At 40.4% G+C, this 131,947-nt stretch overlaps 1 protein-coding gene and 1 long non-coding RNA gene across 2 annotated transcripts; one reads left to right on the top strand and one right to left on the bottom strand.

Moving 5' to 3' along the window:
• Positions 1-11,241: 11,241 nt before the first annotated feature.
• Positions 11,242-79,297, bottom strand: clmpb (CXADR like membrane protein b). Its single transcript, XM_046073865.1, has 7 exons — positions 78,936-79,297; positions 29,894-30,045; positions 24,061-24,265; positions 21,053-21,220; positions 19,543-19,665; positions 18,904-19,045; positions 11,242-16,584 (listed from the first exon to the last, which is right to left on the bottom strand). Exons 1-7 carry the CDS (start codon positions 79,117-79,119, stop codon positions 16,248-16,250), a joined length of 1,311 nt encoding a protein of 436 aa, XP_045929821.1. The 5' UTR covers positions 79,120-79,297; the 3' UTR covers positions 11,242-16,247.
• Positions 79,298-122,068: 42,771 nt separating this feature from the next.
• On the top strand, positions 122,069-127,061 carry LOC123986342. Its single transcript, XR_006828852.1, has 3 exons — positions 122,069-122,298; positions 123,054-123,125; positions 126,962-127,061. It is a non-coding gene; the product is annotated as an uncharacterized LOC123986342 (long non-coding RNA).
• Positions 127,062-131,947: the final 4,886 nt, after the last annotated feature.

The raw sequence follows: 131,947 nt of genomic DNA, 5'->3' as shown, positions 1-131,947 counted from the left end.
ACACACACACACACACACACACACACACTGGATCCACTGTCACAGCATCCACTTACTAGGGTGCTGTTACAGAGAAGAAAGTACATCGGAATCAGCCCCAGAACTCAAACTTCAATTCAAAAATATAAAACCATTCAGGCTCCATATCACACAGTCTAATTAGGAATGCACCTGTTTCCATAACACTCTAAGGACACAAAGACATGAATGCACTACAGAGAAAAGGTCAAAGCAAAGCCTGAGTAAGCCAAAAGGGGCAGATATAGTTATAATTAGATATTAACATTTTGGTCATTTTGGCCGAGCAGCAACCGACGCCAACTTTTTTCAGTTGTTGGAACCCATATCTCCTTTAACTACATTTGTAACACTCGGTTTCACTTCACACTTTCTGCATCCATTCATGGGGAGATTAATGTGTGCACTGCCACTGTCCATCCAATTCATATCCACAAAATTTTGTTTGACTCATACCACTGGAAAAAATGAACTTCTGGTCCAGGTCTCTGCAGATCCTCAACTAGCCTTTTCTGCCACCCTAGACTGAATGCTCTCACTGCAGCATGAAAAAGCAGCTGGTAAATCCCCAACAGTGAGGGGCTCCCTTGACTGTGTGTGATGCAGGATGTGCATCACCTCACCTCAGCCAGGTCCACTGCCATTTGCATGAGCCATGTGTTTACCTGTGAGCTGACTGAATTTCCCAGTAACAAAAGCATAATGAGCTCTGAATGAGGTGTAACATGCTCAGTCAAAGAGGTGCAGACACTTGCCAACACATGACAACACAAAGATTCCCATCATTGCACACTGTGACACTAGCTTCCAGGCTGTTGCTGGTTTGAAAAGCTGAGAAGGGATGACTGAAACATGATTAACTAGCTTGATTGACAGGTCAGGATGTGATTTTAACACACTTCTCCATCTGCCTGCATATGTACATTAGCACAACTGTGACACATTCCAGAAATACTACAATCTTTTATCAAACAAAAAAATAATATAAATATCCAGGGACAAAAAAATACTTTTTTTTGCTTAGTTTATATTTTAGTTAATGAGTGTTACTTGCCTGTTACCTGTTGCTGTTTTACTGGCAATCATACATGGACAGAATATGAAGATGTTTTTTCAACAGATCTATTTAAATATGTAACAGTTCCTTTAAATCAATATTATTATTGTGAAAAAGGAATTGAAATGGACACTCTAAAAACAAGGTATGATTTTATGTAAAACTAAATGAGTTATTATACCATATGATATTTTACAAAAGCCCTTCACTGTTCTTTTAGCTAATTAGACCTCTTTTTTGCGAGGTTGGCAGCAGTGGCTGTTAAATCTGCTGATTAGAAATGAGTAGGTGAAGTAGAGAAAACATCCATACTCATCCATTTGAGGTGATGCCAGCCTAGGAGAAGTGTTATGGGCTGGACCAGAAGAATTCTTTATTAGTTCTTCCCCAAGAGCAATTTAATCAACTGGCAATAAAATTCCCGCTGACCGAACCTGTACAGTATGCACCAAAAGAGCAAAGCAGAAGTTATGGGTTTACTAAATACCAGCCCTGCAAGAAGTTGCATCGACACAAACTTACATAATATGAGTTTTGCAAGTTGCAACATTATCACTTGTGAATCATATCATTTGGCAAATGACAGCTACACATTTGCAGGCAATGCAAAAAAATGATTCAGTGATGAATAATGTCACAGATTTTTAGTCCACAGCAAAAAACAGCGGCAATGTAGCCCAAAAAACTGATAGGACTGCAGTGACACTTTTACAGTGTTATACTGCCACAGAGACCGCCAGAGGGGCTGGCAGCACAATTACACAAAACCTCAAATTACATTCACCTGGGACAAGCTTGGGCACCTGGCAATTGACAGCTATGCGCCATTCAGTGGAGCTGACAGTGTCCTTCAGCTCCTAATGTTAAATGTCACACCACTGAAGACCATTTTCATATTTGTCTGCAATTTGGAACATTAAAATGCCCCATGATTCCCCAAAATTGTAAGTGTGAAGACATTCTTTGTGCTATGTTCATACCAGTTAAGAGGGCACTAAGGATAATGATCAGAAAAGATAATACTATACTGCTTCCAACAAAAGTGACACACACACACACACACACACACACACACACACACACACACACACACACACACACACACACACACACACACACACACACACACACACATTCAATGTCTTTCCCTCATAACGTGATTCCTATGTGATTAAAGCAAGCACTGTCTGAAGCATCTCCTTAGGGCAGAAAGTACTCTTGTGAATTTCAGCCAGAGTGAGGGTATGTCATAAGAAATTTGGCATATTTCACACTATCACACCTTTGGTTTAATATGATCACTGTGCAGAACACAGTTTTTTGAGCCCAGAAGCTCTCTTTAGAAACCACATCATTAGACAGATGCCCCTTAGTGTGCTAACACGATCACTGAGCTGTGTAATCTGGCTCTGACACAGTTGGCATGCATCATTACTACCCAGAGAATCACAAGATAGATTCATGACATTGGAGGGGTTGATAACTGTTCAACAGAGGAAGAGATGGATACCTAATCACCATTCTGCTGTGGCTGCTAACAGCCCGTTTTCATATTAGACAAAGCCACAATTAGATCCTGACTGTCCCAGGTGACAGCTCCCATAGCAACAGGCGGGGATGTCTGCAGTTTCACAGCAATATCTCTCACCACTGTCTTGTTGCTTAAGTTAAGTTCCTTAACTAAAGCTCACAATTTATGAAACTTTCCATCAGCTGGATGCAGAATCACACAAAATTAACACCTCACTATGGAAAAAAACGTTAAATGTTAAAATTTTAGACTGTGTGTAGACACAAAGTATAAAGTACGCTATCTACTCGTGCTGACAGTGCACTATTTTGACATGTAGTACACAAGAAAGTACACATTTTGTAGACGCACACTAACAGGGAAATGGAAAACTCTGTCTGAATACTACTGTGAGTGCTGTTTTCACAGGGATTTTTTTGAGTATTTTCTTCATTTCTTTTGTACCTTGTATTGTGGGACACTATACTGTAAATTAACATCAAAATCACTTTATGAAAATCATATGCTAGCATTTTAATTGTTTATTTGTCATGTTTCTAGTGTTAACACCGTACATACTGAAAACACAGTATAAGCAGAGCTATAGTGTAAAATTAGGGCATGAAACTCCTAAGTCCTACTCGACATAGACACAAGTTTGATCAAGTATCAGTGACTCTCAATGACTTATCAAAGTTTGACAGCCAAGAATCTTGGTGTTATGTTTGATCCTGCCCTCTCTTTTGATCAGCACACCGAGGCGGTCTTTTTCCACCTGTGCAACATAGCTGAAATCAGTTTCTGTCTGGATGCCTTTATTTCATCCAGACTTGATTATTATTTATTATTATGTATTATTATTTATTTATTATATATTATTATTTCATCTAGACTTGATTATTATAACATTTTGTTGTCTGACCAGAGTTCTGCAGCAAGAATCTTAATTGTAACTAGAAAACCCTAATTCAACAGTTTTAGCTTCCCTTTTACCTTTATTGGCTCCCTATCCATGTCAGATCAAATTTTAAGGTGTTATTGATGACTTGTAAATGAGCACGCCCAATCACACCCGTCTGATCACCTTAAACCTTATATTCCACCCTGACTCAGCTTTAAATCCAAACTTAAAACTCATCTTTTCGCCTTAACTTTCAACTAGATGTTTATTTTCAATTATTTCAGGCTTGTACCTGTTACCTGGTACCTGTCCGGCGGTTTGGTCTCAGTAGTACCCAAATCTATTCTTCATTTGTCTACAATCTTTCAATAATTATGTCTATATGTCTCTAGCCTTCAGTACAGTAGCAATAGCATATGGATATTTCATGCTGCACAGGTAGAACAGGATTTAACATTAAATGTATGCTGTGTGTTCTGTTATGCTGCTAATTGCAGCACTCAAAATATACCCTGTTCTTTTCTACAGCACACATTTTGACTTGTTGTAGTAGAAAAAGCACAGGAAATGAAACAAATGTCATTAACGATCTGTTCCATAAAGTGTCCCATGAGCCTTGACAGTGAGCCAGCATGCACAATACCAGGGCCGTGAAACAAGGTTACATAAATGGAATGCAGTCGTTTTTAATGTTAACAATTACACATGTGCTTTTGCTGCTATGACCCAAAATGTCTGCTGAGAATAAGCTCTACCTGACCCCTTTAACTCCCACATTACAAATCAGTGAAACTGTCATCAACAACGAGAAACAGCTGGTCAAGAAAATCTGTGCCTTCCGAACAATCATCTCATCTACGAAAACGGACTACATTAATAAATAGCAATGTACACATCAGTGCACACAGGTTTAAACATAACGTATTTCTTTGCTTCAGCGGACCAATTACTATTTTCATTGGGTTTCTAATGTGCTTTGGCAGAATCAACACATTAATTCACTCAATTCTTTCATTCTCCTGAATACTAAAATTGGTCATAATCGTCTAAAAAAACAGGAAAATAAAGACAATTTGTGTAAAAATTATTTAGATGTTCTTTAAATAGAAAATGGTTTCATTAGAGCTTTTTTGCTGCATTACTTACATCGTTCTCCTTTTCTCCATGGTGACACTGTAGTTAATACATCTGACATTCAAAAAGAGCGAGAACGAGGGCTGAATTTGCACTCTTAAAGTGGATTACTATGGTTTATTTTTCATTACACTACAGTATATGGGAGGGAAGGCTGTAACGTTAGCTGTATCTTTTGACACCTAGTACATTTAATCCTTTCAACATCACCCACAATAATCGCCTTGGGCATTCAAAACTTTCTCTCCTCACTGGAAGCCTAACCCCCTTCAACCCCACGGCTGTAAAGAAGTCTTACTTGTGTCGTTTTCTATCACTGCAGGGAGAAACTGACTTCCCACGTTGCTGGTGACCATGCTGGAAGGGGCGGAAGGCGATGCTCCTGAACATCCCGTCCTCTGCTGGCTCCTCCAGCCTCAGCTGAGGGATGACATGCCCGAAGGCCATTTCCTCTGTAACAGGTGTGCGCTCTGGTAACGGTGTTTAGCAAACTTGCTAACATAAGTTCTCTGAGTTCTGCAGCCCATTCAGTGTGGAGATACTACTACTACTACCCAATGAAGGCTACATTGTGTTTCACCAGCAGCTGGATCTGCTCTGCGGTCTGCAAGGCGAGGTGGAACTGCCTCCTGTTCGAAGTGGAGTCTGGGGACCTGCGGGTGTCCTCGAGAGGGTTCCCAGTTAAGTGAGAAAGTTATTTCACTCACTTTGTCTATAATATATAACTATTATATAACTATAAAAAAGTCTTCATTCTATCAGACTCTCCAGTGCCCTCGTTGTGCCTCTACATTAGCGATTAGAGGTAAAGATGGCGTGTACAAAAGTACAAAGGCATTTGAACGGAGTTCACACACATTTTATAGTCTACTGCATGCAATGATTTATCTTTCACAGGCACATTTACGCACATTTTGAGATTTTTTAAGATGGAAAAGTATAAATTAAGAATTTTCTGAAAGGTTAATTGATGTTTTCCTGAAAGTAGTCACGGTTATGGTTAAGGTGATGATTATTCGTGTTAAGGATAAGCATCACATATTTATTCTCTGTCTGACAAGATTTGGATTCTCATTCAATGATTAGTTCTCAAACGCATTGAAGAAGGCATTGTTGGCTTCTAAGATATAAGTGTTAAAAATGACATCCTTACAAAAAAGTGCCACCAAAAGAGAAATGTCATCACCACAGATGTCAAAATGTTTTTTGTTTTTTCATTTTACCTGTCACTTGTTGATGCAATAGTGGGTGAGGTAATCTGAAGTCTTGAATGCAATAGGGTCCTTAACTTTTGTTAACTTTTGCTCATAGTTCTGAAATGATGCAAACTGTACTGTAATACATTTTAGATGTACATTTTGTAAATTTAAAAGAAAAACACTCTGAAGGTGTCTGAAGGTGAAATACTGATCAGAAAAGAGTGGTTCTCCTCTTCAGAGTACAGTATTAAGGATCTCCTTTGTCTAATTTAGCCGACAGTTAATTTTACTTGCTTGCGCCATTAAAAGATACTGTATCATTAATTGCCTCATTTTTCAATTAGATGGACAAATAGCTTTCAGAATTAGGTTTCTAGTTTACTAAATCGATATTCATGCATCTTGCTTTCCATGTTTAAAAAGGAAAATCAAATACTTTAATTATTGAATATTAAGCTATCTTGTTGGCTGTATATCTTGTGACTTGTGAGACTAAGCTCAGTTTGCAGGCATTTTCTGACAGAGTACCAAAAAAAGGTGACTCATCCTGCACCAGCTCAATTAAAAGCTCTACATGAAACACATCAGTTGTTCTAGTTAAGCAACTTTTTCTCACCTTTAAACCTCAGAGAATCACAATTTAAATTAATGCTCACATTTATCAGGGATCTCATAGGTGCATTAATTATAATCGGGCCTGTCAGATAGAACAGCATCAGGTACAATATAGCCTCCACAAATGGATAATTTCTCCGTAGTCCGTCTATATGCAACTCAAGTTTTTAAAGTGGAATTGCAGCAGAGAACGAGCGTCAGAAATAGCATGCTATTAACCTCTCTATCTAAATTTATGACAGCACTATAATTAGTGTAGTTGTCAGAGAGTGAAATATACTTTAGATGTGGGCCACAGAGCAGTGTTCATTAGCTAGAGATAATCAGTGCAAAGACACACAAAGCACTGGGAAAAGTCCACAGTATTATTCCAAAATAGTGAAGCTAATTTATCGCCATCAGTGGTGTGCTGGAATACTGTGATTTTAAACCATTCTTTTTAAAGCCGGTTGTCAAAGGTTTCAGATTGATGAAATGCATGGATGAGTTTATCATGGATAAAAGTAATTTTTTATTTTTTTTATTAAAATCGAAACAGCAGCAGTCCACACTTCTGCTTCAACCCCATTTATCAATATATTGTGTTGCACCTGGTACACATATCAGGTTCCACCAGAGGGAGCTTCAAGCAAAGCCACTCAGGTACAGCACCTATACTCAATGTGACAGACCAACAATATTAGTTATCTTCTTCCACGGAGCCATATAGCACAACAGTGCACAATGTGTCGCTACATGAATGGATAACTTTTATAATTTATTAACAAACAGTGTTCATGGTTAAATTAGGAAACAGTTTTCGGTGGGGACACAGAAAATGATAACTGGTGAATAGTGACAAGGTCAATGTCCAAGAAAGGATGATACAAACATTTATAGTTCAGCTAGACTGCCACATTCCAAAATTTGCCTTTCTGTTGATATGGTTTATGCATGAGATTTCTGATTAGCTAATCTCAACTGACGATGTGTGATTTCTCTCGTCTCATTGATTTAGGATTTCTCTCATCTTATTAAGGGCCTATGAGAATCACAGATAACAGGAGAGCTATTCCCAATCAACACCAGGGGGTGCAATTATATAAGTGACTTCAATTATGAAGGCCTTGTGTGGCAATCAAAAAGTATTTACTTTTGCAGATTACAGAGGGAGACCGAGAGCAAAATACGATTTGGTATTAATTAGGCTACAAAGCTCGCTTGGAGCCAAAAAATTTATTTTCTGTGTGATGACATATTTTATTTTGTACTGGGATAGTTGTTAATTCTTAATTGTGACACATGCTCTTAGACGATTTGTAACAGTGATGTTTCCTAAATAAACACACAAAATAGCCAAATGTGGATTATGTCTATCTAAGTGTAAATAACATATTCTCTCTGTAACACTGGAAATCACCATCTTCATCAGTTTTCTGATGGTTCACGCTGTAACCAAACGACGTCAACGCAGCACTTGAATGCACTGATAAGTGTGTATGTGCGTGTACATGCCAGTGAGAAAGCTTTATGGCAGTGTCATCACACATGGCCAATCATGTGGAACAGTGGGCACAGAGGCATGGAACAGAGAGTAGAGAAATGCGACCATGGCCTTGAAAATTGATCTTGCTTAAAATGGATGCTGTGTTTTGAAAAGATGTAAATTTAGCAAGCAGTCTGCAGCCAACTACTCAACAAACAGATGTCAGAGAACAAACTGGTAATTGTATTATCCCCCATGACTGGTTCGTGTGCATTTACTCAGAGCTTTATTTCCACATGTTCAACCCACTTCTGTGACTTTGTGTCGTACCTTTTGTGTGCATCCTTGAAGTAAAGATAAAGTCACACCCTGTCTCTTTAACCAGGGTTGACACGGACACTCCATCTTGGCAGTTCAATAGGTTGTCAACATAAGAAGAACATTCAGAGGGAAGAGATGAATGTCAGTCAATAAGTGGCTGACAGGTCAATAGATATCCCTGACCTTGTTGCCAGGGGTGTGAGTGTCACGATGAAAGGCTGGAGATCGAGAGAGACTATGGAGGTGAAAGGACAAGCCCAATTGCTGTGTCCTAAGCCACTATGAGACCACAGATCATGATGGACTTACAGATGGTGATGTCCAGGCTGTAATAAAATAACTTCAAAGCCCATATCAGTGATGTTGTATGTTTAATCCATGTATGAAGGTCCTGGTATGGCCCTATGTAAGAGCACTGGATGATGCCTCATTCATTCCAATGAAAATGCTTACTGGCTGCATATGCATAACACTTTCTTCAGGGTTCTACATTTTCTGGCCCTTGAATGGCATGACAATTATATATTCATATGCCTGTTCCTTACTTTTAAATGAATATAAAAGAAATATGAATTAAGTAATAAATTACTACTATACCTCAATAGTGTAGTCATTGTTAGTGTGACCATACAAGCATATTGATGCTTAGCAGGTATAACATTTACCATGTTCACCATCAAAGTTTAGCATGTTAGTGCCAATATTTGCTAATTAGCACACAACGCAACTAAGACCGATGGGAATTTCCGTTGCTTTCCTGGTATTTGCTTTTAGAACAAGGTATTTGACATATAAAATGCTTTACCTGTTTATGGCATAGAGTAAAAGACAGAGGATCACCAAAGTTATTACAATTCATCCTGAGGGGGGACATGAATGATATGTCATTTAATGAAAACCCATCCCAATAGTTGTCGAGACACAAATGTCAACCTCATGGTGGCGCTAAATGTCGTTGTCAATAGGATTAATAATCTGGGAATTATGAATGTCTGTACAAATATTGTATGAATTCATCAAATCAATGTTGCGATATTCGAAGTATAATTGAAAAATGTGACCTGCTTGTGGTGTAACAGGCGAAGTCACGATCACCAAAATTAGTAGGATTCATTCTCTGGGCAAAATGACATTTTCATGGCAGTAATTGTGGTGGACCAACCAACAGGTCAAGTGACAGACCAACATTGCCATCCCTGGAGCCATGCTACTAGCATATCTAAAAAGCATATCATAAGATCATATATTGAGTTCATAAGTGAGTTCATGAGTAGGATTTCTGACTTACATGCAGATTACAGAGGGAGACCAAGAGCAAAATATGATTTGGTATTAATTAGGCTACAAAGGTTGCTTGGAGAGAAAAAATTTATTTGACTTAGATGAGTTTGTAAGTCAACTTACTGAGTCTCGAAATTTGCTTAAGATAGCAAATACATCACATTGCAGTCATTTACCATAACTGCATTACCATCACTCTGTAATAAAAACCTGGTAATGCAACATGTGAGCAGGAATTGTTTTGAAAACTTTCCTTTGTTGATTGCACACAAGGTTGTTCCTAGACTTGCTGAGCATCAGAATCAAACTGTTTAATGCAGAAATTAAAACATTCATATTGTGTTTTTGATAACACCCATGTTTGCTTATTTTTTTGCTTTCTGGGTGATATTTGTCTCTCACCCATGTAATGCTTTTTGGCAGCCGTCAAATTTCACTTTAGCCAGCCAACTCAGGTTGACTTGTTATTATGTGAATACTCATACAGTATCTTACAGAGAATAAAAAGAGGCTCTGACCTCAACACTCCCCATCAACATACTGGACACCAAGATCAGTTCAGTGGAGACTGGGGACTGACACATTCCAAAACCCACTGCAAAGGAAAACTTTGCAAAAAAAATATTTACAAATACCTGAGCTGAACATGTCTATGTCGCTTAGGTGTGTTAAATACAGTAGCAGGAAAAAAGTATGTGAACCTGGATTTCTGCATAAACTGGTCATAAAATGTGATCTGATTTTCATCACAATAGACAAACACAGTCTGCTTGATCTAATACCACACAAACAATTATATATTTTCATTTTTTTATTGAACACACCGAGTAAACAGTCACAGTGCAGGGTGGAAAAAGTATGTGAACCCCTAGGCTAATGACTTCTCCAAAAGCTATTTGGAGTCAGAAGTCAGACAACCTTAAGTCCAATCAATGAGATGAGATTGCAGGTGTTGGTTAGAGCTGCCCTGCCCTATAAAAACACATCAATTTGCTATTCCCATGAAGCATTGCCTAATGTGAACCATGCCATGACCAAAAAAGCTCTCGAAGACCGAAGATTAAGAATTGGTGACTTGGATGAATCTGGAAAGGGTTACAGAAGTATCTCTAAAAGACTTGATATGCATCAGTCCACAGTAAGACAAACTGTCTATAAATTAGAAAAAGTTAAGCACTACTCTCCCTAGGAGCGGCCGTCTTGCAAAGATGACTGCACGAGCAAAGAACAGAATGCTCAGCGAGGTTAAGAAGAATCCTAGAGTGTCACAGAAATATCTGGAAAATGCTAACATCTCTGTTGACGACTCTACGATACATAAAACACTAAATAAGAATGTGAGGACACCACGGAGGAAGCCACTGTCCAAAAAAACACTGCTGCACGTCCAGAGTTTGCAAAAGAGCGCCTGGATGTTCCACAGCACTACTGGCAAAATATTCTGTGGACAGATGAAACCAAAGTTGAGTTGGTAGGAAGGAACACACAACCCTATGTGTGGAGGGAAAAAGGCACAGCACACCAACATCAAAACCTCATCCCAGCTGTGAGGTATGGTGGAGGGGGCATCATGATTTGGGGCTGCTTTGCTACCTCAGGGCCTGGAAGGGTTGCTATCATTGACGGAAAATTTATTCCAAAGTTTATCAAGACAATTTGCAGGAGAATGTAAGGCCATCTGTCCACCAGTTGAAGCTCAACAGGAGAAAATAAAACCAAATGAAGATGCCACAAGACCAATTAAGTAGTCATTGAATATTTTATTTGCAAATGAAAGAGTAATAACTCAGAAGTCGTAAAAATATACATTTTTTACTTGTGATATTTACATGGATTGTTTTCATCAAACAAACAAACTGTTTTACAAAACCAAAGAGAAGCCACAGCAGAAAAAGAGATGAGAGTAAAAGAAAACAAAAGTGTCATACATTTCCCTTTAGTAACGCCGCGCTGAGCGTGTCTCCCCCTGACATCGAAACAATGTAGTCAAGAGAAACAGCCAACCACACAGATCCCACACAGACCGGTGATGAGCACAGCACACAAAAAAGTGCAAAGTACATGGATGATAAATTCAAAATAAAGAAGACAAAATAAAGCTTCATAAAATTTTCTGTGAATATATTTACAATTGTAGATTATCTTTATTTATTTTTTAACTATTTTTAGCCGAATACAGTTATGTTACATCAAAGCAAAGCATTCCCTTTCGTCTGCTCAATCTCCTATGACATGCAGGTACCTTTGCTTTCCTTCTTGAGGTTGACTACAGCCCCATCCATCTCCTCTCTCAAAAGTAACAATACATCACATTCCCTATACTGGCATACAAGGCCAAACCACAAGGTCTGAGCATCACTTTGCCCTGCTCCACAGCTTTAATCGGAAATAAAACTGCTTAATAGAACATGAAACATTGTGGCTACACGAGATTCATACTACTATCATATAACGCAGGATAACTATGAATGATTTCATGTTTACTGCACCTTTGAGTGTTGACAACAAGACAATATATAGTGCTGATGGATACTGTTTTAAAGAATGGTATTGAATGTGCTGCTGACACTGAGGTGTGTTAAGACTTTCCTCCTCCACTCTCTACTGAACTGACAAAAGCTCCTTAAAATCCATTTGTTGGAAAGAGCGCAAGTTTTGTCAGGGCACAAAGCTGCACACATGAGAGGAGAGATGCAATGTGAGGGCTCATAAACTGGGGAATCTGCCACCTGAGACTTGCAGTTGCTGGAAAGCAAATCAAAAAGCTTGGAGGAATTTAACAGCTGGAAGACTTGCATCCCATCCTCCACCTCAACTGCTACTTTCATCTGTGGTGGAGGATATTTCAATGGCAAGAGCCTACAGCCCTGGCTTAATATCAGTTCTGTTATACCTCTCCTGATTCCCAGTACTACTGTCCCATGAAGAACGTCTTGGAGCAGATGCTATGCAGATTGTTGCATAGCAGCGTCTATCTTTCCGGGTGCATGTGTGTTTGCATGCATGTGTCTGTGTGTTTTGTTTTACAGTAACTGTTTTTGTATATCTGTGCGTGTGTGTGTGTGTGCAGATGTCCCTTGGGTGATAAAGTGTCCCTTTCTGTGCTGCATTTAGTATCCTGGTTCCATCAGTCAGTCGTAATACCTCCAGACATTCAATCCATCAAATTGATTCTGAAGGAGCACAAATAACAAGGATTGCTGTTTGGGCTTTTGTTTTTGTTTGAGTGCATGTGTGCATGTGCAACTGTGACTGTGCATGAAGCACACACCTGTGTTTCCATGTGGACCTGAATGTGCCATGTGTACTTGTTTATGTGTGTGTATATACAACTGTTTGTGTATGCCTTGAGATGCCATTAGTGCACCCAGGGCCAAGTGTGTTTTATGTTAAGAGACAGCAAGAGAAGGGAGGGAGTGTACAAGTGGCCTCCAGAACTGACGATAGTTATGAATTATGGACATGCTTTGTCTTGAGACACCACCCCCACAAGCAAAAACATGACTGCTGTCTGTGAAGCCAAGTGCAATAGGCATATAAGTCAGTGAAAACTAAAATAAACACTGCCAGTCTGCAGTCATATTAATTTGGGTAGAGGTTACTTTGCCTGATTATTCCTGGATCCTTCTCACTCATTGAATGGCTAACATGAGAATGTGTGGGTGTGGCCCAAGGGCTTATACTGAATTTACATGCACACACCCACACATACACGCCCACACACATTCACAAACATGCATGCATGCATGCAAGCACGCACAGACACACACACACACACACACACACACACACACAGTAGCTTCCCTGCTCAAATATGAACTGCTGTCTCTAGTTGAATATAAAAGGCATTTTTCTTAGTATCTTCCCTTACAGTTAAGTCACATGTAAAATCCTGCATGTGAAGTCAAACCACATGTGCTTTTCAGACAGATGTTGGTTTTCAAAACTTTTGAGGTTGAATTACTTCATCTTATCAGACAGTTTTTAATTTTGTGTGTAAATTAATATTTATAAGTGAAACAACACTAAAGCCCTGCTACCGGCCCAGAGAGAATAGCAATGTTCATTACACGCTATAATATTAAAGTCTTGGACATACTGATAATTTGCTCGTCGTAGAACCAGTAGTGGAGCTTAAAAAGTTTGTCCTGAGAGTAAAGGCCATGGAGTCACTAAAATAAAAACAGCTCATTTCCTTTGATAGTATGAACATGCTCACACATTTTTATGGCAATCTGCTACTGGATTTTAATATATCTCATGCACAAGTCAATCAATCAATCAAATCAATAAATTTCAAATCAATCAATTTAATCTTGATTGAAGGGGAAATCTTAGTTGAATGGCATGCCAGATTAAAGGTCAGGGTTCACCAAAATATTCATTACGTGTTGACTATAGATACGTTTTTATTATGGAAATCTGGTGATATGTCAATGCCAAATTTCTGATCAAGGGAAAATCTGACCCAGTGGTGGTGCTGGAGGAAAAGGTCACCGTCACTAAAATCAGAGGAATTATTCTTAAGGGATCAATAAAATCCATACAACATCTCATGAGAATCTGGCCAGTAGCTGTGAAGGTATCTTGCTTTCGACAAGATTGTATTTTCTATTCTAGACTTGTACCTTCCATTACATATGTTGTTGGACATGAATACTGAGTTTAAAGTCAAAAGTGATATTAGAATAGGGCGGCTTCACTTAATACACAACATGTGTACAAAAACACAAGGTTTAAATTCACTTTTGGATCCAATTTGACTCTTTTGTAAGCGGTATATCTCCCCCCACATACCTTTATTTATTAAATTAAATGACATCATGTGCGTATATCTATTTGTATGTACAATATAAAACAAGACTGATTACAGAATGTACAGTACATTGTCCCATGGCAGGGGATTGCTTTCTCACTACGGATAATTCACTCTGCTTGGTGCTCCCTAGACTGCATCTGTTATTACTAGGACAAGTTTCTGAAGTTGTATCTCTCAGCATTTCCTACTGTTGACCCTCAAAGCCGGATGTGAACAGAGAACCACTGGTGTGCTGAAGATAAGGACAAAGAAAGAAACCATCAAAACGAAGAGGGATTGCAAAGGCACACTAGACAGGCTACTTGCCCTTTATTTTCAGATACTTTCAATCAAACTGCACTGGGTCTGACTGAGGATCCGACAAATGGGGATTGGCTGATAGCACAGCTCGACCAATAACCAAACAGGACCGGGTGATTTAGTGAGACAGCAATCACGTACCACTCCATCGTTATGGATCCAAAGAGAGTACTGACAATGATACCATACACGCCCTATACAACTGAAGTCAACCGAATCATTCTCCTCGCTCCCTTCATTCAGACAGACATAGTAATTGTAAAATTGAACGTCAAGGTCAATTCTTTGTGCCTTAGCTTGAATATTGATTCAGTACCTTTACAGGAAGCTGACAAATGGGATCCACCATCTTTGTACATCACACATTCATGGTGACAGATTTTGGTTTCAGTTCATAAATGTAGCAGGTAAACAAAAGAGTAAAAAAAAAGCAACAATAACCCATCCTAGGGATTGGTGGCACTTCTTAATATGGATGAATGGACATATAGCTGTCTGTCACCCTTTACAACCTGTTCAGAGAGAAGAGACACAAAATAAAAGAAAGTCCAGCTGGTCTAATAGATGCTTATCCCCTATATTTAAAGTATTGACTTGCTATAGGCCTAATACATACTATTTAATTATTCAGGGAAGATATTCAGTACCAGAAAAGGATGTCCGTAGATGAAGACAGGATGTGGGCAGGGGTTTAACAACTCCATTGATTTGACTCAACTGTCAGTGCTACATCCATGTACCTGAAGTTTCCCCTGCTGATTGGTAAAGCAGATGAGCTGTTTGTGAGCCAGCTGAGTCAGTCTCAGGACCGCTGTGGTTTCCCACGGGTTCGTTACGTGAGCACAAAAGGCCGGGAGCACTGAGGCAGATGATGCACACGCCGCACACTGTGTCTGTCTACATGGATGGGCACAATTGGCCCAGCCCATGGGAGGCAAAGGGGTTTGTGGTTTCAGAGCAGGTGCTGGAGGCAGCAAGTCGGAGCGCAGGGGTGACATGAATCAGAGAATCACACCCCCCTCTCAGAAAAAAAGACAAAAAAAGCAGTCGTTGTCTTGAACTCTTGCACTTTCTTCATCCTCGTTTCTGCCCCACTTGTATCCATCTTGTATTTGTCGACAACCAAAGCTCAACAGCTGTATGACTCCGTTGGTACCAGGCTCAGAGTTTGGATCTACTTATCCAGCCGTTGCTGTTTCCCTTCCCCTCCCCTCCACTGCATGACTAACCCTTTGATTTGATAAATAAATAAAAGCTCTACAAGGGGGCCCCTTCTACCTCGCTGAACATGGTGCTTCCATGTGCCTTCAAAAGCCAAAAGAAAGAACTCAGAAAATAAGTTCTGCCTTTAGCCATGAGACACAAGCAGTGTTGCATCTCGCATCTTGTTTTTTCTTTTGTTGTTTTATGTAATTCAGTAGGGGGCAAGCTTGTCTTATTTTCCCTTTTTAAGTATGCATTCATGAAAAGTACTTTTGGACTTATAGTATTGATTCTTTTAATTACATCCTTTTAACTAGTTGCATTTCTTTGTTTATGGAAGAGTCTTAGTCTTTGGAAGGGGGCTAGAGGGTTTGGACTGGGATGGGAGTCTCACATGGCTGCAGGAAGTGGTTGGCTTTCAGTCCTACACAGTCTGAAAGGCCTTCGTCTGGGCGGGGACCATGAGGGTTGGGGGTGTTGGCCCAGACATGTTCCTGGAGTTGAATTTGGGAGTGACAGGGGGCTCGGGGGTCTTGGAGGGCACCACTGTAGTATAGGCTGGAGGGGACTGGGGAAAGCCTGGAGGCTGTCCGTTTTCCTTGAGAGCTGCTACAGCTGGTGGACGGGGGCGGTGACCACGCTGGGCACTGTTGTGCACCATGGACTGAGTGGAGGAGGCGCCGGAACGTGAGCTGCCAGAACGGGACGAGGACAGGGAGTTGGGCTTCACGAGCTTGGCCTTGGGAGCCTCTGCATCCTCCCTGTAGTGGAAACACACACACACACACACACACAGCAAATCATGATGACAATGGTCCATATATTTTATATCAACTGTGCTTCTGAAAATAGAGAAGAGCAACCCACAAACACACACACACACACACACACACACACACACACACACCCACACACACGCACACACACACACACACACACACACACACACACACACACAATGAACCACAAAACAGCACAACACAGTGCTATTCTAAGACCCTATTCACATGGGACTAGTATTATGTGGGGACCTCATGTAATTCATGAGATACCCCCCAGCCCCTGAGTTTTGTGAAACACATTTGCATGGAATAATGAAATCTGCTGAAATCACCAGTTCCCCAGACACACTCGCTGAAGGAAAAAAAAACTTTTTGCTGAGAACACAATGAAAACTTTCCATTATAACTCTTTATAACTACTTTCACCGACAGAAGGAGGATCCACATTTTACAAAATAGTACAGACAAATTAAAACAGCGTGGCAAAAACAACTTAAACTGTCAGTGATATCAAGCACCGAAATTAAGGTAATTTGTGCTGTGATTGTAACGTGGATGGTATTGACATTGCAGAGGAGCTTTTTTTTTTATTTTTTATTACAAATCACCAGGTCACGAGGGTGCGTGGGTTGTCGCCAGGTAATATCATTCCATGTACATAAGGCTTATGATTCTCTACAGAAAGTCAGTAATAGAAACCAATCATCTGTGCACTGCTGGCTACATGGTAACATTTCTCAGACACACCAGAAAAGGTTCTTTAACTCTTAGAAGAAAAAAAAATAAAATCTTAAAACAGCACTGAGGTTGGTTCTAAATCCATACACACGAGATTTGCGTCCCTAGAGCTGCTGTGGTCTGATTGAGCACATTAGTGGAAAGGCTCAGACTCTTAACATGGTATAAAAACAGAAAACACTTCCTCACATCTACATTATTTACTTGAAGCTGTCTCTCAAACATGCTACATTATTCATTGTTACATCGGTAAATATGCACCTACACCGACTCCAGTCTGTCACAAAAAAAAATGCCGTTGCTTTTACAAGTGTCATTAGCGGCCCACAGAGCCCCCAATGCAAGCAGGCTTTAGAGTGAGGAATAAACACTATTGTGATCCCTGATGTCACACAAAGATGCACACAGAGAAATACAAGGGAGGTGTGAAAAGAAGGCTCGTCAAAGATAATCGATGAACACTTGACCTTGTAGTTGCTTTTATTTTTTTGATACACACATAGGTAGGCAGACAGGCAGACAGCAAACACACTCAAGCATACAGGGGCTGTTGCTGTGTCAATTAGTATCTGACTTGAAGACAGTAACTGGTTCAGAACAGTTTCATTTGAAGTGGTGCTTATAGGGTAACACACACAGGGTAATACACACCTATGTGCTCAAACCTTTCAAAGCAATTGCTAAGAAGAGTCAGAAAACACTGTAACTGCAATAGATATTCACAGTTATAGTATGGGCTGGCACATTTAATTCTTGTGAGTATCAATTATTTATTTTTATTTTTAAAGTCATTTCTTGCCTTTATTTGCAGACCAGCTGAAAGATAGAAATGTGAGAGATAGTGAGGGGATGACATGCAGCAAGAGTAAGGGTCACAGGCTGGAATCTAATCCGGCCTGCTGCGGTAAAGGCTTTAGTCTTTTGTATATGGTGCGCTGTTATACTGGGTGAGCTAACCGACACATCTTTATAAAATACTTTTAAATATTCAAAATGTGTGTTACTCTCATAGTTTAATTCTAGGACATTATATTAATCTAGTCTCTGCTGTGGGGACAACACTAACTGCAAAATTTACTTTACTTTTTTTTCATTTGTTTGCATTTGTTTTTGTGGCTCACCTGCCAACAGTGCATACAGTATGAATATCACATCCCCCACTGAGCTTGAGATTATACTAAGGGAAGTACAGGTGCTGAGGGTGCAGCAGCACTCAAATTTCCAGCTTCACCACAACTGCAGCTACAGGTGGCTAAAGTAGACTATCTTTATATTGTTGCAAGGTGCCTTTTTTCTGTCTCATTATTCCCACATGTCCCTGTTTCAACAGGTAACAGGTAACAGGTTTAAGCTCATTTAAAAGTGTAAATGCAGCTAAACTAACAGAGCAACAGTCCCATAGAGATACAAAAACACATAGAGAAACACACATGTGGCTCTCCATTCTCATAATCCCAAATATCCAGTAAAATTTTGCATTTTGCATGCATTGTAACTAGTAAAATAGTTCAAAATGACAAAAATGTGAACCAGTCACTGAAGAAAAGAGGATGAGCAAACCTGATCTCATTTGGAGTCTCCTCCTCCTCGTATTTCTTTTTCTCCTTCTTCCGGAAGACGAGCCAGATGATTAATATGACAATAAGCACACCAAGGGATATTCCCACCACTGCACCGGCTACCATACCTACATCCCTCACATCTGTGAACAGGAAAGAGTGATGAGAGACATAGTCACTTACTGTCACATGAAATTCATAGTTTTTCATCTTAATCTTTAATTCACAAACACCTATGGTCAATGCTTATCTAAAGGAAATAGTTCAACACTCCCTACATTTGTGCCACTGCGCCCAACTTCAATTTAACACCAGGGCTATCAAACAGTTTTTGCTGAGCTACTAGATGTGTCATTTTCTCTACACATGACCCCAACAGTCTTGGTCCTCTCAGGAAATATATTAGTGTGACAGTGAAACATAACTGTAGGTGGTGACCAGTAGCTACCAGTTTAAGTTTAGCACAGTCCCTATAGTGTTAGAGCACCGGGAGGAGGGTGTGGGGAGGTAGATGGAAAGGCAGGTAAGGGAATGAATGTATTTCCAGCTGCAGTTTGAAACAATAACCATCAATCAGTGTGGCAGTTCGGTGTGAGGCGAGCGCTGCGAGGTCGATTCTCCCTTCCCTCCCAGAACTCACGCTGCATTGTGACCTCAATGGTGCAGTTTTCCTCTCCCACGTCATTGCTCGCTGTGCACCTGTAGACGCCTGTGCTGTCCATGGTGAGATTCCTCAGGGTCACAATCTCTGGGTTCTTGAGATCTGGGAAATTAAAACAGTACAGAATAGACGCATAAGAGGAAGTCTGAGGCAGTTTCGTACAAGTAACTGTTTGTGTGCAACTGTCTACTGTATATTGTTTTGCATTCCTTCATGTTTATCCTCAATGTCAAATACATTTGCAGGACAGGAGATACAAGCAAAATGTATGTTATTACTGAAGAAAGGGAGAGAGGGATAGAAGGAAGAAGCACATGGGAGCGCATGTGAGAGAGAGACATGGGCAGGTTGTTTATTTAAGAACGAGGGCCATCACACTGAGGAGGACTTGAAGGCAGTAGCAGGAGCGTGTCTGAGAGAGCGCTGGAACCCCCCATGGGATATTTAGTCATCCTTGCCAATGACAACCATGTGATATTACCTTTCACCAGACCCATAAATAATGCCCGCTGACGCAGTGCGTTATCGTCCAATGAAAACTAATTAGACTGAACAGGTGTTGTTTGGTGAAGGTCATTAATTTGAAGGTTTTTGTCTGGGCACGTGCCATCACGGATGACAGTTGAACATTGGAGGGAAAACTGAGACAGGGAGGTTGGCACCCCGGGGGTGTTTATGCCGGTTTAGAGAATGCACAGTAGAGAGAATTGCCCTACCATTAGCTTCTCTGCTATAAACTGTCTCTGTTACTATTTAGAGAGGGATATGCATGGTTATGATCCAAGCGGAATGCCAGAATCCACACCATGTGAATGAAGTGTGCCTCAGGGCGACTACGGAGCCAATGTTTTTTTTTGGTACAGAATGTAGTGGGAGCTGCCAGTCCAGTTCTGTGTATTACATTTGATTTTCTTCTTTACACACAATCCAAGAAAACTCTCACTTCACACTGACTTCATGCATACAGGTATAATTCACTTGAGCCAGGCTGACATTTCAGTGTCACAGACATCTTCAGTAGATCACAGTATCAGCCTGGATCCTCGTGTTTATATAACTCATCCCAACAGAGTACAACTAGGAATCACAGGGCTGTGTTCTGTTTGATTTCCTGGGGAAAATGTAGTATACATAAAGTTGTATTTAGCTGTAGATGGTAGTACTGTTACTGGTCTGAAGGAAAGAAAGGAGTGCAGAGTCAGAGTTAGTGGCCTAACTGGGACAATCTGAACCCATCTAAGTGCCCTTCTCTGGTGTATCAGCTCAGAGAGCCACAAGTAGAATGCAGATTTAGGTGGCAGTTTTTGCAAATGTATGAATATAAAGTTGGTTGGGGGGAGAAAAAGGTGGTGTGCTCAGCAAAACGCTTCCCTGGATAAACGCAGTCCATAAAAATCACTAATATGAAGATTAATCTACACAGAACTTCTCTGCAGCGGACTTGAATGGTGAATCAGCACGTCAGTATAGTGGCAGTTATTTTCCTTACCTATCAGTGCCAGGTTTGGCAATTTCCCCAGACTCTTGCCTTTGTCCAATACTCGCTCCCACTTGTAGCTGATGGGGTCAGAACCATCGCTGGACTTACAGCTCAGCTTTACATCACTGCCCTCCAGGAGTTTGCCATCCATCCAGCACCTTGGCTTGGAGGGTTTGACTGTAAAAACACATTGGAATCAGAGCAATTTTCAGACAAATGTGCAACAAACAAGCTGTTCTTTATCACATCCGCACAGATGTCATTTTTAGTTTTGCATTAAATTTCAACCATTTAGATGCCTTTTCCCTATTTTGATGTGATGACAGAGCAAAGTAATAGAACAAGCAAACAAAAGTAAGGCAGAATAGTGAATATTGCACAGATGTAATTTATCAATAATATGTGAAGTTTGTAGATTTTAATGTAAAAATAAACTATAAATAAAAATATAACAGATATATTCATCTAAGTCTACAAGAACCTTTGCTAATCATTTAATTTGCAGATATTTTAATCAGCAAATCTGTAGCACCATAAAACTTTTTGAACTTGTTCCACTGACAATAAATGAGAAACTTATAGGTACTGAAACTGTGGCCTGTGTGATTATATGGGGATATGCACACATCTCCTAACTCTGAACTCTTATTGCTATTATAAAATAAAGTGTAAAAGCTCAAACATATATTCTGTGAGTTAATAAAATCTATCTTCCTTTCATTGTCAAAGCATAGGTCAGTGATGTTATTATTCTCTAAGTGTCTAAAATGAGCTGTATAATAAATGACAATGAATTTTCTCTTTAAACAGGAAATTTACTGAAGCATGACTTATTCCATCATGTAAAGCAATTCAGTTCACACTAGTGTATATCAGCTCAGAATAAAACATGAGCAAATGCATAAAAGAGATATAATAATAACACAAATGGCTTGTTGAGTTACATTAAGTTGAATTGTTAAACATACATTATAAACTTTATTTGAACTTTTCTATCTATAGCCATGTCATTTACAATTCTTAATAAGGATAAGAGCGGGTAGCACGGCATCATGGTCCCATAGGAAATGGATCAATGTGATCCCAAAGCTGGCTGGGATCGCTTGTGGTAATATGTTCTCCACAGGTCAAAGGTTTTGGTCATAGTATAGTAGCTGGAGGCTGGTGCCTGCTAAGCCCGGTACAGCTGCTCTGTTTGGATACATGCTGAGAGGCACCGCGAAGCTATGAAAACAGTAAAATAGCACACTGTTTTCTCCCTCGCAAGTGACATATTTTTAGATCAGTGCCGAACTAAATTTAAACATCTGTTTTGTTTTTCTGTTATGCTGTCATATTAGTGGTGTGGACTTTTGTGTATTTGGCTGTTGCTGCTTGTCAGCAAAGTTGCAGTACAAGTAACTCTGTAATGCTAAAATGTAGTGAGTTCGTCGTAGCTGGTACATAAAGCCAGATAGCTTTTGTGTATTCCTCCCTTTGTTTGTCTATCCCCTCCTCTTATCCGTCCCGTCCCCATCTGCCTGTGCATCTTGTAGCTCTGTCAGAGTCAGTTAGGCCTAACTGCAGCAGGAGCAGTTGGAGCGCATAACCTCAGACACAAATACACACTTATATATGTCACCCCCCCCCCCCACTCCCGCACACACACACACACAACACACACACACACACACACACACACACACAAATACAACACACACACATGTCAAAAAACTGCACATGCATATCCACACACTGTGTAACAAGAAAAGTGCAGGCATCCAGGCACATGAACACATACACAACCACTGGAGGCCGGCATAAACCCTGGCGCTTACACAAATACATACACTCACACACTCTCTCATGCCAAGCCAGCTACCAGCTCCGCTGCCAAGCTATTATCTTAGCGCGGGGAGCGAGAGAAAAATGCAAATGTTGGTCTCTCTCAAAATCGAAAGTGTCACCGAAAAGCTGAGGGCAATTTGTAAAAATCGAGGCACTAACTCACTGAAATGTCTTTATGGAAGAGAGAGGAGAGTGAGAGCGAGAGGATTAACAGACTGTTCCATTAGAAAACCAATAACCGCGGGTTGAACTAATCTCCCATGATGTTTTAATAAATCGCCTGCTTTTCTGACATTGAGAACGATCTTGCTCCTCCCGCTGGACTTTGTGGATAGCTTTTGTGGTACAGCCTCTCCCCTTTTGCTGTCTGTCCTTCAGAGTTGTTTAGCTATTTGAGATATGCAGGCAGAGACACATATTAACACTGATCTAGTTGCTAAGCCATTTATAAAAATCTGTATATTGGGTGAACGAGAAAAACAAAAAGAATTTAAAAAAAAGAAGGGGATACGATGTACAATGACTTTGCAGTGGCGTATGAGGCCAAAACAGGCTCTTCTATCGTTGCAAGAGATGACTTGTACGAACACTTTTTCCTAAGTAGCTTATCAATAGTTAGATGATGGCAGTTGCCTTTTTTCAATGTCATTTTCAGTGACTAAATTTCATTACAGAATGTCCCTCAAACTTAGAGCAGGGTCTGTTGTCTGTCTTCTCACAGATCGCATAGAGGACACAACTGTATTAGCCTGTGCTATAGCCACACAAAGAATTTATCTTCATGCTTTTCCATATAATTCAGACCCTAACATAAGCCCTATGCTCGTATGTTTCTGGTCTCACCTCATCAACAAACCAATCCAAATGAACCCAAACAGCACGAGTGAAATCAAATCACTCTGTCTGAATCAAATTGAATCATTAGATCAGTCAGCATGACAGAGGAAATGTGCCAGGCTAATGATTCAGTGATTAGGTCTGTGTGTGTGAGTGAGAGAGAGACTGTGTGTTTATATATGTACAAATGGTTTTGGGTCTCTTCATAACCTGATGGCATGTGCGCGGACGTTCATGCTAGTGGGTACCTGTGCGTGTATGTGTCTGCCACCTGTTTGTGTGTGTGTGTGTGTGTGTGTGTGTGTGTGTGTGTGTGTGTGTGTTTGTATTACGATGTGTCTGACAACGCTCACCCAGCACAATGAGGTTGACCTGGCTCCAGTGGTACTTTCCCCCAGTCTTGACTTTACAGTAGTATTCCCCAGAGTCAGTCAGCAGGAGGTCACTGATCAGCAGGGAGGCGTCTCCACCCAGGTACTCCCCAGCAAAGGACAGACGGCTGGCCTCACTGCCCGTCGCCTCATTGGTGTACACCTGGCCCCCAAAGAAGGTAATGATCTAGATGTAGTGAAAAGAAGAAAATTAGAGATTTATTTTAACATTGTTTTTTTTGTATTCAACACAGGCCTTGAGAGAGAGAGAAACTGTTGTTCAGCAGGAAGGTTAGCTGGCACCTGTCCTTCCGTAGTATTTTTAAAAGAAAATCCTAAATACCAAACTCTCTTGTGTCTTTCAAATAACTAAATAAAAAGTTGTCTCACTGCCATTTATCCTGCATTACTCTTCCTTTTAGACTAATTTTAACACATTTCCTCTTGGACCCAGTAATATAAACTAACATTTGAACTGTTATCCATCTAATTAATGCAACCAATTCCTCAAATAAGGCTTTCATGTCAATTACCAACTCGTTTGGTTAACTTAATTTCTATGTCCCAGCAGTAATACCCTTGATATATTTGACTGGTATCCTTCCATTAACATTTAAAATGATGTAACTCTAATGATGGTGTACGTACAGCTCATACATATCTACATAGTCCCTCACTGGGTGCACAGTCTTGAGAAAAACAGAATACCAGCACTCATGGGTAACATTGTTAACAATCACTTTTTAATTAACACTTGGGAAATAATATTTTACAAATGAATGCCTTTGCTGGAATGCCAGTATCCTGCCAGTGTTCATTTAGCCGATTATCTGTGAGCGCTGTTATCTCCTGATGCTCTTTCTACAAGCGGAGCCGTCAAATTGACCAAATAAAAACCTATTCTGGTGCCGAGATAAAAGATTAAAAAACCCACAGCGGCACTGATGTGATGTTAGCACTCTGGCTAAAACAAAAGGCTAGGGAACTAAACAATGCCTCGCACCCGCCATAGTCCAAAGTACATATTAACCTGTAGTATATATTCAGACAATAAATGTGTTATGTTTTTATCTCTTTTAATTTTTGTCTTATTCTATTTAGCAGGAAATCTAAAAAGCTACTGAACAGAAAATTACAAGATTAGGCGATTTGCATGCTAGATTTTGGTCAGACCTGGATCTAATAGTGCCACAGCGTTATCATTTGAAAGCACTGCATTTGTGCATATTGTACATATCACAAAATAATATATATATATATATATCAATAAATCAAATATAAATACACAGGACACAAGGATCACAACTTTGAAACAAACATTAAAATGAGGCTAGTGTAGTAAAATAAGTTTGTGTTACGGTTTACTCTATGTTTCTTTCTTCCTTATTTGTAGCACACAGTTCACAAACATTCGGTCTTCAAAGAAAAAAATATGATGATTGTAAATTTCACTGTTGACATCTAACATCTGTAAACCTGTACTTGGATAGCTTTCATTTGTCTTCGCTTATGTCTATCCTCTCCTCGTTTCTCTTTGCCTCTTTCTCTATCTCCCTCTCTTTCCATCCACATACACAAACACAAACAAACACAGCTGTCACAGTGGCCTATTACTCAGGGCAAGTGAGAGCCTGCAGATGGGGACTGCTAAATGCCGGTGCCACAGTGTATCAGTGCCTAAGAAACAGGGGCACCTGCTGTGATCACAGGTGACGACTGGCCATTTACACAAACACACACATGCTTAGCCCCCCCCCCCCACAAACTAGTGTCCAAGCAAACATGTGGAGTACAAACACACCACGAATGCAAACAGACATACGTTACTGTGCCACAGCTTTAGGCACAGAGAGACACTGCCCTGGCACTTAAACAGAACAGTGAGACATATTTTAAAATGCCTATAGGCAAACTTCAGCTGCTGTCATGAGCCATGGACACATATTACTCACATATACGTGAGTATAGACTATGCTACTTGTGCATGTGTATTTATGCTTCTTGTTGTGTCTGGGTGCAGGCTACTCTCAGCATGTGCTGATAATACTAGAGATAGTGAAAATGCCAGTGAGTGTGAGGAATTTAAGAGGAATATAGTAAAATGGCCAGGAGCTGTTAGCATAGTTTGCAATTAAGATGAGGTGGTTTGTTTATTCAGTAAAAACTGAAAATACTGTATTCAGACATTGAATGTCTCTGCCTCCTCTAGCTGCCTCCTCCTCTTTTTTTTGAATAGATGTCATTAGATAAACATTCGGTTCAGTTATTTTTACTTAATACAGTAAAAATGTTTTACATTTTTGTTTATTTACAAGGTTATTTTATAAATAAAAGCATTTAATATTACGTGTAAAAGAACCTGAACTCTGCCTGTATGTGTATGAGAAAAATATCAGATTCTCATTTGCGTATCTTATTTCATCACATAAAATACTTAAAAAAAAAACATATAGTTAAGACAGTTATACATGATAGCTGTTCACCTATTCTCTGATTAAGGAGGGATTGTTAAGGATTATTCAGACCAGAGTGACACATATAAGTCAGCGGCTGCCATAACAGTATCCATGTGAATAGCAGAACCATATTTGCCATTGTTGGAGAAAGTCTTTCTCTCTCTACTAATAATGAATATTAGTCAGCTCAGTTGGTCACAATTGTCCTGCTAATAAATGCCAAAGTATGTTCAAATTTGTGTCCTGGAAGGTCAGAAATTTAGCATTTTCTTACATTGACAATCACCAGCATGCAGTAAGCCACTGTACCACACTGCTGCTGGTGTATTTTCCAAGAAAGGATGATCATTTGTGGAAAGCAGCTTACTTGCATGGATTTCATTTTTTGGAAAATGACATCCTTCCATGTCTGTGCCACAGCTGTTGCTATGACAATGCACAGTGTTATGAGTAACAATAAATATAGTTGCAGGTCAGCACAGTGACAAGGGCCAGTCTCCTATCATTCATCTTGAAGAGTGCAGATGAACTTTGGTGAGATTCATGGAGTGCCCCCTCTCATGCCCCTGTCTCCAGCCCATCTGTGTCCTTAACACATGATAACAGAGGCTAAATGTTGACAAGATGCTCTTTCCCTCTCAACAGGGCCTTCCAGTAGAACAAAATAATTATTTATTTATTCAGCTACAGGCACAGTCTCTTTCCTAATCAAATTTTCAGACATTTGATTTTAATTAATGGCGCCTTCATTGTTGTCTTCCCGTTAAATATTCATCGCAATGTGGCAGCCCCTCTATAGTATGAATCATCAATGCGTAAGACACGTTTTCCTCCTTTCTTTCGTCCTGGCCCCTCTGTTTCCCATACACATGCTTTTCTTTTCTTTCTCACAGTGTTACGCTTCTCTGTGCTAAGAAACACATCAGTGAACGGACAAATGACTTCCAAAGAGAAAGGAAAACTCTTTCTTCCGACAGAAGGCTGGTGAGATTTTATGCTCTGTCTGTTATCAGATACTATGTTCAATTTGGGTGAAGAAAGACAATGATTCAAAACCAGTGAAACGATACCAAAACGTCTTCAAAGGATGTGAGACACAAATCCAATTTAAGGCCATTTAAAGACTTTTGGCCAGGCAATTCTTTACTTAGGACAGAACAGCTGTGCTGCTGTTTAAGCCTGGAAGATATGATGAAGTCTAGAATTACCAGACAGTTTCTAATTTCGTTTCAGGTGGACACAGCAAAGACAATCCAAAGCAATATCACTGATGTGAACATAGCAGAATATATAATAACTAGGGCTGTCAAACGATTAATTTTTTCTTAATCGCGATTAATTGCTGAATTTCAATAGTTAATTGCATGTTTTATCACATGATTAAAATTCTATTATTATTATATATCTTAACTGTTTTAAGTCTGTATTAACAATGATAACAATTCTTGCCAGTGTATCTTGATTGGAAATCAAATTAATGCAAAGAAAGTTAGTTTTTGAACTTGACTTTAAGATTTATTTGATTATTTCAAATCAAAAGACATGCATTGAGACTGAGGTAAAACAATCAATGTAAATTAAATATAGTCTTCCTTAAGCTTGCTTTCAAAAATTCTACAGCAAAAGTGCATGTACAAAATGTACACACATTATAATAAAGTGCATAACAAACATAATACTCCATTGCTATATTATGTTTGAATTCATTTGAAACCAATGAGACAGCACTTGCTTTAAGTTGGAGTTTCAGTTTGACTGCTTTCTCCGTTTCATACAGACTATGTATGCGTGCAACAATTGTCCCCTGCGACGACAAACAAAGGGCAGTATGTCCTAAGTTGTTTAACACATCTAGATGTGAATACCAGGAAATAAAAGCTGAAATTCTGGACTCTTGTCTCATACTCATCTTTTGATCTTAAACCCAAATGTCTTCAGTGAACAACGAAAACAAAGGAATTTGCCTTACCGTTCCAATACTTTTGGAGGAGACTGTAACGTTATACCTTGCACTCCTTGCAATAATAGTGCTTTGCCTCAGTCTGTTAGCATCAACATGATTAGCTGTACTACTAGCTGCATGCTTAGCTCGTTGATGGGAACATTAAATTCCATTTCACGCAAGGTGCATACTGCTTTTGACTTGTCAACGGAGCTGTCTGGGACTGTGTTGTTGTTCATCTCCATGGCTGCAGCAGGAGGTAGGAAGTGTCTGTGGCAGCATGACAACAAGTAAGGGTGCATCGAAGGGTCAAAATAGTAGCAGCCAAAGATCTTTTTAGCAAAGATTCCTTTTAGCAAAGATTCTTTGGTTGAAAATCACAACAACACAGCAAATATAATTCTAACTTGCCAAGAAAGCAGAAGCAGAAAGCAGAGTGACAGATACTAAGGGTAGACTGTCTTTATTCCATGAGCTAACATTTTGGAAACAGTGTGCCTTTCTTAGAGCTTAAAGGAGTGTGCGCGTAGTCTCACATCAGTAGTGTGTTGGTTAAACAGTGTACAGTAAGATTTCTAGAGGACATGTTAAGGTCTGTTAGCTAACGTTAGTCGAGCTAGCGATATCTAGCTAGCTTAAAACCTTCCAGTTCTTAGGTTAGTGTTAGTTATCAAGCTAACAAGCTAAAGGCCACTAATAAGTTGAAATGAAAACATAATCAAGACTGATTATGTGTTGACAGTCACATTTATAAAAAATGCATGAAAATCATGTTCAAGTTTTCCTAGTGTTTATGGTTGCCAAGCTCTAGAAAAAGGGTCCAAGGTTACAACTACAAAATGACTTGGGTGACACTGCTGCATGATTGCTCCTTTGTGCAAGACACTAAAACTTGACGTGCCACAGTAACTTTGGGCATTGAGTCTAACTATTACAACTCCTGTTGGAAATCAATCAGCATGACTTAGATGGAGGACAGAGGATAAAAAGTATATGTGAGAAAGAGAGAGAGAGAATAGAAATAGAAGAGAGAGGTATGTGTTTTAGCACAAATGTTCCCATTGTCATTTTGATATTACCCTAGCAAAGGTCGCAAAACCTAACTCCAGGATTCAAAGCCATCACAAGTGTGTTTAAGTTGTTCTTGTGTTTATGTTCTGCCTGTAGCATAAACCAGCTTTGCTTTTTACTTCTGAAGAGGACAGAAATCTGGCTGCTCCTCTTGGCAGTTAAAGACGCATTATATTTTACACTTACTATACTTAGCAGTAGCTTAAGAATGCCCTAACCACCCAAGTAACTATAAGTCTTTCTTATCATGGTGATACATTGAACTTCCTAATGTCCTAATTTCAATGAATGTGTTGACAAACCATTTGGCAATAAATAAGGGGGGATAAAATAAATCTTATCTCACCACTCTCTGTTTGGAGTTTGGTTTCTGCAGTAGCCACTCAATGTCAAGAGAGCTGGATGACGGGAACTGGTGGTGGCATGGTAAGGTGGCATTGTCCCCAACGACCTTCTTCATCTCCGTCTGGGCACCCACTGACAGTAGGCTGAATAGAACTGAGAGAGAGGAAGAGAGAGGTAGGGAAAGGGGTGGAAAAGGAGAGGGAGAAGTCAGATGGGGACTCTAGCTCGATGTAAACTTGAGACAAGAGGCAGATGCTGCGGATAGAAAGCAAATCCATGCCGATACAGGAAATTGAGACGGAAGACGCAGCGAGAGATGTGACCCAGAATCCCAATCACTATCTGACAGATGCTGAGATCTGTCACACCCGAACACTGGAGAGAGATGGAATGGGGATTCTTTTAACAGGAAATAGAGTTTGGCATGGGAGGTCAGAGGAAAGTATTATGATGCGCTTTTTGTTAACCCCCTTTGACAAGGGCAGTCAAACAACACATTCTTATTCACAGCAACAGCTGTGGGGAATTGTGGCCCGGGAAGGAAAGGCACACAGCTTTTGACTCCCGAGGAGCTACGCTGCCTGCACATGGACATGTCTACTATAGAACTGAAAAGATACAGTCACTTGAATTAATAACATTTTCCAAACTAACCCTGGCCACTTTCCTACTATCACATGTGACAAAATGAACAAAATGGAAACACGTTTGAAGTTTGACACTATCCGCAACTTTTGCAAATGTTACATGCAACAATAATAGCACACGCAGCAAACAATTCCACAGTCTACTCAGTGACGCTTGGGTTGAAATAAAAAGTACCAATAATTATGAGTGTGTGCACAAGCGAGTGACTTTTGGCAGTGGCCAGACTGTCAGGGCCTGTGTCTCAGTGGGGGAGCAGCAGGGCTAATTTATTGGAGGATGCTGGACAGCCCAGTGGGCTTGAGTGGAATTAGCCAGAGGCGTCACTGGAGTTTGCTGGAAGCTGAAGCTATGGATAGTGTTGCTGTGTGTGTGTGTGTTTGAGTGTGCCTAGAGGGGTTGGTGCACTGCTGAGATATTCGACCCCCTGCACCTGGTAGAAAGACTGTACAATGCTGCAGAGCTCCACTGAGCTCACACACCCAAATGTAACAGATATTTTGGGCTCTACAACATTTAACTTCTGCCTTTAAATTAATTGCAATGCAATAGCTCCCAGGGATTCTGAGTGCTTAAAATAAAGTTATCCAGCCAGCAGATGTTCATTTGGAATCATGCAATAATGTTCAGGTTGTGTAAATGTTGTTTAATTATCATGCTGCTTAATAGTTTGAAAGTTCAATATTTCCTTCTGTTTGCATAGAATAAATAAATATCATAGTGTGGGACACGTATCTGAACAAAACTATGTCAAATCACAGTTGTTAGTGTTAGTGTGATTCAACCCAGAGCTACTCAAAGAAAGAATGCCTTTGTGCTCAGCAGACACAATCACATGCTGTCAAATGTTCCACAGGAGGCCAAATGTGGCCTGTGAATGCATCAGCACTCACTGGGCGCCTGTCCACTTCTTCACTGGTCCACCCTCACAGGAGCCAACACCCTGTCCCATAAGTGATCTCTGGGCCAATCAAAATGTCAGCTCTGTGCTGTGAAACCATTGAGTCAGTGCTGACGCAGGACACAGGGGCGAAAGCGAACCGCTTCTTCCATACAGATGACATCATCTGGTGGATTTCAGCAGTTCTTCAAGTTTTGTTTAAGCTCTGTCTCTACTTTGAGTCTTCGGCTATAAACTCGAGCTCCGGGCTACTCACTGTCAATCAAGTTTAAGGTTGCCAATTGGCATTCACCAGTTGGATGGAGAGAGAGAGAGCACTTTACAGTTGGCAGAGTGTCTGTGTGTCTGTTTTAGCAGTCCAGGAGTGACAGGGCAAATTGCTGAGGTGCTTGTGCTCTGTTGGGCCACCTGCTCAGTTCAAATCATTAGTCAGCAGAAAAATAAGGGCCACCCCTCCTCAAAGGAGCTCCTGGACCCTGAAGGTATCCCCGTTTATGACTTTTTAATGCAGCATTTGCTGGGTCATTCATCTTGTGGGCTCCCCACTGATATTAGCTTTGATGTCAGAAAAGAGAGAGAGTGCTTTGCAGTGTAAAGTATATTCAAGAGGGAGAATGTTCAGGCCATGTGTGTGTGTGCAGTTGGTTGGACCTAATGGTGTGAGTTAATGCCTGATGGTGGTATAGGGGGTCTGCTAGGAGACCTGTGCCCGCTGTCTCTCCTCAGCTCCTCAGGCTAGCCTCTGTAATCAGTGCTCCCACACTCATCAGCAGCCCAGGGCTGAACACAGCACTGTGTAGCAGGCCTGATAAGAGCTCCCTGCTTCCTTTCTCACCTCCCACCTCCTACTTAACTGCCCACCGCTTCAACTGTAGGCTCTGTAAATGGAAGAGTTTACCTGAAAGATAGATAGGGCCAGGGTGACCGCTGAAAGCGGGGCATTGCAATCTTTTCTCACACAAAGTACTTGACTTTCCACTAGCTGACTTTAAATTGACCTTCAAACAATGACTGGGGTCAGCTCACTAAACTTGGCATCGCTGGTGTCTAAAATGTGCTTCATTACCCAACACTGAGGATGTGAGTGCCATAAATTGTACGTATTTCACAGAAAAGTAAAGATGGCAAATATTCTGCATCTGTGATGGAAAGAAAATTGTCTTGTTTTTTGCCAGAAAGAGTTGGCAGACAAATCAAAATGGGTATTGACTGGTATACATCTGCTGCTCCTCACTTTCCCACTTATATATGGTCTTGCAGAGGGGCTTTAGTGCTGTGGAATGGATGACACAGTGCTCCCAAAATAAGCTTGCCTTGATATGAGTTTGCGCTTTCATTTAGATTGGCCTCATTCACCACACAGTATGCACAGCTGGGCTGGGTGGACTGCAAGACCCCATCATTTGTGTCAACATCAACTATGAGACACAATAGAATTCATCTCTGTGGCAGCTACACACTGTATAAACAATTGTTATGTCAGTCAAGTTTGGGTTTATGACCTTTGCTTTCAAACGCAGTAAGGTGACCTAGAAGAACTACAAACTGTGAACCGTATCAGCTTAAACCTAGATAACATTCCTGGTCACAGACTAGCTGTGTATGCATTCATATGTCTTTATGAGATTCCATAAGAACATGGGAAAGGCGATCTAAATAAACATGGCCATATTGAGGGAGAGATAAATGTGGAAAGGACTGATATGGTAGCTGGTGCCGTATCCTACACCCCTCTTTCTCTTTTATTGTGTCTGCTTTTCTGAGCTCTGTTTGGCTCAGCTTCATGAAAAGAAGCACATCATAATTAACAAAAGAATGTGGGAGCTAACACCAGAGGTTTTGAAAGGGAGAGTCAGAATGAGAGAGAAAGATAGACAGATTTGAGAGTGAGTGAGATGATAGGGTGAAATATGGAGGAACCCATTTCTATGACAAGGCCCTAGGGGGAGTTGTGCTCCAGTAAATCCGCCTTACAGAGCCCTGCAATCTTATTATAGTGTGGCCAGTGAGACGGACAGACAGACAAACAAGGCAGGCCTGGATCTTTCACACTGCCCAAAGTCAAGCCCCATATCCCCTCAGTCAGCACATTGGCCTGGCTGGGGCCTTTGCAATGTCCAAAGCTTATGACCTCTGGTACTCAAACACAGCAGATCAGAGAAGGGAGAGGGACAGACAGAGATTGAGGAGTGGAGAGGAGTGAAAGGACAGAGAAAAATGGGTTGAGGGATGGATGGAGGGATGGTGCAATGCCTTATTTTTAGCACTTACTGTAAGTCAGTGTTGTGGAGGATTGATTATACCATCACAAAGGTGGTTTTAGACACAGGTTAGCAGATGCACAAAAGCAGAAAACGATTGGAGGTATCACTATTATATTCCTGCTGACAATTTCCTGTTGTGCACATCCACGCTGCTTTTCATGGAATACGGTTGGCCCATTTTATGTACATGTGTGACTGCTGGTGTGTATGAAATATAATTTATGTGAACACATGCTCTCTCACAAAGACACTTCCCATGCTGCCTATCTGAATAACAGATATACGAGGGACTATCTTTTGCTGACAGTAAATAGCGCCTCAGCACATAAACCTTTGATTTGGAATACAGCTGTCATCAGCCTAGTCACATTTGAGTAACATGTACAGCCTCACTGCAGAATGCAAAAGCAATAATCATCTCCCAACCCTGCCAATCTGTAAAAGAGCTGTTTATCTTTTGTGAAGCACCAGGAGTAAATGCAGGATATTTTTTTGTCTATGACCTCCATATAAATTCTCTAAAATACAGGACGTTATTCATGTAACTAGCAAAATCTGACATAGCAAATATAAATACAATTCCTCCATTCTTAATGCTGACATAACGCGAGTTTTTAGCTGAGTTGCTGAGTGGAGCATAGATCTGATGAGACAACAGTGAAATCCTCACAGCTCAGCGTGCTGTTAAAAAGGCTATGTCTGCCCTGCCATGCACACACCAATAGTACAGCATTCTTGTGTGACCTGAATTGGTTATTCAAATGCCAAACATATATACTATAAATACCACCAATGTGGCACAGATAGGAGGCTACATCTTGCCCTTTCCTCATTCGTGATATCTTTGAGGATTTCAAAACAGACTGAAATGCCACAAAAATCTTAAGAGGTCTCAGCAGACACGAGGCCGCCTCCGGTTGTTAGTGCAAACCCCATGCACGCTGTGTGAGACAGTCCTTTATTCATACAGCCACAGCTCTCTTTTTAATTACAGCTTCTTAAGGGGTAAGTCTCTTTACATGTACCAAGTTATCATGCCCTATTAAAACACATGTTTTGCATGTGGCACACTACACTAGTCTCCTTGTAGTTTCAAGGTCCAACTCATGAATATATTGCTTCTGTGAAAATTAAAGGGGCTGTTTTTTCCCTGGCTGGAGGCTGGTTCTTTGAAGGGATAAAATCCCATAATGCTCCTTGCCTCACACCCAGCGACCGACACTCCCTTCTGCTGACATGGAGGTTTTGTCTATAACAATATAGAGCTAACTTCTAATTAACAATAGCTTACAAGTAGCCTAGTTCTTGAATAACTCCTTCCTCCTTCCTGATTGTTTACTTCACGATTATCTTACCACAACTTGCCATTTTTGTGTAGAGGTTTTGCTGACATTGTAAAATTTATTAATTAAAATTAAAGACACCAGGCAGAGACAACTGCAATTTCTTTTTTTTAATATTCAGATCATATCACCTCAATTGTCAGCAAATACAGCCACACTACATGCTAGCCAGCTAACTAGTAAACATATAAATTATAGGTAATCATAAAGTAATAACAATTCACTATGATACACAACTTTATATGAGCAGATGCAAATAGCGCTGTAACTATTATTATGTATAGTACATCAGAAGAAAGTAAAAATTACTTATTGCTATTCATTTGTGTATAGTGTTTATTTGTCCATATTTTGTATAAAGGGTGTATTTATTATTAATTTTTGTTCTGCTTTTGTATTGCTTTTCTTTGCTTGGGTTTTTAGTTTAAAGCTGACTCAGAGAAACGCACAATAATTCCAATGTACCTGTACTGTTTTGTCCCTGTACAAGTGGAAAACTAATCTAATCTAATCTAATCTAATCTTATTGGTTACATTCTATTTAGCAACAGAATGTTATGCCATTATTGGCACTACTATATGAAGGCTACTGAAGAAGGCATCTCAAAAACCCATCTGAAAGTGAGGGCCATCCTGTTCATGTTCGTCTTTGATGAGAGGTTTCTAAGAACTCTGGCTGCAGCCGTAATCGGTGAGTTTGGGGAGGAAAATGGAATAATTTGTAAGCTAGAGGGGGAAGGCAAATTGGAGAAGAGAGGGAGGGCCAATGGGAATGGGAAAAGGAAGATGAAATACCACTAAGGTCTGAATAAAGTAAGGCCCTGTGGTGAAAGTTCACCTTATGCCGCTCTTATTGCCTTCATTAGCATCTCTTTCATGGCCTCGTCATTGCTATCATGTTGAGAGGGACACCATCCCGCTGATAGATCCCAAAAATAGATCCAAAATTAGTTTCACAACAAGCATTTTTAATTCCCCCAAAGCATTCAGCATTTTCTTTCAATAAAATAAGGAAGTAGGGAGGAGATGGAGGAAAAGCTAATTACACCATTCCCCAAAGGAGGGAGAGTCAGTGAAACCTGCTTACAATGCTATATACATCTTATCAACGCTGCATCTGGTGGCGTCATTTGCACTCATGGGTGTAGCTGTCCAAGATGCTGCGGCTACTACATAAATCTTCTGGTTTCAGCCTGATAGAGCATAGAGCTTCTCATAAAGGGCTACACTTTGGTCTGAAGTTTCCCACTCCCATGCAACACTTTCACCAACCTGCACGACAAATGCTGGTTTTTACTATCTTTACTATGGTGGCTTTGGATAGGTTTCTTTAAAACAGCTCAAAAAATAAACACATACATATATATTCAAAGTGAAAGAGAACACTAAGACACTGCACATTACTGTTAGCAGGCTGACTTTTAATTCTTTCCACCTTACATAGCTTTTGTAAAAACCACAGCTAGACACGTGACCAAGTGGAAAGAGTGACAAGCTGAAGACTACAAATTCCTGTCTCTAGCACAAAGAAAACAGTGATTGTCATTTGCTGGACATTTTTATTTTTTTTCATCATTTTTTAATTAAAAACCGTGTTCATCATTTTGGAAAAAGGATGGTCCCCATTTAAAATGTTAATTACAGCAATGCATCTTAGAGGATTCAGCCTGACTTGCAGAATAATCTCCAGAAGGTTGTGTGGTGTTAAACCATTTACAGGGCTACATTCAGCTTCAAAAAACACCATTCAAGACATTTGTCTTCCCTTCAATGTGTTCAGACTGAACAAGGTCCAAATATCAAATGGTCTGTTTTGCACCAGATAACATGCTTCAGTTAAATGGGGCTTGGACAGTGACCTCTCTATTTTGCTGCAGCAATGGATCCTCTCAACATCTGGCAAAGCCTAAACAGACTAGCATGTGTGCGCCTTGTTCTGCATGAGGGTCTCTGCAGAGACTACAGAAAGGCATGCAGCAAAGAGAAGAGAGAGTTAACATCTTGTAGAAACTTATCACCAAGGTTACTGATGCGGTGTGTGGGTACGTGCGTGTGTAATGGGCACATCCTCCCTGCAGCACGCACCCACAGCCTTGAATAAACCTGCTGTCCCCCACTGAGAAAACACATTGGAGGACAGAGGAGAGTGAATCCTTTGACATATGAAGACATGCACAAAATGTGCTTTATCCTGAAAGAAACACTTTTTTTTGTTGTTGTTGTAGGACCATTTTACTGAAACTCACTTTCATTAGCATGTGTCTTAGGCTGCAGAGAAAACGCCTGCTTGGTTTCAAAGTAGTAAGTCAGCAACTTGGGCTATCAAAAGAAAACAACTCTAAATCCAGTTAGATAAATTATATTTGCTTTGACAGGAATCAAATTTGGTTTCCGTCACAAAGAAAACTTTCCTTCCATTTCTGCACATAACATTTTTTCTATTCCTCCATACTCAACAAGCTTTTGTCCCTGGGCTGAGCTCATTTCTTGGTCTGAGTGGCGTTACGGTATTTTTGTTGGCAGGGCTTTGTGAATAAGAGCGGAAAGTATTCATCACAGATATCTCCGGTAAAGGTACAGACACCGCAGTACAGACAACACAGTGGAAGGCTGTTCTTTGCTGAGTTCAAGCTCTGTTTCACCCTGCATGCCTGACAGATGGTGCAGTGAGAAACAAGATGGGCTGTATTCATTAAAACACTGTAGAAGACAGGTTCACCTGCTGCTGATCAACTTAAAGCTCTCCTGTTGGGCATTGGTATGGTATGATATCAGCTACAGTAAGCGCTGCTGGAGTTTGGACAGATGGGCTAGCTATGATATTAACAGCCAAAATGCCCACAGTGCACATATAAACAACCTTTTTCTCCTGCCTCTTTATCTGGTACATCATGCAACCATGGGCACGGTTCTCTGTAACCTGGGACACAAAATGCTCTTCAATTTCCCCAGATATTTATGTGGTCTAATCTCAATTTGTGGCTGGCAAGCATGTGAACGAACTCCTCTCACATTGTTGGAGAGGCTGGACATGGGCACTGACCTCAGCGGATCAATACTTAATAAGCTTTTGTGCTGCCAAGTCCATTTTGCTGCAATCTGCAATTTTTTTATGTCCATTAGGTTGAAAATAGAGCTGACTAGGTGTATGACCACAGGAAGTGGAATGTATTGTGGACGCCCTGGCTCTCTCTGATGATGGATGCTTCACAATAGTGTGAGACCGATGAAAACTCACTTAAATACTATCTACCTCATGCACTATAAAGTACTACAAGCCTGACTTTTATTAAATGCAATTCAATACCTTAGTGCTGTTTCAAAGAAGCATTTAACAACTTGTGGGAAGACCATAAAAGCCACTGTGGGCTATATGGTTAAGTTTGGCTGCACGTGACAAACCAGGGGAATGGGAGGAAAACAAGCCTTGAGCTGGTGCTATATTTGGAGCAGCACTAAAGCTCATCTTTAGAAGCATTGTAAGGTAGCCCCAATCTGGATATGTAAGCACAACATTTTGGGAGCTCTTAGTCAGGATAGTGTGGGGATTCTGGACGTTCCTCATATTCTTCTTCTCCTCTCCCTTGTCTCTCTGCACACACTGATTTAATTCCATTATTTAGGTCACTGCGATTATTTGTCACTGTCTAAAGTTCACTTGGGGTTAGATGGTGAAGCCTCCCTCAGCAAAGATGCTAATTTACTTTGCTGGATCCACAAGAGAATAGGCACTGAATACAACAGAGCAGCTCCCATGTTGTACATTTCTTTGGCTAATTGAAAACAGACGGGACGCTAACTCCCTCTCTCCATCCGCCCAGCACTAGCGGGCTGCTTCACTGACATATTAGCGCTGTCGCCAGTCCTATGGTATGCATCTGACATATCATTTTACTTGATCGGTTAAGCGGAAAATAACAAAGCAGGAGACGCCTCATTCACAAATGAGAGGATGATATTGTTACAGCTGCTCAAGCTGTAGCTGCTGCTGCAGAGGACAAAGAGGTAAGCTATACATCCAAGTCTGTGACTAGGAAGGACGCATCGATGGCTGCCATTTCCCCAGAGGTGAGCAGATGCCACGTCTGTTTTGGCAGCTGTATACTGAAAGGTGTTGACTGGTGGGGTAGCTGACAGAGGCAGAGTGGTGGCTGCACAATGGCCAGGGACGTCAAGGCTTCCAGGAAAGGCCTCACTTAGGCTCATTTAGGAGAGCTAATGGACCAACCTACCATCTGTTCCTGTGATTAGTTAAGCCAATTCATGCAGGACACTAACCTTATTCACCTGCTGTAAACACACACACACACACACACACACGCACACACACACACACACACACACACACACACACACACACACACACACACACACACACACACACACACACACACACACAAATACAAAATAAAACACACCTATAGTATTCATCCATGCAGTGGATCAAACACATAGAACAGGTATCCACAGTAAATGTTACGTGCCTTTGGGCTGTACCTGATTAAAATACAGAAGGTGTGTGGAATGCATTTATTTTGACATTAAAGACACATTAACTTGTTAAAGGTCGGCCAAGAAAAGTGTAAATGTCTATGTGGTTCAAAATGGTTTAAGTGTATCCCTTTGTCCATTTCAGAGGAGCATCATCACACAAATACATTAGCACTTTGCAGCTTTAAAGTAACCAGAGTTAGTGAGCCCTTGTCTGCTCAAAGACACACTCCTCCAAACAAATACGCCTGCCCTTTGTGCTGCTCAGCACTACTTCTTCCCACCCCCCCAATGTCTAGAAAAGGAATGCCCACGCGGCCACATCCGAGGGCGGAGAGAAGATTGAAACCAGATGAATGGAGCTCGGGTACAGCCTGCTCGCCAGGCCCATATTTCACTCCCCAAAGCCTGATTAAAACGAGGTGCGGCACTTGCTGGGCCAAGGCAGCTTATTCCGGCTCGGAGAAGGACATTTGCTTGCAGTGACACTCTGGGCAAGGAGAAAAAGGGGCGAAGGTCACAACCAAAGTCTCTGCAACTGGCTCACACTGCCCCAGCAAGGCTTTTCTCAATACAGCATAGCCAGTTCCTAAATTTAAACAGATAAAATAAATCCACAGTCCTCTTTTGAAGATAAGTTAAATTAAATTTGATTATGCCTGAAAACAAAAAAGAAACTTTCACCTTGCATTGTGTAGTTTTTGTGGGGGGTACAGCGGCTGAGGACGTATAAAGTAGGCCATTGGCGTGGAAACTGTTAACTGATGTGCCAAAGGAAATGAGGGCAAACTGCAAGAGCAGGAATTATTAGCATCAGAAGTTAGATATAGAATGTGATATGGTAGACACAAATGCAAGATATGATTCCATGTTTGATTTAGAGATTAGAGATATAGATAGATTTATATAATAGATTGATAGAAACCTTTTAGAAAAACACTTAGTTGAATATTCCCCCTTTGAGAATGTTTCTTAGAGTATTGGAGTATCATATCACCTTTTAAGGGTTTGGTGTGTAGTATTCAAGGTACAGTGTACATGTCATGAAATCCTGAATACTTATGACTCTGTTTTCAAGAGATCTTAATTTTAATCTGAGGCTTAATGTTTCTGTTTGTGTCCACAGGCATTACCGTCATTGTTGAGCAATGTTGCAAACTATTGGACAAGAATTCACTAGAAAAGAAAAAATAAACCCAGCTAAACACGCCATGTATTTTTTTCCTCCTGCCTTGACCCGTTAGTGTGCTCACCCAATGAGCATGTCTTTATGCTGTCGGTCATGTTATTGTATGCATGTGTGTGGGTAGATGGAGGAAGAGGGTGTCATTTGCATTATTTTCTGAGTAAATGTGTACAGCGAGACAGCAAGAGAAAGAAACAAGAGAGGGAGTCTTGGTGCTGTAGGTGTTTGTCTGTGTGTGGAGCTTAACACATGTGTGAGTGTGACTGACTGATTAGCGGCCTGTTTTCATCGACTGTCTGCAGTCGCCGCTCCTGAGATAGCGAAGCAGAGTGGGAGAATTTCGTACTATTTTCCAGCGCTGGCGGCTCTCTCTTTCCTTCCCATGCAGCTGGTCGGCCACACTCACCACTTGATGCCAAACACACTCCCCTCTATCCCCTTGACATTTTAGCTATGTTACCACTGAGAGAGTTGTGGCTCGCCTGCCTGCCGCCTGCCTCTACACATGAGTAAATAAAGCCCAGCCCATTTCATTTGGCCATAATGTTTAATCTACATTTGCCTGGTCAACGAGAGGTTAATCTCATTACTTTTGCTAAATGGCTTGCTCGGGCATGCTCTAACAAGACCAAGGCTAGACACAAGTTAATTAAAAGAGCAATTAAAAGAAGATAGTAAGTCCCACTGAACATTGCTACTATGTTAGTTCTCTTGACACCAGCCCAGTGATGTTGAATAAGGTGGTTCTATGTTAATTTGTCACTAATATCAAACCACTTTTTATTGCAAACAAAGAAGACTAGTAATAGTGGAACAATAGAAAAACCTGGCATGAGATTTGCTTGTTTTGTGGTTGAACATGTGCTTCAAACTAACCTTTAACACTGTTTGTGGTTTACCTACTGTGGGATGCCTTATTAAAAGCAAGCCTTGCCACAATATAAATGCAGACTATTACAGCAGTTAATTAACTCCATCAGGTTATTGTTTTATTAGTAATCTTAAAAAAACATCTAAAATAGCCTATCTCATACAATTTTAATATCAAACACCAGATGCAGGATTTACTTCAAAGATTTATGTCATCCTGAAATGTGTGATTCTCCCCTCTATGTCATCTCTATGAGGGCCATTAGACACTGTTAGCAAATAGGGAAGCGAGGGAGCTGGGGAAGTAGCCTCCTAACTGCCCGCCTGGTGAGTACTACTTCCGGCTCCAGCCTCCCTCCAGATGAATCATAAGCAAGTCCCTTAGCCTCCGTGACTTAATCCCCTGTGACATCGCCACAGGGAAACAGGGAGCGGAGAGAAAGGAAAACATGCCCTGTGCTCAACTTTCAAGTGAATTAAACATTAGGATGAATGTGTATGAGGTGTATCTGAGGATATGTCATTGAGTTGGTAAAGTGGCAATTTAACAGATAAGTGTGTCAGGATTTGGGGATGGGACTGTGTGTGTGTGTGTGTGTGTGGGGGGGGGGTGGTCATTCATTTTTGCTTCATACAGTCACTTCATCACAGGCTCTACCTTTGAGCTCCCTCTTTTTTCTCCATGTGTGTAATATGCAAATTCATGTCCCACAGTTCTTTCATTTAAATTTGGCCACACAGCTTAAGATTCGGTAGCCTAGAGAGTGTGGCAGCTAAAGCTATAATCAACATCGAGCTCCTTTTAGGCATGAGAAAGCATACCCAGGAGGGAGCAATAAATGGATTTATTTTAGGAACCAGAATGTAGAATCTTAGGTCCAGACATGCTAAGTGCTTTGTCCCTTATGCATCAGCCCTTGAGCAGTATTTCCTTCCTAATTAAAAAAAGAACAAGGTGCAGGAGGGAAACAGTGTAGGCAGCAGTGTGCTGTAACAGAGGTGGGAGCAGCCTGGTGGTACATTTTTTCTCTAAAAGTTTGAGATATGATTCTCACTTTGCCGGCACTCTGCAGGTTGTGCTGATGCAAGGAACTTTTGTCTTGAGATTAATGAAAGACGTTTGGCTGTTTGGCATTTTGGATCCCACACAAAGGTTAAAAACAGCCTCTGACCAGTGAAAGGTTTATGAGCCAGTGAGAGCATTCTGCTCACTTGGGGAAACAATTCTTTCATCCTACACTTTCTCTACCGTTTTTATCAACATACCACATAGATAAAAAAAATGAACCTCAGGTGGTATTCAAACTAATCTCTGCATCTGCTTCCGTCTTTCTTGTGCTTACAAATTCGATTTCAGCCTAAAAAAATTAAACCCATTAGCCCAAAATTTGTTTTTTTTCAACTAGTTGTGTGTTTATGTGTCCATGTGTTGCATTTTTTAGCATGCTGACACTGACAACAATCTGTTTCATGTATGTCTATGTCAGGGGAAGTGTAACAGCAACCTCAATCATCCATGGGTGTGCTGGCATAGCTATTATTATATTGAGGAGTGATTCAGGAGGCCAGGTGGAAATTACAAATCTGTCTGTCTGGCCACACCAGTTAACTTACAAACAGTCTGATGTGTTTTTCAGTCAGTCTGACTTTTTTGTCACCTTGGGCAACAGATTTTAATTTTTACGCTCTCAAGAGCTTCCAGAGAAAAGACTGTTGAGATAAGCACTTATCTATTATGGTGGAATGGCTCAAATGTTTTACCAGGTTGTCCCTGAGATAAATTGTTATGGTGGAGCTAAAAGAAGCAGTGTGTGGACATCAAATCTTAGTTGACAATATCCAAGATTAGCATAGAACCTTCATGCATGATTAAATAAACTGAAAAGTGCAAATCCTGCTGGCTAACCTGGGAGCCTTTGAGGATTAGTGTTAAAAAAAGACGACTGCCCCACTGTATGTGATGCCCTGTTCCAGAAGAAATGTGCCACACAGCATCCCCCTCTCTTCTGGGAAATGCTGTGAATGGGTCTCAAAACCTGCTTTCCATCCCTGTGTGTCTGCTCCAGAGGAGGCTGGGAATCTGGTGGGAGTGGTTGCTACCACCACCAGCTCAACTGCCCCACCTCCCATCATCATCATCTATCTTACATCTCTCTTATCTCTCAGCCTTGCTGTACATCAGACCTCATATAGAGCTCACACACATATTCATTGGTGGAAAAGTGCACTTTTTGCAACTGCATGGTGCCTGCTCAGCCAAGAGTACATAATGCCTGTGCCATGCATGGCTGGACCACTGACTGGACGATGACAATGTTCTCTCCTGAGTCCAGAGGAAGAAACTGTTCAGACATCTCAGATTTGCTCCTACATGCCACATGCTGGCCCAGTACCATTCCTTACCACTAATATCATCTGAAAAGGTATCCGGGTTTGGATACAAGCACCCCAGCTGAGATCAATTTGATGATTTTGCCTTGTTAAAACAGAGGATACAGAAAAGCATCTTATACCAAGAGAAATATCAAAGGACGACCAAAGCTGCTGAAGTCCAGTGTTAACTGCAACACTGACTTGAGCCGCTTAACAGATACTCAAATAAAGAGTTCAAGATCAATGTTAAAAGTAATTTAATGGTGCACAGAATGAGGGAATTTATTTTGTACCCTGTACAAGTACATTTGTTTCAAGAAACTAGTTATCTTAAAGCTTGGCGACTGGTCCATCTTATTGCACTTTAATCTTAAGATGTATAGAGGAAACTCCAGAACCGAGTGAAACTGCATTGGAAGTGGAGTTATCCCAAAATTCAATTATCTGAAAAAGAAAGGGCGATTTTAAGACTGAACATGAGACGAAATGACTTGATAAAAAAACGCCTTCTGCAGCATAGATCCATTTGCAGCAGACATGTGTTTATTTATCCCAATGTAGCCAATCAGGAACACTTTATCTCTCCTTATCCCTGGTGGATTAGGTACTAATCTGTTTCCTGAGGGGAAAAAGAGAGAAAGGGACTGAAGAAAGCTTTTATATCTCATCTTCCCCATATTAATATTTCTATTAGTGGTGCTTCCCAATGATGCGATGTGACACTTGTGGCTCTGCATGAGAAGAGGGGCTAATAGGGGGATAGAAGAGGAGGTCAGTCTGGGAGACAGAGGATTTTGATCCATCTAGTCTATGCGTGTACATGTGTGTACAAACATTTGTGCCATACATAGTGCGTGTCTGCATAAGCATATGAAATGTGTATTAGAGTGACAGTGAGATCTGCTGGACTTACTAATGCAGATGTTCCTTCAGTGTGTAAGCAGTGCAACCAAGGCTGCACCGTATGCTGATTAAGGCTCTCTGTGTGGGAGTGATGGGAAAGAAGACTACTCCTGTATGGTTTAATGAGCAGAAGAGTTCAGCCTAGAGCGAGGTCTTTGGGAGCACACACACATCCAGCGTATAGCCAGAATGTCCTCTTCTCTTCCCATATACTCACTAGATAGAGCATTCCATACCTAATTAATTTGTGCAAGAACATACACAGACACGTTACATGCACTCGCATACACACTACTTAGATTATGCATGCCTAGCAGATTCCTTCACACATGCGTACATGCACACTTGAGTGAGAGAGTAATGCTGCCCTAAGCAATGTGCTACCGACACAATGGTACGACCTTCAAGCCCTAATGTCCTTCGTCCCTGAGATGTCCTTTATTACAGCCTTGCTCCAGCCCCACACTAATGCAAAGGCAGGAGGAGTGGGAATAATATCTGCATGAGCACGAGAGCGAGGACATGACAGGAGAAACTGTGGGGGGACCCCCCTTCTCTCTTAGCAGATCCATCCTAAATAGCTAATGTACTCTCTTCACTACAGTAACAATTCCTCTATGCAGCATGTATAAGTAACATATCCATGTGCATGTCAACATTTTGTATGCAGAAAGTGTTAATGTCCTCAGTAAGGTGATTTAGATTCTGATCACAACTAGAAGGAGGCCTTGTCCCTTCCCTTCAATCCCCGAGGTACCCTGTACAGTATATGTAGATCATCTCAACTGCTAAAAGCCCAGAGAAAAATGCCTAATGACATTTGAAGGGCTGCTTTACAGTTCCTACTGGCAATTCCCCTACACAGTACTTCATTCTTCGCTAAAGAACGCTGTAGATTAAAGATGATCAGCGCTCCCGACTGTTGCTGTAATGTCACTGGGTTTTAGCAAGAATTAGTTTTAATGTCACTCTGTCTCCCACACCTGAATGTCACTGGCTTTTAATTGGCCTTCTTGTGAAATGGCTTTGTTACTTGTGCCCGGGAGCTACAGATGGATGGGAGCGGGTTCACATATTATACACATCACTGTATTCTAACTAGTTCCAGTTTCGGTACCAAGCTATGGTACAATGCACCAGACCCTGCACCAAATAGTGTTTGAACATGTGCCATTGCAAATGGTCCGATCCACATTGTAAATGCACTGCTCCACTGCTGCATTGTTTCACTGCTGCCAGGAATCCTACACAATGAAGTGTAGAAGAAAGGGCACAGAAGGAAAAAGTAAAAAAAAAGAATTTGTTCCCATTATTATCACCACACATAAAAGCCTTCTGCAGGGCCACTGATGCACTGCAATGTTTTATATTAATAGTCTCATAGCACTTGTGCAGTGCAATACAAGTAATAATGCATAGTACAAAATTGACCATACTGTATACAACTAACCCATCCGTAATATGGCAAAGAAAATAAATATTAGTCTGTAGAAGCAAATGCAGTACCCTGGGATTTACCCTGGGAGTAACATATTCAGAGATCAGAGGTCAAACCAGTCACAGCTGCTCTAAAGTCCATGGCCGATGGGCTCCGGGGACACATGGAGACTAATCAGACACACACATATACACATTTACTCTCTTGCTGTCTCTCTCTCTCTTTCTCACACTGACACACACGCGCACAGTATGAGACCTACAGTGTCCATCACATCCATCATGTTCACAATGGTTCGACCAAGACTGAATTAATCCATATAATGATTACAAAAAAACATCCAAATTATGAACTGTATCCGAAAGAGATATTTGTTTTGTGTGATGGTCGTCTTCAAGTGTGCCAGACTAGTGGCCTCACAATAGCCTCTTGACCACCGCAGCGAAGCTTCAGGCACACTGCAGTAAAGTGAGCACTGCGTTCCTTTTGTTTGCTCACACACAGGGCAATTCTTCACAGGCAAGTGGCTTCGAGTGTTCACACATCATGATTCAAGCTTGTGCCCATTCCAGACTTTTGCAGAAGGGAGAGGTTTGGGCCGTGGGTCAGATTTCTTCAACTGAATTGTTCATTTGGTTGGTGGTATATACATTAAAATCCCTATTTTATTTATCACCGTGATAAAGTTCAAGAAAAAGGTATCAGTGTGCTGTGACAGTTTCTGCCATCTTCAGAGCAAGTTGGCTGTGAATGTAAACCTCATGTGTGCTCATTGTGGCCCCTTAGCTCAATGGAAAACCCATGACATGCAATAGCCCTGTTGATGACAAGCAGCTAATGATTCCTCTGGCTCAGGCAAACATTCAAGTTTCCAAACCTTGACTGTATTTCACTAGTCACCCCAAGATCCACTGTCAGTGGTTAGAGTTTTGAAATACAACAGGAATCTGAAGAAAGAGCCAGATGGGAATGTGTTGTGCAAATGTTACTGGAATGGAAAAACCCCCAAGTATATGAGGTTTCCAGTTTCAGGAAATCAAATGAGTTGTTTTTGTATATAGAACTTAGTGTCTCAGAGGAAGCACTTAGATTCAGACAAACACATGGAGAAGACGGTTAAACACATGGAGAAAAATCCAGCAGGTATAGAAATAAATAAAAGTGTTGCAATAGTGTATGCGCCCTTGTGTGTGTGGTGTGTTAACATGTGTTTTCCCCCTTTAACTCACGTGTTTCAGCAAGGGGGAATTTATCATCTCTCAGTGACTATACATGGTAATCAGGTAAGTCTGGGGATAAGAATAGCCTGCCCACGAAAAAGCTTCAGCAAGTGAACACAGTGCTTCGACTCAAGTACTATTTGAGAATACTGAGCTGAATGCAGACAACCGCACTCACATACACGAGTGCATGAACACTCACAGATACAGTAAAATGCAAGGCCAAAACACAAAGCTGGTCTGTCATCATTCCTTTCCTTATTATTAGGCATAATTAGGGGTGTGATGATACACTTTTTGATGATACAGCATATTGGGTTCACGAGAACGAGACAAGATGATATTTAAACGCTATTTTTAAGAAATCTTCAATGACGAAATAAATGACTGGGAAAATAATCTTTAACTGGACTGAAAGTCACAAAATGCATAACAATGCAGTTGCATTTTGAAATGTTTCTTCCATATCGTTTGTGTCTTTGTGTTTAAAAGTGGTGGGGGCATCTTCTATGCTAATTTCCTCCTCACACTCTGTCATACTGCTCGACGAGAAATATTGTGACGTTTTAATATCATGACATCTCGTGGCATGAGATGCCATATATACCTAATAATGTTAGCAAAATTTTCCTGTTACCATGATTAATATTAGTCTATAGGCCTATCCATTTTTAGCCAATACTTGGTCTATACTGTAGCTGTATGTGCATGTTACAAGGCAAAATAAAGTTATCAATTAAAGGAAAGTTTTCATGCCCTGCAATGGACTAGCGAACTGTCCAGGGTGTACCCTGCCTTTCGCCCGATGTCAGCTGGGATTGGCTCCAGCCCCCCGCGACCCTGTAGGCAAGATAAGCGGTTGACGATGGATGGATGGATGGATGGAAAGCTTTCATTGTCTGTTTTTTTCATATTGCATCAGAATTGGCTGTTGTGATCACATACCAAACAAATAGTCAATGCTGATACTGTATGCTACTAGAAAAAGGAGTAATGATTATGCAGCACATGCTTTGAATTCCTTAGACATAGCTATGCAGTGTTCTAAGCAGAATAGATTGCATGCAGCAGATGAAAAAATGCTAATTACAACCATAGGAGAAACTTGACTTATACTCTAGCAAAAAGACTTATGATTTGACTTGGACTTGCAAAAAATGACTTTCTGTGACACACAAACACAACCACACACACACACACACACACACACACACACACACACACACACACACACACACAGGGTTGACCCTTTGCGTCTATGACCAACAGTGCAAACATTCCTCATTCTGGCTCAGCCTGAGCTTTGTTTGGATTAGCTGAGAGAGAGCAGAACCCCTTCGGTCCCTGTGGCTGCACGGCACACGTCAGCCTGCTGCTGGGCTGCAGTCACACAAAAATACTCACACATGCACACACGCTGACACGACATATACTCAAGAGAGTGCATGCGCGTACACATACACAGTCAAAGCCAACACTCTTGTGCACGCATGAAAACTCACAGCGCTACGTAAATTTACTCAAACACCCACAGATAAACACAAATGCTCACAGTAACGCACACGACACCAGCCAGTCATCTGGCCTTATACAGGCATGTTGGCGACCCATTGCCTTTCATGGGAGCTGACTTCCTGACATTCTGTCCTCAGGCTCTGTGTTCTCTGCCGCCCAACTAGTTCACAGCAAGAGTGAGGAGGACGGAGGGAGGGACATGGAGAGAAAGATGGAGAAACGCAGATTAAGAGCAGAACTGGATTGAAAATGGATGGAGGAAGCGGTGTGGTGAAGAGGGTGAGAAAGGGACACAGAAAGGAGGGAAAACACGACAGAGGGAGCAGAGACTGACTGAGGGAGAGATGAAAGAAACGAGGAACACATGGCAGGAGACAGGGGGGATGAATTGTGCTCTCACAGTGTTTAGGTTTTAGTTGTTTGGCACCGGCCTCTTCCCCTCACAAAGCCTCTCTTCCCAGACTCCAAAACACCTAAGAGACTCTCAAAAGATCCAAGCTGTGTGGAGATGGCTGGATTGTGACAGCAGTGTGTAGAATAGTATGTGCGTTCAACTTCTCAACAGCTAAAGTTAATATACACTAAATCCTGTCTTCATTATATTATAAATACGGAGTCATCCTTTTACATACGAGTACCGTCTCCTGACAAGTAACATAAAATGGCTCGACACTTCTTTTGCGTTCAGAACTAATTGGATGAAGCACAAAATAATGCAATAGTATTTTACCGAAAATGGCAATAGCGCAGGGATGAACAGTAGTGAAACTAGACAGCCTGACACATTGTAAGAGTCAGAATAAATACTGAACCTAGATCAAACAACTTGCCAAAAGCTTCCAAGCTATATCAAAACACCAACAAAGATTCAAATAGATTAAAAATGATTCAAAAAATAACAGATCAATGATGTTAGTCACAAAGAACTTGACACAGCATACCTGAGCAGGAAAATGGCAAAGAAAGGCACTAGCTTAAGCTAATCCAATTTAATTATAGCTTTTAAGCAGATGGAGACTTATGTTGTCCACAAAACTGATCTGGTGTTGCTGGTTGGTAAAGAAGTAAAAGAGCACATTTCAGAAGGTATCAAATAAAGGTACTTTGAGGAAGAGATCACACAAGAGGGTCTAGCTCACAAGATGATACAGCATGATTCAAGCTGAGAGAGAGAGAAGAGGGTCATGTTACATGTACATTTGACAACTGGTTTCTTAAAATTCTAAATATAGGTACAGGTTTTTTGCTACGGAAAGAGTCACAACTTCAACACTAGCTATAGCAATTCCAGCTTATTTAATAGCAGGCAACAAAAACTGAATCCTTAGGGTAGCTGAAGCCAAATACAGTATAATGACACATCCCTGATCTGTCTGCTGAGACTAATGAGAAGCTACAACAAAGTGTGGCAACTGCCACGTGATAAACGCCTCCCCCGAGCGAATTATGTTCCTAGCACGGCTACTCACATGTGTGTCATATCAAGACCAAATGCACATTTAATGAAACCTGATGAATTAAAAAACCTTTATGGAAACATTGACATTTTTTTGTTTTAATTGGGCATGAATGCTGTTCAGTCTGATACTACTGGTACATGCGTGCTGGCCTTTTTCCAGTGTGGACCATGCAGAGGACAGGGTATTTGACTAGATTGTATCTAGGCTATTACCACTGTGATTATTATGACTATTACTGTGACTATTATTATGACTATTTCCTGTTTGGATAATTGCCACCCCACTTGGCCAGGTTTTTGGTCTACCACAGTTGGATAACATTACAAATCTCAACTCTTAGAGTTTTTTTCCCATATGATGTTGTTATATGGAACCTTGTTTTCAAAGTGGGAAGTGCGCTTTGAAATTGCTTGACTTGGTGAAGTATTGCCAACTAAATTCTCCTTATGAAGTACCATTTTTTATTTCTTCAAATACAAAATGATGGTTATAAAGCCCAAAGGCAAAGTTATGATCTTTCAATCCTGAACTCACTGGAAAGGCTACTATTAAAGGATTGTTAAAGGTCTGATTTTTTGTTTCAACATATGGTCTCCTTAGAGATCTTTTTAAAAGCTTGAAGGAAATACATATGAGTGCATGACTGGAGGAAAAGCATGTGATTTAAGCAGCATAAATTTGACAGTAAAATTCCAGGCGTGTACTAAAAGCCATGAAAGAAATTCTGCTTATTACCTGTTGAAGTGCAGGACAAGAGACTTGTAAGCTTCTTTAAGTACCTAATATTCATTATGAATTTATACCTTAATACAGGACATAAAGCTAAGATGCTATAAAACAGAATGCAATGATAAGAAACTAAAAGCTTTTAGGAGGAGTATGAATCAATCATCTATATGCAAGTGAACTAAGGAAATACTGTCATGTGCACACCTCTCACACTAAAGAGCTTCATACTATGAAGAAAGAACTTTTGTTTGTGGGTTTTCAGATCCAGGCTTCATGAAATTCACTCAAATGGGTCAGTTCCAAAAACACTTGGAACACACCACAGCTAAAGCGATGATAAATGTACAATCATAACCAAATGTTGTGTGGTAAAAAGAACTAATTTTCAGCCCCAATATGCACTAGATGCTAATACCACAGCAGCATTTCTCCACTCTTGTGTTATAAACACTGTATGGTGGCACATCCCTGCCTTCCTGTTCCAACAGGAGGTTCTGGTTGACTGAACAGTAAGACTCTAGTCTCCAGCATGACTCAGGGGAGTCATAACCGACTCATTATAAATGAATGACTCGGGCCCAGGCTACAGTACATATGCACAGCACGACAGGCACAGTGTAAAATAAGGGGGCATTTACAGATGTTTTTTTTTTTTTCTCAGGAAATTCACGGTCCAGAATATTGATTTTAAGTTAAAACATTATGACCTGACTTAAAATCATTGCAGGAGCAGCTGGGTGGATGTTTATGGCCATTTTGTAAATGACTCACCCTGGAGAAGGAAAAACAAAACAGGGAGAGTGTAGGGTAGGTGGTGGCCAAAGTAATTCATATGTATGATGTATGACAGTGAGGCGAGTGGGTGTGGGGTGACGTCCAACAGTGGTGGTGAGTCACTGAATAGTGTCTTAGCCAAACTGCCTTTTACAGACACGCTAACTGCTCTGAAGTCTGTGCAGGACAACAAGGGCTGTTCGGCAAACCATCAAGGAGCCAGTGTTGTAATGCGGCTTGAACATCTGCCAATACCCCCCTCTGTCGCTGCCATGAGCTAATGCACGCTAATAGGAATAGCAGGTCATGATTCAGGGTTACACAATGACCAATTTAAAAAGTCCCCCTTTCTCCGTGCTGCAGGCCCTTTTAGTGTGCGCCTGCGATATACTACATTCTGGACCTCGCTGGCCAAGCCCTCCAGGAAAATAATGCATGTTCCCATCAGTCATGCTACACTGCAGTGCTCCGCAACCCCCACCGCTTCCATGCACCCTCGACCCAATCCATCATTCTTGAGTATGGTGGCCTCTAGGCACTGTCTGGGAGCTCTCTCTAAAGGAATGAGGGGTGGGGGGGGAAAAAGAAGTCAAAAAGAGCGTAAAACAGAGAGACAGTGAGTTACAAACAGAAAAACAGGGAGACAGAGGGGTTGCAAAGGAGACAGGGCATGATGCTCTCAGTAAGAAATTGTGGAAGACTGCAGGAGGCCACTCCCATACTGTTCCTGCAACATCTCTCTGCTGCTCTGTGAAGCTACGTTTTATGGCTTGCTTGAAAATGGAGTTTTGATTTTAATTTTCTTCAAGCCTTTCCCCACTTCCTTGTCCCCGTCGTCTACTGTTTTCTCATGAGCTCAACTTTGCCTATCACTGCCGTCCCCGTTTTTTTGCCTTCTTGTTTTTCCCTTTCTGTGCTCATTCTTGTTTCTTGCACATTTTGTTTTGTCCACCTTCTGACATATTTTTGTCTCTCTAGTTTTCTTCTCTCTTTTGATTTCTGTTCCTCTTTACCTAACCCCCCCCTTTCTCCTCTCTACTCTCTCATTAACACACCATCTCCCCGTCTCTCTTTCCCTCTCTCAGCTCTTTTATCTATCCTCTGTTTCCCTTGTTCCCTTTCAGTGTCTCATTAGCTGACAGCTACAGCGGTACTCCTATGAGAGGGCCAGATGAAACCCAGAGTGTACTGTGACCTTCGTTTCACAGTGGGGCCACTATCAGTGACACGCTGTCATCTAAGGTGCGCACACACACAAACGCACATGTATGCACGTACATACACATACAGTATGTTCTAATAGGCCACGCAAAACCATCATGCACACCCAGAAAAACACACACGCACGCAAACATGCTGCACATTCTGGCGTATCATGGTCTGAGCGTATGTCAGCAGCCTTCAACCGTCAACCAGCTATTCGCCAAGGCTAAAGAGGTGACACATCCAACAAAAAGAAATGACAGCCATCTTGGCCCTCCTTCCTCTTTCTCATTCCCTCACATGATACATTGCACCGCTGGGGGATGGGGGAAGGGGATTATGAGGCCAGGAGCGTGCTGGGGCCAGAGTCCTTGAGAGGCATGCACACATAAACAGAACACTCAACACACATACAAGGGCCATGCAGTAAACAACGCCCATCAACCAGTGTTTTAATCAGTTTCATGGACGCATGGGTGCTCCCTGTGATGCTAACAGGCCATCCTTCAGTCTGCGATGGGGTGGTCGAAGCACGGCTGTATAGACCTGGAAGGTCAGCGATCACGCCCTTAGGTTGACCCCTTAGGCATGATAGTGACAAAATAGCAAAATGGTGCACCATAAACCCAGGAAGAAATATCCACGGGTCCAAGAGGAACTAGCAACCTTCAGACCAGACATATTTGCAAGATGATGGATTAAATCATGTGGGCAGTGGACGTAGACCTTCATTTAATCTATCTTCTTCATTGGATCAATTGCTGGCAGTCAAACTACTATTGGTGAAACCTAACACAACTGTAATGTAGTTGATTCTGCACTTTGAGGAAGAGGAAGTGACAATCAGGATGATGTAGGAACCTCTGCTGAGATGATTGCAAATATCCACCGGATGCCAGTACAGCAAGAAGCAAGAAGAGCTGCAGTCAAGACAGTGATTGCTAATTGCCTTGATTAGCTTCCCGTTTTCCATTCTCTGAATCCAGATAGGGTTGTTTATTTTACAAGGGCATGTTAAAACATCATCCCCCTGTAATATGATAGCATCATTCCTTGGGTGAAAGAGACAATGATGCTTTGCCGTTCTCAATTAAAGCATATCATTAGAAAAGTGAAAAGAAAGGGGAAAGAAATAGCAGGAGAAAACAAACATAATGATGACATCATGGGAATGTTTGATGTCTTGGATTGGGGTTGGGGTTGGGGCTGAAGCTGGGGAGAAAAGAGGGCAGGGACTAAGACTAGGTTGCACACAAGCACACTGTACCAAGAAGAGAGTCGCCTTCACTGTGGCAAGCTTTTTCACATCTTGCAGCATGCTGCAAGGGCCAGCCTTGCCATATTCCTTGCATGTCCACAAACATCAGGCACCCAACCCATCCCAGCCCATCAGTGACTGAGAGACCAAATTCCTCCAGCCCCCTGGCCTCTCACAACCAGGCTTTCGCAAGCTTGTCTGAGATTACACACTCAGGGGCTTCTTCTTCCTTCCATGTTAACATACCAGTTGAGTGACATCCTAAACTTTTCTTCTCTTACAAAATGGATTCAGTATGAAAGACTTTACGTATAAAATCAGCTTCTTAAAGAATAATGATTTATTTTATTGTTTTAATTAGCAATTTAATATGCTGAGCTGAATTCTAATATGCAGTGTTAGAGTTGCACTTCATCTGAATTGCTAATTCAACACATAACTACACAAAGCAGAATAAAGTACAGTTATACCAAGAGGAAGTGATTAACACTGAACAGCTCTAGTAAAAAATAAATAAATAAAAACATGTTGATTGCATGCCAGAGGATTTACACTTGCAATCATAAAGATATTCTCATTTCCTCGTCCTTTTGCTGGGTTGTTAGCAGCATTATTGTGATTAGTAAAGTAGCAGCTATGCAGATGAAGTGGAGCCGAGGAGTCAAAATCAGTAGCACCCAGAGAACAGAAAACTAACTCTCAAATATGCAAAGCTTGATCTAGGAGTGTATGTGGCTTCTTCCCTACTTTATCTGTGCTGTTTTCAGGTTTGTTTGGTCGCAAAAATTACATTTCTGCAATCAAACAATTATCCTTTTTTTTGGCAGAGAATTTAAAGATGCTGGTTTAAGAACAACAGACAGACACGGAGAGAGGAAACAAAGGAAGGACGAGTTATTGTAGGAAACTGCGTTTTATTGACCAGAGTTCCTCTGCTCTCTGCCTGTCCTCTCAATAAGTAATGGCACACACCTTGAGTACAGACTCCCCGTCTCCTTCCTTTTCCTCAGAGATAGGCAAGGATGAAACAGCATAAACCACACTCTGTTACACTCTGAGACTTCTCTTCAGTGGCTCTCTCGGTGAGTCAAACCGCTTTTCACTCACTAAATCATCCTATAATCAGTCATGCCTGAGTCTAAGGCTTTGCTGTCGTCTATTTGTACGGCTTGCTAATTTTCCAAGACATGCCGGTGATGCAATGGCCTTTGTAAATGGAGCTTTTGCAAATCTTGACTGATTGGGATGCCGTGTAGCTGTTCAAATTTACCAGATTTATCCATTTAGGGTAGATTAATGCGCTTTAACACCCCTTCTTCCACACAAACGAGTTCCACTCTGACCTGTCTATGACCAGCATGGCAGTGTGAGGGTGCCAAGCTGAATCTGAGAGTAATGGGGGAGGTGTCATTCTTGTTCAAATGGATCATTGCGCTCTAGCTCCCAGGGTGAGGCAAGAGATAATTTGTAGGGACAGGCACAGTCTCAAAGTAGACACTGATGTAGGTGGATAGCCAGGGTCCCAGACAGCTGCACTTTAGCTTACACGAAGGGAAAGGGTTAATAAATGCCATCATAACCCCACCAAAAGGGCAAAAATCTTAAGGGTCTAGTATATCAGCTAATGGCACACTTTAAAACCCCAAACTGATACGCATCCCTGATTAAAGTACCTGCGATCATTTATCAGCAGCAGGATTCTTGAAAGAACATATTAGACAGACCAAAAGAGGTCAGCTAGGCTGTTAAACAAGCTAATTAACATAAACCATAATAGCCCATAAGGATGTATGGGGAGACAAGGTTTTACACTTTAAACCATTAAGGCCTTCTTTCATCAGTGTTCACAGTGTTCACTTCACTGTGCTATAGCCCAGAAATTGCCACCAAGAGCTACATCTGGCAAAAGTCATGAGAACTAAGGTGATAAGGATCTGCTCCGACACTGGCAACTACCAGCATTGCTTCATCATCACGAACAGTCATGCAGAAAAAAATAAAGCATGAAACTGGGCTGCGATTAAGCTGCCCCTAGCATATATATTTTCTTTCCCTAATGAAATGCTCTGTAATAATTAATTTCAGTCTCAGTCATGTTGGATGCAGTCGTGAGATTTTTTGAGGAGTACTGTAGTTCAGCTGAAGCTCCCTCTTCCCCGCTTCAGACTCAGCCATTTTCCAGAATTGGAGGTGATAAAATATTTAGATTGGTGACTCCTACATCTTAGGATTGATTATTCCCTCTGCACTCTTGTCAAAATGAGCCTAAGTAAGCCAGAATTCAAAGGGTTTGTTTAGCAGACTTGCTTTGCCAAATGAAGTGGACACACAGAAACCCTGCGTGGCGGGATGAAGAGGAGAAAAAAAGTGACAAGGAAAAGTGGAATACTTCAAAGTTCTGCTGATTGCAGTTTGCTTTACCTCCAGAGGGTAGATACATAAACAACCAGAAACTGTATAGCCAACACAAATGTGGTCCTGGATATGAGCTGGAGAACAAGAGAAGAATTTTATTTTGTGAGGTTTTGCAGCTTTCATGCTAAGCTTCTGGCCCCACAATGAGTCCAAGTTAAACACAACTCTTGCAACCTGGTGTACAATACTCAGGCCCAAAAGGGAGAAACTTAATCCAACCTCATTAGACATTATTTTTAAACTCTGACTTTTTCCGATTTCCATTTTCACATGCAAGAATTACCTTCATTCTTTTATTGCTTTGAAATAGACTACTAATACCTCAAGTTAAGGGCTCATAAATTGTCAAAAAGTGCAAAATACAGCACGTCTCAGGCAAGATGCTCCGCTTTTTCTTTAAACAAATGTGTCACTTATGCATTTCCTCACCTAAAAGCAATCAAGTTTTCTGTATATTATTTTTGAGCGTAGGAGTAAGACATTTACGTGAAGGGACGAGAATGTTATGATTCAAATCCTTCTGGGGGAAGGGAAGATCCGGCGGAACCAGAGCTAAAAACACCAGCATCATATAAAACACAGCACAGCTGTTACTTAAAAATAGTAGGGTCTGTATTTGAAATGCCTATTATGGTGTTTGTCTTGGCTATGAAGATATCTTATTTTGGCTCGGTCACACCTTCATTTGCAAAGCTGTGGGAGTGACAGACAGGGAGGAGAGGAATAACACACACACTAACACACTGCTATTAGGTTTGCAGTGGAGATGACCCCCCCCGATGATTATGAGCTTGACTTAATAAGTAATGGAAAGGGCTCCAGGTGTTTTTAATTGTGCATTAGTCCTGTTTATTATGACTGACTGAGCGCTTCACAACAGGATCTGCTAAACACTCTTAAACATCTGCACTTTTTCACTTGTGCCTCAGTTTTTCCTTTGAACTCGCTGTCTGTTTATTTGTCTGCCCCACATTCAATCCCTCTTGCTTTCGCTCTGCCTTTTCATTCTCTGTCTTTTTTTTCCGAAGCCTCTCTTGTCTGTGATAGACTATATCATAGAAATCTGCAACCCAGCCCAAGCTTGCAACAGGCTTGACAAATTCAGGCAGAGTTTGGGCCCATTGTGTTGTGCATCTTTTAATGATGTCCTCGAATCACTCCATCACACATGTAGGCTTCCATTCGGCAGCAGAATCTTTCAGAATCGTTGCTTGGCTGTAGCTATTTCTTTGACTGTGTTGGTATAAAGCCCAAAACATGTAATGCAGAACTTTCTGCGGTCGCCAATTTCTCCACTTATGTAACACAGGACAGATTTATTCGACAGCCATTTGTTAGTTGATTGTGCTTGTGTTATCAGACAAAAGTTTTAAACTTTTTGTCTGCACATGTGTGATGGGTGGCTAACTTGTGAGAGGTCAGTGTACTAAATCAACAGAAAATTAATTGGTAACCATTTTTTAAGCGTGCAAATGCCAAAAATGTACACCTTCCAGCTTGTTCACTTGCCAACTTCTTGCTCATGGTTGGAATTAATGGGTCTCTGTTAATAATAGGGCTGTCCCCAACTAAGGATTTACATAGTCGAATCAGAATCGTAAGAGGACTTTAGAAACGATGATGCAGACGCTCACGCTCGGCTCTCTGATTGGGCCTCATAAGTCGTGCAAAGCAGAAACACGACGCTACTGACAGAGTTTTTGAGTTAGTCTTTTTATAAAAATATTCTGTACGGTGCAAATAACACTTATCTGCCTACAGTTGTACTGTGCATGTCGCCGTTTCCTTTGCGACGACTCCCAGTCTGTTTCCCGCCGGCACACTCCTGTGTTGCATTCAGTAACAGTCCCATCTCGTTATTGATGCATGCAAAAAAAAAATCTGGTCTGATTCCTCGTCTGCATTTCTTTATTCTTTTGCCAAATCTTCTGTTACTATGGAAGAGACCATCTGCTTCACTATGCGTTTTCAGTTGTTTTAATGTAGACAGAGATCAACTCTAAAACACAGCTAAAATGCTGGTGTGTATGGAGATCGTTTTAATTCTCTGTGTGTAAACTAAAACGGAGTAGTGTGGATGGGGCCTCTATTCATCCACGCTGTAAATTTCCAGCTAAACTGAGGCTTTTTGAAGAACCTTTTCTCTCTCTCTCCTGCCATTCACCAGTCTTGAGCAGAGTTTTGTGTGCATTCCGGGCTGCCGAAAACAGCATGCACGTCGCGGTTCCTCGCGGGTCTATTTCAATTAGCCGCCTATTTAAAAACGATAAAATATTCTTTGTGTGGTTCATCAACGGTGATAAATTATCTGAAAGTCTCACGAGGTGCAGACAACCCGGCACAACACCAGTGAAGCTGGAGCTCTGTCTCTTCAGCAAGTGTTCCTCTTCTGCCACTATACACATACACACTACGCCTACACATGCTCACTGACGACCCAGGGTTAGGGTTACAATTTTGGATTTATTTACACAATTTTTAAAACATTTATTTAAAGTTTTATTCTTTTTACATGTGTATTTACAGCATTAAACATTGAAATGTATATTGTAATAGGCAGTATATTAACTTATTGGGAGAAAACTGGTAGTTCTATGTAAAATCAGATGTTGAGCACCCCCATATTGCCAAAATGGCATGATCCTTTTTTCGCTGCGAAGCTGTGAGATTGACAGTCGAATCAGGCTCTGCCCATGAAGCATCCAATCTTCGACTATTTGGGGTCAGCCCTAGTTAATAATATTATAAAGAGTATTAGTATCATTGGGTTTTGGGCTATTTTTGGACAAAACAAGCTATTTAAAATGTTGACATGGCTCTTGGAAAACGTGATCTTCTCTATTCCCTATTTTCTGACATTTTATAGACCAAATGATTATCTAAGAAAGAAATCTGCAGATTCATTTATTATGAACACAGTCGTTAGTTGCAGCCCTAGCTAGGTTAAGATTTTGTCATAATATGTACAGTTGGCTCAATAATTATATAAGTATGTGAATAATGTACGATTGTGTGAGAGGAAGAGAAGTGAGAGAAGCAGGGAATCTACAACAGACAGTGAGTTAATACCTGAGTTCGGTATTTCAACAATAAAAAATTTGGGTCAAAATTTCTGGCCCAAACAGGACTCTATTCCTGAACATGAAAAGTTTGAAAGGGTTAAATATCACATACTTTATAACCACCATTCACTGATATTCGGTCATTTCTAATTGCATTGTGGAACACAAGATAAAGTAAAGGCTAAAATCACAGAGAGGTGCAATGTGCTGTAACGCAGTCCCGTGATCTCATGAAAATTTAAGATCTCACACTACTGGAAAATAAAAAGATGAACATAACTTCAAAACCTGCTCTTTTCTTTTTTCTGGGGTTTTCTCTCATTGGCTACTGCTGACTCTCTGTTGCAGAAATAATCTAGGAGGTAGCTAGAAAAAAATGTTGGACTGTCTCACACCTTTCACACTACTACTGATTTAGGCTAACATGCCACAAGATGATAATGCAGAAGACGAATATCCGACAATGAAAAAACGGTTTTGCTATTGTACTGAAAGGCCCCCGCTCCTAATAAATCTATAATAAAGTAGCCTATTCATAAATGCAGAGTAGCTTGACATACGGATGAACACACATGCATAACACATTAGCGTGTATATGCAAATGAGCATGCATGGACATTTACTGTCCTGTGAGCTTGCATGCTGAGTTACAGTTAAAAACACACACAAATACACACTAATTTGCTGACTGTAAGGGATACAAACAGTTTTGTCCCTGAAGTGGCGCTATTTAGCAAAGTTTCAGTAGCAAGACCACACCTCAACCATGTCACTTCCGGCATTGCTATAAATGCCCTACTAACCCATCCCCTCTTCTTCACTCTCGTATTCTGCCCCCCCTTGCCCCCCACCTCTTTCTCTATCTTGTTTCCTCATCTGGCTTTCGAAATTTTGCTATCCAGCAAGTGCAAGCCTTGCACATCTTTCCGTTTTGTTCATCAATAAATCATTTAAATGGATCTAAACACACATACATACATTCACCCACTTATGCACACCTATTTGTGCTTGCACAAATCTCTATAGTATAATTTCTGTGGAGCATCTGTCCGTGCCTGGTGCAGTAGTAAATAAGCCTTCCCCTTGAAGGGAGGGACCTGCTAATGAAGTCAACTGTATGCCACTGCACTGCGTAACTCACTGAGGCTGGCCGGCCGCAGCATGGGGCTCCTGCTCACCAGGGCACTGTGATGTGCTTTGCTAGTGGCTTATACTGCAGCAATGTAGATCGATTCATGAATAAGAGAGATCATGCCGCTTTTAACTCGTGTGCTCACCTCTCACTTTCACTCTCGCTCTCCATATGGCAGAGATAGCTTTGAATGCAGTCATTAGAAATCTGCTGATAAAAGTGGGAAGCAGAATGGGATGCAGATGATGTAGACAGATAATAGAAGCCTCTCCAGTGTAGGGGCTCTCCTCCTTAATGCGAGCCGCACTATCATCTTGATGTCTTTGTGCTGGAACATTGTTCCCTAGTTTGGAAAATGAGGTAAATCGGATTCAGAAAACAAGTGGATTAACTTAATCACCCCTCGGCTTTGACAATGACCTTCGCTTCTGAGGCATAATAAGGATTAGTTAGAAGTGGAAGGACATATGCCATGCAGAAGAAAAAGATTATAGTTCTCCCGTGACAGAATGATTGAAATGTGCTATTCACCATTCCTTCATGGTGAGAGGATGTGATAAGAGTCCATGGAGCAATGCATCATAATGCTCGACTGTGATATTCAAAAGAAAGCTGAGTTATAGTTGTAACCCTACACTGAGAAATGCCTTCGGTGTAGCTTTCTCATATAGAAATCTACTTTTAGCGTGTAGAAATGTACATAAACAAACCATAATACTGTCACTGAAACAGGAAGGGATGAGTTTACATTTACATTAGGGCTATTGATTCCAGGCTGGCTAACATATACTGTCCACGATTCCTGTCATTATTGCGAGGGAAATGGCGTAATATTTCTTACGGCCCATGCTACACTATTGATCCCCTGCACAGGAAGGAAGTTACTTTCAGGGCTACATGAAAGACAATACAGGTGCACCACTGCACAGCGGCTAAATTAGACCTTAAAGTCAACGAGGTCATGCAAATTAATAACAGCCGTTGACCTTCGTCCTGAATTATGGGAAAAGTAAGGTCAGGTGGGAATATGAGGTCGTGGGGCATGCTGCTACTGGCAAATGGAGGAAACGAGATCTTCAGTAGAAGAGGTCAAATGGCGATTGATCTCCAGTGACAGAACAGGTTGATCAATTGGCCACCAAACTGGCATGTCCTAACAGGATGCTTGCAGCTCTGGAAACTGATCCTTTTTAAATAAAAAAATATTTCTTTATTTTTATTTAGAGACAGAGAGAATATGCTGACGTGGGTTCAGTGAAGGACATGGCTGTCCATCGCTGTTGTTGTTGTTGGGATCAGGATTTATGCTATTGTTGCTATTGTCAGCTGGGGAGGTTATCTATGAAAGGAGGCTTATTGAGGGAAAAGCTGTGTGTGTGCCTCTGCTGATGTATCAGTAGATTTGTGTGTACACAGTTTATGTGTGTATTTCTGCGTGTGTGCGTGTGTGTGAAGTGGCAGGACTGATTAGCAACTGTTTTAGCTGCAGGCACAGGAGAATGGCGGGGGGGGGGGGCACACATACTGCAATCCCTCAACTCCCCTTTTCCTCCACATATTCCTCTTTCTGTCCCTCCTAGTCTCCTTCTGTTATTTCCCTCATGCCTCTCTCTCTTCATTTTGTATCTCTCTGCTTCTGTTTTCCTCTCAAGTACCCCCCCCCCCCCCCCCCCGCTCTTTTTGTGTGTATGTATTAAATAGCACCCATTTTAAATGTATAAGAATTTTAATGAATGTCATTGTTTAATATGGGTGTAGCCATGCACTACAAACCATACACATCAAAAATCACGCTATAATACAACTCACTATTTTCCACACTTTCTTTTTCTCTCCCTTATCTGATAGATAGTACAGCAAGTCCCCCTCACCATGACATCTATCGCTCTCAGCAGTGGCTGAAAGTTTGTCCAACGCGTGCTATTGCTGTCCTGCACTGGCAAACCTGTGAAGATAGTTGGAGGACACGTGCAAGCACATATACCACACTGAGTCACGAAGCAGCAGCAGCAGTGGCTTGGCGGCACAGCGTTGGTATTGTCTCTTTAGAGGCGAGCGTAAACAGATCGACTGGCCCGCTATACTGCAGTTGTTCATGCTGACTCACCCTGTACTTTATCAGTGAGGGAGAGACCACGGGACGCTCATAAAGTGGTCTCATCTCTCCCCTTTAGTCCCCCATCTGCTTCCCCTCCTCCACCCTTTCAAGGTTATCCAGAAGTAGGTGGGGGTAGGAAGGGTCAGAGAAGGTCACAACCCACCTGAAGAAGCTTCACTAAACCACCGTCGACAAACGAGGGCCCTTCAGTAGAGCGCTGGCTCTGATTAGCAATCTGTCTCCGTGCATGCGGCGCCTAACGGTGATCGCGGGGGAAAGAGTCTGAGACTGCGGGATTGTTACTGCGGCGCCTTAGCTGTCTGGTAGGCTTAAGGGTGGGAGTTGTAGTGGTGGTGGTATTGGTGATGCTGGGGGCAGATGCACCATTTTTCTAGACCAAAATGAGCCCAATGTCACCGTGACAGCGCAGCGTTCCTCTGAGGGCACCGCGGGCCAGGAGGGAAAATGATGGATGAGTCGCCAAGCAGGATCTCCTGCTTCACTGTACACACACATACACACACACACACACACACACATACACACACACACACACACACACACACCCACACACACACACACACACAAACACTCAAATTCAGGGAAATATATACCCACATGATGACAATACATATATGTTCACCCTGCAATATTTTCACACAAAGGTATCTGGGGATACACACAGTATGCAGTATGCACACACACACACACACCTGCACAGATAAAATACACACACACACACACACTAAAAATATGCTCACACAAGGCCATCTGGGAATACGCACGTACACAAACACATGCATGTGCACACACACTTTGAGTGATTTATTTGTGTCCACATGAGTTATAATTAATCACTGGGATATAAACACTCCAGATGCAGATATTTACAGGATTTGTCAGTTATGTGCACACACACGCACACCCACGCCCCCCCCCCCCACACACACACACACTTGCACATAGAGCACACAGCACTGGCTTCATTATGACTGCAGCCAAGGCTAATGCCACAGGATCAATGACAGATCCTCTCCCTCTCTCCTCATTTCTCTGACCCAAAAGCAGCAGTGCGCTGCCATGCAGAGCACCCTGCGGCGTTTATTCCTTGTATGACCGAGCAGTAGCCTCCAATAAGGCCCTTGGGCCATCCTGTTGCTAATACTCCTCACCAACAACCAACCTGACATTCACCACAACAGCAGTTATGAGGGTTAGGAGGATTACACTCAAAGCCACTTACCTTAAGTGCTGATTACCGGCAGGAAATTGTGGCTAGTAATGTTGCTAGAATAGTTGATTTACATCACACTCATATAAAAACCTTCAATTGCATAGGGTTAATTTTAATCTACAATTCTGCAATATATAAAAAAATACCACAGTTGTACTGAGCAATGCAATAACTCTGAAGCATCATAAGCATCTGTGATCTGATTACTGCATATTTACAGTAACTGCAACAGATTACAGATATTGTCTTTTTTGGAATCAGATTACAGTAATTCCATTACACCTAATCAAATACTCCTCCTCGGTTATGCTGAGTTCACAGAAAGCAGCATCCCTGACCATCCTCATGCAGATGCAGGCCTACACCAGCAGTGAAGGAGAAATATGGCTGGCCTCTGGTGAGCAAGGCGTATATAGCTGAGTGGACATCCATCACGACCCTGCGGCTGAAAGCTATACATGCTCTGTCCGCTCAGACCCCTCTTCTCATAAGAGGGAGAGGGGACTGGGAAGAGACAGGACAGTGAGAGAAAGGGTTCATAAACATATTCCCTCTGGATAGGGGGAGGGTGCCATGTAAAATCATCCAACATGGGGCTGGAGAAAACATTTCTAGCCTCTAGATTGATGGACTAAGCTTCTGCACTTGTAGTGTTTTCCTGCAGCACAATGCACAGCGGCGTATGGCTATGATTACTTGTAGTCAAACCGTGGCTGGGAGTGGATGGCGGCTACCGTCTAAATATTAGGATTAATGACTGTGCTGGTCAGTCTAGGGAAACATCATTCATACTTCTATTGCATTCCAATGCCATGTAGGCAAACAATAGAAATACAGAAAACATTTGGGGTCGGCAAAAAATGAAATATATTTGTTTTTCTGCCCTCAGATCAAATATAATGCTGTACAACATGAAAGATGTGATAAATAAACAATAAGAGGGATTACTTGAGCCAGGTGATGTGCAATAAAACTATATGTAAAATAATACTTTAGTAAGTCTTTCAAAGCCTATGTTCTTCTGACCATGCTAATGATAATCTGCGCACTAACACATCAAAATGTCCACCCACCAGAGAGGGCAGGTTGAATGTCTGTTCTGTTCCTGCCCTGCCTATAACCACCACTCTCTCTTTCATGAGATCCATTGCAGAAGGTGATTACATATATGCAAATGGTCTGGCTTAGAACTATAGAGAAGAATGGGCGGTGCTCTAACTAGGTCGCAAGGAGAGCTCCTTGCTTCAACAGAATAACTTTCATCAAAAATGCACTGGCGCCATTGCATCACGATTTCCCCACAGACTCTGCGTGGTACAGTTACCAGACAGCAAAACGCTGCTAACTTGAATGTGAATGAAAAGGTCTCCCCATACACTTGGCAGGGGCAGCACAGGGGCGAGTGGCAACACGACTGATTCAGAAAAACTGCGCCCAGGTCCCTCTATCTTGACAAGAGGGCTATTAGCTTGAGCTAAAGGACAACATCGGTATAAACATGAACCTAAAGGTTAGTCATATCATCTGCACAGGGCTTGTAGCAATATAATGTATTAAACTGTGACTCTAACACATTAGTCCACATGCTCAGTACAACAAGGGCATGAAGGAGTCTTCTATTGTCTTGTGCTGCTGAGCTGTGTGAGCTGAATATTGAATGAAAAAGTCATTTCTCAGTGAAAAGCTGGCATAAAAGCTCTGTCTCAAGTGTATGTGGAGCCAAAGGATTAAGTCTGGAATGAGATAGAAGTCCAAGTGTGTGATGGCAGAGATGCTCACAAGTCATTTTGTGCAAGTCAAGTCTCAAGTCCAAGTCAAGTTTCTCCTATGGTTGTAATGAGTGTTCTATGATCTATCCGGTCTGCATAGAACACTGCATAATCATAATCTGCATAATCCACTACCACTCCCACCCTTAATCTAAGGATTCAAAGCATGTACTGTATTATCATCACTCCTTTATCTATTAGCATACAGTATCAGCAATGATTACTTTTTTTATATGATCGCTTTAAACAGACAATGCAATGAATGCTTCCTTTAAAGTTAATAACTATTTTTATGGTCAGAATAATATCTTAGTAGATAAATTAAGAGCTGATTTGTTCGTGATTCAAATGAATTAAATCAAACACTTATTAAACATTTGTTATATTGTTACATAGGAAAATTATATCCTGATAATTATCATTATTGTTTTATTGCCCAGCCCTACTGGTACTCCCCATTCACATGGGGGAGTATGTATCGGCTGGTACTAGGGCTAAATTATTTCATTATAATATCAGATAATAGTATACTATAAAGCTTACCACTAGTATAATATTTATTCCAGTTGGACAGCTGTTCTGTGGGTTTTCATTTATTAAATCGTTATGTAAGAAAAATTATCTACATGGTGCTTAGTCTCTAATTAGTTAATGCTATGTACTAACTCCTCAGTAATCATTCATGCAGAACAAGTTCAACATTTAAAAAGTTTGCTGTAGTGCACCAACTTTTTTTTAATGACCCGCCCCATCCAGGCTGTGATTGGTTGATTCACAAAAAGTTACTGTGACAGCTACTTTATGCTCATGGCTGCAATAAAGGCACCCGAGCATTGACCTGCTCTGTCTCCACCGACAGACATTAGCAAACAGGCGACAATGGGAACACATGAGCGCCACATACAGCCCACCGGTACGCAAGAAAAGTCCCAGGACGCCAAGGAGTAAAATGTCGAAGTAACTTACTGGTATCGGTGCCCCACTTCAAGCACTGCCTATTATCAAAATTGACACCAATTATCTGTGAAGTCCACCGGTGGATTACATTCCAACAAAAATGGCCTTGTTACGTTGGCAAAGGTCCAGATGATCCAATCCAGTAAAAGATTTAGTCCAAACGCAGCCACCAATTGTGAAGAGGTATTGCTCACACACCAGAACATTTTGGCAAAACTTCAGGAGATTCATCATTGACCATATTTATAGACTTTGCCTTATTGTGGAAGAATGTTGTATTTTGCTTTTATAGAAGTCAAATTAAAGAAAAGATGTACTTCATTATAAATGTATTAATTCTGTTGGCAAAATTCCAATTCAGCACTAAAAAACTTAATTTTGTACTTTTTCTTCATGAAGTTGTGCATTATTTACATTTATTCATTTAGCTGACGCTTTTATCCAAAGCGAGTTACAATTGCTATACATAATAATAATAATAATAATAATCCTTATTTGTAGAGCACTTTTCAAAAACAAGTTACAAAGTGCTTTAACAAGTGTAAAGAATGTCAGAGGTTGCACGCCTCTGGAGCAACTAGGGGTTAAATGTCTTGCTCAGGGACACATTGGTAGATGGGTCACAGTGGGGAATTGAACCCGGGTCTCTCACACCAATATATTTATCTGATTTCTGGCTCCAACAACACAAAGGCGGTTAAAACTGTCAACGTATGGTCCTCTTTCTTGTTATAGTGATCTATAGGCTTCCTCTGGCAAAACTCTATTGTTTTTTGTCCACATATTATATGTTTGTATACGCAAGAATATTTTCCACAGACATATTATATAGACATTATATATTGTTAAATACAAAAACGCCTCGCGCCAGAATTCCGGCACAGCGCCCTGGTCCACTGTCAGTAATTTTAGCCGGCAGCGAACACACATGGTTGCCGGTGCAGCCCATTGCTAACTGTGCACTTTCTCTGGCGCCCTTGCCACTATGCATCTTTAGTGTCCTGTAACTGAAAACCGTCAGCTCTGTCATTCTCCAGTCCTGCCACTTCAGAGGCATCCGTGACTCACATTGAGCAGAGGTAATCTCTCATTATTGATCTGGTCACATGGCAAAGGTAAATATGTTAAAGTGGACAGTGAAACTAGCACAAGAGGTCTGAAATCGGATGCTAAAAGAAGCTCACTTTGTCGTTTTTGCTTTAACGCTGTACACTTTACACATATGTCTGTGTGGCATAAACACATCTTTGCCTGCTTACAAAAGCTCTCATGAATCTCATCTGATCAAGTTGTGGCAGCCACATACTGTAGAGGAAGCTTCAGAAGACAGGTATTGACTTCAAGCAAATCTGTCCGGACGTCTCCTCTTTCTGGTTGGGTACACCTTTCTATAGCTAATGAGCAGCCGTCTTCATTCCCTGCCGAGTGAGACGCTCTTTTTCATGCCTTGTGTCAGGAAACACTGGCGTTTCATTACCAAGGAGGAGAGACGGAAAAGGGAAAAAAAGAGTATGATGGTTAAGCCTGAGCTTTAAGACAGACAACTATGTCCCCTAATCCCTTCTGAGCAGCCGTAAGCCTTCCGTTATCACTCGTTAGAATTGTGCATCCCTTAAACACATTAACTTAGGCCCTAATGCTGGGCCCTTTTGTAGGACACTGCAGTTGCTCATAGCGGCCAATCACTAGGCTAGAGGGAAGAAACATGCTAATTGCTGTCAAACCCATTTAATTGGCTATACAGAGTATCAGCACATTGTACAACAATCAGCATTATCCTGGAAAGCTCTTGAGGCAATTGTAATTCCGCGCTATCCCTCAGACATGTGTCAGAGGGGGAATCTGAACATAAAATCAGGCATCAACACACACATTGACAGCAACTCAATTATGTATGGATGCAAATGGTTGCACATTCATATCTTTCTTTTTCTTACTGTCACACATTGTGGATTGAGCTTCTACTCATCAGTATACAGGTGAAGAAGAGAGGCAGAACTGTGCATTTCTCATAGATCATGTGGGACTAGGATGAGCTACATCCTCACACCGCTCCACTGTACTCTACTGTAAATCTCCAGCCCCAGTGCACACCACTCTTGACACTGGCCTTTAGTAGTCCAACATTCCCTCAGTCTTTCAACCAGCAAGAGCTCTTTTAGCTGCATGAATAACTCATAACAAAAGAAACACGGTAAATACGTAATAAGTAAGTCAACAGGACATATGGAAGCAAATAAATGACTGGTATCAGGCTGTATTGGCAATTTAGGCAAAAATGTCATACATTCACTGTTAAAGATTCAGAATATAATAGTATCTTTATTCCTTTGCTCTCTATAAGTGACATTTCTGAGATGTTCCGTGTGTTCTGAAGCATTAACAAATGAATATCAGGAAGTATTGATTCTGTAATGGACTGTGTAATGCCGGGAGTAAAGGCAACAGTCCACCACCTTATCCCTAAACAGTGCTCTAAGTGTTATTGTGTTATCCCAAAATAATTTGCAAATAGTTGCGGCCATGTCACACAGTCGCTGCCCACCACATCATCACAAAAGCTTACAAGCAGAGCGCAAACATTTCATTTCAGTGTTTTTCTTCCATTTCCATTTGCAGCGATTCAGTGCACAAGGATGAATGTGGTCTGATGTTACTTGTGATCTCCAGCTGTGCTCAGGGTCGCACTGACAAGGGAGAAGCACAACGACTAGGCGGCCACTACAACAAAGTGGGGCTTGTTATATATTCTGACTGCAGCACGGCTAAGATGCTTGGTGTTTGCTGAGACAGCAGATGACTTGCCTTGCTCTCTCTGCCCCTTGCTCAACCAAGGCAAGATAGACTTAATTGCCTCATTAGCAAAGGGGCCAGCGAGGAGTCGGCCTCTTCTACATTGCTCAATGTCAAGAGTGCAACCGAGAGAAAAGGTTAATAGAGTAAACAGCATCTCCCTCTCCTAATAGGAAGAAATGTTTGTTTTCTAGTATGATGGGTCAGTGGCCAAAAGCTTCATTTCACTTCATACTGACAGAATTGTGCATTTGATTTCATCTTTTCTGCACATTGCATATTCTAACCTTCATTATTCCTAATTTTATAATATAAAACAGCTTGCTATTGCTGTGTGGTAACTCCCAAAGCTGCCTTTTTTTAAGCACGGACCCGTCTAGAAAGCAGAGTCATTATGCCAACTTTAATTATCTTAAGAGCTTGAATTTGCAAACTCTGCTATTTCCTCCTCCACAGCGTCTTTGGACCCAAGACAGCAAATCAAGCCAAATGCTAACACTCTTGATTTCCCTCTTGAAGAAAGACACACAAAATAAAAATTATGTCCGCTGTTGAGAGAAAATGTGAGGTCCAAAAAAGCCTCAAGTTTAATAATTTCAAGAGAGACATAAAAGTAATCCAGCCCAGCTTTCACTCACTACTTCATCATTCACACTGAAGAACATCACTCACATCCTCATCCGGCAACCACAATGGGACAATTTCATTCAGTTTGGACATCAACGCCAAACCATGACAGGCATCTTGAATGCCGTCCTAAGCCTCTGTCTGTCTCTTTACTAGAGATGTGGTGATCTATAAGTTGGATCTGACAAAGTGCATGATGGGCTAGGCTAAACAAGTGTGGCGTAAACAGAGATGCAGAAAATGACTAAAACAAATGGAGGAAACTTGCTGTTATATTCACTGAACTGTGAGTTATGATTGGAAAGTTGTTGGCATCAGATGGCTTGTCCCTGGGGTACCTTCCATTACTGTAGAGAGTATACATAACCACATGAGCACCCCTAACCTACAGCTGCAGAGAGCACTGGTGTGAGTATGAGTGTATTTCCGGCAGTAACAAACACAAACGTACTGCATGTTCACTTTATTTCTATGCATAGCTAGTGCTGTCCTCCTGCTCATGAAGAAAATGAGTCCACTTTTGGAAAATCACAACATCAAGCCTTGTAAGATATAAATGAAAGATTCATGTTGTAGATACTTCAGGTTGTGGGTTATACCATCCTTACTGCCGGGCTACATTATAAAATGTACAGCTACACATCTGCTTGAGAAGCTTGGCGTAAAGGCTCCATTTCATCAACAAGTCAAGTCTAACGAGTTGGAAAAAACAAAGGTGGTGGTGCCATCTGTTCTGCACCACTTTGCTGGGAAAAGGGAAAATAAGTGGGAGGACAAGAGGGGGAGCAGTACTGGCAATAGTATAAATTGTACTTTGACCACAACCCGAGCTGCTGAATAAGCAAAGTTATCTCCTGTGGAAACAAACTTTTCAACCTTTTAGCTGTTTAATATGAAATCTTGAGGGGAGAGCTGTAGTGCAACCAACGCATTACATACTTAATTTGTGGACAGCCTAGCATTTGATAAATGATATTTAGTTTGCAATGTTTTCACTGTGCTATGAAAGACCAAATGGCTGGCATTGTGGTTGGATAATTAAACCATCCATCACACAACATCCACTGCAAGAGAATGGGACTGGAAACCCAAGACTGGATCTAAGTTATTGCATTTTACAGTTCCTAATGAATGGCAATTACATGAGGTACGGTTTTGATGACCAAGGATTTCATCCCTATAAAGAATTAATCAGCAGAATTGCATATCTTGTAGAGCTTTAAAGGTCATTTCCAAAGTTTTGTTACAGTCAATAAATAGATTAAACCTGCTATTTAAAGTTACTGCCTGATCGTCTACAACTAAAAATACACTCCTTTTCTTTCTCACACTCGCTCTAGATCTAAATTGGACAGATGAGTCCTGACTTCAACCATAATGCACTGAGAGTGGAGGGGATCCTCCAGATGGTGTTCAGGTCTTGTGCAGGTGACCGCTTTGTCTTCCACAACTCTAATCAATGGCCTCCCTTCCAAACACCATCCATCTTTAGGTCTTTCCACGCTGCTCGGTGACGACCAAAAGCTCCTGAAGATAAATGTTTAAAGGACAGAGTGGCCTCTACTGATTAAAACCACTAACGCTTTAGGGAAGACTGGCAAGCAAAAGAGGAAATGGAGTGAGACAATGGAGCATGTGGGTTCAAAACATCTAATGGAGTGTCCTGCTTTCTGGGCTAATAAACTGCTTCAAATTGAAAGGAACAGCAGGCGTCTAAATAGAGGGACGTGGAACATTTCCTCCTGTTCATTCAGTCAGCTCCCAATTGGAAAAGCGGGGGAGCAAGTGGAAGAAACTCGCCTGGCTTGCCATTGTTTGGTGCAGAGAAAGTAGCTTTTATTCATCTGCAATCAATTCTAGAGATTGAATTACAGCTGAATGCCATGTAGAGCGAAAGTAAAGTCAATGTTTGTGCATTGGGCCCCACACCACAATACACAGAATAAATGTATATTTCAAAATGAAAAATGAGTGAAAAATCCTTTGCTTTAAGATGTATGGGGAGGACACACTGTGGTTGAAGTCTAGCTGTGCGCTGTATTCTCTTGCTGATTTTCATCTCAGCAGCATGATGCTCTTTTAATGTCCAAGTTGATATTTGGACACGATAATCAATAAGCACAGTGTGAGGTGGGGCACCGCACAGGTTGGGGTCAGACAGTTGCACCCCATGACCAATTAAACTGCTAAGCGACTAGTAAGAAATTATCAGTTATTGGCAGGCAGTTTACTGGGGTTTTGTCACTCACTGAAAATGTCAGCAAACGTTAGTACAGCTTTGTCCAGCAGTAAAAACAACTGTTCAAGGTCCCCTCTGCTGAGTTAAGTGAATGGTTTCATATCTTCTTAATTTGGCGTGCATGATCAGGCTCGGTCGACCTTTGGACATTTTCACAGGCTTCCAGGAAATCTTTCTCCTGTGCTGCTCAATGGGTGTATATGTTTTATCAGTAGTTTACTTTTTCCTCCTTTGTGTCATAGATGTAAGCGCTATGCTAAGCTGCTTGAAGGTGAAAGACACCTCAGCAATAGGGATTTTGGTTTTTGAGCTGTTTATTTTCCTGCAGAGTTGGATCGTGCAGCTGCACAGAAAAAAAAGAGATATACCTGGTTTCAGAGACAGAAAACATAGATCAAAAGCATGTTCTGCTTAGAAAAGACAAGCATGCCAGCTTTATTCTGCGCTGCCAGTTTTCACTAAGGCAGAAAGCACTTGAAAGCACCACAACAGGGCCGGGAGCTGTGAGATGATAGCATCTCAGCCCCCACCACTGATAAACAAATCATTTTAAATGGTATTTTTGTAAGATGTGCGCATTTTGATCACCTTTGCTCTTGCAGCTGAAGAGCAATTGCTTAGAGGCCTATTTTTTCCAGCAATGTCAATAGCTGCAAAGAATATCAGGACAGACCTTTAACGGAGTGAATCAATGGGAGACAATTCCATGCTCCACCTCGCAGACAGCATCAGCATTTATCTCGCCATTTTGTTTACTCTTTGATCTCCTCACTGCTTACATAAAACAATCATAGACCTTGATTAAAATGTTTATGCACAGATGCAGCAAATCACTCCCCTTTTTTTGAGAAAATAGAAAGCTCCATTGACTTTCATGGTTATTCACTCCAGCAAATAAGGCAGAAATCCTCCCTTTGGAGGAAGTGGCCATGGCTGTAGAGATTACAGGGAACAAGGGCCCAATGCAACATTTTAATGCCATAGCTAACCAGGGCTTTAAAGGGCTAGGTATTTTAGTTTTAGAGGAGCTGTTCTTAATTTAACTGCGTTTTGCATGTGTCTGCTTTTGCATCATTTAAAGTAAGTTATAATGAATTTGGGCTCCACGATTAGGCATTTATGGTCATACATTCTAATGCAAAAAACTCTCTCTTTCTTGTCGAGAGTTAGATAAGATGGTGGATACCACTCTCATGTCTGTATGGTAAATATGAAGCAACAGCCAGCAGCCAGTTAGCTTAGCTTAGCATAAAGACTTGCAATGGCCGAAGGCAACAGTATCCACCAATCAGCTCATTACATATTGTTTGTTTAATCTGTACAAACAAGTGTAAAAATGACAATGTGTGGTTTTACAGAGGTTTATAAGACTCCAGATGTTACTGGTCCCAGCAATTTTCCACTAGCATTTTTAGGTACATTAAACTAAGAATGGTATAAATTTCTTATCTAACTCTCAGCAAGAAGTAAAACGTATCTCCCAAAATGACAAACTATAAAGATTTTTTCCCCTCGTGTCAATCTAATCTTCCCTTCCTGCAGCTTTATTAGTAAAGTAATAAATAATAATATTATTTATCAGTAAAATAATATTCAACAGAATGCAGTTGTGTGTGTGCACAAAATGTCTGTGTCTTTGTTTGTGCACAGCAGTATAGCATACTAGTGTAGTGTAATGTCATGTGTAGGTTGTCCATGTGGTTCCAGTAATGTGGATGTGAGCCTCTCCAGAACATCTGTCAAAGATTAGCAGTAAAGTGAAAAAGGCAGTTCCTGTTCATACGTTCCAAAATAATCTGGCAGTCATTTTCCCAGTGAAGAATGAAGGGGAGGGGGGGTTGTTATAGGTCAGAAACACTACACAAACCCAGCTCTGTCTAGGTATGTATCATGTGTTTCATGAAATGCAAGTGACTTGGATAGCTTGGAAATGATGGGTGTGGCAGCAACACACCAGGAGAAAGAAAAAGGAACTGTCAAACAAACAAAGAAATATTGTAAAAATAGCAGATAAATTCAGGACAGACTACATTCATTCCACCAGTGTGACCTTTAGTATTACCTTGGATGTCTTTGGAGCCTATAAAAATACAACCTGCCTCAGCCCTCGACTAGTAGGAATAAAAGCACTTACAGTACAAAGCAGGTACATCTTCACCTACAAACACTCTCATTTGCAGCATGGCATCCAGCTTGCTGCGACAGAATAGAAGGGCCTTCTGACTAAAAGCTCCACAATCAATGAAACATGAAGAATCCCTCAGGTACAAAAAGAGGATGACTTGTTATTCAGGGAAGCACGCTGTCATTCAAAGGCCGCACACGTCAGGGGGAAAGTGCTTGGAAGGCAAATCAGTGTTTGTTAATGATATGGGTCAATTGTTTTGAGGACGGCTGGACCTCTGTACTCATCTGTAGGCTTCATCAGTCACCTTTGGTAGAGGTTTTATATTCCAGGGTGCTTTGCCCTTGCGGAGGAATTCAGATATGCCATTTTTGCTTTGAATAATACAGTCCTCTCTTGATGGAAATCTGTTAACACTTTATTCTGCATGTCGCTGACATTGTAGGAGCAAGGGAAGTGATTTAACTATCTGGAGCAATGCACTTCTAGCTATATACCATTTTCCCTCAGCAGCTGCATCTTTAATATACTGTATGTCTCACAGCTAAAATGCAATATCTTCTTGATGCCTAAATACATATATGTACTGTAATGCTTTGCATTGTCCCTTTGCTTTGTCTGTGTGAAAATGTGCTGAAAGTGTAGATATGTAAATAAATTGTACATGGCAATTAAAGTGAGATTGGAAGCCATTTAAAGGTTTTACAATTCTACAATGTGGGATGAAGGTTAACTCAGTGTGCAAGGCTCCACAACCAACTGACAAATACTTTAAATATTGTGCAAGGCAGATCGGCCAAAAGCAGATCTGCCAAATTCATCACATGCTCTTGAAAAACAAATATTTTCAAAGCTGAGAATGTACATAGGGGATGCCTTATGATTGTGCTGAAGAATAATGTGCATCAAAAGGAGATCAAAACGAAGCCTTAATCTATGGTAACTAGACGTCAAATTTCAAAATATCTCTGGGATTGTAGGAATGTCAGAAAGTCTGTGGCTGGGTGTGTGTGGGAGTGTGATTCAGGCGCAAACACATCAAGATGTCACTTCATAACCTCTGGCTCAGGAGGCTCCTGTCATCTTCACATTTCGGAGATCCTCTGCCTACCCCGGCAGACATGCTAAATATAGAATGGGGACAGAATTTCTGTTTGGAGCCACTGCTCTCTTTATCTACATGTAACACTAGCATGTGCGCACAGGCACTGCCATCTTCTAAATGTTATACACATGTACGCACGCATGCAGACACAAAGCATCAGCACACACACTAATGTTAAGAAATGACTGCGTTCCCTTGATCACTCACATTGCATTGCCTCATAGGTTGATGCTCAAACGAACATAAAACTCCACCAAATGAAGGCGCAGAGGTTTGAATCTCATATAGAAGCCACTCATTCTTTCCAATTACATTTCTGTCAAGTGACTTAAACTTTGTTATTATTTCTTGGACAGCCATTTTCAAATTCCCTCATTCAGAATAATTTAATTCTGGCACAGGGACAGATCCAATCCATCACTGGTCTCCTTTACCTGGCTGGATCTACCACATTGTTACTGAGTTACTCTACTTGACCTTGCTTTGTTTCTTCCTTTGTATCGACAGGGTTAAAGAAGCGAGCTACAGAACACTCTGTGGCAATTAATTGTGCTACTTATCTGTAATGTGAACAGTGGATATTACATCTCCAACAGATATTAAATTAAAGATGTCTCAGGACTTGTGAGGCCAAAGCCAAATAAAAAGGAAATGAGCCACTATTAATGACTATTGATTCTTTCATAATAAAACAGCCACTTCCTCTCTTTACTTGGCCTTGGTGTTGATCTTGAATTAATACAGGCTATAACTTCAGGAAAATGTTCTTCAGTCTGGCACAGCAAAGCAGCCTAGCCTGAAAAGCTAGATATCTCCCTGGTCAGGAAAAAAATGTGCTTTTGGCTGACTGGCAGATATTGTGTTCTCGCATGAGAGACACATGACCCAGGTTGAAACTGCACTGGATATTCACCCTGATGATATCATTTTTCATCTGCACAGATTGTTTTATATAGTCATATCTTGTGACATGACAGGGGAAGGAGAAAATGCCTCACCATGGCAACAAGTCATTTAAAGCTCTAGGCATAAGCTGAGGTTTATTTTGGGAAAAGTGCACCATTATTATTTATAGCAATAAATTAGTAAATGTATATTTAATAAATAACCATTTAATTTAATGTGCAATGTGTTCAACTTGCCATTGCTGGCTCAGATGTGCCAGCTAAGAATTGGTTTTGTTTTTAACATCATCATCATCATCATCATCATCAATAGTTGTAGGGGACTGGTATTTTGATTGTCCACATGTTTAGCTTGAATGACATCATTATCTAATACAACAAAGCTGCTAACTGAAACCAAAAAATGTGTTGGTATGCAGTGTCCACTGCCGAGTCAGCTCCTTTAGTTAAAGTGCAGGATCAGTGACCATCACCAGTGTGCACACACTGTGGATTAACTGGTTGCACAGTGTGAGCCTTAACAAGTCAGCATGTATACAGGCCTCCATCATATCTCCATCCTTCCATTTTCTATACTGCTTATTTTATTCAGGGTCACAGGGGACTGGAGCCTTTCCCAGAATGCATTGAGCAAGGGGCAGGGTGCTCTCCTGAGAGGTCGCCACAATATGTAAGTAACTGAGTAATGGGAGCTGAGGATAACAAACTCTTTCAGCATTTACAAGTCTACAGCACAACTCCAATAACACCAGCAGTATCTATAAACTATGGAATGAAAAATTTAACACAAATGATCGAGTCTTTTGTTTCTCTCCCGAATGCAACACCACGAACAGCCAGCACCATGCAGACTAGAGCACGACTTTTGGACTCAAACCAAAGCAGACAAGCCGCCAGCTTTTGGGTACTTTATTCCTCTGACTTTTACATAGGGGTTTCCAAACTGTTTCATACCAGGTACCCCTATTCATAGTCGCTCAGACTGTAAACTCCCCTTTGGAAAATGCTCATTTATCCCCAGTTACACCCAGCTAGGGAAATTCCACTGCAGGTGATGAGACAGCAGTAGGGAGTGTGAAACCTTTTACTGGAAGTCATTTTTACACACTGTCTCACAGTGTTACAGCAACTTCCAGTCAGTGAAGCCGCAGTGGAATTAAACAATCCCCCATTTAACTCTCCACCTGAAAATCCTTCAGGCCTTTGGTACTTTTCTGTAATATAGTAGTAATAACATAAGTATCAGCAGTAGTTGTCATCTGACATATTGATGTCATTGTTGATGGACAAAGGAAGCTTTAGATATATAATCAAAAGAAACATTTTTGATGGACCTTTTCAAGTTCAGTTTCATGCTGAAAAACAAATGATGTAGCCCCCCCAAAATTCAACATTCTTTCATTCTCAAATGACACACCAGGACACTTAAAATTGGGACAAACAGTAAGAAACAGCATACAGAAATGATCTAACCTTAGTGGTTACAGTATGTGTTACATTTGGAATTTTTTTGAATAAGAATAACTGTCAGTAGATGCACATACTCGGTCAATAAATCTGGACAGCAGATTTTAAGGGAGGGGTCAAGTGAACTTTTATCCCCTTTAAATTTTTCACCCTTTGAGAGCTCCCTGAAGTAGAGCAGCCTATGGTTTAGAAAGCAGGGATGAATTGTTCTTTTCCATTTTTTTTTAGATCCATCGAAACATAAATAGCAACTTATTAACATATGCGCATTATAAAGTGCAAGGCTGGCTATACGAAATAAAAGAAAATAAATATATTCTGACATCATTCTGAATCGAGGCTGCAAACATTTGCCAGATGTGTCGTTAAGGACGTGTTAAACAATAGGCTACACATGTATTGAAAAAATCATTGCACATAGGCTATAATAACGGCTATAATCTAGTGTCCACAACGTCAGTGACAATTGTCAGATGAACGCGCTGCGCTGCTTTTAAATAAAATTAATTCATTATATTTTAAAGGAATGGGAAGTGACTTACCCAGAAACAAAGAGCGAAATATTGCAGACATCACGGCTGGAAATCCCATAAGCAACGGAGCTGGAAACAATGCGCTCAGACTGCCTTCAAATGCATTCGGCTGACCTAAGTGCAGGCACAACGAAGCGGCACCATCAGCAAATTGAGGAGCGAAATCACAGACAAATAAACCTTCATTGAGCATATGAGTCCAAGGACATCATATGTTGCACACGCCCGACACATCTAAACCTCCCAAGAACAAGAAACGTGGCTCTTTCTCTTCATCGTCATTTTCATCGCAGGCTACTTGGCGTCAAATCAAAGTTCCCTGGCTGTCTGGCTCTGGCGTGGGACGTGTTGTCTCAGGGTCCCCTCTGTCTCCTCCTCAGCAGTCTCTCCTCCTTTCCTCCTCCGCTGCACAAAATGCCAGAGAGGAGGAGGTGGAGGAGGAGGAGGAGGAGGGCGAATAGGTGGATGATGAGGGGATGCTGAAGGATGGAGACCTCTAGAGTCTGAAGTTCTCTTACACAGCCTGAGCATCCTGCAACAAACACTAAAAGGCTGGGTGAGAGGAAGTGAGTACTCTTGTAAGGTGCTGCAGGCACGATTCCTTTGATATGAAGTTGCCTTTAATGAAAATGTTATGAGCAAGTAATCGTACTCTAAAAAAGAACTGCATGTAGCGTTTAAAGGGAGTCAATGGTGAGTTCGTAAGGAGCTTATATGTTATTTTTAACTTAATTTTCCCACATAACTACTACTAACAAAGGGACAGTTTTAAGCAGGCCTGTCACTATTACATTACTTTAATAATATACATGATTGTCCATAGTTAGCACTCTATGTATCAATTGATTAGCTGATTGACAAAAAAAACAAGTGGTGACTATTTTTGAATCAATTATTATTTAAACAATCTTTTAAGCAGTTTTCAAATGTAAAGATTTGCTGCTTTTCTTTGTCTTATATATCCATACACTGAAAATCTTTGAGTTTGTCAAAACAAGCAATCTGATGACATCACCTGAGGTTTTGTGAATATGTTATTCTGTCATGAATTCAGAAAATGATCAGCTGAGGAAGTGATAATCAATATAATTGTTATTTTGCAGACTTAGCATTATGTTTGTATAAATTCGTCATTGACAGTGATACAGTTATTTATTCATAATAAGAATTTTGAATGTCAGGCTAACCTGGTGTGATTTTACATCAAGAAACAAGAAAAATGGCGTGTTTTAAATTTAATAGCATGATGTATTTTCTTGGCTATTTATATTATGCAGGCTATGATGACACATGCATGTGATCAAAGGCTCGGTTAAACATCTGTTTTGAACCAGAAGGCATATTTTTGTTTGTTTGCCATTTTGTATTTGTCCACCAGCTTCTCAATCTTGTTTCACAAGAGCAGCATGGTCTAAGTTAGGTAAACAAACACCAAAAGGGGGAGTGCTGCTGTCTGCTGATGGCTGCTCTTAGACCTTGAGACAAATTAATCCCCCTCCTCTGTGTCTCAACAATCTACAGAAATAACAAAAGGGTTTTCACTCGCCAGTGGCCCCTCTCGCTCTCTCTTTCCCCCTCGAGTTGCCTGCTCTTCAGAACTAGTCTTCCTCCATTCCTTTCCGTTCCAATAACTAGATAGCTTGAAACAATGTCTCACATGCACGAGCAGACACGCACACGTGTACACTCGGCCTCTCTTTTTCTCTCTTTCACAACGCAAACACACAGACACAAAGAAACACATGTTCACAGGGACCAGTTGATGAGATGCAAGAGGTGCAACTACTACATAAATCCAAATGTTGTGAGAGGTAGATAAGACACGATGAGACGATGTCTTCACTCTTGTGTGGTCGGGGTATTTCGTTTTTTTTTCTTTGCTTGTGTTTTTTCTGTTTATCTTTGTATTTCCAGCTGAATATAAAAGGTCACGGTCTCATTGCAACTCACATCTGCAGTAGTCAGTATTCACAGAAGTCAGCTGCAACATAAAAGCAAAAACAGTTCTCAACTGTTGCAATATCAGCTGTCAAATAATGATGGATGGCTGGTTGTAAGATACATGTTTGCCCCTGCAATCACCACAGCCCTACTGTAATCTAAATTCAGATAAAAACACATGATTGAAAACGCAACTGATAGCCAACATGAATTACATCTATGTTCAATTTTTCCCCTAAAGCAGACTTCTCTACAGAAATATGATGATCTGGTGGCCTGGTAGAGTATGCAGCTGCACAATATGTTACACAGCGCTGAGGTTATCATGATTGCTCCTTTAAATGATGACCTCACTTATCTATGAACAGATGACAACACTACATAAGATATGGGGCAGATCCATTGTTAATAGAAGTGATTCTTAGATACATTACTGTCTCATGTGCAGTGTAGATAGTGCCACGGGAGGCAACTTGTCTGCATTTGGTGGCTTGGCCTTGGTGCATGATATAGCACCCCAATGCAGATGGCCTCACAGATGGTTGATATTTATACCACTGGGCCTTGAAAAGTCACTAGTGTGGAAACTGCTCTTTCTCCCTGATTAGTTTCACATCACCAAGAACACAGCAATCTCCACACACCCATTTCTCACTGCACCCCAAAGATATTTCCAGTTTATGAAATGTATTATAAGACATTAGGAGAAATGTACGTTGTTTTAGAAGAAATATCATTTGCCGTGTGGGCTGCCCCTTTTTGAGGTGACGACAATCATGTGTTGGGACTCTCCCTCCTTTTTTAGCACATGAAAATGTAATCCTCCTAAGTGCAAAGTCCATGATTTTTTAAAAACTTTTCCAGACCCAACACGGCTTGCATTTTAGCTGGGAGCACTCTTGACTTATGTACTTTAAGTGGATTTGCAATTTAAATTTGGAGCAACAAGACGCACCTCGGATTTCCTAGCAGAGACGGGGCGCTTTCGGTGAGAGTGCTCCCATCCGCCAGAACAGCTGTAACTCCCTCATCATGACATCACAGGGACGTGTTAGTGTTTTGTTGACGCACAGACGACACCCTGCAAAAACACACGAGCACGCCAAGATGCCTACGCTTTGGCCACCTCTCTGTCCTGACCTCAGGGAATGAGAGAAGTGGATAGTTAAAAGGATTCTTGAGTAACACTATGAATGTGGAGACAAGAAAAAAAAACTCTTTTGTTTAGGCCTCTCTATTTTTAGCAACCAGTGTGTTGCTTCGCCCTTTGTGTTTCACGGCTCGTAGATCCTTTATAATTTAATGAGGGAGAGGGCGGCCCTCACAGATTTATTGCGAGCATCTCAAGACGGCATAGGCCACTCGGCTTATTGATCCAAATCGGATGTTGGTTTATGGGTCCAGCTTTTTCCTCCTGCCCACTTCAGAAAACATTCAAATTGCAGCTCCTTCTTAAACCAATAAAATAAATGTACTCCAGGTCAATGTTCATTATTTTAGTCTCTCTTTAAACATACAGCAGATCCTGACAGTCAGTCAGAGATGTGTTAAACAGTAGTGCTACATAGCGTGGAGAACACAGCCACGGATATAAAGAGCCCTATGAGACCACTGTAAATGTTTTGTTACCTTTTTAAATCTCGCATGCACATATGCCTTATAGATCTACAGGACAAATTAAATTCTCAGACCAGAAATCACACAGCACATTTTAATTCTGTATTTTACATATTTACACATATAGAACAGATGCTAAACTGCCTCTTTGATCATGCAATGTTTAGACAGATTGTAGTCTGCATTCTTTGTTTTGCCATTACTACAGATCAGTTGTAATCTGTGATAAAGGAGAAGGAGCAAATGCCCTTTTTAGACCGCTTCCTGTCATCTCCTGTTCCACATTCCCGTGAGCGCATTCGTCTCCTTGTACTGTAAAGCCCAGTGAGTTCAAAAGTGGATGTTCCTCCTCAATTTATTCATGAGCCTTTCACGGGGAACATGAGGCAGAGAAGGATAGAGTTTAAAAACATGTTATCATGCTCTAATTAAAGGCGAGGCAGATGACTGAATCGCATCCAGAAACCAAACAGCATTCGCGGTTTCATTTTACATCTGTTAGTCTGTGGTGAAAAGGTAAATGAAGGAACTGAATGGGAGTGACTGAATGAATGACTGAATGAGGGAATTCATCAAGCAAAGCAAGAGTAAACGGCACACATGATGGTATCATTTGCAGGAGTGAAATAAGACTGATTGTTGGTTATTTTAAATCGTGTGACTCTGTCTTTGGGAGAAGTAATAATGTTAAATTGTTGCCCGCTCCAGTCCAGGATAAACAGATCAATCACGTTTGAATATAATTTTCACCACATCGCACGCTGCATTAGAATTTGTTTTCCTCCAACACTGGCATTTTCCACACCAGCAGTTACAGGAAAGTGCCTGTCTCTGACATGCAAAAAATAAAAATAAAAAATCATATACATTTTTAATTAGAGGAGGTGGTTTGGGCTATTTAGGCATGGATTTTCAAGTATGTGAACATGAATGAACACCGCGCTGCCATCATCAAGCTGTCATATGTAACATTAGAGCTGAAATCCAACTGCAATAATACAATAATAAGTCTTTAGAAATTAGTTTTACTCAACATAAAAAAGCACCTTAATCAGTCACAGTTATGCCTGTGTGGAAAAAAGATAATTTTTAAAGCTGGCCCTGACAAACAAACCTAATTTTGGTAAAACAAACTAATTGTAAACAAATTTTGGAATTATTTCCATGATCTACTGATAACAAAAATACAACCAGAGCCTACATAATATCTTCTGTCTCTCACTTTACTACACAAAACCACCATTTCTGTTCTTTTAAAGCCTCACCATTCAGTGAAGACCTACTTTTCTGACAGATGAGCTCATATGAATGATAAACTGTGGCAGCTGTATAACTCAACCCCTCCGACCACCGTTTACAGACTTATGGAAAATGAGAAAACATGTTTATGCTTATTACCAGGACATGTGACTAGCCTTTGTGGGGAGCTTAGTACACCACACTGAACGAAGAAAAGTAGCTGATTAGAATCGGATGGAAACGTAAATTGAATGCCTTCTTTGTCATTGATCTCTTTGCCTCTTCAGGTTTATTGACACAGGATGGAGAGCTCCCTATCCCATTTTCTTTTAGCAACACAAACAAGGCAAGCTTAATTGAAGAAAAAGAGGAGTGCGCTGGTGGGGAGTAGGTGATGTGCAGAGGGTGTTTGTTTGATTTGGTTGATTTTCAAAATCAACCCCCCCCGTCCAAATTCCAACCACAACCTTTACGACTGCTGTCCTTTCCTTGATGAAGTGGTCTCCATCCTGGTCATTGGGGAAATGACTGATGTGAGCCATATGGTGGTGAAGAGCTAGTGTAAATCAGCAAACGCTTTGCATCATACTGTACGTCAGGTGTGTGTGTAGCTGGGGGGCATCCGTCTTCCACACATGTCTATTCATCACTCAAGGAAATAAATTACCAGGCTGTTGATAAACACTTTGAGAGGAACACCACAGGGCACATTTAAGAATTGCCCTCAATCTCATATTGTATATCCATACCACTGGGGAGCCAATTATTTAGGTAGTGGTAAATCTCCACTCAGTGGAGACTGAAGCACAGCTCTGTATAAAAAGACACCACTGCTTCTTATTTGAGTAGCGAAGGGCAACCGGGCAAACTGATACTATGTGTTAAAAGGTGAAGGCTTCCGGGCTTTCCAACAAACCTGTTCCATTTGTCTCTTAAATGACTGAAGGGTGCTTCTCTATCCCCTTACACTCTCCCAGCCAGCGGAGCCTGCAAGGTCAAACCCGTGATTGCATGTTTGAATGGATTATTTGTACTTAAAGATTCTTCATTTAGATAAGGCCAGAAGGACTTTATTTCAGTTTATAGACATGACGTGATCTAATGTGGAGAGAGGCTTAATGTTGTTGAAACAAAAACATTAATTGCAGAGACAGGAATAATTATGCTCGGATGAAAGTATGTACCATAAAAATCCCTTTACACTTAAAGCAGTGTAAAATGTATAAAAATGTTTACTTAAAGTGACTATAATCAATATTTTAATATTAACAATAGATCACATGACTACTTGAATGTGAAAGGAGTCTCCTGTAGTGAACCCACAGAGAATTATCACATACTCTGCAGTAGGGCTGCAGCGATTAGTCGACATAATCGACAATGTCGAATTAAAAAATTTGTCATCATAGGAGCAGACTTCCCCGTCTCGTCTTCTACCCTATTTTTTCCCCTTGTGTTGATACTAGCATTTATTCTGAATAGTAAACCTCCTCCACTTACTGGTAGCTAGTTAGTCTGTGTGTTGAATTATATCAGTCATTCAATTGTAAGATATTTAATTAGTTATATTGTGAAATCAGTATAGCCAGTACCCTATCTGTGATAAACTCTTATACGTAACCTTCAGTGTGACAAAAATAATCCTTAATTTATCGACTACTACTAAACTACTAAAACTACTAAACAGATTAGTTGACTACCAATATAAATGATTGGTTGCAGCCCTACTCTGAAGCTCCCCTCAGCCCTACAGAGCTGTGTAATAGGCTACATTTTTGCTTGTTTTGGTTTTCTGGCCTGACACTTTACTGTTTTGGTTCACTCTCATCGCTCTCATCAATTCAATTTAAAGTTGATTTTGGTAGGTGTCTATTTTCAGCGAAAAAGCTTTAAAAACTGCCTGTACACTACCTGTCCAACACCAAATGGCAGACAGAGACAGTTAAACAACTAGCTCGTAAACATAGCTGAGCATTTAGCAGCTAAAGAGCTAGATATTTCCCTCACGAGTTGGTGGAGACCAAACAGAGCAAAAAGGAGATTGAATGAATGTCAGACTTATATTCATTAGGTGGACACAAACATGACTCCGAAGGAATGCTAATGTTGCTCTGTGTGTGCTGGATGTTTAATTAAGCAACTGTTCACCATATCAACTTGGCAATGATATGTCAGTCTAGGTACAGATGTTCCATATGGCTCATAGAGATGTAATTTAAAATATGCCGAAACACACCTTTTCCATCCAGTTAACCTGAAGGCTCAAAATCATTGTATAACAACAAAGGAACCAACTAGGACTGTACTACCTTCCATATAAATAGCAAGCATGAGATTTGAATGCATTTCATTTGCATATGAGAAGATAAATACTGAATTCTACAATTAATCGTTTGTAGCTAGGTTTTTCACTACCATATATCTTTTATGTTGTCTGATTAATTAGATGTAGATCAGTAAAGATCAGGCTTGATTTATTTGTAGGAGATATTGTACCATCTTCACAAAGTCTGACCGTGGTCAGCAATCGAGGACATGCTGGCTCACTTTGGCTTTTATGCTGTAGCAACTACAGCTTATTTGTACACTGGCATGATTTTCTGTGTTTGGCTACTTATTTGTACAATATGAAGATAAGGGGACTCTTGGCTGATAAAGACATGGCAAAAACACGTCTTATGTTTAACAAAATGAAATAAAATAGGGACACAGAGAGCCGAAGGAAATGAGCTGTGACATCTTTTTTTTTTTAACTAGGCACAAAAAAATGATGTTGGATTATGTTGTCTATGCTTTGGGGGCTGCCTGAATAACCCCAGAATTGGAAAAAAAACATATAATTTTCTAAAGGGAAAAAAAAGTATTGGTCACAGACAATTCCATGCCCAGAGCTGGGGACTATTCCAAAGCCCAGGCAATTTTCCAGAGCAACTAAGGGCTGAGGCGTGACTGATGCAGTGACCAGTGAAGCAAGATCATTTCTTTGACAAGCCCTACCAAGGAAGAATGACAAGAAATGAAAAGTTCAGCACAAAGCAAAGATACCCTCACTGGCCAACATGGACCATGTGACACACACACGTATGCACGCACGCACACACTCACACATGCACACACGCGCACACACACACGCATACCCACACACACACACACACACACATACACACACACACACACACACACACACACACTTAACTGTGCAGGGATTTGATACAGATGATCATGAGGCACCACCGTGCCTCACTGAGCCTGGGTTACTCTGATGAAATATCAGTGATGCTCCATAAATATCTTTGCTTCTCAGGGGTTAAAGGAGAAACACATTCCTCAAACAATTCGAAGAACTACTTTTAGAGAAATAACAAAGGTTGCAAGACGACTAAAACCATACCCCAACATGCACGCATTACTCAACCGCCTTTATCTGAACTCTGATGTGTGTGCGGTTTGGGCTACTTAGCATTCTCAGTAGGAAGCTGGTAATCATGCTGAGGGGATTTTAGGACCATCTGCAGGCGACCGGGATTTACATACTTAAAAAAATCAATCAATCAATCAATCCGTCCATACATGAGGTCTCCACACTGGTGTTTTGTTCCGCGTGGTTTCTTGACTTCAGCTCTCACAAGCAACAGTTGAATAAGCACACACATGCACGCACATAACATAAGACTGTTGAGCAGAATTTACATGGTCACAGAAAATATGAAAAGTGAAATGAAAAGGCATGACATGTAAGATAAAGAAGAGTTTCCTTTTCAGTTCTCATTTTAATGACGCTGTCAGCAAACACTTTGAATGATTAATAATTGCCTACCAACTCACGTCAAATCTGATTTTGTTGATGGATGGGGTGCTACAGAAATAGATTATCAAAAACATAGCAACAGCAGCATGAATAAAAAAGTAAATTTCTGGTATTTATCACCTTTCTGGGTGTGAACTCAAGTCTCCAGCTCTGTCCTTACCTTTCCGGCTGGGTATAGGTTTCATCTATCACCAAAGTTAGAAAAAAGATATCTCTATAGATCACTCCTTCTTTGTGATGAAAGCTGTTAGCACAAACACTGGTTTTATTTAGGCTAGCCATTTCAGGTAAATCAAATATGTTCAGTTTAAGGCCTCAGAGGTGCTACTCTAATGTCTATCTTGATTCTCTGCCTCCCTCCTCACAGACAAGTTTATTCATGGCCTTCCTAATTTGTCCTGATGAGATCTCTCTGTGTGCACATCCAGTCACAGCTTGGATAAGACAAGTCATGATGAGAGTAGTTCCGTAAAAGAACATTAGCTAGAGAAAAGAGACACGAGAAACCTCTTGTCTCCTGGGAAGGCTCGTCTACATGTGAGGTGGAAAGCTCAGCCCTGCATATGTGGTTTCCAATCACACAGGTAATAAATATGATAATGGAGGTTTGATCGTCCTCATATGTCAATCATGTTTGAATCAGGTAAAGTGGCTCATACTATGAAAACTATCACGCTTGAGTTGATGCAAACGCTCCAGAGACATGGACAGAAGAAACACAATCAACTGCAGCTACAAGTCCCAGCCTCCACTGGGATGCCTTGCAGCTAACTCGAAATAGAGATTGCTTCAACCTCTTGCTACAAAAACAGCATGCTATTTCCATTTATTCAAATGCACAAACCACATAAATAGGACTTTTCTAGACAAATTTCCAACAACAAATCAAAAGGTTTATTTTTCAAAAATAAGATAACATTTATTTAAAAAGGTAAAGTAAAGTAATGAAGGGAGTGGCAGACGAGGTGCAGAGTGATTAGTTAAAGACTGTAGCTAAATATGCTGCTGGTGAAGCTTCGAAACACGATATCCAGTTTTTACATTTCTTAGTAACGCTACATAATAATTACTTACTATACTCCTGCTGTTGAGTATTTACTAAAGTAAACACTAGTGTATTTTTCTATTTATGCATTTGGAACATACATGAACATACATTATGCTGTAGGACTGGTCTGAGAAGTTTATGTGGGTGTTTTGATTTTTGACATTGGTTTCCATTTTTGCCTGCTGTAAATTCAAACCAATTCCAGATGCCATACTCTGCAAAAGAGAAAACTAAGAAAAAAGGAAAAAGGCCGTTGTGCAGTTCAAATATGAGAACTCATCAAACACAGGGCTCTGGCTGACAATTTACTGCACAGTGAATTGAGGCCTAACAAACAAGGTTAGCAAAAGTCTCTAGAATCTCTGACACTGCTCCATAGGAAACAAATGGTGCATTGATAGTGTTATGCACCATTTATTTCCTATGAATCCAAATAACAGTGATGAAAAGAGTACTGGAATATACTCAAGTAAAAGTAAACGTACTTGTGTAAAACTGTACTCAGATAAACCAATTGGCCAATTAAAATCTACTCTGAATAAACAATACTACATTACATTTTGATATGTGTGATATATGATGCTTCTGTTACTTTTAAGAACACCGAAAGGCTGCATTAAATTTTAACAACGGAACAACATCAGCAACATGAGCACTAATGTCCAAACCAAGAATAAATTCCATTTCTATAGACGGCACTTTGTAACATTTGCATACAACTGATTATCAATTCTAAATATACAACCGCCTTCTTCAGTGTCGCCTAACTAGAATTAACTAGAGAAGAAGACAAACACAAGACATTTTGAGCTGAATGAGGCTGTGCGGTCACATAAGAGATTATTGTTAAAAATAGCAGAAACACCGCACATCCTTTGCTGAAGGTAGAGGTTCCTCAGTGAATGCAGAAGTCACCACTGTGGAGGATCCACTGTGAGCATTTAGGCATTTAGCATCTTTTCCAGACCCAGGGTGCACCTTTTGGTCAAGCAACATCATGAGTATGTTTGATTTGGGTCACTTAGTGCTGCATTAAACCAGAATATAGAATATTATAGCAAAGCATACTTGTGAAAAAAGTACCTAAGTAAAAGTAAAGTTACCAATTTTTTGCAGTAAGAACAGTAAATGTAATTTGTTATGTCCCCCCTGCCCATTAGTCATGTATAATTTGAACTAGTACAGTACAGTACACTACACATTTAGGTATGAGTGTCTATGAAGGAGACCCTTATTTCATGCTTCGTGAAAGAATGGTGTATGTACACTGAATATACTTTCCTGGGGCAGAAACTTAACACACCCATGTTCCTAACTAATATGTGTAAATATATTTCTGAGAAAGATCATTCAGATTGATACATAAATGTGAATGCCTATACAATGTTGTTTTTTTTGTTCTTTGAGAACAAACAACTTGCAAACCAATAATCCCCCCCCCCCCTCCCTCAACCAAATTGCATTGAAAAATTTGTTATCTTGTGTCTGATGCATAAAACTACAGTTTGGTACAGTGTAGCTTAGCAGATACATGATTGCATTTTGCATCAGCCCTCAAGATTGGATGTTCTGTGTGCTTGAAACTGCTGTTTATTTACTAGAGAAATACAGCTTGTGACACATTCTCACATGTAATGAGCTTGGACACCGAACTGGGGTTTTATAAGAAACAAATTACAACATAGCATGCAGCTGTCACTTTGCTTTAGTCAGGAGGGCCACCCACTAAATATCACCTAGCTCATTACTGTACCGAGTGTACCGAGCTGCTGCACATGAAAAAAGAAATCCATTCTAGGGGGATTTCTAATAAAGGACACGCTGTTAGGTTCCACAGATTCACATTCACCTTGCATGTCAGGATGTCTATGTTTTGATTTGGTACCTGAGCCAGTGTGCTGTTGTAGTGTATACACTTAATAATATTCACTAATAATATATTACACTGGTATAGGGAGTGTCAGGACTAATGCTGCTCTCTTCTGTAAAATGGTGAAAGTCAGTTTACTGAATGTACACTCACAAGATAAGGTTAAACAAGGTATGTTTTGTACATGACATGCCCAACGGGCATAGTTGCCATTTATGCATGACTGAACTGGTCTGCACCCCGCACGGTCAGCTGCTGTGCTCTAGGTGGATAACAGGGCTGTATTGAATGTTTCTAACACAAGTGTTCATTTGAGAAACTAACAAGGAACTTAAGTAAATTAAAAGCAAAATGCTTTCCAGGTCCACTCCTGCGAGTGTGTTCACTTGCACCGCAATCCACTTTGATCGTGCTCCAACACTGTGAGCACTTGCTGCCGTTTCATGGCAAACACACGTTGTGGATTCTGACTCATATAACACTGACTGATTTGTGGCTCCACAAAATGAATTCGTTGGGCTGAAGCCAGCTGTGCAGCCTCTCTGTCTTCTCATTCTGTCACTCCCTCTCTTATTTTCCATCTGCAGTCGTTCATAACCTTTATTCTCCGTTTCTTTCTGCTCTTTCCCTGTGGGTGAGGACATTCACTGCTATACTGCGTGTAATAGCCTAGCTGGACTCTTCTGGCCTTCAGACTTAATCAAAGCTCTGGATAGTGCCATAGAATACCCAGAAATGCATTTTTTGACCACTTTGATTCTGACCATCACTAAAATTAGACAAAGGTTTCATCTTATTTTAAACTCAAGATCCCTTTATTTGCCAAATGTACAATCTGCACAGGAATTTGACTTCGTGGTGCAATGCAGTATGCTAAGTTTTGCTACACATACTGTTTGGCATTGTATGCATGTTCAAAATAATACATACACAGCAAAATGCTACATTTATACATATTGCAAAGTCCTGTTAGGACTATAAGGTCCATGTGTGAAGGTGAATATGTGTGTGTGTTTGTGCAGGCATTGGTGTCTGTGTGTGGTGGACAGTTGGGGAATGAGGAGGGAATCAAGATGGGCTGCTCTAGAGAGTGATATCCTTAGGGAAAAAACTGTTCAGGTATCTGGCGCTGATAGAGCTGAACATGCGGCCGTTTTTTCTAAAGAAGCAGTGAGCCGTGTGTGATGGGTCCGCCACTATCCCACTGGCCCTCTTTCTGGCTCTGGTATTGTGCAACACTCATGGCCACCTGTTCCTGGCCTAGAACATCCTCTTGTGAGCTTGCTTGATGCCATTAGATGAGTGAGTCTCCCATTTCAGATTACTAGTGATTCCTAATCAGAAGAATAAAACTGGGAAGATATGGAATACATTGGGCTATGCACGAAGCACAGGCTGTGCTCATAGGTTTAAAAATGGAACGAGAAAATTATTTGTTCTGCACCAGGCTTACATCCTGCATGCAGTAGCCTTGACGACACTGTTAACTTCAACACTGAACATGCGTGGTGGAATGACCTCTGTGCTGCCATCAAAATACAGATAAGAAAACCCCATATGGCTGCCATAAGTATACCTGTCACATTCAGAACCAAAAATAACTCTCTGGATGCAGAACAGTTTAATTATGTTTTTCTTCTTTTTCTTTTCTTCATGGATGAATGGGTAGAAGAGAGGAGCGGCTTCACTGTTCTGCTACTCTCTTGGTCTGGAATGACAGCTCACAAATAGGATATTTTTAGAGTATGATATAATCACAGAGTCATATCATTCTCATGTCTTTGTCTCACTTCAAAAGTGGCCCAGAAACAATATGATCAAGGCAATCAAGAGATTATCTTATCTGATGATTTTTTAAGTGGTTGATAACACTGTGCTCTGTGCGTCTGAGGCAAGCAGCTGAAATGGGGGAAAGGGGAGAGATTTTGTTCTTCTTCCAGTGACTCTCTTTTGGCAGGATGGAAAGGGATAGGTATGGGTCAAAGAAAAAAAATTAATGGAAAGAGGGAAGTGTTTTGTAGTTTTAAGAGGGAGAGGGAGATGAAATGATAGTCAAACAAAAGTGAGAAGACAAATGTTTGAGTAGAGAGAGTGAGAAAGCACACATGTGAGAGAGGAGCACAGAGAGGAAGAGAGAGGGATAGCTGCTTCTGCTGTTGCTCTCAGCGTGTGGTGCTTGCATAGTGGAAGAGGAGGAGTTCTCTTGCCTGCATTAGCACTGCAATGTCAGTGAGGACTCACTGACTGTATGAATGGATTTTTGCATAGCTCCAGTAAGAAACTATTTAAAAGTCCGCCTTTAAATAGTTCATTAATTTGCCGCTGGGAGAGTCAAATTAAAATACGTGAGATATATCAAAAAATAGCACATATGCACATCTATGATACCCTTACTGTATGTCTCTTTCTTTTCCACTGTAGTAAACTTCTGTCAGTAAGCCTTTTTCCATGTGGGAGATACAATAGGTGGAAGAGCATGACACCTTTATCAGCATGTGGGCTTGGAGGTGAACTGTGCATGGAGTTGAGCGAGGGGGCAATGAGCTGATGGCCAGCCAGCACATTCGCAATGCCGGAAGAGAGCATGCTCAAATATGGGAAAAAAAGAAGAGGGAGAGAAAACAGAGGATCAAGGCCAAGCACCAGCTGTTAAAAATAGCTACCCCCCCTGGCATTTTTCTATACCTTCCAGCTTCTCCTCCTAATAATAGCAAATATACACACATAGCTCAGAGCCACAGCAAACAGAGTAGGGAGAGGCAGACCAGCATGCCTGGAGGATAGATGCGCTAGGTTATGGTAATGCTTTTGGAAGACAAGCTTACTCCTCAGGACATACTGCTCACTTCACCCAGTCCCTTAGCCCTGTTTAATGAGGTCCAACAGAAATGAAGTACATGGAGAGGAAGCGGAAGTCAAATATGGTGATACATTCCTTCCATAGCAAACAAGAATTATTTCCAAACATGCCATAAGACACACATATAATGAGAGTTCACCTTGAGCCTGTTTGAATATCAAAGCCTAGGCCAAATCAGAAGCACACTTAGAGAAAACCTTTAGGAGAAAAGCATAGGATGCTCTGGTTGCTTAATTATGTAAATGTCCAATACGGCGACTCCAGTTACATTCATTTCAAGGTACCACTATACCAGCAACGCCATGGTCTAGCAGACAAGGCCTTGTGGGAATAACCCAACAAATGATGGATGCTTCCCTCCACAATGGTGTAATACCAAACAGGCCTTTTAAATTCATTAAATACTTCCTTTGCTTTGGATAAGCCCATGCAGACCAGAACCATTATACTTGCAGATCACTCTGGCACCACTCAGGCTGAAACTCATTCCCAGAGATTTAACATATCTGGCCAGTGTGGCGGAATATCCTCTGTCACTTGCTGTTTGTGATTGGTGAATACACAATGTGTGTTTTCCCCTGGCATGCCAAACAACTGGGTAAAAAACAAAATCCGAACATCGCATGGACATGCAAGTTGTGCTTGAAGGAGCACACTTTTTTCATGGCCAAACCTGGGGGATGCTTGTTGAACTGAGAGTGGCTTTTGTGTGATTCAGCAAACAAATTACTCAAGATTTGACGGGGAAAAAAAGTGGCAAGACCTCCTGTGCACATAAAGAATGGAAGAGCTCAGACAAATGGTGTGGTCTCCTGCGCCAGTTGAAGGGGGGCATCATTCAAGCATGGCAGATGAAATACACAAGGCAGTGGAAAACAAACACCTCCAGTCATCTGCAATATGATTTCTAATTTGCTATTTGCCTTGGCAATGTAAAAGCGATACTGTTTCAAAATAAAACATCTGAAGGTGTAAATTGGATGCGCTGTGTAACGGGGGGGGGGGTTGTTAACAAGATGTGGGTCACACTTTCCCAACCAGTGCCTCCACAAAAATGTCCGAAGGCCTTACTTGAAGCAAGACGGCATACATTTACAGAACAGAATGACATTAGCGTGTGTATGTTGCCGTGAGCAGGTGTGAACCAAACAGTATAATTAAGTGTAGTGCATAATGAATTCTCTCAATGTGTTAGAGTGCGATCATTCTCAGGGCACACTGTAATGCTAATAGAAATAAACTTCTATCTATCTAACTAACTATCAGAGAATTGTTTTGGTGCGTTCTGTGAATTATTAGCCTTATACAATCATTTAGCTGACGCTTTTATTCAAAGCAAATTACAACTGCTATATATGTCAGAGGTCGCACGCCTCTGGAGCAACTAGGGGGTTAAGTGTCTTACTCAAGGACACAATGGTGGATGTGTCACAGTGGGGGATTGAACACGGGTCTCTCATGTGTCTTATCCACTGGTCCATCACCACCACCAGCCTTAATGACCTAATAGCCTTAAAACGACAAAACACTTCTTGTCACCTCAAGCTGTTATTATATTAGTTACAATGTTCTGTCACGAGAGGCAAGAAAAGCACAAACATCATCATATTATTAACTACATTTTGCTGACACCTAGCATCATTGCAACAATATTACCTGGTGTTCCGTTATGCACATTGCATTTCCCCATTTTTGAAATGTAGACGCCGCGTAAAATCACAATGTCTGCATTTGCGATCACAACGGAGGGCAAATTAATTGTGTATTTTATGTTTGTACATTTTCACACAGAAATAGAGCACCAATGCAAAATTTCTCCCCCAAAAATATCAGTGATAATTCCTCTACAAAGACTGAACTGAGGCTTTTTAAATCCCAAATGGTCGTGTCATAATCCAGTAAATTCAGGAGCCTAATTGGATTTTTGAAAGGCCTAGAATAGTAGCAGAATATTAAATACTAGCTCTGTTAAATTCTGTAATGGAAAAGGGGTCAAGTGGAAAAGCCATCAACGACACGTACGCCTACTGTGGCCTTGGAAGTAATTTTTCGCATATCATTTACCCCACATACCAAAATGTGGTCAGTCACCAGAGCCAAACACTAATGGCGAAGTTAAACTCCGGAACAAATATGAGAAGTAAGCCTTTCAACATCCAAATATAGACACTGAGGATTGTCACACAGAACCTAGAAACTAATTAAAGCTGTCTGTGTGACGCACAGTGCCACGCAAGCATCCAAGTCAACCACTTTCACTTCAATATGCTGAGAGTGAGGGTGTTCAGACACAGGGAGTCTTCAAGCGCTTTCAATTCAATTCAATTCAATTCAATTCAAATTAGCTTTATTGGCATGAATGTAATAACAACATTGCCAAAGCATCATATATACACAACATAAGAACAATCAGCCCCATACATTTCATTAAACAAGTAATTAAAGCGTAAAGTAATCAAAGCGTGTGTGTATTTGTGTTAAAAAAAAAAAAAAGAAATACTAAAAATTAAAAATTGAAAAATTAAAATAAAATAAATAAATAAAACAGTAAGCGTGTGTGTGTATGTGTGTTAAAAAAATCAAAATATATTAAAAATATAATAAATAAACAAAACAGTAAGCGTGTGTGTGTGTGTGTTTAAAAAAATATATATTAAAAATAAAACAAATAAACAAAACAGTAAGCGTGTGTGTGTGTGTGTTTAAAAAAATATATATTAAAAATAAAACAAATAAACAAAACAGTAAGCGTGTGTGTGTTTGTGTGTTTGTGTGTTTGTGTGTGTTAAAAAATAAAAATATATTAAAAATAAAATAAATAAATAAAAATAAGTGTGTGTGTGTGTTTGTTAAAAAATAAAAATCTATTAAAAATAAAATAAATAAATAAAACAGTAAGCGTGTGGGTGGGTGTGTATGTCTGTTAAAAAGCTTTCTGGCTTATTCTTAGCTTTCTGTCTCATTCCACATCACAATGGATCTGACCAAAGCCAGACACAACAACTTGCCTCTGTCCACGATCTTGAAATAACTGGAATCTGAGGTGGAAGTAAAGGGAAAAGACAGGAATAGGAACATACACTAAATCTCCAAGCTGTCCTTTAAAAAATGCTAATCCAGCCTGGTTGGTTGAATTTATTGTGGCTCAGACACTGGCTAAAGGGGCTAGTGTTTACAAACAACACCTTGTGAGTCGTGACCCAAATTTGCCTCAAAAATAACTCCCTGGAAGAGCAAAAACCAACAAAGGAACACGGGAGTTAGAAACCAAATCTCATTTACATTTCAGTCACACTCTCGGAAGCCGGCAGCATTATTTATTGATAACATTTTGAAAAAAGAAAAATACACACGTGGAGAAGAATTGTGGAATATTGTTTGTTAATTAGCTCATTGCGCTCTGATTCATAAGGAAATTATCAAAGCGATCTCCATAAGGGTTGAAAAGCTTTCTTTAAAAAACAATCAAAGACCATTTTATCCTATAATTGAGAAGTCTGAAAAGATGGCTTCAGGGGCTTTAATAGTCTTAGACCACGTGTACATACAGTATCTTGATTTGGTGAGTTTCAGGCTTGACTTTTCATCCCCTTAGGTTTTACCATCAAGCTGTTTCCTTGACATCTGAATTACTGGGGGCATTCTCTCTTAATTAGAGGCTGTACCTGGTCCAAAGCCACTGCCTTCTTCTCCTTGAATATGAATATTTCAGACACATCAGTGGAGGTGATAGCTCTGGGCAGCTAGTTATTACCTCCCCATTATTTCTTTTAATTGCACCTAATGCCATTTAACAGCTAATGGTTGTCATACTTGGAGAAAGCTGAAATCAAACGTGTTTACGAGGGGGAACATTCATTTGCCCCTTGATAAATACTTCCTTGTGAGAAACTCCTGACAGGGGAGGAATTTGAGGTCTGTATGTCGTAATCACACCTCTGTGTGCACACTAATGAATGCAGAGCCTGATACATTTCCTAATCTACCATCCGTAATGAAAAGAAGAGAAGGCTTTCCCTACAGCACTGCCTTGTAAGCCAAGTTAACACATAGGCATGCCACCCCTGCGACTTGCAGATTGGATTTGCCATTAAATTATTCACTAATCTCTATCTACAAAAATGCCTCCTAAACAGGTTGCGATATAGTTTGGCCTGATACGTTATTTGCATTTAAAATACTGGCAGTACTTAAAGGTGTGGGTGGGTGGAGGAGGTTTGTGCAAGACACAGGTGGTTCAGAGAGAACACAACAAGCTCTAATGTAGGCTAAGATGATGCTTGTCTTCTGTGATCATTTAGGATTGAGAGCATGCATGGTGCGTTTGTCTGGTTTAAACTGCTCATTGTGGGCTGCTAAATGTCAAATGGAATTTTTCCATTCTCCCTTTGAGAACTCCCAAACAATTCAGCCTCAGCATGCAATTCATTCCGTCTGTTATAAGTACAATGTTATGACATCTTGGATGACAAATAAAAAGCTGTGTAAACAGTTTCCTAAGAGCATATACTGAACTGTGTTTCCCATGCAGGTGAACACTGACACAGTGGCTGGCAGTTCAAGTCTTTTCACACACTAATACACCCATGCTCAAAACAACAAAACTAACAACAAAGCTTCAAAAGCCTGCCTGGCCAAACCCTGCAGGCGCAGTATCTGCAGCCTGTCATGAGACAAGCATTGAATTCACTGGTTTCTGGTACCTGAACGAATTGCTGAAAAGCAGCACTCACTGAGAGGAGCAGTATCTCCAACGTGCAGTACCAACAATGACACACTGAGCCAAGTTTGAGGTTTCAGTATACGGGTCATGTGCCCATACTGAGAGCTGTCAGCACAGTCCACTCGAGTGTGTACAAAAACACTGTGAGGGAGAGAGGTAAAAAGGTAACTACTGAATACAAGACTACAGAGTCACAATATCAGAAAATGAAGTGCATATATAATTTATTGATATTGATAGTTCTCAAAATATTTCGTTTGATAATTTATAATGGATGACTAAAAGGGCACACCAGTTATATCACTTATCCTGCGTACAGGGTCGCGGGGGGCTGGAGCCTGTCCCAGCTGACATCGGGTGAAAAGCAGGGTACACCCTGGACAGGTCGCCAGTCCATAGCATGGCGACCAAAACTTTATGTGCGGTAATATTCCAATGTTATTTTGATATGCATGTATCCTGTTTAATATTATGTAAATGCCAGCAGTCAGTAGAAGGTCATATTCTGACTATAACTTCAAGCATGATAGCAAACTTGAAATATGTGGGATGCTTAGCATTTAAAGCTCTTGTTGTTTACTCTAGTTATTTCCTTCAGTAATATTTGTTATAGCGCTTCTCCAAACTGTTTACAGAGACAACTGTGTTTGATATTCAAAAACATATAAAAGGCTTCTCCAGTATATGGCTGGGGGTTATGAGCTAGTGTATAGTATGTGTATGCATCTTCTCTTCTTTTGGGAATCCTTTTGGTCATGGCTGAGCACTTTCTGACCTGAGTCCTATGCTAAGGGACCTCTGTTACTGCTCCACTGTCTATTTTCTCTCTACCACCTCACTTTTCCCCCCTTTATCCATCATATCCTGTTCAACCTATCAAACTGTACCAACCCCTCCATGCTCAGTTTACACTCCACTGAGCCGATGTCATAATTCCTACACATCTTGCCAGGTAGAATTGGCCTCCTTTTCTTCTTCCTGTTGTTCAGCTGCTAAAAATAAAACTCCCTTTTGCAGAGCTGCCACGAGGCTCCAGTCTGGTCCTCCATGGGCTTAAAACTTCCCTTCCTGACAAACTCCACTGTCAAGAGTCAGAAGCAAATCTAGCTGTAGATTGTTAGAGTGTGGACCTACAAACTTGTTTGTAACACAGTGTTGATCTCATTAGTGTACTTATATAATAAATATAGTTTAACCATGTAGTCAAGCAAAATGATGACCCCTGTGTAAAGTACATCAGACAGATACTGTAAATATAAAAAACTGTAAATACTGTAATACTGTAAAAAAGGAAAGTTGCTGGTAAAGAAAATAACCATGTAGAAGGCCATAAAGACCCATATATTTCTCAGGATTTGGTGGACAAAGCTACAGATTGAACAGAAATGAATATTGGACGTGAATTTGACAGGTGTTAACTGCTGGTTTTTCAAACTGGATAAGCAATTAGGCAACTATTTACCAATACAATGACCACGATAATTAGATAAACCGAAAACCCACCACACTTTATATCTAGCTCAGTTTCAATAGCATCTGCTCTAACATTTAGGGTTTAATAGATTCCTTCAATTTATAACTTTCACAAGACTTTCAGAATATTTCATGCTGGTATTTAGAAAGATTTTTTCTTATAATAACAAAAATTGCAATATTAGCCGCAACCTAGTGTGTAAAAGTCAAAGCCATTGATCCAGAGACAATTAAGGCCACCTTTACCTAAAGTCTATACCCCTACTCTTGCAAGTCTAACTAATACTTTGGTACAACTTAAAAATCTAGGATAATGTGTTTCAAGTCATTTGCCCAGTCTTTGTTAGCTCTTGTGGAAAGTAGCTCATGAGACACGTAAGATTATTGCTGTGGGTGAAAAGTCTGCAGGCCATGATCCAGTCTCCACTTTAATCCACATTAGATGTACTGTAAACGAGTCACTCATTTTTAAACTATGACAGCAACTTTGTTGAACTTCTTAAGACTTACTCTGTTTTACAGACATAATTATACTCAGAGTGTGTTGAGTGGAAGAGAACTGACAACAAAGGAACAGAGATCTAGCCATACTTGAAAGCTTAAAAGCTAAAAACAGAATTGAAAGCAACCGGGGATATTTTTTGCACCAAATTTATAAAGTAATTCACGTGGACATAAATGCATCTTCTTCTTTGATCTCTGGATCCAAAGCACTTTAGGCAATAAAAGACGTTTTGACAGCCAGAGATGCCTAGATTGCCTCTACAATTTAAGTCCAAAAGTCTTTTGGCTGATCGTCATCGAACATGGATGAACAAAACGTGGTCTGACTGCTTAGCGGCTTAGCGTGATTGTTTAATGGGACATATGGCAGGAATTCAAGAGTAAGACAATGCTGTGTTTGGGATATTTTAATGTATCGATGCACTAAGTTGAAGGCCAGATGGTCTCTTCCTGCTTCAGCTGTGCCTTTGAATTGTTGAATGATACAGCAGCATGTCTGGATTAGTCAGTTGAATTAAAAAAGGTCATACAGCTTAGTCAGTGTAACTATGACTTTAGGAGGAATATTTGATGAACTGTCCCCATGTTGGCACGTTGCTGACATTAGAAAAAAAAAATCCCTATAGCACTTTGTCTTCTCAGCACATTCGCAATAGTTAGTAATGAGTTTGTAATGTCAAAGTTTATTCTGCGTCACACACAGTTAAAATGAAAATATACTTTCATAGAGAAATTTACTTTGTTGTGCTGGAAAACAGTTTGTATATTTATGTTTTTATTTAGTAAAATGTTTTTCTCTATGCATCTCTATGTATTGATAGGAACCCTGCTAGTAACTCTCCATCAATGCAGGATTACAGGTTATTGCTAACACCCATAATTGTACCTTTGAAACATTACATATTCAGGAAGTCTGTAATTTCATTCTCATTCAGGAGAAACACGTTCTGGTTGAAATTCTATTCAGACTAACTGTTATACATACCAGTGCAGGTGGTTGCTCACCTTGATCACTGGTCAAGTTCACCTGTGAGCAAGCAGAGAGCAAATCCTTGTTTCTACACAGATGGGACTAGACAGATGGAGATTTTAACAGGGCAGCCGATGTCCTTGGGCACTGGAGAATTTAAGTCTTGTGGATGGAAAGTAGGTAAATGCCCAACATTGTACATTAGGTAAGTGACTATTCCTATTACTTCTAGCTCTGGTTTCAACCCACACGCGTTTTGTAAGAGCTAGCTTTGAAATATTACAAGATAATAAAGAGTATATGCATTATTTAGATAAGAAATACAGTAATAAATAAGCAATAAATAAGCAATTTGGCACTGGTTTACTTTAACATCTCTGGGTTATAGCTTTCTACATCTCGCCCGGCTTGTCTGATTGGTGCAGACAGGTCTAAACATTGGGCCACTTTTCATACAGCACAGTTGATTCTACACTTCACCAAGTTGGGATTTGCAATCAACTGGGGGAAGAGTGCCCCCAACCAGGTGGATTCAACCAAGCTTTGGGTGTTCCTTCTCAGAACCCAGACAGACAGCCCTGCTGCAGGCAGTTCACAAGCTATGACGGGGAGCATGGGTGATAGTGCTGACTGTTATGCGGGTGGGTGGGGCTCATGGCAGCAGCTCATCCAATGGTTCCACTGGGGCCACCTCACATTCATCGTCTACAGAGGTGGTTCAACAGCCTGAGCTTAGATACCAAGAAGCACAAGAGCAGGCCGGTACAGACAGTTCCCTCATCAGTGCAGGAATACCTGCGCTATTGGGGGTTCCCACATCATCTGTCATCAGGAACCCCACTGGGTTCAGTGTCAGACCTGTGGTTCAAGGGAAGCATGTGTTGGTGAGGACTGACAACTGCACCACAGTGGCCTACATCCACAGGCAGGGTGGAGTCCTCTCCACATCTCTGTTGGCGGAGAACCTGTGGTTATGGGCCTCAGAGTACCTGTTGTCTCTGAACACTCTACATGTCCTGGGTCTGGAGAACCGGGGCGTCGACCTCATGACAGATGAGTAGAGGCTACACCCAGAGGTGTTGCAGCAGATTGGACTCAGTTTGGAAAAGCGGAGCTGGACCTGTTTGCCAATTGACAGAACATTCACTGCTGTGGTTCTCCCTGACACCATCCAACCTTGGGGGTGGACACGTTTGCACATGCCATATTTTTTCTGGTGTGTAATAAGCAATATAACCTCGTTATATTTTAGTAGACATTTAGTATTCTTTCCATTTTACTAGCAGGCCATGGGGAAGCCAAATCAAATCCTTCTGCCATTACTGGAGCACTAAAATGAAACATAAATGACAAAAAACAGTGACTGCACTGTATTGGCGCTTAAATTTTTTCTTTTTCATTGCAAAGCTCCAATTGATATGAGAGCACTTAATCTTTATAAATCAATAAACCAAATCAACAAAACATTGCAGTAGAAATGATTTTTTACATGTAATTTACTGACATTGTTATTAGTATTATTACTGACTGTGTATTGATTTTCTACAGATATCCTCAATAGTACCTCCGCTTACAATGCTAGCCATCTACAAGGCACTCACCATCCCACTATTGTTTGTGTGGACGCAGAGTCACAATAAAGCAGCATTGATTTTTTTTTTACCAGCTTGATTTTAAAGGACAAAGGAAGGGGAGTCCATTGCCCTGAAGAATCTGCCTTAATGAAAATGCAGAGAGATGCCTTGTCTGCTGGCAGGTGTCACTCACAGGGACCTATTGTGTTTGTATTTCCAGGGACACGCTGTTTTATGGAAAAGTCAAACTTTGTTGTAATTAGTTTGTGATAGAAGGTGGGCTAACAAGCTAAGGGACACATTTTGTTTATGCACTCCTCTGGCTAATTTCTCAGCTGGAGTGTTGTTTACTTAGTGCATACAATTACAGAACACATTAGTGTGCCCATTGGCCAATGTCATTAGGGACACACTTTATATAACATTTAAGGTTTATAACATGTTCATTGATGCTATTTCTCATATTGAGCTGGTAGAGCACACTCCCATCATGCCACAAGACTACAAAGAAGTGGACAATGAATCACGGCAGTTAATTGCTGCTCTCTATTACCCAATGTGTCAAACCAAAAAATGGAGTAGTTATTGTAATTAGTCTGCTCAAAGCAAAGGAGGAAAAAGCCAGTACCCTTGCCAGTGGGGGGTAAGAGTGAGTGAGAGGAGAAGAGAGAGGAACTGGAGCTTCGAAATTTGAAAAAAGGGATAAGCTCAGACAAAGAAAAACTGACACCATTTAAAGAAGTCCTCCCTCAACAACAACCCAAGGACAACCACGTCAGTGAGACTGACCCAGAGGTGTTGCGGTTCATCGAATGTATTCTCATCCCTCTGTCAACACAGTACTACCAATACCAGAAGCGAGACTCTTGGTAGCTGTGGCTGCACTATAGGAGCACTGTGCAAGGGGGCGGGGGACCACTCTGTGACCTTTGAAGTACAAGAAGGTGGTCTTGATTAGCCACATATCTGAAGGAGGCAGGCTTGTCTTACAGTCCCAGTGGACGAGCACTTTAATTACAGCTAAGGAAAGCTTCCTTAGCTTCCTTATTTACATGGAAAATATGTACCTTAAGCTTTGGGGAAACATTTTGGGCAATAAGCTTATTTGCTTTCTTGCAAAGAGTTAGATTAAAAGATCAACACCACCATCATAAATCTGTCCAGGATTTAGTACGCTACAGCCAGTAGCTGGTTAGCTTAGTTTAGCACAAATACTGGAAGCAGGGGGAAGTAGCTAGCCTGGCTACGTCTGAAGGTAACACACACTATTGTTTGGTTAATCTGTTGAAAAAAACAAATAGTAAACAACACATTGCAGTTTTACAGTGGGTTGTGTACCAGAAAATTTCTCAGTTGAGAGCAGCTAATCTAAGCTAACTGGCTGCATCGGTTGCTTTATCTTTACTTTACTTTAACTTTTACTTCCCCAAATTCCTTTCAGTAATTCAATAGAATAATTTAATAATAATTATTTAAAGTAGAATATGCTGCAGATTTACGGAGCCATCTTTTAATTTATGTCAGACAACAGTCTTTTAATTTGATGCACTGAAACATCATCAGTAAACAGAAGGTTTCATTGAGAGCTGGGTGTGCATGTCTTCATGCCAGGAAGAAACCACATTTAGTGGGCATGCTGTTTCCTCTGGAGCCCACTGTATTTCCCAGCCGTGTGCATACTTTCAAGCAGATGATAGATTTAAGAGGGTCACCTTGGCTTGGATGCTGTCACTTTTCTGCCAGCCTGCTTGTCTCTCTTTTTTACTGAAGCAGCAGTCCTTAGAGTATGAGTAATTATTTGAGAGTGTGTGTGCGTAGCATTTATTATCACACATACTCATACAACCTCTTTCAAAGCCTCACACGAGCTACCACTTCAAACTGCTACACCGCAGTAGACAATTACTTCAGTCCAGTGAAGAATTTATCTCTGGGTTTGCCTTCACAAGAGAATCATTTGTAAATTCAATTGACTGAAGAAAAAGGTTAACAGGGCTGCAGGAAGCAGGGAACATAAATAGTTGCGAAGGAAGTTGGCAGAAATGGATTCTCATTCGAGAAAGGGTTAAATAAACGACTTAATACGTGTCTCTCCAGAGCTAATCTGTATCAGTACATGATAGCAGGGAGTCATTGTCAGAATAGAAGAAAAGATCATTTGATTGATTTATTGCTGAATTGTATCTAAAATGATATTGCGACTATTGCATAATGTCCCACTTTTCAAAAGAGGATAAATCTGTTTTTGGACATATTTGTGGAAGCAGTGCACTTCTGTTCAATTTCCATAATGTTGATGTAGCACTGGATATGTACTGCGGAGATGTGGAACTGTAGCGAACATTTATTTATTGCTATTTATTGTACAGCCAGTCAGTCAGAACAAAAAAATCTGAAAAATAAAAAAATTTGTTTTAGTTTAATTTTTTCAAGTCAAAACAAACACCAGGATATATATATATTAAATTCTTTGAAGAAAAAACATGTTGGTGGTATGTCGCTCTGATAATGCAAGAATTACCTTGCCTCAGTAGATACTTCTGAATTCTTTTAATTCAAATGAAACCTTTGTAATCCTTTACAATTTGCACAAAGTTAACAGTCTCATTTAATTGAAATGTTGTAGTTCCATTTATACAATACATTCAGAACTGAGGAGCAGAAAAAGCCATGCCACATTGAAGCAGAGGCCTGTAGGGAGGAGGCATCACCTGCTGCCAGAACGGAAGACTTCCAGTGTGTTGAAGCATGTTCTGTGCAGTCCACTCATTCAGCATTTCAGCAGCATTTGTCTAAAAATACATGACATTTTCCAGGGAGTAAAGCAAATTCACAAACAAAAACAGAGCCTGTGTCTTTCCACTGGGATGGGGTAATCCCTGGACATCTGTTTGTGAAGCGTCCTGAGAGATGGGCCTGTGGAGAAGAAAGTGTGGCCGTTTATTTTGGTCAGTGCTTTGCTTGAGACAATGACGAGCAGTGTCCTGCGCAGAACAGTAAGAGCTGGTTGAGCCAATGGCAGTGAAAGCAATTACAGAGAACAATGAGACCCTGTGGGCATGGCAACTCTCATGATACTGTTTCATAAAGCTGAAGTCTTGCCTTTTAGATGTATGAATCCAGGAAAGGGACTGTTTCAGAGACATGTAAGGACAAGTGTGTGTGACTTTGTCTCTGTCTTTATCACACAAAAGAAAAATACAGACACAGAGGAAGAGGCTGAGAAAAGACAGAGAGGTGAGAGCGTTGTGCTTTATGTACCTGCTGCAGTGTTCTCTCACACGTTGTGACGCTTGGCTATGTGGTTATGTGACAGAAAGCTTAACTTAAAATCCAGGCCGGAGGGCAGGAAATCTTCTGTTTACACTTAAGCTATATGGTTCCGTTTCATGTAAACTCTGATGTTTAGTTCTGATTATATGTTACATTGTATCACCGTTTAGTCTGAGTGAGCTTGGTGAGTTTTCTTCAATTGCAGGAAAGAATTATAAACAAGACAAAGCCTGGCTTGATGGGGTTTGAGGGTAATGGGATTAAATGCAATTAGAAAACTTGCTAATAATAATACACTGCAGTTATTATGTGAACAAATAATGATGTGACAGATGCTTTTAAATTAATTGGTGGGATATGTTTGTTGGGAAAGTGTGATAATGTGTGTATTAACATTTATATTACATTTTGTATTAAAAATAATAACAGCTGAAGAATCAGTTTTATTAGTCAGATTGCAAGTTAACACCATTCATTCAGTCAATTTGACCTTTTCAGTAGATGACATTAGTAATTATATTTTTCATCAGATAATCAGTAAACTGTATCAAATCTTGCAAATCATATTTTTATGTTAATCTTTGCAACCTTGACATTAACCCTGTCTGCATTCTTCAACAGTCTGTTAACAGGGATTTCCCTCATAACTACAGTCATTTTGTTGTTTACTTTACGTTGCCAGCCAAGTACCACATTTACAATGGAGCCTTGCCAACTGTTTGAGGCTATGTTGTTGTATACACAACACTCATCTCACATTAATGAAGAAGAGCTGTAAGAAAAACTTGAATAAATTAAGGTGAAAGGTAACATGTTTTTTCCCCCTCTGACTTGTGCGTGAATATTACCTCTCAGTGCAAAAACATTCCAGTTTTTCTGTCAGTCCCAATGAAGACCAACTTGTGTGTCATATAATGAAGTCAAATAATAATTAGATGTATTAGGACACATGCATCAGAAATGATTACTGGCAATTTGGGAAGCATGACAGTTAATTTAAACCTTGATGTATATTGTTTTGTACATGTTTTTTATAATCTGAGTCAGTGGCTGCCTTTCTTGCTCTTATTGCTTCCCAAAGGTTGCCTGGACAAGAGTGAATAAAATGCATCTTAGCATAGCACTTAACATACAGTAGTTTGTACAAAAATTAAATAGACTAAATTAAAGGGATAAATTTGTAACCATTTGAGTTCATTAGATAGATTAGATTCTATTATTACCTTTCAGTGAAACTTACAGTCATCTGAAATGTGATTTCAACCAGACACAAACAAATATACACACTGCTATCCTGTTACAACATAATATCATTTGCATCTACTGTGTATGCATGTGTGTATGGTGGGGTGATCATGCATAATTCAACTCATGTCCAAGATAGGGGGCTTAAGGTGAGAAAGAAAGTTTGCACCAAGTCGTGAGGCAGCAGATGAGATTGCTGATGCTGGCAGGATATCACGGGGCCTGTTGGGTGAGTGAACTCTGGCATAGATAAATATAAATGTAAATGTTGGCTATGTGCCCACAGAAGAAGCTAGCATCACACAGCTGGACCAGCTTTGACTACCTGCCCAGGTACAGAGAGTATTCTTCTTTTTTTTTATGAAACATGTCATCAGTGTGGGTCGTGCTGACTTGGCTTTGGAAATTTGCTTAGTTCCAACACAAAAACCACCAAAGTATTTAACATTTCCTTCTTCCTTATTTGTTCTTTCTACCTTTCTTTCTTTTAGGCAATTATGTTTACATCCACTTAGTTTTCAGTGAGGGCAGTAATCGAGTTGGTCACCTTAAGGTGCCAAATAAGCAAAACCCCAAGCAGGGCAGCATAGGAGGATTCAAGTGAATATAATAATTGGAGTTGAAACTCACATTGGCTGGTGGACACATAGATCGCACACTGTTACGCTACAGGCCTCTCTCTGAAAGGATTCCTGCCCCTTTACATTAGTGAGAGGAATCAGCAGGGATAAATAGAAGATCAGTGTTTTCCCCCTACAGACAGTCTCCACTTAACTCAGTCAAAAGCCAGCCACAGACCACAAGCCCACTACTGCCGATTTGCACTGCTCATGTATGGTGAATGGGACTCTTGTGTTTTAGCACCCACACAAGTGAGAAAATGACAGCATTACTCATAGGTTAAACATACATGTAAACTTCCATAGACTACCACTAGCACGTAATAGGCCTTGCCATGATTTTCACATGACTGACCCTCAGGGTAATTCCTGACAGAAGATAAATATAACTATCTGATTTCCTACAAAAATGGTCTGATGTGCCCCAATAGAAACTGACAGCAAAGAAGAAGGGACTTACCTTAGCTCAGTATTGTGACCTTCCAGATTGTTTCCGACTGATTACTTCTCACAAACCTCCCTGTTATTCACTCTTTGTCAGTCTCATGGGTATCCAAGTGCATGGACAAGGATCTGCTAAGAGCCTTTTGCAGGCAAAGTCCTTCCTTCATTGGATCCCTGCTTCTCTTCATCCATCCCACAGCAAGCCTCTGAGGAATGACTGAAGGGGTGTTGGAGTTAAGGTGTCCAGGATTTTCAGGATCTTGTCAGGACTGGGGATTGGGGGACGTAGAGTCTGCACTTGTCAACAGAGGTGCCAGCCATCATCAGCTTGCAGGAAATACAATATGATAGGTGCATGGCCAAATATTGGGTGGTTTTCCCATAGTGGGTGCTGTTTGGGGAGAATGTCCAGACGGTTACTAATGACCCTTGTCTGCCACCAGCTCTGCCTAGGGGAACTGAAGAATGGTGTGGTCAGATGGTCCATCAGGAGGAAGTTGAGGAAAGAATGGAAGTGAAAAAGAAGTGAGGAGTTGCCCTCCCCTGCAGCAATGAGACTCCTGCATTTTCACACAGTGAAGAAAAAAAATCTGGTAACTGACAGCCTGTCTTTCTTTGATTGTCTGACCATGAATTATTAATGGAGACACTAGTTCCCTTGAGCACAGGAATACTCTGCTATTTTAGTGGTAGTAGTGACAGAAATCTGTAGAATTTCACAACACGAGAGATATTTTTAGCATGAACGGACAATATCCTTGGTTTTGATCCTGCCTGACTTACTGTGTTCTTTGGGTGTGTGTGTTTGTGTGTATTTGTGTGTATTTGTGTGTCCAGCCCATAAGACATGCACTTACAGGACCAGCGATTTCGATTAGGCCTGCGGATCAGTTCTCTCTGTTTTCACTGTTGATTTGCTAGGAATGACCAGCATGCAGTGGTCACTCATTATACCGAAGTCCATCCACTACAGCGTGTCTGGCTGGTGCGAGAACATCGGCTTGTCATTTCTCTTCAACTAGGGAAAGACAAGCAAAGGAGAGGAGGGGAATGAGTGGAGTGTATTGTGAACATTACTGCACATGACCAAATCCCCCCAAACCCGACAATGTGCCTAATGTTTAGCAGAAGCTGTTAAAAACCATCTATATGAGAGAGCTGGAGCTCTGGAGTGAATTAAATGGCAACGATGAGAGGATGTGACAGAGCTATGATAAAGAAATGAAAAAAAGCTATGAGAAAGAAAGAACAATGGAACATCGGGTCTATATCTGATTTAATCAGAAGTGATATGGAAGTAATCCCTATGTTAGGTCTAAGAAACAGAAACGCAGATGGCAGTACAACCAAGTCATCAGTCCTGGTCATCATTTGCAGACCCTGCCCTGCGGGGCAGGCTTAACAATGTAGAGTAATGCTCTCACTCAGCACCCAGGCCTAATGCAAAGGGCAAATGCCATATCATAATAGTAAATTACTCCTTACTCAGTTGATCAGGCTATGAATTAATGATTTACAAGGGGATTATTGGGAGGAACTTTTAAGGAGGATTATGCTATCCTGAGGCACCATTGGATCATGTAAAGGTGAGGGCTGTCTCAAAATAGTCCATTATAACAGCTTTTAATATTATTTGGAAATATATGCCAATAATATATGGATTTTCCTTATGCAATGAAAAATTAGATGTTTGCCGCGTTTAACTACACACACACACTACTACAAGTATCTCCTCCTCAGAAATTGATTTATCAGATGCTAGACTAAAACTAACAATAACTAAAATGACCAAAATGGGTCTGATGCACATTTTCATTAAAAGACTAAGACTGAAACTGAATTAAAATCGGGTACCAAACAAGGAGATACCAATTTTTTTTTATTTGATATGGCACCACACTTTCTGTTACAATTGTAATGATACCAATACTACATCCATCCTTCCCTCCATCGTCCATCGTTTATCCTGCGTACAGGGTCGCGGAGGGCCGGAGCCAATCCCAACTGACATCGGGCGAAAGGCGGGGTACACCCTGGACAGGTCGCCAGTCCATCGCAGGGCCACATATAGACAGTCACACACACATTCACACCTAAGGACAATTTCGGAGACACCAATTAACCTAGCCTGCATGTCTTTGGATGGTGGTCTACAACAAAGAGGGGACTGCAGTGCCACACCACCACTTAGCTTGCTCTTGCTCTACCTTGCAACTTTCACTGAAATTAGTGCAAACATTAGTATTAGCAACTCTGCTGTCTGTTGCAGAGTGCCAGACACCTTGAACATGAAACATAGATCAGTGCATAGTAGCTGTGTCTCTTTGTCATGTTTCTTGTGTATTTGTGTTGTTTTAACGTTAATGTTTGTATAAAAGGTGTAGTATCAATAGAGTTAGGATGAGTTCAGAACTTTTCCAAAATTTCTACTTACTCACATTTTATTTTGTGTCTTTTAGGTGTTTGCTGAGTTGATAGCCATGACAAACCTGGTTGGTGACTTTTTAAGTGCAGTGAACTGCAACACACAGCTCTTTGTCACAATCTTCAAGTCCAGGAAAGGAAGTGCTGGAGGGAAACTGGCTGAGATAGTGTAGCAAAATGATTCAAAGGTCACTTTGCTACAGACTTTGTTACAGTTCTTGCTGTGTATTTGATCTTAATATCACTTCTCCAATCAGCAACTATTTTTCATTTTTTAATGTTGCATAATTCGTAACTTTATTTGTTCTGTCCACTTTGAGAAACCAGATGTGGCAGCAGTGAGTACCTTGTTCTCCAAGGCCTCCCTGATCTGCTCAGTGATGCCACCAATAACTGCAACACCTCCTTAAGTTATTTTTATTTGATGGTATTTTACTGAGAGCTGGATAAAAAGATTAATACTGAAAATATCCCTGTGAGTTCAGTACAAAGATAGGCTGCATGCTAACTGTGAGAGTTTAGTTTATGCCAGTATGTGATCCTACCGGCTGTAACTGCAGTAAAAGCCAAATTAATTTTACATGAAGAAGACATTACTGCTAAATTTCAATCATGTTTTTTACTGGATGTCTGAAAGCTGGTAAAAAATTTTTGAAGGCCTACTATGTTGATTAAACTGCAACATACAGGTGCTTTTAAAGTGAAAACTTAATGAAAGTGCAGGAGAGCAGTGGACACAGGACAGATGACTTGGTGACAATTAATAATGCCTATCAACTTTTCTCTTTTGTAATGGGATTTTACTGTGTTATTGTATAAAGGATTCTGACAGTGATGAGGCATGGCCAAAGGTATCTGTTGGGTTGCTGACAGTCACCATTGAAGATGCTCCTCTCTCCAAATCATCTCCATCCTGACCCAGTGTCTTCTGACACCTTTCTTGAAGGAGGTATTGTAATGGACAATCTCCAGAACCTACCTCAAACACTTTGCCTCTTGTTTGGGCTGTCCTATGCGCTACACCCGGACTACCCTTAAAACAATGGAAAATACATTCAACGAGTGATCCTTGGCCTGGGAGAGGACAAACTCCCCACTAAACTTTAAACTTTTAAATCTCCTCTTGAGTTAGATAGTGTTAATAATCAAGAGTGAAATTTGGCATAAGATCTCATTTGTTTATGAAAATGGTTCCAGTTGCTATTGCTATTTGTTATTACAAAAGTAAAGTTGTTGAGTATTATATGTTAAACTAAAAGTCAGAGTTGAATTTTTTCCCCATGACAAATGATATTTGTTGTCTTTCCATAAAGCAAAGGCTGGCAAAGGCGCTGATTTCACTAAGCTTTCCCAGTAAATATCTCTGTAAATTAAGCACATTCCCTCAAATTAATATTCTTTGATTAAAAGGAAAGAATCAAATTTTGTAAACTGTGGGAGATGGTGGTAAATATAAGCGTTATCCTTTACATTAGACTTCCGATTAAGAAGAAAGTAAGTATACACCAAAATGTCAAAATACTGAGAAAGAAAAACTACACAATAAAAAATTTGTCAAGTCAAGAACTCAAAATTGGGATAAATTACAGTCGGAATAAAATGACAAATGTCAAGGTAATGCATTCATTTTTACCAGATTCAAAATGTTTAAAAATACACAAATTTTAAAGCTTTGATTTCAAATTTGGAAATGAAATGCTATTGGTTGAGGTTTAACGAATAAACCTGTTCCAACTATAATGTGGTTGTGTCTTAAATATTTCTATTTTATGATACTTTATATTCTCCACTACATTTGTGACTTGTGTATAGTGAGTTGGCAGTGCAGAGTTTACATATAGTTGAGCATTGAGGGGTGTTTGGAAATATCTGATTGATTAACAAATTCAATGTTTTAATGAATGTTTTTATTTGAACCTAAAAACCTGTTTACCTTACCTTACCTTGATGTTTAATGAATTACTGGTGTTACTCTGAATGGGACACAGTATAAAGGATGTTTGAAGTACTTAATTTACACAAGTAACACTTACTTGGTGTTTTTAAGGCAATCGGTTTGCATGGTTTTAACAAGTAATTCAGATTGTTCTTCAAAAAACTAAAAATGAGAAATTCTAAGTTGCAGGAAATGTCACCTTAGTAAGCCCAACTTTAATAACTGTGTTTGGATCACACACAAAGTAAAGTTCACATGATATGACAAGTTAGTTGTTTGAAATAGTAATTCTGAGTAGTGTAAACTAAGTCAAGAGTAAATCTAAAGCAAATTGTCAAGCACACTGCACAGTTTTTTTTATTTACTTAAACTTAAGAGTAAGTATACTATACTAAACAGGCATTTATTAATACAACACATATTCCACTGTACTTAATTATTTAATTTTATCGGTTTGCATGCTTTTTTAAAGCAAGGTTAACTAATTGGATTTTACAGTGTACAGATGAAAAGTAGTGACACCACCCTAAGTATCCTTTCTCCATTTCTATCACAAGTTTCATGTGGAAGTGTGTGACTGTGTGCAGCTGCTTGACATTATTTTTCATTTTGTTTTCTCAATGCTTCATCTGTATGTATGTGATTCATTTTAAAATAAATGTCAAAAACAAGTACTGAAAAGTGATACAGCCACCCATGTTTTGCATTCATATAATTTTTCTATTGATATTTTTTTAAAGGAATCAATACCAAATGAGAAGCTTGTGAGTATTGAACTATTGATCCTGCAGTATTGATCAGCCCATCCCTAGTGCCAAAATTAGCACTGCTTGTGATGGCATCAGTCAAAGATAATTTGTATATATGTATATACTTTACATTGCCATTCAAGTAAAGTCAATGTCAGTATGAAATACATACTCCATGATATACCTGCTAAAAGATTTTCTCTTGAGACCTGGAAGAATTTTTTGCATTTTGCATTTTGTTTTACACAATTTAAGTAATAATGATGTAAGAAACATATTACAAAGATGTTTTTCTCAAAAACGTTATTTTAAATAAAAAAAACATGTAAAACATTCTTGTAGTACAAAAGAGAGGGGCAATCTTTTCTACAAGTACATTATAGGGCATGATTTGGTAATGATAAAATAATACATTTTCTTTTCAATTCTTTCTCATTTGATGAATATTGGAAACAAATTTTAAAACCTGCTCTACTGCCTGACTCTCTTCCTCCTTATCTGCTGACAGCTCAAGGTCTGACTCTCCTTCAGTTATTTTTAACAAGTAGGGAAAATGGTTGGAAATGAGAAGCAAATCCCACAGTCCCCCACAAAGGACATTTTTTTTGAAAGGCTTAAACAACATCCACTTCTAAATCTTCCAACATTTTCCAGGTCCCACCCCCTCATTCTGTTCCTTTTATGATGCATAGTAACTGTGAGAAGTTTCATTCAGATATATTAATATTTACTGGTAGCTCAATGGGCTCAATGTTTTTATATTTACTTTCATTGCGATAAAATGTTATTTAATTCAAAATTTCTCTACCAAAGTAAATGAATCCTTGAGTAAGTATTGTTATAATTTTTTACATCATTTAACTGTTCTTTTTCATATTCTGATTTGTGTTATTATTTGGTTTAAATACTATGTAATCATAATAATATTTTTGGGTTAGCACTATTGCAGCCGTAGTCAGTAGTATAGTTAACTCTGTGCAGGGTCGCGGAGGGGCTGGAGCCAATCCCAGCTGTCATTGATGAACACTGGACAGGTTGCCCGTTCATCACAGGGCTAACTCATAGAGACAAACAAGTCATACACACGTTCACACCTAAGGGCAAAGAGTCACCAATTAACCTATGCATGTCTTTGGACAGTGGGAGGAAGCAGGAGAACATGAAGAGAACCCACACAGACATGGGGAGAACTTGCAAACTCCACAAAGAAAGGCCTGGGCCTCGATCCACAGAACCTCTTGTTGTGAGGTGACAGTGCTAACCACTGCACCACCATGTCCCATCATGTCGCATCTGTATGTTATGTTAATCTTAATTATTCTCATTTTTAGTACCACCTACCAGTTATTTTCTGGTACAGTAAAGAAGGACACTTCAAGAGAGGTCACTTAACAAGAGCTTCTTCTGCAGCTGTCGCTTCTATTTGTTGGAGCGCAGTGTGGACGTACACATTTAGGCTCTCAGAGCTTTCCACCGGGCTCGGTGATCTACAGTCTGAACATTTTCCGGTTTCGCCCCCAATTCTGAATGAACTGTCACATATGGTAAATGGGCTGTATTTGCAAAACACCTTTCTAGTCTTTTCGACCACTCAAAGCGCTTTAAACTACATCACATTCACCCACCTATGAGCAGAGACCCAACTGCTCATATATATATGTATATATATATATATATATATATATATATACATATATATATATACATATATACATATATATATACACAATACACTATTATATATCTCATAAATAAAAAACATCCTGTGAAGAATCAATATATATTTATAAATGTGATCATTTAACTCCGTCATTGCCATAAAACATGTTTGCTGCCATTCCCTGCCATTTTGACAAGAAGGTCTCAGGAGGATATATGGTTTGAAGCTATAGGGTGTATGTATGTTTGTGTTTCTCTGTGTATTTAAATAGTTTCCACTGTAGATTTAGATCAACAGCTATTAACAGTGTTTCCTTGAACACGTCTTTTATGCAATGATCAACCTGCAAATGGAGTGATTTATCTGTGTGGGTGCACTGTCCTCTCTCTGCAGCATCACCATTTCCCCCACTTGCATCAATCATGCTTATGTCCCATAATGCAATCAAAAGCTTAATGGCAAACACGGCCCAGCAGCACAATGCTGATGCAGGACATTTTTCTTGCTGGCATAAGTGGACACGTAAATAAGTGAGTTATGGTAATCAGGGAGTAGAGCTAGGAGTGGCTCAGGGTGCGTGTGTGTGCGTGTGTGTCTGTCCACGTCAACCCAATATCGATCACATTCACAGTTGCAAGACCATGTTGGGCATCCTGCCTGCTAGTTTGACAGGTGTCCTTGTTGGCCTAATTCTTCTTGCGCCGCTTTCTTTCTCCTTCTTCTCTTTTCCTCACCGGGGCGCAGTACCCTAGAGGGCTGTTCATGTGACAGATGTCCCAGTCGATACGGAAAGCACAGACAAAGGTGAAGCAGAAAGACACCTGCTTCTGTGGCTCCCTCTTTGATATGTCGCCAGTGACCTGTATGCAAAGTCATGTTCACACTTACAACCATCGCACGCACAGGCAAAAAAACACCAAGGTGTCCTCATATGACTGGATTGAGGTCAGGAGAACCTAGATGAGCAGCTGCGTGGCATGCCGAACGAGGAGAGGTAATCACTATTCAGAACGCAAAGGCTCTTTATTATAGGGATACACTGCAATGATGCAAGGCAGTCTTGCGTGAAATTGAAGAACTGACATACTGTGTTTTCTTCTCCTTTTTTATTTGTCAGCTTTGCGCAGTTCAATAATAAGTTCTGTTAGTCACTCACTCAAGTCGAGTGACGATGTGTTATTGTTTTCGTTTTTCTCTCATGCTCAACTTTTTCCTTATCATCGCACTGAAGAGGGCAGCTGATTGAAGCAACATACTTTCTTGACACCTGAAAAACATGTGTCTCTGCAGCTGAAAGGTTGTATCCCTGTGATTGAGGGAGAGAGACCTTTCTTTGACATGCTACAAAAATATGTCCAAGAGAATGGGTGATAAAGGGGTTTTGGGAAGGGACTGTCAGCAAAAATGAATATCAGCAGGATATGCTTCAGTGATTCACCACATCCTGGCAGTTATTCACAATGACAACTTTTCAAACGCTGCTGTGTGACTTTATCTCCGGAGTAATGCATTCACATGAACCAACAGAATCTACCTGGGTTATGAAGAGTATATTCCAGGCTTGTGTCAAAAATGTTATTGTGGTTGTCATCTTTGGTGGAAATTCTTATTGATTTTACTCATTATCATAACAGCTACATTAAAGTATTTTAAATTACAAAGACTGCAGAGATCTACTCATCATTTTCTTGAGGACAGACTTGATGACACTGCTTATTCAGCTTCCAAAACCATGTTCTCCTAATTTTCTCTGCTCTGCTACTCTCACGCTGTCTCCTCTCCTCTCCTCTCCTCTCCTGTCCAGCAAAACAATAAACACATGAATTGTCATATAATCAAGATTAACGTTATATTACCTAGCTAACTGCTTACATTAATCCCATAATGTTTGAGGAAAGCGAACCACCACCATCGATTTGCGACAGCTTCAGTGATGTTGATAGGTTTTCAATTTAGTGAGTCCCCAGTACCCACAGGTGATAATTTGAGTGGGTCCCAGGGAAATTAAGTGGGTTCCTAGTAAAATGTGTTTGTTTGACAAATTGTAGTGGTGTTTAGGGATGGGTATCGTTAGGATTTTGTCGATACTACTATAATCGTTTCTGTTTTTTTAATCAATACTCTCATTGGTTCTTTTTTATTACTAAAAGTGTTTTTTAAAAACGCTATATTATTTAAATAAATAATTAATTCAGAACAGGATTGGAAGTAGAATTGAATACTAAACTAACTAAATGTTGTTTCTAGAGCAACAAAAGCAATGTTTACAACAGCAAAGTATATATATACATATATACACTCTATAGACAGTATACTATGCTTTCTACATATTTACATGTTTATGCTTGTTGAACAGGTGCTGATGAAGTATTGATGTGTTCAAGCACAATAAATTTTGCTTTAGAAACGGTGTAAAACAGCCATAAGCCATTTCCCCAATAAAAAAAACATTAAATAGATTTTTGAAATCTGAGCAGGAACGTCACTCCCTCCGGTGTTGTTCCGCAGGGTTTTTTGTACTAAATTACTCAGCGTAATGTTATGCTTCACTAAGAAATGTATGTATTGAGTTCAATGAATTGATGCTTGAAGTTACTACTTTTCTCACATAACTTGTAGAGAAGTTCACTGTGCTGTCCTTTCAGGCAGTCATTGGAGTAGTTTTGAGTAGTTTGAGATGAACATGGAGGTGTTATCGATTTGACTGACTCCAGCTTAGAGCATGTGTTTGAAGCATCTCCATCTAACTGAGCTGCAGTGTTTCACTGCTACTGTAATGTGGGATTTACTGACAAAGTAAAATTTGGAGTAAAGGAACACCTGTCTTTTCTGCCTGGAAGATGTGGTGTTCTATTAACACTTTTTTGAAAATGATTGACTTTCAGAGTATTTCTGTGACAGGATTTGTGCTGAGTGCAGAGGCAAAAGCAGGTTGAGGACCCAAACACAGGAATGAAAGGAATGGAACAAAAAAACTCTTGAAAAACTCAATCGTGCCTGGCAAAGTAAGGCACAGAAAGGCAGAAGACTAAACATTATGATGAAGACTGGACACAGACCGAGTGAACAAGCAAACATTTAAACACCAGAAAACGAGCAGGGCTGGACCACAACAGGTGTCAGGCAATCAGTCACAGACACACAGGCAGGCAGAGTGGATAACAGGGGGAACAGACAGAACACTGACAAGTAGCAAAACAGGCCAAACTCAAATAACACAATAGGCAGAGGGCAACCAGAACAGAGCAGGCTAGAACAAAGCACAATCAAACACCAGTCAAGACTAAAATAGACCAGCAAACAGGGCGGACTTAACACAAGACGTTAAAAAGGACCTGGACTCAAAACACAGAACGTTTAAAGCAGACTAGATAACTCAATCACACAGGCAAACTCCACAGAGACACAGAACAGACAGGACCAGACCAAAATGCATAAACACAACTGAGTGACATACCAGACTTCATGACCAGTGGCCCGTACTACGAATGGAGTTCAACCCACTCAGATTTAACTCGGGGTTATCAAGCAAACTCAGAGTTGACACACTCTGCCTGCTACACTGGTGTTAAATGGTACTACGACAGTGAATAAGATGTTGGTGTTGAATACTGATGTTGGGGCAATGTTGCCCGTTAATCGGAAGGTTGGCGGTTCAATCCCCAGCTCCTCCAGACTGCATGTCAAAGTGTCCTTGGGCAAGATGCTGAACTCTGAATTGCCCCTGGTGGCTGTTCTGCCAGTGTATGAATGAATGTGAATGTTAGTTTCTGTTTGAGCACTTAAGTCTTAGGTGAATGAATGGTGAATGCAGATGTAGTGTAAAAGCGCTTTGAGTGGCCGCAAAGACTACAAAGGCGCTATACAAATACGGAGCATTTACATTTGGTTAGTTGAGTCATGCACATTTACTTAAAAGTAAACATTTCACAACAGAGCATACTCCATATTTTCCCCAGAAGATAATAGTTAATAGATAATAGTGTCACGATCAGGTCAGGATATGAGAGGAGTGTAAAGACACGTTAACGGCAAAATCTAACACTGTGGCGGTCAGCAAATCCAGGTTAAGCTTGTTGGTAGTACATTGAGTAAATTTGTAATAATCTTCAGAGTGCTTGTCGTAATTCTCTAAAGCTATTTTATGGACTTTTCTTTTATGTGTAATATGATTAAGATGTTGTACCTTTACAACTGTATATAGGTCCAAAAACCAGCCAGGAGCCAGGGGGAGGGGAGTAATAATCCAAGACAAAACACTGAATTTCCAAGATTAAAGAGGTAAATTTTAGGGGAGAAATTATCACAAATCTACAAGTTGAATATCTCTAAAATTATAGTCATACAGAGAGGGAATAGTGTTTTATTTTTTGTCAAGGAACCACATTGCTTAGTTTTGCAAGGATGCAACATCACACACACCTACTTCTCAATCAGATTCAGCAGTGAGGAAATACTTGTGATTTCAGCCCACAATCACCATATTATCAACCGCATTGGGAATGTAGAGACTTAACCGTGGTTTGGGTATTCAGAAGAAAACTACAGAGTGATTTGAATTTTTTTGTGATTTTAACCTCAGGGAATTACTGAGTTTTGTTCTTGCAAATTTATCACTTTCATCTAGGAATTTTTTTCTCGGATTATTAACCCCACCCAGCTTTGGACACATAAAATAGTCAGTCTAAATATGTGAAAACATTTAGTATAATTCAATTAAGTTAGCCTATACAGATGGTCTACATCTCAGAAATTGGCCCATTATTTAATTAATTAAGCTCTTCTCCCTATCACTGAGGCTGCAAGGCTCGCTGTGTAGGCTACGTGTAATGCTATTGTTTTAAGAATAACGTCATTTCAGCTGTAACTGCAGTGGAACAATTCAGGATGAAATCTGAAAATATTTTATCAGGTGCTCTGTATTAAAAGGTCTCATTAACACTGAGTACAAATGTGGTGTGTAGTCCATTTATATGGGTAACCTCGAGTTAACCACAAACAAAACCAGCTCGGAGCAGTTCAGAGATGCAGCGTAAATTGCCATGGCAACAGACCTCGGGTAAAACCTATCCACCTTTCGTAGTACGGGTTAATCCATAAGTCCATTAGTTACCTGGATAAGCCAGTTACCTCGCTTCATAGTACAGGCCACAGCACACACAAACAAAGACAAGCATGCAGATACAGAAACCACAGACAGAGCAGACTAGGATAACTAGAACAGAACAGCCTAAAGCAGAATGAAATAAAATAAACTACAAAAACAGGCAGAGGTAACAAACTAAGACCGGGCAGTCCCAAGTTTAACCAAATTGTCTTTGTCTCGCAAAACCTGCAGTACTAGTGAACATTAATGCAAGAACCGACAATTAACAGTAATTACATGAAAATCAACCATTATTTTCTCATAATAAAAATCAAAAACAATTCTCTCAGTATAATAGATAATTTAGATTTAACTGGACCTGTGGTGATCTAGACTGTCTTTTCAAAAGCTGGAAAGTATAATTGTTTTCTCATGTTGTCTTTTGTCCTGTTCAGCAGTACACTAAACAGACATTTCTTATTTAGTTTCACCTTCCTTTCTCTGTTTTATGTCAAACCCTCTCTCCACTTTGGTATATCCCACTAGGCCTCTTGTTGCTACACTGCACTCTCTACAATGCATTTCTCAAAAAACAACCCTTTCCCCTAGATAAGCCCATTCTTGTGTATCTTTCCTGAAATCCCACCTTCCATTAAAACACAGATCCCCAAGGTTTATGATTAGATGTTTTTGATGTTCACTCACTTACACACACACACACACACACACACACACACACTTTTGTATATATATCCCATTTTAGTTAACTAGTACAAAATGCAACATTATAAATACAAAAATACAGAAGAGAGAGTATGAACTGCTTCAATATAATATTATTTTATCATTAGCCTATCTAAATGCTCTGTATTTGTATAGCAAATTTCTAGTCTTTGTGACCACTCATAGCGCTTTTTACACTACATTGCATTTACCCATTGACACACATGCATACACCGATGGAACAGCCATCGGGGGCAATACCACAGATTTTTTCTGATTAGCGGGAAACCCGCTCTACCTCCTGTGCCACAGCCGCCCCACTTAGTTGATAACACAGGGTCCCAGACTCAGTTTGCAGTTTGCTAATACACCAACAAGTGTGAAAGAAGTTGGGATTTTCCTTCCAAAACTGCCAATATGAGCGCTTTCCAACAAAGCACCGAACAGGATGACCTTTGGTCCTGTTTGTACCAGTGTTAGTGAATTAAAAATAGCACAGTTCTAAGCTCATGTAGCAGGCATTGCTTAGATTTCACATACTAGTGTCACGTTAGCTGAATTGCAGACACAGGAAAACACAAGGGAGTGGACCCAGACACAGAACACAGAGGCAGAACAGGTTCAGTTCAATAGTGTTTTATTAGCATGTCAAGTGTTGCAGCCCTTTCCCTGTGTTTTCTGTGTTCTGGATTTTGTTTGTCTGGGGGGACTTCTTGCTCGGTTTGGGCCTTCCTGTCTCTCCTTGCTGTAAGCTTGTACAGCTTTGGTTGCTTTATTAATAAAAAACTGTACAACTGAACCTGTTCTGCCTCTGTGTTCCAGGTCTACGTTCACTCCCTTGTGTTCCTGTGCACTAACATGACAGCTACATATACTGCTAATTAGCCAGAGTGACACAATCAGTAAGCTAATATCAAATATCAACCATGTTTGATAATGATGGGGACCCAACTTGTACCAATATTGTGGTGATGTGACCCTGCCTGTGTTCTGGGAGTTCTCTGAAACGGGACTTCATCACATCTGTCTGTTTTTTTCTGTTAAAACAGTGTAGAAGAGCCTTAAAAACATGTGGTAAGTCGCGGATTCACTTATTTCTGCTGTAATTTGCTTCTTTAGCATCCATATAAAGGGAGGCAGTAACCACATAACACAGTAATGAACACTTTCAAACATTATGTTAAAATGAATCTCTGGCCTCGACATTTTAACCTCTGATGCTGTTTTATTACAACTTCTGTGCGCGGTTGCATGTGTGTGTTTTATATATAGCATTCTAGCTCTGTGGTTGCCATGGTGTTATAGCTTTATATTTAAATTAGACCTCCTAGATTTGCAATTTTAAGATGATTCGATTCATCCAGTATTTCTGGCAATTATTTTTTAGGAAGCAGCAAAGCAGTGTAAATGAAAAACAGCTTCTCTTGTTCTTATATAAAGTTTAAAGCCATCTTTTAAGATCCGACACATCCAAGACATTTTAGAGAGAAAAACTGAGGAACCAAAACACAAAGCAACAGCAGGGGAAAAGAGCTAAAGTCTTGCCACCCAAACACAGCTGGAGTGGATGCGTGAATAGACTGGGGTAAGAGTAGAGAGAGATTGTGGGTAACATTCCATGTCGGTATAGTGAGAGGTGGAAACTGGGTGTATGGAATATGAAAAGCCCTAACACTGTTATCGTTGACTGTCTGCGTGTGCAAGATGCGATGTGACAGCTGAGCAGGACTGTGAGGGCAGAGATGAATTCACAAATGGTAGCCCCAGGGACCAGTGGGTTGGGAGGGAGGTGGGAAGGGGTGAGTGGGTGACGGTGCATGATGGGGAGGGAGCGGAGGGTCGGGAGGTTATCAAGGGCTAGAGAGGGTAAACTCTCTGCAGTGCAGCCAGGATTTTCCTTCAACCTCTCTGCCCTTTGTTGTGATGTCCAAAAACCCTCAACATTTCATTGATTTACCAGTCATTAGTTAATTTTCTATGATGAGACACAGCTGAGGGAAACACTTTATAGACATGTTGATAGTTGTGCGAAACCTTTATAGCAGAAGGTAACATTCAAGGTTGAAAACTGTGGTCTAGAAATGTATGACATCCTGATGTCCCAATGTGTCATTCTAATGATTCAGAAAAAGTGCAGTTTATCCTGAAGCAATTTCTCTGAACACACGTGTCAAACAGCTCCTAACAATTAACAACAGTTAATTTTACATTATAGAGTATAATGTCAATATTTCAGAGTTCCTAGACTTTTATTGCTATGAATTGAAAGTGTTACCAATCTTATTTTTATTAGCAAATTCTCAGACATTCAACATTCTTCTCTCCCACCCATTTCTCTAGCCGTCCACCTGAAACTGCCCTACATAAGGCTCTGTCCTGTCCTTCCTTCAGGACAAATACACCAGATTCAAGGTGAGTGTGGATACTAATTCCTTCTGTGCTTTGTGCTCCACTCTTCCTTGAACAACGCAACTCTATGTCTCTGGGCCTGTTACAAACACCTGGCTAATACCAGATTGCAGATAACGTTAGGCATCAATCTATCAACGGATCAGTGCTCTGTACCTCCTTCCAGCTCAGTCACACATACTCATGCACATGCTTCATACCCTACCAGAACAACCAAGTCATCCTCTCAGCTCTGAAAAATTAATCAGAGAAGCCACCAAGAGTGAGCCCGACAGCATTGAGAGAGAGGCAATGTGTGTGTGTGTGTGTGTGTGTGTGTGTGTGTGTTGAGCAAGAAAGAGAAACTCCAAAAAACCATTTAGCATTTAAATAGCTGCCCCATCTCCAACTCAGCCGAGCCCCATTAATTAAAAGGACATGCCCCGTTGAAGCCCAAATGAAATCTCACCCTTATTCACTGTAGAAGACGTTTGTATGAATGATTTTTTCCCTGCCCCACGGTGAAACCACGTAATCTAGGCTACCGACTTTATCATAATTGGATGAGGATGATTTATGCCAGGTAGAGTGAAATGATGAGAGGGAAACCATACTCCACCACGTCACCCAGCCCTCCTCCTCTTCTTCACTTCTTTTCCCCATACACACTCTGACTTTCACACACAGTGAGCTTTAGAAGATGTCATATACAACTGTGCACACTTAAAGATGCTAACACATTGAGAGGGTTCTCAGTTAGCTTGATTGACATTTTCATGTCATTCGGAGATTTGCCGTCACTGTTTTGGCATGTTCGTGTAATTTCGGGGGGCTTAATTTGCGCTCGATTTGTCGAGTTGGTGCTGAAATTGGAAGCCAATTTTGAAATGTTAATGTGATAATAGCACTTCCAAAGACCAATTGCTATACTATGTGAAAGAATACACTACTATTGGTTTTCAAACTTATTTATGTATTGCATGTCTACCTCTACATGTGTATTCTAAGGGATTTAAAGTCAATGAAAGTCCAAATGCATCCTCTGGTATGGATCCATACTGTGGCCAACACACATTTCTGTGAATTGATGTACAGGGTTGACATCACATTCACAACATGCTGAGCTGATCGTTCCTATTACATCCACCCAGAAAAAAAACATTTTAGCTTCATGATAGAAATTCAGTGGATTGGATTATTTTAGCCCCTGTGGAAACATGCTTTAGTAATCTATGGTTGAATCTTATCGCTTAAAATTCATCATAAGTGAGTATGGATCAAGTCTGATGTCCTTAACACAAATATTTCAAGTAAAGTCTGAACTTTCTATTTAAATTGAGTATAAGGAAGGTCATCTTTTGTCGTGTGGCTGTGTAGCAGCTGAATACCTTTATCAGTGCCCTCGAACTTCTGAATTTAGATGCATCCACAACTTCTGTTGTGCGTGTATGGGTAAGCATGTGCATATGTATGCGCATCTGCATTTGCATTCATGCATTAGTAATTTTACTAAATTTCTTCTTGCTGTGGGATTTTCCTTGTGGCTATCCAACCTACTCAAATTTCAGGTAGCCTTACCCCAGAGGAAGGTCCTTGGGGAGGTCTTGTTGTTTCAACAAAACTTTCTACCATGTCTTACAGTAAAAAGTAATGGAGGCTACTTGCACATTGGTGTAGATTATGCATGAGAGAGGGAGAGAGAGAGAGAGAAAGAGCAGCTTTTAATCACCACATAACTATATGTATTTAACATTTAGAGAATAAACTTATTAAATTATTAACTGCCCTGTTACTTGGCAGTGAATGTTGATAGACAACTATGGATGCCTGTGAAAAGAAAGATAAACAACAGAGAACTAAAGTAAATGTAAGGAGAGGCAGAGATCGACAGGAGCAGTGACAGACAGGGAGAGGAGTAGTGAGAGATGAGTTACTCTGAGCATTGCCTAAATCAGGCTTCGGGCTATGAGCATGTGACTGAGGCAGTAGGTACTGCGGTGGCAGCAGTTGGTAATTACTACTGTATTAGCAACATGACCTCTGTGTCGTCCATTCTATTAGCTATGCATCAGCTTCCAATATATGGTGGGTGAAGCATTATCACCATCTCCCCTCCCCTTTTTCATTATAGTATCTCTGACAAGAGTTAACAAGCTGTGCATGAAGAATATGGATGTGCATCAAACTGTTTTTAAATTATATATATTGACAAGAGTTAACAAGCTGTGCATGAAGAATATGGATGTGCATCAAACTGGGATTGTTTAAATCATATATATCTGTGTCACACATTATGGAAGTTCTACAGTATGTGTGGTGACAATGTATTCCCTAAAATTGCATAAATTAAAAAATTGCACACCAGCCATTACTTTAGTGCCCTGATCGTGACCCAAGTAAACAAAAACAATCATAAATCCAGCGATGCAGTGCATGGATAAAAACTTGCTGATGCACATGTTTATTTTCTGTTCATGAGTCTTTTGACTAATTAATTTGTGCACATAAAGCAAGAGTTCTCATTACAATGAAACATGTAAGCCATTCGGGGCTCCCGTTCTCATAAAACTGTCAAACATTCTAACACAAGGCATTGTATATGTGTATATCCCATACACAGTGACCATTTGTATCAGTTTCAGCAATCAGTCTATGCACAGTACATGTGTACCTAAATGTGAAATGGAGATCTGCATAATACAAAAGGATCTTCAGTACAGGGTATATACAGGAATCCTGAAGTAAAATTCAATACCTTTTTAAGACCTTTTCAAGACTTTTTCAACATATTTCAAGACTGCCGCGCCACTTTGAGCTGTAACCGATTAAATCAGCCACACACCTTTAAAAGGGATATTTTTGAGTTTTTAAAAGGAATTTAAATATATTTATAACATATTTATTGCCCATATGTCATCAGGTTGTAACGCCACCTAAAAATTGAGGCATTCACCAACTTTCTCAGTTGCCTATAACAGCCTGTCTATTGTTTTCTATGTGAAGGACTGGTCAGATTTCCTGCGAAAAGCAACTGTCTTACATAGGTTATGGCGTTTATGTACGCAACATTACAGCAAATCATGTGAAACACAGTGTCATTTTGTGTTTTAGTTGGTTTAAACTGGATAATGTGAGCTTGCCTGCAATGATATGTGTGATAACTTTCATCGACCACTTGATCGACACAACAAAATTCAAATAGGGCAGGAGGGAACAAAGATGAAGAGAATAAACTGAGTGATGAATAATGTAAGTAGTGTAGGCGGTCTAGCACAGATACAACCTGGAGGAGGAACTAGTCTAAATGACTGTATTAGTATAATATTATAACATTAAGTTAAAAGTACATTGTTAACTTAATAGTAAACTGTAAGTTTGATATTAATATATTCATTATGTTCAATATAATTTCATATAATAGTATATAACTTACCACTAGTGTAATATTAATTCAATTACAGCTGTTTAAGTTTGGGGTTGTTTTTTATTCATTAACTTTGTGCAAGAAAAATGCTCTAGGCTACATGATAACCAACCTTGATGGCGGGGAGGCTACTAACTGGTCAATAATCATAACCATTTATGCAGAACATTGAGTTCAACATTTATAAAGTTTGTTGCAGCAAATCAAACTTTTTTTTTTAAATCCCGCTCCATCCAGGCTGTGATTGATCTGTTCACCAAAAGTGACATTAACAAGAGTATCGGCTTTATGAGAAATTCAACGTGTTTCAATAAAAGGCAGAGATTTAGCTAAATAGCCAAACGTTAGCCAAGCCCACACGCTCCTTGAATTTTCCTTGTTGTCTTCTGTCTTACCGATTCAGCTTCTTGCAGCGCATCTCACTCTTGTTTTTCAGGAACGGGGCTGTTCAAGTGGCCACAGAGCGACCGGCCAACCAGGTGAATCCCGTTACTCCTGATCGCCACTCCGACTATGTTTTGGACGATTAACATTGCAGGTCCGGCGGGGTGGGAGATTACGGTCGTTTGTACGCGTAAATCATTTTCCGGTTCGCATGGATCTATTTTTTGGAGCGCTTAAGAGTGAAATAGGCGCACGGTAGATCCCTGCGCCTAACGTTAAAGAAATTAATCACTCAGTCGCTACTCTCTGCCTGTCTAGTATTTTTGGCTACGCATTATAAATAAATACGTTCACCTACACTTTTAGCAAACAAACTTTTGGACAAACAGGATATTCACATTGAAAAAAATATCTTCAACATTTAATTCCTCCAATGCATTTGTGGATTCCTTACCCTTAAGCTCAAGCAATAAGGTCAGACAGCATTTATACTTCTCCAAAGCCTCTTTGTGTGTTTTTTACTGTTATGTGCTTGTTATGGACTGGGTGTTCAAGAACTGCAGACCTCTGTCAAATGCTGTTACTATTCTATATATGTCCATTCCATTAACTGCGTGACACCCACTTCTCACTCATCCGAGTATGTTTAGCATATGCTAATGTGGCTGTAGGTTAAATACTTTGGAATAATTACAGTGCCACGGGACAGAGGGGTTTTGAAATTGCAATCTATTGATTATGTTAAACAACAAAGATCTAATGGGGGGAAATGGATGCATGTAGGCGGCAGAATTAAGTTGTAAAACCACAGATGCTTCAGAGATCCTGTATTGCAATGATTACATTGTGGGATGAAAATTATAATGTGCTTGGACAACATAAGTGATAGCACTTGTATAATAGTCAGTAGGTCAGCCCCGTTTACCGTTCTAAACCCGACAGACGGCTCATTAAGTGAAGAAACATAGTTTAACAACAAACAATTATGCACAGAACTTAGCACTGTGAGTGGAATTGCAACACCTGCAGAGACCCTTAAAGCTAATTTGGGAGAAATCCTTTGAGTGAGACATTAACTCAGCACAAATGATATGGAAAACTCAATTAACATTTAACCAAGTGATGAAATACAACAATACAAACAAGTGCGCCTCTGGGCACAGTGAAAATAAGTCCTCATTAGCCAGATGGAAATTATTAAAATAAGATAATAAGAAGACCTCCTCCAGTGCAAGGCTGTGTGTGGGGTGGAAAAGTTAAAGATGTTGCTTTTATTTACCAAAAATGAATATTAACAAAGAATATCCAAGAGGAGGAAAATTCTATTTATCTCACAAGTAAATTCAAACCAATTTGAGAAGATGCTCAAACAGAAACTTAGCACTTTATCATTAAAACCTCCTCCACCACTCACTGTTCTTCTGAATCAGTTGAATTAGAATTTCAATCTGTTCCAGTCATTGTTATTTTTCTTCTCCACAGCCTGACAGACTGTTGATATATGTTTATGATGCAGTTTATGACTTTGTTCGGACTCTTTGTAAAACACAATAAAGAAAACAATATATCTGCTGTTTACATATTCTCCTGCACTGTGATGCACTCGCAATGTCTGGGATGTACTGCCATAAAGTAAAGGCATGTGTTGCTATTAGAGCCACATGCAAGGTTGTGCAAAATACAAATATGATTTATGGAATGCCGCGTTCACCCTTCCAATTCTCCATCTAGACCCGCTGCTATAATTACACTCAACTGCATTTTTCTTGTACTTGCTGCATGGATTGATGTGCATACTTTATTTACTTTCCGACAGATTTTAAATAGGAAGCATCAAACCACAGAGTAACCTTGGTGCCTCATCCAAGTGCAGTTACATCACTGTCACTTTTAAGAAAACAAAGTATGGATTTGCAAATGTCTTTAATTTTTACACACTGTTACAAGGGCGAGAGTTAACAAGGCAATGACTCCCTTTTGTTTTTATTAACACCAATTTGAAAATGCAATGAATGGCTATCAAGTTTGTTTACACTACTTTGATTATAAACTTTATGTCCAGTGTGATAGGTGCCCTCAAAATCCAGCTGAATTGATACTCAAAGTCCCTGAGGTGTGACAACAGGTTCATAGTGTTAATAATAATATAATAATATTTTATAAGGATTATTATTATTAGTGTTGCGTGCAGGGAAATGGAAATTTGTCCCCACTTTATACTGCACATGTATGGGGCATGAGCCAATTCCATCAATACATTTCCTACTCTTCAGTATTCGTTAACATTATCTGCTAGTTAATGTATGAGCCTCTGCTTTTTGTTGCCAGAGGGACAGGAACACCAGACAGAATATAAAATTAATATTTCATAGTGCTCCAACGGCTGTCAGACAAATTTATGTGGACACCCCGTCAATAAATGGTTGAAAGATTGATGGAATATGATGTCCCTGGGTGGAGCATGAAGCAGCTGGTGGGATTGTTGATACAGTGCTATTTTTGGAAGATCCCTGGTTCTTTCCTTTAATCTAGTGGGGCAGCCAACTAAAGCATTTTTGCATGCATCACTGTGGTCCGGGAAAATGGAAAGCAGAAGGGCATGTCAAAGGAATGTTCCATCCCTGTCACAATGTGTGTAAAATCACTGCTCACTTCATCTGACTTTGTTTCACCAGCAAACACCATAAGTATTTACCTAACTTGGATTTATATGTGGAAAGACATCTATGACTGACTGGAAATCAGTTTGCAAATGTAGCTTTAAAAAAAAGTTCCCTACAGCAATTTTAATGGTCCTAAAGAGAACTACTTTCAACTAGCACTAGGACAATATACATTCTGTAACATTTGATCTTTTAAACTTCAGCTATTTGAAAGTTCAAAGCCGAGTTATAATGAATGTGTTCACAAAGTGAATATATACCCATAACTAAATACAAAGCAGGATGCACCACACAAACTAGTTCTTACATAAAGATTAGTTGCTCTTAAATGTACACTCAGGCCTACTAACTGCCAGGTGTAGCGTAGCTAACTGAACCATCTGATAAAACTAGCATTAGCTTGCAAACTTATGACCGTTTAGTTTGAAAGGTAAGCTCTTACAGACGTGAACAAAATGCGGTATAATAATAATGTAAAACTAGGAAGATATATGTTAAACGTAATAAAAATAACACCATATCCCTCAAATTACAAACATACAATGCTGAGTCATCAGACTAAATTGCTAAAAAACACTGGTTAGGATGGCATAATCTGATATTTCCCATTCATTCTAGTCTGCATTATTTACTCAGAAACACATAGTTCTCTGTGTATGCAAATATATATAAAACTACATTTACAAATGATTTGCAAAAACGTTGAGAGGGGTCCAACTGCTGACCTCCACTGTGGAGATGCTTCCAGTGCAGGCTCCTCTGTCAGGACACCTCCGCTGCCAGGACAGGAAATAACCATAAATAAACTGTTTTTACGTCCCCCACAGGACTTAACGTGATGCATTCTTAGTTGTTTTGCGACTCTACACATTGCAACGGTAGTTGACTGGTTAGCATTATCCGAAACAATGAGAAAAGTCTGAATGCATTGATCTTGGTATGTGTTCGCCGTCATAGCTACCACTATCAATATTGTACATCTAAATTGCACGAATTACAGAACGTTACATGTGTATGTAAGATAGGTTATTTGTTGTTCTACATAGGTAACGTTAGGCTACACCAACGGTGGCTAGTGTTAGCAAAAGTAGTATGAAGTAGTATGGTAGGATTAGCTTTTTTTTCCTTTCGATAACATAAGCTACTGTGTGTTCAGCTTTATTAAACATTTTTTTTGTAGAGCATTTAGCAAGGGCATAGGTCTGCATTTTCTTAATATGTTGACTATGACGCTCAGGTTAGTTATTAGTATTTTCCGTGTCTTAAACAGTGTGCAAAGACTTCGCTGGCTGTATGAATTCATCTTAGTTGAATTGAAGTTTATGTAGCATTACTACGACATTGTTTCCCAACCATCTCCCCAGTTACCCCCTGTCCTGCATGATTTAATCTCTCCCTGCTTCAACACAGCTGATTTAAGCAGCTTCCGGATTCATAAGGAGTTGATAGTTTGAATCAGCTGGAGCGGGGAGAGATCTAACACACACGGTTATATAAACAGTTTATGTTATCCCCAGAAAGAAACTACTCCTCCCATAGATCTTCGGAGGCTCCCCACAGCCACTGTTGGCATATCCTAATTTGCATGATTTAGATTTACAAATATTGATAGTGGTAGATATTTTGATGGAACATGCCAAAACCATGCATTCAGACTTTTTGCATTAATGTTTTGCATTAATGCAAATCAGTCACTGCTGCCAACTCCTTTTCTATCTGTGTAACCTGTGTGTATATAGTTAATAAAGTAAAAGTATTATAGGCTACTAACTTTTGTGTCTCCATTCACTTTTAAAAAGTAGATATTTAGGCATAGGCATCGCTAGACTCTTTTTACTGGGGCATGTGCCCCTGTGTCCATGTGCAGTGCACCAGTAAAATTGTCAAGACCCCTTGGCATCGTTTTTGGATGAGTAGGGCTTCGCGGTCAAGTTAGGAACAATTGGCAACGTGTGCAACGTCCGGTCAAGTTAGCAATAATATATATGCAACGTCTGGTTACAATTTCAAAATAAAACTACTGGTTGGTGTGAAAAGGCAAGTTTTTAATGATATGAAACGTCGCAAAAAATTAGTCAATGTTGAAAGCCAGTGTTTACAGCGTTGATGAGAGGACTAAGAGGGACTATAATTCTGTGCACAAGAAGAGAAAATAACTCAGTGAGAGTGATTTTCAAGAATAGCAGTCAGGTAAACTTGTGTTCTTTCCTCTCAAGGTCTGATGTGAGCGACATGTGTAGTTACAGAGAATCTCTGTTTTGCTAACCCAGCTGAGCAGCACTTCTCGGTCTGTTTTGGTCTTGGTTTCTTGCCACACTGGGAACGCTATTAGAGTAAAATACAACTATTTATTACATTTGATAAATGCCGACAGG

This window comes from Micropterus dolomieu, linkage group LG17 (genome assembly GCF_021292245.1).
Source record: "Micropterus dolomieu isolate WLL.071019.BEF.003 ecotype Adirondacks linkage group LG17, ASM2129224v1, whole genome shotgun sequence".
NCBI lineage: Eukaryota > Metazoa > Chordata > Actinopteri > Centrarchiformes > Centrarchidae > Micropterus > Micropterus dolomieu.
Note: the sequence above shows the minus strand (reverse complement) of the source record. Positions and strands in the feature narration are given on the sequence as shown.

Coding starts and splice junctions, on each gene's coding strand:
- clmpb (XM_046073865.1), bottom strand. CDS start 79,119: ATGCTCAATGAAGGTTTATTTGTCTGTGATTTCGCTCCTCAATTTGCT. Junction 30,046..78,935: donor ATTTCGCTCTTTGTTTCTGG/GTAAGTCACTTC, acceptor CCTCTCTCTCAG/TTCTATTCAGCCTACTGTCA. Junction 19,046..19,542: donor CATTGAGGTCACAATGCAGC/GTGAGTTCTGGG, acceptor TCCTGTTCACAG/ATGTGAGGGATGTAGGTATG.